The sequence below is a fragment of the Haemorhous mexicanus genome, chromosome 4 (assembly GCF_027477595.1).
Source record: "Haemorhous mexicanus isolate bHaeMex1 chromosome 4, bHaeMex1.pri, whole genome shotgun sequence".
In the NCBI taxonomy this organism is placed as follows: domain Eukaryota; kingdom Metazoa; phylum Chordata; class Aves; order Passeriformes; family Fringillidae; genus Haemorhous; species Haemorhous mexicanus.
The window spans coordinates 70,066,018-70,181,879 of NC_082344.1; the positions used below are offsets into that span (position 1 = coordinate 70,066,018).

A 115,862-nucleotide genomic window follows, 5' to 3' on the forward strand; every position below is an offset into this window, starting at 1 on the left:
ACTAAACCCTGTCCCCAAGTGCCACATCCACACACTTTTTGGACATTTCCAGGGATGACTCCAACACTTCCCTAGGCAGCCCATTTCAATGCTTGACCACCCTTCCCGTGAAGAATTTTTTCTTAATACCCAATCTAAACCTCCCCTAGCACAACTGGAGCCCATTTCAAACAACAACACACAAAAACATTGTCACGTAAGCCTTTGCTGCTGAAGCCTCATGACTGTTGGCATTTCTGCAAGAGAAAACACCAGTGTGCAAACCCAGGACACCAGGAATATTTCTCTGTCTGCTCTGGGGTGCCCTGGCCCCCAGGGGAGCACTGACTTTCACCCTCATTCATGGAGAAAGCTTCCTAGACTTCAAGATAGACCAGAATCCACAAAAGTGTGGAATAGATTCTAGAGAGTAGTGGAGGTGTAGCACTTGGGGAGAAAATTAGGTTTTGGGATTTTTACTGATAAGAAATAATAAACACCTGAGTCTGAACATGAACTACCATCTCAAGTGCCTTCAATCCAGACCCAGAGAATCCAGCAACTGGTACTGCCACACACCAGGAATACAAACAGGCTCCCTTGTATTTTATTGCAAAAGCAGACCTTTTAACCAATGGTACTGTGCAGCATACAAAAAAACTCAATGGAGCTAAAAAAATTTAGCCAGGCCTGAGCCTACACAGCAAGGCACCACGGGATTTTAATTCCATATAAACCTTTACCAAAGGGGCAGAGAAGCAAGTGCCTAAATTATAGCACAGGCCAAGAGAAATATGACCAAAATATGTGAAAGTCAATGGACACACACTGAGGATTGGAGGGCTCATTGGCTGCTCCCTCAGAAATTGTTTCTTGTGTTTTCAAATGTGCTAAAAAGGAGCCAAAGAAAACCTGTGGCTTTTCCTAAAGAAAGCCAATGAGAGTAAACGTCTCTTCTGGTGCTCTCACACAAGAAGAATTTTGCATTCAATGCCCAGGGATAAATTTTTCACATCAGGTGTGTCCTTCACCCTTGGGCTGGAAGATGTCCAGCCAGGCTGCCACAGGAACCAGCCAGACTCTCCTGCCAGGTCATGTCTAAACAATTCCTAGGTGAAGATTTTAAAGAACCTGCTGCTGGGCACAGGAGCAATGGGTCTCTACTGGGCCACAGACTCAGCCCAGCTCCTCTGCTCTCCTGGCCAGGCTCAGTGGAGGCACCAGGGGCTATCCTGGAGCTGTGCATCCACTGATGGCCTTGCTGGCAGCTCTCACTGCTCTCGTGTGGACACTGGGCATTCCCTGACTTCTCCCAGGTGCATCAGCCTAGGTGTCTGTGAGATAATGATGTGGATCAGACCAGAGGTGCTCTGGGGCAGTGTGTTGGCAACAAAGCAATCCAGTGCCAGAGCTCCTGGGAGTGATTTCTGGAGAAAAAAACCCAAACCAAACAACTTTCAGACCAATGTGGAAGCCAGCACGGTGTATGTAATGGGCTGCTGATGGCATAAAGGGGAGCAAACAAAAATGCAATGAATTTTACTGCCTCACTGTGATAAAAAGCATGTGAATTGAGGCATTGGAGGATGATGTCCCCAGGAATGCAAAAGCTGAAGAGTCATTTGATGAACACTGAAACTCCATCAATGGGAAGAACGAAAAAAGAATACAATGCCTTGAAGTTGGGTTTTTGTTCCTGGGGCTTGGATTTTTGTGTTGGTTTTTTTTCACTTGAAACCAAGAAGTGGAGGACAGAATAGAGATTTCTGCTCCACAGCTGAGAACTTTGGCATCTGCATACAAACCAGGAAACACAAATGCTTCCTGACTCGAGAGAGAACTCTCTGTGGGACCCAAGATTTTCAGGAGGAATTACTGCAGGCAAAAAGCTAGACCTGCAAACAGGAAGGCCATTAAAAATGTCCAGGGAGAGGATGTGATCAACAAACACTGGAGCTGAGCAAGGACACAGCTTCAAGAGAAGGGAGGCTGGGAATGGGGAAATCATCTGTTGCAGGGCAGTGCAGGGATGGAGAAAAGTGAAAATGTACTTACATTTTGGACACCAAAGCAGGGGGAAAGAGTTGTACTTTGTGTTCACAGCTAGTCCTACTTGCCAGAAGTCAGGCAAGGAAAAAGCAGGTTTTGTGAGTCCTTGGAACCCTCCAGTATGATGGCAGCTGTTCAAGCAGGGCTCGAGGCTGGGTGGAATTAGACAGGACCAGAGGATTTTCCCCTCCACGTAAAGATGCTTTTACTCCAGGACAGGATAAGTCAGGGGAGAGGCTGTCCTGAACTGTGGCTCTGAAGATGTGCTGCCTCCCCCATGGAGCAGGGCAGGGCAGAGCAGGACAGGCTGAGCTGATGTCCCTGGCATCCCAGGAGAAGAGCCTGTACCCTAAAGAAAAAGTAAATGTGGAGCACCTGAAGGCTGACAGCTCCTTGAACATATCCTCAGAGGTAAATCTCAAAGACGTGGCACAGAGACAGTCTGGACCCAGCTGAGGATGTGCTAAGCAGGAGGCCACTCCAAACTTCTGAAACAGCAACCAAGGACCAGAGCAGGGGAAAGGCACAAGAATAAAACTGCCAGCAGCTCCCATGGACTCAGGTGAGGGAAGAGCCCCTGAATGGATCCATCCTTTGGCTTCGTGAGTAACTCATAACTCCTCACCGTTCCAAACTCCAGTCATGAGCCTGTCCAACACCAGGAGCCCAATGTCCCAGGAGCTGCTCCCCAGCTCCCCTCCTCCCCTTCCCAGAGGTGTCTTCTCCAGACCCCAGATTTCACAGCACACTAGCCCAAACCAGCAGGTGCCAGTCTCCCAGGGGCCCCAGCTGAGCAGCAGCACTGCTGTGCTCACCCTGCAGCAGGCTGCCCTCACCCTGTGCCCCTGGTGGCACACGCCAGCCCCAGCCCCTGGCCCTGGCACACCTCAGGCAGCCCCTTGCTGGATGGCTCAGAGTGTTTCAAAGCATATTCAGCTTTTATATTTGACAGTGGCTTGCTATGCACATTACAGTATAAAGGATTTTATTTGTTCCCATTGTTGCAATGTTTATTCCCCAAACTCTTTTAATAGTGGGCTTTTGACAAAGTGTTTCCCCAGCAGTGGGAACTACATACACAGCCCAAAGCAAACACTTGCAAGATAAACATCCTTCACATCCCAGGCTGGTCCTAGCCCCTTGGAGCTTGCCATTACCTCCCTTGGAGCAATTCAGCACAACTTAATCAAAGTTAAAAATTATATTGTGTGATTTTATTTTTTGTACTTGCTCAGCGAGCTTTTATTGGCAGCTGCTGCCAGGATCTGGGACTCTGCCAAATTCCCTGGTTATACTATTCCAGTGTGGACAAACAAAGAAGGCCTTTTTAAAAGTTTCTTGGACACAAATAAGGTAAAACCAACAAAATAAAAAACAATGTGTAATTATTTGTTTCCTTTATGAAGGGCCTCCTTCAGAGTCCTTTAAAATCGGTTCTGGTTTCCACCTACTAAAGTCACCCAAGTGAATAATTTAATATTAATAGACATTCCTGAACCAGAATGTTACAACCAGAGGCACAAAATCCAGGGGGAAAAGGCCATCTACCTTTCCCTTTCACATGACATTTCCTGAGCCAAAATACCAACTTTAGCTCCTTCCCTTTCCAGTAACATTTGCCACTTCTAAACACAACCCAATAAACTTTGTATAAACTTTGTAACTTTGTATTTAAATTATTTAAGCATAATTGCACTAATTCAAAATTTTATAGTAATTAAATATTAAGGCCCCTGTCAACAACACATGCCTTTAGAAGCCTGGGTTGATGTCCCCAGGCCCCTTTGGCATTTCTGCAGGAGTGCTGCCACATTCCCATGTCCTTTAGCAGGTAATGATCACTCCTGTGTGAGTGACACCGTGGGCTCTGTCACCTTGCTAAGGTCACTGCCATGGCACTGGCTCCTTCAGCAGTTAAAATGTCAGAAACACAAAGGCACTGCTGAATCCACAGCCTGAAATTCATCCCTTTGCACAGCCCCTCACCCCATACCCTCTACAAGAGGAAGAGGTGCAGAGAGGACAGGAGAGAGGGAAAAAGAGGGAGAGGGACAGAGAGAAAGAGGAGAGAAGGAGAAAAGAGAGAAAAAATATCTCCATTTGACAAGGCTATTTGGCAGTATTTTGGAGCCAGAGTGCCTCCTGTCAACCACACACACAATGTGCTTTTGAAAAACCAGAAATGTACATGTAGTTCCTTGGCAATTGGAAATAATAGTCAATATTCAGACAAACAGATTTTGGAGCATATGTTTTTGAACTCCCTAGAGACTGCAGCTTTTCCTTTTTTTTTTTTTTCCAGGTCACCAATTTATTATGCAGAGGCAATCACTTGCTAGTGTGCACAGTCCTGAGTCACAATAAAGAATAAGGGAAAAAAAACACCCCTCTCTCTCAGCAGAAAAGTCTGACAGCAATAAAGGGCTTAAAAAACAAGCTTCTTGTTTCCTTACCAGTGGCTTCAAAAAGGAGATTAGGGAGTACATAAAATCCCTGTTTTGCTTCTCCCTCTCACTCAGCAAGTTTGCCTCTGAGAGCCTCTTAAAACCCATTTAAGAAGTTCCAAGTTTGAAAATTCCAAGTCTAAGTAAAATTCAGGTCATTTGCAAGAATTCCTTGGTCTCTGGAAACATCTGAATTCTCACCTGTAATAGAAAAAAAAGGAGCTGAGGTGTCTGCCTTCTGTGCTAGACCATCTTCCCCACCTTGACTCCACCCTGGCTCAGCAGGTCCTTGTGCTACCTGTGGACATCAGCAATGTCACCCTGCTCCCAGCTGGAAGCTGCCAGAAGCTGCCTTTGCCCACGGGCACTCTGCACTTTGGGCAGCCTGAGGGACATGGGCACAAGGGCTGGAAACCCTTCCTGCTGCAGTTTGGCTTCCTCCACCCCTGGAGACAGAGACAGCCCAGCACCTGCAGTGTCTGTGCCAAGGACATGCACCAGAACACACAGGGACTTGTTCTGTGCCTCATAAAGGTGCTGCTGTCTTATTCTAGCAAGGTGGGTTTGATTCCCCTTATTCTGTGCAAGGAGATGTTGGCTCTTCCTTGCTTTTGTCAGGATGTGACTTGGATTAGGGTGGAGGGGAAGAACTGGGACCTCACCTCCCTGAGCTCATTATTATTGAGATGATGATGGTTTCTATTGGTGCTAACCCAGTCCCCCAGGTTTTGCAGTGGGAATAAAGCAAGTTGGCAGGGCACAGTTTGCCAGTCAAGGCAAAACCCCTGACTCCTTCACACAGCCAGCTGCAGATGTGGAGATGCTGCCTTGTACTTTGCTCTGTCTCGTCTTGATCGTCGTAAATTCCCAGTTCAGATCACTCTCAACACTCTTGTGTGGACCTGGAGACACACTCTCTGCTAATCCAGGGACACACAGCCCTGCCTGGGCCACATCAGAGGCCTGGAACCCAAATTGGCCCATCCAGGTAATTTCTCCTGCTATCTTCATAGTCTTTAAAGCCCTTGCCTTTATATTCTACTGATCGTTAATCAAACCAAAACAAGCTGCAGTTGGTTTCACTTGCAAGACTGCAGCTGTAAATCCCTTTTATCCATTTCTTTAACATCTTCTGGATTTCACAGCCACAAATCACAGCAAAATCCAATTGAAGATGCAGTCTGAAGTAATTACTTTGTTGGTTGCCAGGAGGATAAAGTTCCTATAAATAATATTCGTTACAATGCTGAGAAACTGAACATTACTGTGAGCACAGCAAGTAATTAAGCACACAGTAATGTCACACTTGGACAGGCAGTACAGCCAGCCTTGTCTAGAGCAATCAACCTGCTTTGCTTCCTGTCCATCCATGCAAATCAGCTGAAAAACACCTGGCACACATGCAAAATGCTTTCCTGTCAGTGGATCAGGAGTTCTGGTCAGCTGTGTGCTGGGTTTGGCTGGGATAGAGTCAAGTTTCTTCACAGAATCTGCAATGGGGCCGTGTTTGGTGCTGGAAGCAGTGCTGTTAACCCAGGGGTGTTTTTGCTATTCCTGCCCAGCACTCACACACAGCCAAGGCCTTTCCCGCTCCTCACCCCATCCCAGCAGCGAGGAGGCTGGGGGTGCACAAGGAGCTGGGAGGGGACACAGCTGGGGCAGCTGACCCCAGATGACCCAGGGATATTCCAGACCATATAGATGGCATCAGGCTCAGCACATAAAGCTGGGGGAAGGAGGAGGAAGGGGGGTTGTTTGGAGTGGTGGCATTTGTCTGCCCAAGTCACTGTTACGTGTGATGGAGCCTGGCTGCCCTGGGGAAGGGGTGAATTTATTCCTTGTTCTGCTTTGTTGCATGCACAGCTTTTGCTTCACCCATTACACTGGCAGTAGCCCAGCCCATGAATTGTCTCACTTTCACTCTTCTGACTCTGCCCCCAAACCCACTGGAGGGGTGAGGGAACAGCTGCATAGGGCTGAGTAGCCAGCTGAGGTTAAACACCACAGCAGGATTTCTGGGAGCTGGTGAGCCCCAGTGGGGCTGTGAGGGGCACTTCACATCCCTGGCAGTGCAGGGCATGGGGGGCCGAGACCAGGCTGCCTGACAAGACCACTGCTGTTTTGTAGTGGGACTTCTGAGATAATCTTATCATCACCCGTGCCCGTGAACCTTTCTCCTCCACAGCACACAAAGACTTTGGGATATCACTTGCAGGGTCAAGAGCCTTGGCTACTTGTACTCAGGAGACAGTTGGACCCTGACTAAAAGCTGCACACCTGTTTTTCACAGAGGGCTTTGAAACTCTCTTCTTCTGCAAAGGGGAGTAGTTAATTCTCTGCAGCCAGGCTCATGCTCAGAGATCCCCCAAAAATGACACCAGAGAGCAGCAGCTCCAGCTCTGATTGCACTTGCCACCAGTGGCATCTTGCCCAGCCAGTGCTGGGATAAAAATTAATAAATGGATTTTAAAAACATGCTTAACTTCCTATCAGATGCACATGTCATCTGCTTCTGATGTCCTAGGAAGCTTTGGTTAAGCAGCAAGGAGTGAAACCTACAGATATGTGCATATACATATGGACATCTATATGTACACATAGATGAACAGAGAAAAGGCAAATATGCTGCCAATATTTCCAGCTGCAGCTCTTTTCCTGACTAAGGAATATCATAGATATTCAGACTAGATCTAATCCTGGAAGTTAGGGTTAGGTACTTCTAACCCCAAAGGTCTCTGGGAGACTCATTTCTTTCCAGATGGGACTCTTCCTCTCTCAGGAGCCAGCCAAAAAAAAAAAAAAAAAAATCAATGTTTACTCTTAAGTGTACACAGATACTTCCTAATTTATTTTTTTTTTGTGTGTGTGGTCTGAATGGACACAATCTTCTCAGTCCAGCCCAAGGACAGCTCATGGTACGTTCGCACCTGGTACAGATATTTATCACACACACATTTCTCTGTCACCTCATTTCACATCACCAGCTGGTGTCACCACCAGCATCTTCCTCCTGCCTCTGAGCTCTGTCATTATCTGAGTGCTTTCCCAGGGCTCTTCAAATGGGTTTTATGGTACAACAGGACAACAGCACTTGGAAGAATGAATTACACATCCCTGCCAGACAAACAGACTCCAGGCTGCACTTTGCATAATTGCCACTGCAGGGACCTCAGGCTCCAGAAGGAGGTTAACAACTCTCACTGCTTGTGAAGAGTCATTCCAAGCACTGGAATATCCTGAGCTGGAGTAATGGATTTGTCAGTACCAGCTGCTCTGGGCTCTGCAAAGGGATGCACTTTGCTACACCTTAGAAACTCCTTAAATGCACTCATTTTACAGAAAGCATGAAGCTGTTTCCACTGTAATTTTGAAACATCACATTTTGCTCATTATAAGTATGTGATGTGTTACCACATGCTCTAAGAACAAACAGAGCTCCTCCATGGCTTGTCACAGATAATGCAAAAAGCACCCAAAAACTTAGATCAGGTTTCTCTTTGGAAGGGGGAGTTCTGGGCATCACCTACATTAAAGAGTTAAATCCACAGCAAATCTACCAGCCCTGCTGTCTCACATTCCAGTCATACTAGATCTGGTCTGGAGACTTCAGATTTGGGACCCAGATATGAGATCTATTGTTTGGAAACCAACTGCTGGTCAAAACACTCTTTTGGAAAGGATTTTATTTATTTACAGAAATCTCCATAGAAACTACAGCAGAGATTTTTCAACCAGATGTGATGCTTCATTGTTAATTAGTTCATCTATTGGAACAACAGCTTTCCTATCATGAGATCTGGGCAGCTAAAATTCGAAGTGATAGCTCCAGGCTGCCCCTCAGATGGAAAATATTAGCAACACACTCATCTTTTGGAACTGAAAACCTCAAGTGTGTGGTGTACAAGCAGCAGACACTGTTAATCTCCAGACACCTCCACGGAAAAGAGAGGTGCAGAGCACCAAAGTGATTTCTCTCAGAGCATATTACTACATGGCCCTCAGATCCCTGTGCTCAAATTCACCTCCTATCACTTAGGTCATTACACCCTAAAATGAACTAAACCCCATCTTCACTGCAACATCCAGTAAATAACATCATTTATTGATATTATGGATTATATCTGGTGAATTTCTGCATCTAAACTCTGGGGGCCAGGGTGAATACCATGAAAAAAGATAAGAGTAGGAGCAGGTGATGCTGTGATTGGGAAAAAAAGCAGCCATTGCATCTGAGTCTCCTCAGTTTAGGAGCCAGGCTGGATGTATTTTTAGACCAACATTTACCTCTCTTCCAACCCAAACATAGTTCTGTGTAACACCAACAATGCCTTCAAACAGAACAGTGAAGCATGGTGCCATGATCATAAATAAAATTATCAGCTGTCAGGCACAGGCTCTCACAAAACTCTGTAAGCCAGGGGAGCTCTTGTCACTTGCCTCCCAAGCACAGGCCAGTTGGCTTTGCCAATGGAAAGAAAGGCAGGGAATGGTGTTTAAAATGCCAAGAGACAGACAACCAATGGAACTTCCAGCATATTGAAATGTTGCATAACTAACTCTCCCAAAAATGTTCAGTTCCTGGACCTACCATCAAGTGCTGTTTTTTTCACTGTTTTTGTTTCTTTAATGCTATCTGTCCATTAAATTGGAGACAAATCCCAGACATGAGATCCATGGGAAACATTTGGATTTCCTCTCCACCTTGACTGGCACCTTCCTGAGCTCCAGGAGGCACAGCCTGCTCATACTGACTACTATGGACTGCTTGATCCCCAAGGCTGTCAGTTTTAGCCAATGCATTCCCCAGAGGAAATCATGGATAACTGGCTTAAAGAACTTATTCTGAAGGAAATGGGTTCATTGAATTTGACACACATATTTACTTGTGTTGGGAGGGGGTGATATGGCTCTTGATTTAGAGAAAAAAATTATATGGCACTGGAGAGAAGGTATGAGAAGGAATGAAAAAGTAAAAAATAGAGTAGCCAACTGGGTTCCAGGATGCAATGTTGCTTAGCAAGCTTGGAAAACAGAGATAAAAGAAAAAATTAAATTACTCATAAACTAATTCAGTGTCATCCTGCACCATTTCCTCCAGAAGAATCTGAAGTCAACCCTGGCACTGTACAAAAGTCATAAAGTTTGGGGCTGAGGTGATACAGAAGTTAGTATGGAAGGGTTTGATCTCCCCACATAGGCTTGTGCTGCAAGTCCAAGTGGATTTAAAGAGAAGGAGGGAGGAAGATTCACCATATTTGTGTCCCCAGTGGCTCTTTCCTCAAGCCAAACAAGCCATAAAACACCGCTGAGCACCCCTGGTGCCACAACCTGTGTCACCCCACTGAAGAGCCCCAGCTGCTCCTGGGCCACTGAGACCCATCACACACACAGCCAGGCTGCTCCCCAGCTCCAGCAGCTCCTGCAGTGGTCTGACAGGGAGCACTACCCGAGGGACTGTCCCCTTACACACCCAGAGCCAGGAGAGGCTCCACGGAGATGAATAAAGTTACACCACAAACCTCTTGAGGACAGCAGAACTTCACTGTGAAACCTGCTCACAACAAGGAGAAAAAAAATCGGGGTTTGACACAGGTTTTGTTTGCAAACTACAAGAGAGACTTTCAAACAGCAAAGACATCACCAGCAAAAATCTGGTAGCAGGAACTGAAAAGCAAATAGTTGGTGTAAATTGCTGTTAATTTTACATGCACTATCATCAAAAATAGAACAAAATTCACAAGGAATTTCCTTCCCTGTGACCAATACAGAGGATTTAGTTTGTCTGTATTAGATGTGCTGGAGAGGAAAAGAAATCTGTAAGAAAGTAGATGCTGTGACTAATCCATTTGTCAAAGTCAAACCACACAGATCTTTCAAAACCATAAAAGCATTATTCATGTCATGATCTAATGACTTTTAAAGAGATGGAGAGCTCCTCATACATCCAAAGATAGCATACTGAAACTAAATGCATCTACCATTTGTTTTCTAATGGAAAACTAGCACTAATTCCCCTTTTCTGCTTTAAGATATTCTGTTGGTTTTTGTTCAGGTAATAAATTCATCCTCCAACCTGAGTAAAAAAAAAGGAGACAGTTCATTATTTCTCTGATTTTCTTCTGTATTTTAATTTTTACAACAGGGAGGAGAAAAATATTTGATTTGGAGGTGTAACTTGCAACCTAAGAAGCAGAACTGTATGTTTAGAAGTCCAGCTAGAGTTTGATTCAGCCCTTGCCTGGTTTCAATTTCACACCAGGATGACTCCTGAAACTCCCTCATGTCAAACTGTGACATTTCTTTACATACTCTGTTCTGTCAAAGCTGAACAGGACTGGAAAATTGGTCACCACATAACCCATTGACTCCAGAATCAATCTGGAGAGATTCCCTGACTCCAAAGAGGTTTAAGCCACAATTTCTGAACAGAAGTCTTTAATTGTGCAAGGCACTAATGGCTGTGCTTGGACCTTGATGAATGTTCTGCTGAAAATTGCTTTTGGTGGAACAGCAGTGGAAATGGCTGGGAAGAAGGTCCAGTACCTTTGCTCCACCTTAATCAGCTCTGAGATAAAATACATCCTCCCAAGTACTTCAGCTGGAAACAGGCTGCCTGGAGCAAGAACTGTCATCCTCTGTTTGTACAGCACCTGACAGGTTTTCATATAAGTAATAAATAAAACTAAGTGGGCAGAGGCACTAAGTAGTATCACTTTTCTGTCCTACAACCTTCTTGCAGAGCAGGCAGTTCGTCAGTAAGTAAATGGCAATAATGCAAAAAACATGACAGCTTAATTCTTATCTTAGTAAGAAAACACTAATCCTACTGAAAGCCATGAGTATCTTCCACACAACAGTTCACACAAATTGACTAATATGTATTAGGCACCTCCACTGTACACCATAAAGGTGAGCTCTGAGGGGGCTGTTCAGCATTAGGATAGTAACAAGAATAATTCTTTAAATAAGGAAGGCAACACTTAAATGATGCTTTTAGGTAGGAATTACAAAATACTAAATTCTAACAGATGGTGGGAGTGTTAAACTGGAGGTACACATTGCACCTGCAGAGAAAAATTAACCATCCTTTCTGAGCAGTTTAAAATGCAGAGGCCTTCCCTGCCCCACAGCCTTTGTCAAGGAAAATAATTATGCAAGGCAATGCATTGAAGTCAAGCCTCAGGGGCTCATACGTTCAAAAGTTGCTCACTCATCCTGCTCAGTGCCCTGGCATTTTACAGCCATCTCCATTCAAGATTGTTTTCCATGTACTGTCAGTTTTCTTGTAGGTACTGACACAAGCAGCAAACAAGAGAGCCCCAGGTGGGGGTCACAGATTACAGCAGGAATGTGGCAATTTCCAGTATTTAATATCAACAAGCAGTAACTGGACACACAAGGTGTAATTTTTAATAAAACTTTTGAGATCAGACAAGAATTTTCAGGCACCAAAACAACACTTGCACCTGTATCTGGCATCCTGGTCTCTACTGGTCTTCTGTATTCACCTCCATCAATATACTGGGGTTGGTGGTGTCTGTACAGCTGCTATATTCAAGAAACAACAAAATAAATTTTAATATATACATCTTTGGGCTAGAGATATGCTGCATAAATAACAGAAAGCCAGGAGTAGAAAGTCATTTTACCCTGAAAGAATACAGGAGGGTAAGGAGAAGCCCAGTGCTCCCTGATGCAGCAGTTTCCTAAAGGTGCACACAAGTGGTATAATGCTGTGTCACCTGGAGCACAAAAACTTCAGAGAGCATTGTCACTATTTACAGTTTACTATTTATCATACATCCCTGTGCAGCTCTTTATCCATTCCAACAGAAATCCACAAAAACAATTGTCTTACTAGCACTAAGCACAACTCCAGAAGAGGAACATCTTCCAGCTCTGGAAGTGCTGAAGCACTACCCCATAAAGCCTCCATTTCACAGAGCAGTAGCTACATCTTGTGGAAATATTAAGGATTGCAGGCTTGTCCCTAATAAATATCCACGAATATCCAGAAATGCTCTGCCCTTTGCTGCCCTCTTTTTATGCACAATGTACAAAGTGAACCTGCACCACACATTGATCTATTGTAAAATAGCAGCTTCAGCCAATCAGTCCATCCCCCAGAGCAGTCTGGCTCATGATCCACAGCCATGATCCAGCACCAGGGAGCAAAGCTCAGGCCTGGCCTCTGGGTTGAATGCTGAGCCCTTGCTAATTGAGGCCTAATAGCTGCAGCTCTAGTGCCAGCCTCATGTGTTGCCCAGAGAATCTGTGGATAATTCACCTCTGAAAGTGTTCAAGGCCAGGTTGGATCGGGCTCCAAGCAACCCAGTCTCATGGAAGGTGTCCCTGCCCATGACTGAGGCTTGGAATTAGAGGATCTTTGATGTCCCTTTCAAACCATTTTAGTGCAAATCTAGTGAAAATCTGTTTCTATAACTAAGACATTTCCCAAATTAGACCAAGTACAATATTTCTCATCAAGTATGATTATTTACAAAGGAACATCCCACAGGCATCCTACAGTCTGAAGTTGAGGGAGGGGATAGTGAACTTTGGTTTTTTGTGCTCTCCTATGGCTATTTCTTCCTCTTCCATCTGCCACTTTCCTAAGCTGCAAGTTAAAAAGTACAGCACAACTTCTACCAGAGCCAGGCATTTAATATCATTGCCACTGCTGCCACCCTCTCACATTAGTGCAGGACTCACAAAGAACACCCCACAAATCACAAACCTCAAGTGTGTTGATTAACTAGCTTTGATCTGTAGGTGTTCCTGCACCTACACTGAGCAGTAGCTGCCACACAGAGGAGTTGACTCTGGCCTTGAAGGCACTGCTGCTCATTTTTCCACCTGCCCAGGCAGACCACCCTGATTTAAGGGAAGGGCTCTAAGTGCAGCTCAGCACACCCAGCAGCAACAGCCCTTCACGGGAAGATGCACCTACAAGTCAGGGAAGTGAGGGAATAACTTCAAGTAATTTTAGAAATCAGAAGCTGTAGCTTGCACTGAGACAATCCTGCTGCTGTCTGCCAGGTAATAACAGCTTGCCCAAGAGCTCTGCTATTGCCTCGGGCTGACTTCATTATGGCCTGTGACCTGCAGCCCACAGCTCTCAAGGCTCTCCACTATGGGCAGGGCCAGGGAGATTGAACATTTTATAGCCAATAGGGTCAGACAGACTAATGACATGGAAAATCCCAGAGAAGGAGAGCAGCAATCAGTCCTGCCATCAAACCCTCTGCAAAAACAAAATCACTCCAGCTCCCCTTAATAATAATAAAAACCCAAACCCACAAACAAAAGCCAAAGCTCCAAATCTTTTTACATTAGTAAATACTTGATAGCATTTGTGAAGGTTCAGTTTTACTTCAGTCCTGTAACACTGGAATGCCTTGATTTAAGTGAAAGAGAAGCAAGAGCAAAATAGACCATGCCCATGGCAACCCTCCCCAGCAAAGCCAGGTCAAGAGTATAGAACTCTGAAGTTCTTACACAGGGAACAGACTGAGGATACACTGATTAGAAGTTTTTCCTTTGAGCAATGTGTGAAAAAGCTATGAAAGACATTGTTACTTACTGGAAGCAGCATTTAAACATAAGTTAACAGATGTTTCCTACAAAAGACATGGCCAACAATATGGAAGTGTGAATCAAGAATTTTATTTTTTCCCCACATACATTAAAAAAGTGAATGAACACACAAGACAGCAAGTCAGAGAACATAAACATATTTACAAGACAGTTAATATATCAATTTTTTTCCATCTTCAAGATCAAGTCATCACAGATTTTCGTTAATTCATCATTTTCTTTCGTCTGTGGAAGAAAGAGAAGAGTGAGTTTCAGGTATGTCCAAACTATGTTAGAACCTTGTAATGAGCTGATTGCAGCAAGCCCTGTTTGCCAGTATATGCAATAGAAAGTCCATTTACATGATGGTGGCTCATGCAAATTCAATGTAAAGGAGATTCTACTATGCCAAAGGTCACATGGCATCCTTAGGAGCCTCAGGAAATGAGCCAGGATCCACTATACTGTTTCTGCTTCTTCCACAGACATTCCCATAATACATGGAGACCAACTGATCCAGGGAAACAAGACTTGGGGCTCAGCCTTTGTTAGGATTCAGGACATGGACAATTTAGATTTTAATCATCACAAGAAAGACGATTCTGTAAAATGATGCCTTGATATTTTTACTGACATGTGACAATTCCCAGCTTGTAGAATTCCTTATGGAACAGTTAAACTATTTCAATAAGAACTCTCATAGTGTTACTGTATTTATGACAAGACCAAACCTAGTTCTGTCTTAAATGGCTTGTCTCATCTCTCCAGTTACAGGCCTACTGTTTCCTCTGCTATGCAAACTTCAGCCATAAACCTGAAGACTCAAAACATGGGTGTTTTCCATAATAGGAACCTGTCAGCATTTTTGAGTCTTTTTTTTTGAGTCAATTTTTGAGTCTTCAATACTGGCAGCAACAACAATGATGCAATAAAACTAACAGCATGCACTTCCAGCAGTGACTTTTAATCTTCATAAAGCTTACTCCTTTGAAGGATTACAACAAAGGATATGCCTTTACAAAACATTCTAAGACTTTACCTATGCAATTTGAAACAGTATAAAGTACAAGGACTAATGGCCTGAACAGTATTGAAAACTTGAATCACATACAGTTAAATATGTGCTAACAGCTTACAACTAAGTCATGCTCATAAACAAGCTGAGCCAGACAGTTTTGCAAATTTAGTCTCAGATTCTGCTCTGCACCATGGGTAACTGTTAATCACCACCTCCTTCAGTAACCTCCTGACACAGGAGCCCAGACTGGTTTGGAAATGAACCTTGTGCTCCAAAAAAATCCAAACATACAGATGTCCTGACATGACACTTGTGTCTTAAGTCTCAATGCTAATTTCCCAAAGCCTGCCAGCACAGCAGCCGTCAAAACCAGCACAGTTAGCAAGGCTCCTCCTGGCCCTGGTACAAGGGAGTTCTTAACTTAGTCTAAGGCAATAGCTTGAGTAGACTCACCCATGGCATTAACGTGACTGACCTTTTGTTCAAGGCTCCTCTCTAAAGACTGGATCCTCATCTGCTCTTTGCGCAGAGTGGCTTGAAGTGCTGCAGTCTCTGACTTGGCTTTGCTGCGGACCTGAGCAATTTCCTCATTGGCTCTGAAACAGGCACAAGATGGTGTTTACATCCCCTTCAGACAGCACTGAAGAACTCTCAGAATCACACTAGATGCTTGTACTTGAGATTAATTACTAAATGAAATATGTTTAAGCCAGGTTTTGGTACTATTGAACCACATTGTGCAGCTACAGTGGAAACTGTGTGTGCCATTCCTGGTACCTGGCTTCTTGACATGGTACTTACTGCTGCAGTTTTTCTTCAGCATGTGCTTTCAGTGCCTGGTATCTCTGCTCCTCTTTTTTAATTCTAGCCAAGTAGTCTTCTGCACATTTCTTCAGAACTTCTTCATTCTGTTCCAAAACCCAAAAAAGTTCAGTTAGCTGTTTAAGCTAGTAGATGGAGGAGTCTCCCCACTTGACAAATGGGTTATTTGACTACACCTGAGGGACAGTATTTGCTCACTGGAGTAACAGGAACTATGAAATCCCACAGGCCTATATGGACTAAACTGTTTCCTTTCAACTATCCTAACTTTGAAAACATTTATTCACCATATTTGCCCCCAATACATTATTTAGTAGCAAACTCTAGTAAGGAAGGTCACTAAAACAATAGTCACTAATTGGTTTTGTTTGTTTTGCTCCAATTTTTTTTAAATCAGCTTTGTATTAAGTTGCAATTGGCACAAGAATAGCTAGAAATCCAACTTCTCCAAAGAACCTACCAAAAGATTCAGGCTTTGGACCCTGATGTAAACAAATCCAATACTAACAGCAAGAAAGTTACCCCAGTAGTCACACCATGAACATACTTGATTAGTATTGTGGGAAGTTGGAACTGTTTGAAACAATTGCTAAGACTCTACTAATTGTAGGTCTTGAATTCAGTAATTGTGTTTCCAAGCAATGTTTATCTCTGTGCTAAGGAAAAGACTTCTGAATTTAGGGTGGAGATGGAAGGGACAGAAGATAAAGGAAGCCTGACATGTTAGCAAAGAAGAAACTGAAGTTTTAACAGACACCACGCCTGTTTCTAAAACCTAGACTAGCATGAAACTAAAGGGCTAGTTTCAGAGTTTTCGTAAACAGGGACATTAAAGGTAATTGAATGAAAAAAATCTGAAGGCACTTTTTAAAGCACCAACTAAATCAATTTTCATGCATGTCATGGAGTAAGAAATCATAGCTTATACTCCTCATTAGCTTCTTCTGTCCAGCCTCTGAAGAAGCTGCAGAATGAAGGCTTGACTTTAGCTTTAGAAAAACCCCACAAACATCTCAGTAGGGAGCACCTAATAACCTATTATTCTGACTTGTAACTGCACATCCTCTTCAGCATTTATTCAATATGATGTAGGGGAAACAAGCTACTCTTATGCAGCAATTGCCACATAAGAGTATCCCTATGATTAGCAAAAAAGAAGTGCTGCAGCAAGAAACAGCTCACTTCTGTTTGAAGAAACTTCGCCTTCTAAGATATTATCTTACTTTAAGTCAGTCACTAACTACAACAAATTATTAGTTTTTTAATTATCTTGAAATAAACAACTTTGCACCTGGTTTTACAGGTAGTCCTTATACTACCTAATTAATGGCTGCTCTAGAAATTTCACATTTCCTCTCCCAAAATAAAAGATTTAGTGAACGGTATTATTTGCATTAAATCATCTTACTTTGTGGTAACCCTCTAACACCTCTTTCTGTTTCTCAAGTCGTTTGAAGATTTCAGAGAAGGACTTCTCCATAGAGTTCAGATCTGAAATAGCCTGCTGCTTCTCTTCCATCAGCTTCTGTATTTCTTTCCTTGAGGCTTCGTTTTGCTTCTGAGAATCCTCTAGAGAAAGTGGAGTTAACCCATGATAGTTATTGCTTTAGCATAAAACCAGTGCCATACTACAGACAGACAGATAACCCCCACACCTTCAATTCTTCCCTTTACAAAGGTTTCCTAACATGGCCTCTCACCTGTAAGGACACCATGTCTGTGCTTTTAAGAAGTCTCTCTTACATATTACCTCACACCAAACTTAAAGTCATTAAGCACCACGACAATGTGCTTGCCAAGAGCATTTTTTCCTCCTGCACTTTAGTCAAAATACTCCACTAGAGTTTACTGTTACAGGAGTCTCGAATGTTGTGATAGAAGCAAGGAATCCAAAAATATTTTTCATTAAACATACACAACAGCTGGAAGATCTGGAGGAGACTGGGTAACAAGTCAGACTAGCACAGCAGACTTTCAGAAGAGGTTTGGGTTAATACACCCAAGCTATGTTTCCCACGGCCTTAGAGGAGCACAGAAGAACTGCCACAGATGTACCTTATTCAGCTTTGAGCTAAGAACTTGTAACAATACAACAGTTTCACTGGATGTCTTTCCTAGTTTTGAAGCACAAACTTGACTAAAGCAAAAGGTCAAATCCATGCAGCAAGAACTTCTAGTGATACCTTGCCACTTAAATGATGTCAGAGAGTACACAATTAAACACAGAGTACTGACAACTGGATCTGCCAGCTTTAAAAAACCCACAGCTCCAGTGAAGAATAAGGAAAGGTTGTGTTCATGCCTGATTCAAAAAGTCATCGTTACCTACCAAGTGATATCATGTCTGTATGGATATGCATAAAATTGTTAGTCTGTCTTGTCTTAAACCTTACACTTATCCTGGAAGCACTTGAAATACTAATGTCAGAGGTGAAGGAGTACTAACCTCATTTAGTAACTCTGGGCTAAGCATGTCCCAGCCCCTCAAGGCACTCAAAGTGTAAACAGGGAACTTACCCATAATTTGTGTTATTGTCTGTTCAAATTCAGCAACTATTTTTCTAAAAACCATGAAAGAGAAAAGTTGAACATAAGTTAGAAAAAGCATCTGGAATAACTAAGTAGATATAAAAGTCAGGACAGATTCATACCCCATTTCTTTGTATTCCATATGAAGCTTATTATACTTCTGATTCCACTTCTTAATCTCCAGTTCTTTCTCTTGAACCTTTGAGGGTGAAAAGGTAAGCCTTTACTTTTTGCACAAAAAGAGACAAAAGATTTGATACTAAAAACAGTCTGAAGGGCAACTTGGGTATACTTTTAATATAGAGAGAAATAAGTTCTAATTGCTTAACAGAAGCAAAATTGTTTAATTACAAACTTGATTCAAATAAAATTTAGATTAATACATAGATTTTGTATATATGATTCCCAGCACATCGCCAGTATCTTTTCAAGTGGCAAGATCAGAGTCAACTCAGCCAACCAACCTCTTGGCTACCTCTTCCTCAGTGTCTGTGTAGACTGTAACTTCTGAGAGAACACAATGGGCCACGGAACATTCTCTCAAGTGACACACATTTCCCTCTTATTTACAGGGCAGATAAAAAAAGCACTTCACAAACCTACTAATATTAATGCACAAGGCAACAAATACCAGAAGCCTGTTCAATATCAAATTGCTGTTTGCAGTAACTTACACTCAACACTAAATTAGGGAATGTGGAAGGGGGAGGATTAAAAGATGCCTCAATTAATTTGAGAATAATGATACCTATTTCACATCAGCTAAACTAAAGCAGGGCTCACAGTAACAGAATTAAGCAGCACAAATACTCTTTGCTAAACACTTTGTGCAAGCTCCATAACAACTTAAGAGCTGTAACCACAGAGCTGACTGTACTGTGGAAGGCCTTCAAAGACAAGGCTCAAAATACATAAAATAACCTGGAATTTAAAAAAGAGAAAGGGAAAGCACATGATTACTAATAGTTTTGTCACAAAACTACATAGTAAAGTGTAGTACATTGATTTTTCAGTATTTGTTTTAGAGCAATTTAATTTTAAATATAGTGCAATATTTCAGGTGACAGGAAGCAGGACACAAGCAAAAATAGAATGCACTATTAAGAGAAGTAGTGATAGCTAAGCTAGGAAAAAAATATTACAAAAGCAAAAGTATGTGAAGATGGAAACTAATTAAAAACTTGCACTTGCAAGCTCAAAAAGGGTTCAGTAGACCTCAAAAAAGCAAGCTTTCCTAAGTGCTGTATTTGCTCAGAAGGAAAACAGGTTTTCACTTTCCTCCTATTCCTGAGTTGTTTCACAGATGCAAAAAAAAATTTAGCCTGTTTTCCTTTCAGGATGATATTGTAATTCCAGGCATTTTTATTTAAGTGACACAGCTGGAGTCATCCAGTCACACCTACAGTGTTTGCAGGTTTAAAGTAGTTCTTTCCAACATGAAACTGCAGCACTTTAAAGATATTACAAGCTTAACCCCCTGCTATTATACAGGTTCTTAGTTTTAGATCAATGCACTAAAAGCTGTCCCCTGTCAAAGCCACATTTATTTTCCTGTACTAGACAATATGCTGAGTGAAAATCACCTCCTAAATGACAGAACACAAAAGTTATTCCTACAAAAGCCACTGTCTCTGTACTCTAAAGCAAAAGAAGAACTTAAGCAGCAAATAATCACAGGTCATCTTTGCTTGGTGCTCCTTATGCCACTGCCTGAAGTACAGCAGTCAGGAATTTTGGAAGCTCCATTTTTTGCTGAAGTGATACAATTAGCTTTAAGGACATTTATGCTTAAATTCTCCTCTTACATTATTTAGTGTTTGTAAGGTAACATAACTCAGAAGTCATAATGAATCAAGTACTCCAATTGCTGAAGTAAGTGGATATATAAGTCCTCTTGCATCAGTCAGAAGATGGGCTTTTAAAGGCAATTTCTGCAATGACAAACCTTACCAACTACTTCTTCCCTCCTTCACTAATGTCTTTATCCTCTGGAGTGAGCTCCAGACCTCACCTTCACTTTTATCAGCTGGATGTGCTCTTGTGCATTCAGGTCCCACAAGAAAAGAACTGATCATAGCACTGAACTGGCACTACAGTTTTATCTTGTCTTAGGGGAGTTACATAAGTCACTCTCCTCCACTGGCATGAAAATGTGCTCCTGCTTGTCAAATAAGAAGGATCCAGATTACTGATATTAAGCCTAACTATTCCATCTGATAACATGTGCCTTTTAATAGTGACCAGATATGAGGCAGAACTTAACTAATAATGAAGTTTGTCCTAGTCTCTTAAGTGTTAGCTCTAAAAAGTTCTATACCTACAACACCCATCAAGTCCACAGCAAGCTTTTCAATGACATACTTATGTCAAGAATGATGAGAAACTGCAAAGTAGAGATTTATCCCAGATAATCCAAAGAAAAGGACCTTCCAAGGCTATGCGAAATTCTGCTTTGGAATGACCACCATACCTCTCTCTTCACCAGTTCAACAGCTGCATCCATGTCTTTTTGGCTATATTTTAGCACATCTATAATAGCATCCACTGCAGTGTTTGTAGAAGTAGCAAAAGGCACTGGAGGAACATCACTGCTGAGGGAGTCTGGAATTAGGGGACCAGCATCCTGTAAAGAAAAGAAAAACACAAAGTTTCAACAGATTCCATTGTCATACAACTGACTAGGTGCATGCATGTTATTTGGAGTCAATGTATCTTACTTAAACACACCAGATACCTCCACAACTTTGTTAGCATGAAACTTCCTTACCTTGAAGCTGACCACATAGCTCTAAGAAATAACTACAAGGTAGAACCAAAACTGCTATCCACCAATTACAGCTATCAGAAACAAAGAAGATGACACCATGCTGTTTCTCACAAACAAAAGTGATCATTTCAGGATGAGCTACTGCAGGCAGATCTGTTCAAACTATAAACCATAGATGCAAGAGCATCCAGTTTAACCTACGTGCTTTTCATCCCACCAATGCAATTACAAAACACAGCTTGCCTTTTGTAGTTTGACTTGCATAAAAAAAGATTGCTTGACTAGAGCATTCTTAAAAACAGCTCAAATTCCCTTAGACTGTGTGCAATGGCATCAGCTTCCACAAAAAATACTTTTAATACTTAAGAAAATGTTCATCACAAAGTTCAACTTTGATATAAATGAGTATCCAACCTGGTTTAAAACAACCATTTAAGTAAAGATTTATCAGATTCTGCAATCCCTAATATACCTGCCTAAGTCTTAAATCCAGAACCTAGTCTATCCCCTCCCTAAACTACCAACATGAAACCCGATAGCATTCCAGACACCCTTACAGAAGTTGTAAATGTCCCCAGAAGATCTAGTCCTTTTGGTTTTTCTTCATTCTGAAGACTCACTAGAGGCTTTCCAGTTTCCTGAGGCTGAAGACTCACTAGAGGCTTTCCAGCTTCCTCAGGCACATTACTTAAATCAGCAACAGGCCTAAAAATGAACAAACATAACACCATTAAATTCAAGTATTGTATTTCTTTGCAAAGCTCTTGTACCAGCAACAGTCTGTCCAGAGGGCCAGGGCAGTGATTGTCCCCCTGTACCCAGCACTGGTGAAGCCATACCTTGAATCCTGTGTTCAGTTTCAGGCCTCTCAGTGTAAGGACACTGAGGTGCTGAAGCATGTCCAGAGAAGGGCACAGAGCTGGGGAAGGGTCTGGAGCACAAATCTGATGAGGGGCAACTGAGGGGGAGGAGGCTCAGGGGACCTTCTCACTCTCTACAAGCACCTGAGGGGAGTTTGTAGTGACATGGCGGTGGTTGGTCTCCCAAGGAACAAGGCTGGATGAAATGGCCTCAAATTGCACCAGGGGAGGTTTAGATTGGATATTAGCAGAAATGTCTTCACTGAAAGGGTGGTCAAGCATTGGAACAGGCAAGTCACCAAACCTGCAGTTATTTAAGAGATGTGTGGATGTTGCACTTGGGGACATGGTTTAGTGGTGGACTCCCCAGTGCTGGGTTAACTGTTGGACATGACAATCTGAAAGTCTTTTCCAAGCTAAACAACTCTGATTTTAGGTACTAAGTCAATACCTACCCAGGCTGAGATGGAGCTGTCATGATACTCTCACTTGATTCAATAGTACCATAAATTGGTTTTCTTGGACTGTCTCTCAACAGAGGGTCAAACTTCAAATACAGTGACTGTTTTCTCAAAGCTGATTCTTTGAACTGAAGGGGGGAAAGAGACAAACTGACAGATCTGCTTCAGAGCTCAACACACACATCCCACCCACACACAAATAATCCTCTGAAGAGTGGGTGAGCCTATTCTTCAGTGGCCAGAGCACTGTTCTCAGAGGAAAATTACATAAGAGAACTCTGTGCCCACATACTTAAGTCCTTATGTAATATCAGAAGAGCTCAATCTGCTCACAGACTGAATCAGAAGGGCAAACATTAATGAAATATTCCAAACCAGAAGACACAGGGAAAGAGTATTATAAGCTGAAAAACCAGTGTATGCCATTTTCTCTTCACTTATAAACTCATAAGGACAAACACAGCATGACTAAAACAATTTCAATTCAGTGCATTCACTGTTCAGAAATTTTCCTGCTTGGGTTCAGAATAACAGTAAGAATAACTAAGCTGCACTGATTAAAACATGACAAGCCCCACTTATAGACAGATTTTCTGAAACAGGCCATAAAGCAAAAGAGCTTAGAAAAACTGTCTTTGAAACAATGAACCTGCACTTTTAAAGCATCATCTTCTAGCAGTTATGGCCAGAAAGTGAAATATCATTCACCTCAGTTTCAGGGCTATTAAAAAAAATAGCCCTCTGCACACTGACAGCCAGAGACCTTTGATTTTTAGTTAAATTGCTTATAACTACATTTCCTTGCACCATCACCCCCTACCCAGCCTTGTCACCACATTCCTTTGGAATAGATGACAATTGCTGTGGACAATTCAAAGTGAAGTTAATTCATGAAAACATCTAAGGCTTGACACTTTCATCTTTGCTTTCCTCTCCACATTGCCAGGAAGGCAAACAAAATATTTAACATCATACTTACTGATGACGACCCAAACTGTTCCAGATAGTCTATGCCCATTCCAAAAACTGGAAAATGAGGAAACAATACAATGAAGATGCAATACTGCCAAATTGTCCTACCACAGACAGAAACAAACACATATGTGCATAAAGCAAATAAATCCCTGCTCTCAGTCTCATGACTTCTAGCTCTTCATTGGTTAAAATGTCTTTCTATCCAGACCTGAAAAAAAGCAAAGATTTCTAAGCTACACAAACTTACACCTTCCATTTGTTCCCAAGTACTTGTAAGAATGTGTAGGATTTAACACACAGTTGAAGAACTTCTTTGTTCCATGGCTGAAGTGACAAGCACACTCAGATATTCTGTTGGACACAATGCCCCATGAAAGAGCAAGATTGACACAATCTCACCGTTAAAATTAGCACACAGCTCAGATTTGAAGGATGAAGTTATAACCATTTCCCAAATCAGTGATTCCACTCCAGTGTGAAGGTTAAATGACAGACTGCACTGCAGTCAAGCCATTTGCTCATCTTTCCACACAATGCTCCTACCAGGAATAACCCTTCCTAGTGGTGAAGTCACAGCCGTGTAGGAAGTTCTCAAGACAAGCATCCTTGTCAGGAAGATCACTCACACTGCAATATGAAACCAGTAGTGCTAAGGCCTGCAGTAACCTACAAGACTCTCAAACACACAGCTGTACAGCTCTCAAGCTCTCAATTTACAAAGCTTTTAACACCAGAAATTATTTTAAGGGAGCAATTTTTCAGCCCAGAAACTGCCACTGAAAGTATAAAAAGATAGTTTCTGTACCAGCCTAAATTCCATCCTCACAGACCACTGAATTCTAAAAGCCAGCTTTTTGAACTTAGCTTAAACCAGAGGAAGTTAGAAATAGGCTTGGATACATTTCCCAGCAGTGCTAGTCTTTGGGAGTTCTGGAGTCCTTTCAGAAGGGCAGAATGAGAGAAAAAGCTATCCATAATAGAACTTAAGTAGAAAAATATCTGTACACATTGAAAATGTATTGTTTCAGTAGTCTGTTTAAAAGAAATGCCCTTACCTTCTGATGATGGTCTGAAGACCTCATCAGGTTCAGCATTAGCTGTCTCATCCGCTCTTACATCAGTTCTAGGGGAACTAGGTTTAATTTCTTCTGCAGGCATTGACTCTTTTCCACTGCCAGTGGAAACCAAATTATCTTGAGAGGGGGCAACATTAGCTGAAGACATTTTAGATGGGCTCATTTGCTTCTCCTGATGAGAAAAACAAAATCCTTTTAACTGTTAAAATAATTACTTTAAAATGCAGCGAGAATCATTTTAATGATCAAATTGGTTTGTCATAAACTAACTGGGCAGCCCATATAATAAAACAAGAATTCACAGGCATAAAATTAAACTACTAACACTGAGCACAGCTCAGGAACCACTTTTCTAGAGGCCACACCCTTATGTTTGTCCTTATATGCAATTGCTGATCAAAAAAGATACTAAAATACCAAGGCACCAATTTGGCTGTCTCTGATGTCACCTTCAAAACACAGGTCTGCACAGCTGACATTCTTTCTAGAGCTGCTGAAGATGCCTAAACCCACTAATTCATAGACAAAATATCAGAAATAGCTTTCACAAGATTAAGTCATTAAGCTAGAGAACTCTGTTTCATGGAACAACTTGGTAAGAACTGGTTGTCTTTCCTATACCTTACCACTTCTCTTTTTCCTGGAAGTTCAGCTTCTGCTTGAACTCCTGGCTTCTCTTCTTGAGCTTTTGGCATGTCCTCTACCACACTCTGCTGAACAATTTCCCTAAAGAAAACAAACAATTTAAAAAAATCTGTATTTAAAACACAGTTCAAATTCTGTATTATCAGATGAACTGAATAAAGGTAGTGTCCTTGAGAGATTCCACTGCCACAGCACAGGAAACTTACAGGGTGGGGGTGTAAATTTACTGTCTTGCCTGGTGACAACTTAGGTGACAGAAAGCTCTCCCACCATGAGAAGTAGTGCTTCCTGGGAAGCAGAAAGTCACAGCAGCATCATTTATTTCTATTCACTTAACACTGCTCTCATTTTCATTTGTGAAGCTCATTGCTTTTTTAAGTTAAAGATAGGCTCTTTGTTTAATTAAGAACAGAATTACAAGCAGCCTGCTCCTCTTTCCAAGGCAATGTTGTGATTATTGGTGTGAACTTCATTAGAGAAGTCCAATACTCCACTTCTGCTGTCAGCAGTAAGCAAACTTTTCACCTTGGTAAACAGTAACTGGTCATGTTACACAGGGAGCTAGAGTGCAAACATTTCTGTCAAATGAACAATTTGTGCCAGTCTAGTTCTGGCAAGCACCTGACTGTCTATAGTAACATTAATAACTAGACTTTCTAGGAAAGGTAACAACATATTCCATCACCAAGTAAAAAGTCTGTGTGCTGCCAAGAAAAATGCAGCTCCAGAGCCAGGTCTTTTTACTAGAGATAGCATTTAGATACAAAGAACATGCAGGGAAGAAACAGCACCTCAGAGTTCAGCAAAGAACAAAACTGCCTGATCCCTTCCCATGCTGTACCATGCACAACACTGCTGCCTACTTCCCTGTTTTATTTAAAGACAGTAGCAGTCACCTGATCCTCCACACTTTAATCTTGGAGAAGTGAGGAAAGCACCACTTGAACAATGCTCTTTCCACCTAAGCCTGTTCCCTCCCATTCTCCCAGACTTTAAAACACCTTTTGCCTAAAGCTAGTCATCTCAGGAGCTTCCCCAGTTATGATCTTTCCTGTTGCAACATTAATTGTATTAGAGATTACAACAGACTCTGCCAACTTGGGAGGGATGCTGTCTAAGAAGTAGGAATGGACTAGTTTGAGATACTATCTACCTTTCCTCACATGAATTCAAGGTGCTCCTACATTCAGCTACAGATTCACTTACAGATTTTTGTGTTCTTTCTCAAGAGTTTCACAGGTACTTGGCCTGTTATCCTGCTCCACTGGAAGAGGTTCCCTTCTTGGTGAAGCACTCTCCTGTTCCTCTGGCAGGTGAACTTTCTGCAGGCTGGGTTTAGAACGCTTGGGTGAGGTGGAAATTTTAGAGCCTCCTCCAAATGGATTAAAGTTTGGATCATCAAGTTTGTCCCAATCAAACTGATAAGATGCTTTAGGAATAGGGATTTCATCCTCCACATTACTTTTATTTTGCACTTCAGTATTCTCTGGTTTTGTTTTGGTAATAGGAATTTTTTTGGAAGGTGGCTTAATTCCAGGTCTTTTACCTAGTTTCTTAGGAGGTGGTTTTCTAGCAGTGGTATTATCAAAATCAAATTCCAGTTTTACTGGTCCAGCCTTGGCAACATCAGGCTTTTCTGCAGGTTTCTCTTTGGAGACACTCAGCTCTTCATCAGGCTTTGACTCTTGTGCAGAGGTTTGTTCTGCTACTGAAGCATTCTGAAGCTTTGATTCCCCAGTTTTAAAAGAGTTACTCACATCAGAACTACTGGGACCTAAGCTGCCAGGTGACTGTACAGGAGGTGTAGGTGCCTCTGCTAATACTACTGAATTATCAGTTTGGCTTGCATCTGTGGAAGCAGACTTCACGCCCCGCTCAGAGTCACCAATTGCTTGCTTAGGGGACAGATTGGATTTGTTAGACTCCAGCTCACTCAGTGCAGATTCTTTTCCAGAGATGAGAGCTTTGTCTTCACTTAAACACTCTGTACTTGCTGTGGTTGAAGCAAAAGGAGCTGCATCGTCCTGCAGAAGAGAATCACTACTTTTTTCAATAGTTTTCTCGGGGCTGCTGGATACTTTTACGGGAGACTTTTGCAGAGTTCCAGGAGAATGAGGCAACTGTACTGAACTTTGAAAAGGATTGATGTCATTTAAGTTATCAAAATCAAGATTGTAGGAACCTCGACTCTTCACTGGCATCTCATCATCTGGATAAGGAGCCACGCTGACCTTCTCTGGCATTTGTGTATTGTTTGTTTCAGCTTCAGTCTTTTGTTGACATGTGCTGCATCAAAAAGAAAAAAGATGACAGTTACATTGCAGGCATAGTTTGAAATTATCTTTAGAAAGATTTGCACAAGTAATTTTGCATGGTCAGAGTAATTAGATTTTTTTTTTTTTTTGCAGTAAGGCAGCTGACAGCAAAATATAACAGACAGAATTCAGTTGTCACCTAAATAGCCAAGGCTTATGAGCTCTGGCACACATGAAACACAGGGAGATCAACCCTTGAAGTTCACCAGTGTTCTTAAGCTACCTGTTCTATACAGCCTTCATACCTTATGCAGTCATCCCTGGAGACTGCTATACTCACCACAGCACTTGGACATTGCCACTTGGACACTGCCCTTTCACTAGGCAGTGAAACACACACTGCTTAGGAGGAGTCAGCAGCTCAAACACAAACACAACTTGTGGTACCATCTTCATGCAGATTCATCTGAGTCATGACACACTCAAGTCTGGGACCAAACCAAGTCATGATTCAGGCTCTCCCACACAAGTACTTACTTTGTCTGGACATTCTGGCAACTATCTTCTCCCCTGAAAGTATGCACCACCATTTGATTTTTGAGGGCCTACATACAAAACCAGACCCTGAACTTCAGGCACTCTAAATTCTGTACAACAACAGATGTTAAGACCAGAGCCATATACAAGAAAACACTTCTCCAGTAAGAGAATGGTTAACATTTTCTAATGAAAGACATAGGTTAAAGAGTTTGTGTACTCACTACTGCTGAATATTCTACAAGTTATTGCTGTCCACTTTATTTCCCCAAACTCCACACAACTTCTGAAAGCTTAGCCTCAGACTACAGAGAGTTAAGCCATTACTTCCTGAAAGAGGATTTCCTCCCATTGTTTTGTCCTTCCATAAAGTTATTATTTCTATGTGCCATCCTTATCTGCTGTAGAACAGAACATGATTAAAAGCCACTCACTAAAAACTCCACTTTGATAAACTCGAAAGCAGAGGCAGGAGATAAGAGCTGAAGAAGTTGTTCTCACCCGGTTTGAGCACCTCTTCCCGGCAATAGCTCAGCCCCAGGCTGCGACTACTCGGGTCCCTCCCACTCTCCTTCAGCGTTTAACCTAATAAATGCCAGTCAGGAGCGAGACACATGCTTGGAACGTCAATCGCTTATGACCAGTCAAAAGTGACCCTATTCAGCAACACGGAGCCTTTTCCCTTATTTGCTACAAACAAATCCTCACATTTTAAAACTAGAGGACGCGTTCAGCACAAGTAGTGCATTGAAACAATCATGCCCTAACTAAAACAATTTGGTGCTGATCCTTTAAACTCACTTGAACTTCATAAGTACTAAATCTTTGTTTATTTGAGCAAGCAATGAATTTGGGGCATAAATACCATAACATTATTTAGTTGTGGTGGTTAGTTCAGAAATATCTTTCTGAACTAGACTGTACATGGAAATAAACAGTTGAAGCAAATATATACACTTAAAGAACATTTAAGTGCCACCTTTTTCCCTTTTCCCTATATACACTTAAAGAACATTTAAGTTGCCACCTTTTTCCCTTTCTCCCCCTCCCAACAACAAAACCAGGGATCAAATGAAAGTACTGGGTAGTTAAAAACATAAAAGGGTGTATTTGCTTGCAGAAGGCAAAACTAACACCTGAAACTTCTTGCTGATGGGAATTACAGGTGTCTATAGTAGTTTAAAGGGGGGCTAAAAGGCAGTACAAAATGTGCATTTAATATTGCCACGACACCCCCAATGGAAACACTGCAGATTTTATGCTCTTCTACAAACAGCTACTATGAGCCACTTTGAGATGCAGGCTGCTGGACTATAAAGGCACATAAACATGTTTACAATTGTGACTGATGGTATATTCACTTTGTGCTGACAGATAAAGGAAATCTTAATACTCCCTGAATCAAGGTGTTAGCTCAAGCTAACCCTTCAGAAGATTTGTCTCTTTAGATTTTACTCCTCAAGATACAACAGAACATACAATAGAAGATATTTTACGGCTTTGCAACTATTCTGAAGCTTTCCCACACAGAAACCTTTCATCAAGGAGAGAATACAAAACTGTTTCCTATAGTATCTCTTCTCAAGCTATTTATCCATACCCTAAATTATCTTAATGAAATCAGTTACAGAGGAGTTAGAAATAAAGTCCAATAATTAATATTACAATCATGATAAAATTTTCTTAAAAGTAATGACAGTTATCTTTGGAAAAGCTCATGCATTGGTCAATACTAATTTTGTTCCTCTTGCATAGTTTACATCTTGTAATAGAATATTATACTTTAACTATACAGGATTAAATTAGGGAAAGTTAACTTGAGCATGTGCCACACGGGTAACACACTACTCACTCAGCATCAGAGGGTGCAAATAAAACATCATCTGCCACATCTTCACGGCAATCGTCAAGTGCAAAAGCAGTCTGAAGTTTGTCTGTCATAGCAGGACTCAGGATTTTTCTAGTGTGAGGATCTCTTTGAGGAGTTTGAAAGGTTACCTTTAAGAAAGGGGTGGGGGGGAAAGAAAAAGTTAAAACATGAGCACAGTACTTCTCAAGCACCAAATAGCACATGCATTCAGTGGCAGATATCATAGAAGGAAAAAGAATAAAAATAATACAAAACCAGAAGTTTACCTTCATCGCTTTTCCCCCACTTTTTGGTGGCAAGTTTTCTTTCTGGGACAGGCGAAGAATAGAAGGTCTCCCTGTGGGTTCCGGCGGCGCAAAGAAAAAGTCACAGCCTTCCGCTGTTAAATCATCCTTAAGGCTTCCTCCATTTTCTCCATTTTCTGCATTTAAAATCTGCAGACTCATTCTAGAACATCAACACACACAGCACCGCAGCATGAATGAGAGGGTGTGGTCAGCCAGATGCACTTTGAGATAATGGAATAAGTTGGCAGCCTGGCACTGACTAGCCAAGACTAACAGCTTCAAAGGGAAAGTTGGAAGCATGGAAAGGCTTCACAGGGAAAGGTCTATCTCAGGAGACTCTGAAGTATCTAAAAGCAGCAGTGCACAGCCCCACTGCTTATGGTAAGGGCTTGAAAAGCTAATTGTTGATATTATGCCTTTCACAGCTCACATTCTAGCCTTACTAATTAAGCTGCCAGTCTTTTAAAGGGAGCTCTATCACCTGCAATGTTGCCTCATTCCCAGCCCCTTCAGGCAGTGACTTACAGCCGTGTCTCCTGTAACAGGGCATCCAGCTAAGCAACACAACTGCTCCAGCGAGGGCCACATGAGACAGATGACAATCATCTGTTTACTCACATGGTCTCATTACTACATTGCACACCAGCAAACAGCGAAACAAATTTGGTTAGGGTGTGTTTGGGATCAGAGTCCTGGATCAAATTAGCCTTTTCCTGCACTGTCTGAGCTTATGCTGCTCTTGTAAAGCACAGTACTTAGGAATCCTTTGCAGCATAGACATTATAGGTATGCAAATGAGAAAAGTCACCATTAGAAAGGTGTTTCTGAAGTATTGCTCTCACCCTGGACACACACAAGCTTTAGCAGATTGTTAAATACTGATCTACTTGTACTACTGTGAAAGACTTGAAACTAAAGCCTGGGCTGCTACTAAAAGTAAGGATGAAAACAAATTAGAAATAGAGAAAAAGCACACTTAAAATACACTAGGCAAGCCACCACGTACTTGAACTCTGCCTGCTTTTTATTCCCATTGGAGCCACTGCTGTTCTTAAAGGTTTAACACTAGCACTCAGTGATGCACAGCTGCTTTTGAAAAAAAGAGATAGAAGGCAAGGAAGATCTAAGCATAACCACTGTCCATGAAGGATGACACCTGAGAAGGGCAGTTATTTACCTGGAAAACTGCTATCAAAGCAACTTCTTTCATATGAGCTGATGTATTATCTTTTGTCACCTGTGCAAGATAACCAGTATCAAGTGGATGAAACTTTGGCTTTCTGCAATGTGTAACCTTCTAAGTGATCTCAAATGCTTGATTTGGCCAAACATGTCATCCTTAGCCTATTTTTCCATCATATATTCAGGATTAATCTATACATACAATTGTTTTCAGTGTCATAAAGAGGTAACAAGAACACATGGACTGAAAATTTTGAGTCATGTTTTCAATCTCCTTGCCCCTCTGTATTTAAATTTCTGTACAATAAGCCTCCAAACATTTCTCCACAATAATGTGGGCAATAATCCTTATGGGAGAATTTGCTTCCTACTCTCCACAGAACTCAGCTGCTTTGTATGCAAGCCTGACAGCAGCACTTTCAATCAGCAAAGGAATGCAAACAATAGCTGCAGAAGCAATGGCATGCAAAGCATGCCAGTATTAGCTATTTCTTCATTCCTTCTTTATTCAACATATTAATGCTTCACTTCAGGTTATTTTTTGTATTAAGTATTTTTACATTAACCACTTGTAGAACTTGAAGCGAACTTCATTGCTTTCCTTTATTCCAAACTAAAATTGACAACAGATGAAGCAAATCTTTACCAATTGCATTTTTTACTGTAATTACTTTAGAAGCAAGCCTAGGACATGGTAAAGTTGTCAACACCTTCTAAAACAAGCTCCATAAGCAGGGGAGGTTTGTTTAGAGACTTTCAGCTTTGTCATTGAACTACTTGTGCACCATTGCTAAACCAAATAAATTGACACCATATACATATATCACTTTAGATATTAAATCTAAAAATGAAATTTCTAAGACTGAAATACTAAAAGTAATCATTAATTTTATTTTAAAAATTTACAGTCAAATTTTGATCTAAATAATATTCCACAAGTTCATTAGCTGGTAGCTGTGATAAAGTGAAAGGGTGGCCTTATTCATATCTTTGTTTAAAGTGGTCAGCATCCAAGGCACATAAGTATTATGAAAGGCAGAAGGTTTTCCCACTATTGCAAAACAAAGCTCAAGGCCAGCCTGGATGGGGCTGGGAGCATCCTGGTCTATTGGAAGGTGTCCATGTCCCTGTGAGGGAGGTTGGACCTAGATGATATTCAAGGTCCCTTTCAACCCAAACTTTTTCATGGATCTATGAAAGTTGACAAAAATGGAAATGCTCCTTATTTTAGAAGCATATTTATGTGGGCACATGCAGGAACTTGCCATTCTACAGTTAAGAATTGACATAAATTCAGTGACATAACACCAGGTAATTAATCCTCAGTTAACCATCATGTGTAAAGTGCTTCAACCTAACCTGTTGTTTAACAAATACCAGGACACAATATCCAAAACACCAGCGTGGTCTCAAATGCCTGAAAAGCCACTGAACATGAAGGGCAGAGATGGAATTTTTCTACTTCATTATCCTTCTGGACTCCTCCAGCAGCAGATATGCAGAACACTCACTGATGGCAAAGCAAATTGGTACGTGCTGTGAATATTTCCACACAAACTGACACATAGCTGAGATAGATAGATATATATATATATTTTTTTAGTGCAAATTTCTCACTTCAGAACAAATAAACACTCTCCTGGGAGGAACTCTCTCATAATCACCTTCTCCTGACTGCAGGGGAGGAGCAGCAAGGCCGGGGAAGGCTTTTCAGGAGGTCCATCCCTGCCCATCATGGCACCGAGACGTTTAAAGTTAAAAAAAAAACAAAAACAAAAAACCCAACCCTGCCTCAGTCCCTCTTTATTCCTGACTCACCCCGGGCTCCCCATCAACCCCATATCATCCTGAAAACATACAGAGATGCTCCCAAGAGCCTCGCCTCACTCACCAATTCAGTGAGGCGGAGCACCTGAGCTCCACCCATTACCCCCAAGTTCCTGCCTTCTCTTCATCCTTAAATTGACAGAAATAACTCCCAAATGTCTTAATCTGAAGCTCACAAAAGTTCCCCTGACACCCCTAGAAAAGGAGGTACCCCCGATCCCACAACACCCCAAGCGTGAATTTCCCAAAGGGTCACTAAACCCCCCAAACACCACAGCGCCTCAAGCTTACTGAGGGGCCCTCAGCCAGCCCTCCATCAAATTCAAACCATCCCAAGACCAGAGGGGTCACCAAGTCTCCCCGCAACCTCACAGAGCAACACCCCTGCACTCCAGGGCCACAGAAAGGCCCCTAAACCCTCCCCCAACCCCAAGCTCCCAAAGGGCCCCACAGCACCCCAAGCTCCCAGAGCGGTCCTCGAGCCCTCCAATCTCACAAAAAGGTCCCGACAAAGCCCCTCCCAGCCCCACACTGCCTCAAGCGCCAACGGAGCCCGAACTTCCCCGAGCCTGTTCCGTCCCCCTCCCTCACAGAGAGCTCACCGAGATTGCAGCACCCAATCTCACAAAGGAAAACCTAAACACTTCGCCCCAGCCTCACACCACCTTACAGCAGGGTCCCCAAGCCCCCCGTACCTGCCGGCAGTTCCCGGGACGAGCCCTGAGGACGCCCAGCTGAGACAGCACGCAGCGCCAACCGCAACCCCTCCGCCGCCGCCTCACGATTTCAAACCCAACGGAAGCCCCGTCCCGCCAATGAGGGAGCGGCGTTCGGGGCGCGCCCGCCAATCAGAAGAACGGCCTGCGGGAGGGGGCGGGGACAGCGCCACGAGTGACCGTTGCGTCCCCCCGAGTCCGCCCCCGCGCGGGGCAGAGCGGGCGGTGCGGGCGCGGCTCCGCCCGGCACAAAGTGCGCTGGCTGCACCGTGTCCCCGGGTCCCTACAGACAGACCCCGCAGCGGAGGCTGCCCTATCCCCGGCAGCGTTCAGGGCCAGGCTGGATGGGGCTCTGAGCAACCATGGCTAGTGAAAAGTATCCCTGCCTGTGGTATTCACGTGCCCTCTGAACAGAGAGAAGCTGTGAGACAAGCAGAGAAGAAGGAAAACACAGTTCTTATCTCGCTTGCTGTGCCTGTGTTGTGCTAAAGTAGAATGCAATATGGAGATTGTTTACCCAAAGCGAGGATGGTTTGTTCCCTTGGCCTATCAGGGCCAAGAAGTGTGTGTGTGTGTGTGTGTGTGTGTGTCAGACTGTCACAGGACAGTCAAGAGAAAGATGAGTGCAGTTCTGAGCAAGAGTGAGTGCATGGCAGATTCAGTTTAGATGAAATGTATATAGTATAGTATAGTATAATAAAGTAGTTCATTAGCTTTCTGATGATGGGCTCAGATTCATCATTCTCTCTCCCCTTCAATGGAGTCACCTTTGATACACCTGCTCATGACGGGAGGTTGGAATGAGATGGGTTTTAAGGCTCCTTCTAACACAAACGTTTTTATGATTCTACAGTCTCAGCTGTTCTGCTTCATTCCTTTGCATGAAATCACAGAAAGAAAACTTGCTGCTTCAACAACCCCTTTTTTATTACTGGACTTCACAGTCTCTTCAGCACATTACACCAGTCCTTACTGTTGAGTCACCAGACAGCAAGAACGAAATGATTGTTAAAACAATAAAGCTGTTAACAAGGATGTCTTTTAAAATGAAGTAAGATGCACAGAATCCAAGCATGATTTTACTGATGTAACCATCCTTAAGAGTCACTAAACCACCATGAATTCCCGATCTCCATCACAGCAGTAACACATCAGCCATCTGCCAGCGTTAGAATGTCACACTCCATGGGTGGCATTTACTATTGACTTGGTTTCCCATCATTAGTAGCATATAACATCACATGCTGTTTTCTGTGCTATGCTTTTCCAGTTGGACAATCTCCCCTTTCTCTAAAAGAGATAAATATGGAAGTTTGTGGTTATAACAAGGTGCGTGCAGGGGGTTTCCTACATTCTGTAGGAAACAGCAAATCTTGTGGCTATTAGCTATTATTTGTAGTTCAATAGTAACAAGATATTCCTGTCAGGCCTCTCCCTTTACTGCGTTTGGGGGTGTAGGAAGATATCTTTAAACATACCTCCCTTTAAGGCATTTTAAGATGCTACATCCGTGTCTTATTAGAAAATATTAGAAAACATTACATAAAAGTCCCAAGGAAAAGCAAAAAGAAGCTTTTCCCTACGCTTAAATAAAACAGGAAGACGCTTCAGAAAGACGCAGCCCTCATCCAACAGAGCCTTTTACGTTCATAAAGAACTGGAATCGGTTCCTCCTGCCAGGCCTGTGGAGCATGACCTCGAGCGCGGACAATGCCTGGGGCCACGGGCAGGGGCTGTGTGTCCCGGCTGGGCTGGGCGAGCGCGGGGCGCGGGCTGAGTCCAGCTCCGGCTGGAACGGGGACGTGGCTCGGGGCGGGCGGCCGGGCAGGCGCGGAGAGGCGGGAGGAGATGGATGGAGAGGCGGGGACCATCCGTGCGAGGGGAGGCGGGTCCCGCCCCGGCGGCCCCGCCAGCCCGGCAGCGCCCGCGCCGCGCATCCGGGGGTGCGGCGGGAACTACCGCTGGAGCGGCGGGGACTGCCGCTGGAGCATCCGGGGCTGCCGGGGAACTACCGCTGGAGCATCCGAGGCTCCGGGGGGAGCTACCGCTGGAGCGGCGGGAAGCACCGCTCCCCGCTGGAGCATCCGGGGCTGCGGCGGGAACTACCGCTCCCAGGGACCCCGGCGCCCCACGGGGCGCAGCATGGAGAGCCCCGCGGTGACCTTCACGCTGGCCTACCTGGTGTTCGCCGTGTGCTTCGTGTTCCCGCCCGACGAGGTGCGTTCGGCGGGGCTGACGGTGCAGAGCCTGCTGTCCGCCTGGCTGGGCAGCGAGGACGCGGCCTTCGTGCAGTACCACCTGCGGCGCAGCACCGGCACGCTGCTGGCGCACTCCCTGCTGCCCCTCGGTGAGTAGCGCTCCGGCTTCCCTGGAATGAGCACCCCGAGCTTTGTAACCAGCGGGCTGCACCGCTGCACTCACAAAGGAATTGCAGTTTGAGTACAAACTGGGGAGTGAGGGGCTGGAGAGCCGTGCCAGGGAAAGGGACCTGGGGCTCCTGGGCAGGGAAAGCTGAACGTGAGGCAGCAGTGCCCTGGCAGCCAGGAGGGACATCCCTGTCCTGGGGACATCAGGCCCAGCATGGCCAGCCGGGCAAGGGAGGGATTGTCCCGCTCTGCTCGGGGCTGGGGCGGCCTCACCTCGAGTGCTGGGGGCAGCTTTGGGTGCACAAGGTAACAAAAACATTAAACTATCAGAGAGTGGCCAAAGGAGGGCACGAGGATGGTGAAGGGCCTGGAGGGGAAGCCGTGTGAGGAGAGGCTGAGGGCGCTGGGTCTGTTCAGCCTGGAGGGGACAGAGGGGAGACTTCAGTGCAGTTACAAATTCCTCGAGAGGGGAAGACAAGGGACAGACACTGATCTCTGCTCTGTGGTGACAGTGACAGCACTGAGGGAATGGACTGAAGTTGTGTCAGGGGAGGTTTGTGTTGGGTATCAGGAAAAGGTTCTTCCCCCAGAGGTTGGCTGGGCACTGACCAGGCTCCCCAGGGTAGTGGTCACAGCACCAGCCTGGCAGAGGTCAAGGAGTGTTCGGACAATGCTCTCATGCATATGGTGTGACTCCTGGGGTGTCCTGTGCAGGGCTCAGTGTTGGATTTGACGATCCTTGTGAGTCCTTTCCAGTGCATCATCCTCTGTGATTCTGTGATTTAACCAAGGAATGCAAATTGTCTTTCTTTAGCCATATAATTCTCTAAAACTAAGTGGCATCTCACAGGTAATTTTATTCAACAGCCAAATTCAGATTGCTTTCCTTTAGGTATATAATTCTGGTAAAAATCATTGATGCCTAAGAATTTACCTCAGCTTGCTTGAGACAAGAGGCTTGAATTTGAAGTCATCCAGAAATACAATACCTCTCTTGGAGGTGAGCTCACTGGTTAGATAACCGTATGATTCAGGGGTATCTGCTTTTGCAGATACTTAATTGTTTTCTGAAATTAAGGTTTTTTTCCTTTACAGGTTATTACCTTGGTATGTGCTTTGCTGCACCTGAAAAACATCTCTGTTTTTTCTACCTGGCTTCAAAAGAGTGGAAAACTTTCTTCTTCTTCGCCATTCTCCTCCCAGCAATCACCAGTGCCCTGGCATATTACTGGTCACGGAAAGGTTGGAATAATCATCCACTAGCCCGGACACTCGCTGTTCACGCCCTCCCACAGTCAGGCTGGAGGGCAGTAGCTTCTTCCATCAACACAGAATTCAGGAGAATCGACAAATTCGCTACCGGAGCGCCAGGAGCGAGGGTGATCGTTACGGACACGTGGGTGATTAAAGTGACCACCTACTGTTTACATGTTGCCCAGCAGCAGGACATTCACTTGACGGTGACGGACTCCAGACAACACGAACTCACCCCAGACTCCAACGTGCCCGTGCAGTTCCTCACCATCCGCGTTGCCAGCGTTAATCCCTACGTCAAGGCATTCGATATCCGGTAAAACAACTGCTAAACCTGTTATGTTACGTGTGTGCTGTTTGATGGTGCTGAGGGAGCACTTTTGTGACCAATCTGGAGACTCATCCCTTCCTTTCTGGTCCCTGCTTGGTGTTCAGGGCTGCTGTATGTGCAGTTCTGCCATGCTGTGCAGGGAAGGTTGTTTAGAAAGCTTCGTACACGTGCAACACTGAATACACAACGGATAAACAAAGGGATTGGCCTCTTTGATCCATTCTTAGGGAGAGGATTGTGCTGGATGCAGAAAGAAGTAACTGGATAAAATTAGGTGAGAGATGGAGAACACAAATGAAAGGTAGAATTTTTAGTCTTTTAAATTTTGGATGAGGAGAAATAGCTATTTGTCTAAAACTGTCTATTGCTCATCCACGACTTTGGATTTTTCCTTGTGCTTAAGGCTCACAATTTCATCACTGCTTACAAGAGCTCTCACTGAGCTACTGGATGCCAACTGCCCCTAAAACAAGGAAGAAGTTTTGGTCCCTTTCTGACTTATGTGTTCTCATAACAGTAAATCATAACAATTGTGAACTGTTAGGGCTTGTTTTGCAAGGGCCCATGCTGTTTATCTCATTGGTCTCTGTGTAACCAGGCTAAAGTACAAGTTCAGCAGAAACCTCTGAGTGCTAAAGTCTTTGTTGTCGTGTTATTAAAAGCCATCTTAGTGCTCCTAAAATTATATTTGAAAAGGTGTCTTTTTGCTGTGAATTTGTATGTCAGGAGCATTTATTAGGTAATTAAAAGCATGCAGATCACCAGACTTGTAGGTGTGCAAGTGGGGCAAGCACGAGAAAGGCAAAGAGGTGATTATGGTAGAGATGCAGGTGAACAGAACTCAGAACAAGAGGATGGTTAAGGTAAGCATGACAATGCTAAGAAAAGAGACTTTTATAGACCTCTGATGGTGATGACCAAATTAGTATTGACCAGCTAATGATTTTCTTCTGCAAGCACTTCAGTGCCAGAGTACACCACAGCTGAGAAAATCATGACTTGTTTGACAATTCCTTTTATGGAAAAAAAGTCCTAAGCCCAAATTGTATTTTGTGACTAAACAGAATAGCATCAAGAACAGTGTTTAAAAGCTGTTCTAGTAAGATGTCAGTGATAGTAAATCTCTGCTAGAATCATCCAGGGTCATTGTATATATCCAGAATCAGAATCAAATACAGTGAGGTGTTTCTGGAAGAAAAATGCTTTTGTGCAGGTGGGCCATATTTCTCTGCATGTTCAGTATGAATTGTTCCTCTGGTTGTAAATGTCTCTGATTTGTATAGACAGCATCTGTTAAATGACATTATCCTGTAGCAGTAAAAACAATGGAGACCACCGAGAGCTAGAGTTAAGCCAGCCTTGCACTGGGCTGGGCTCTGGGAATTCAGAGAGTGGTAGGAAAATGAGGGCAGTCTTCCAGGGACTTCTCCATGAAAGCTGTTTAATGAGTAGAAGCATTGAGCTGAAGAGTTTTGACACTACAGTTCAGAACTCTTAAAAAGGGATGACAACAGGAATATATCACTGTAGGATCTGTGTGAGGTCTCAGGTGCCACTTAAGTGCTGTGGACATCACTTTAATTTAATTTACAGAAGCAGCTGGTGTGAAACACAGCTTGCTGCAACCTTAAATCCAGCAGTGGTTTGTGACCTTTGTGAAATTTCTGTGATTTAGATTGTACATAAAACCACAGAACCTGATAGATTGACATTCCTCTGCTACTTGTGTAGTACTATATCACCTTGTGATGCCTGCTGCATGATATAACTAATTTATCCTAACTAAATTCCCCAGGAGTTTATAATTGAGAATTTAGATATTGTCTAAGTAAATAGGCATTAAAAAAGTGACAGAAATGGTGCAAACAGCACTTTGCATTTAATGTATGATTTATATGCCTATATTGCTTATGTTCATGCTGATTACTTCAAAAGCCTTTATTTTTGTATGATGTTTTAGCTGACCTCTGACATACCCTATTGGCAATCTTACACAGTTATTAATGAGGACAGAATGTTCTGTTGACCAAGTTGTGCCAAAACCAATAACTAAACAACAAAAGAAACCAAGAAAACACAATTCTGTGTATTTATTCTGACTAATCAGTACCAGCTTTTCTGTGGATTCAGATGTTAACCTTTGCAAGGTACTATCAAGGTATTTGGGTGGATAATCATGGTGTAACATTTTGCTCCATCTTCTCTTCTTCAGGTTGAACTCCACAGAGTATGGGGAGCTCAGGGAGAAGCTCCGTGCTCCTATCAGCAATGCAGCTAATGTTGTGATCCATCAAAGCCTTAGTGATTTATTTTTAGAAACATTTACATCTCTGGTGGAAATAAACCAGACATACCACGTTCCAAGCACTCAGGTGAAACTTTCTATCCATGTGAGACTGTAATTATACTTTCAATATAGATGAGCCTGTGATTACTGTGTAACTGATAAATCTTTACCTAGGGCTATCTCAGGTGAATTATTAAGAGATTTCATGGTTGTGAGGTTAACAAAAAGGTTTTATTAAAAATATTGATTAAATGACAAATTATTATTAAATTATAATTATCGTGTGATTACTGCTTAATAATCCTCATTTAATAATTAAGCAGTATTCAGTCAGTAATTAAATGGTAATTAAACAGCAGTTAAACACCCTGCTACTCTCTACACTTCTAATAATTCAGCTAATTTGCATACAATATGTTTTAGATCTAATATAAACTGTTACTTACCTTTCTGTAGATAGCAGATACCAAGTAAGGGATCTCTTGATCCCTTGAGAGGTCTCCTACCTACCTGAGGCTCCCTACAGGAGAGCTCCATGGGCTTGGGGGCTGCAGTCACTTACTTAGAGTGTAACTGATGGTTAAAGTGCCCCTTGGTGTGGGTATACAGCTGAAGGACTTACAGTTTCATCTCATGGTACTGATAAGCCCCTGATAAGACATGGTCTAGATTCCTTAACTTCCTGAGAAGATACAGCCAAGCACAATTTCTTAGGATCTGAACAGCCAAGGCTGACTCCAGTCAGGCCTCCTGGTCAGTGATGCCAGGAACCCAAGTGCTCTTTGTTTAGTCAGGGTGATGCTTCCTTCACAAATGCTCACCTGCTGTGTCTGTAAACTCATCATAAACCTTAACTCTTTCTGTTGCTTCTGTTCCTGCTACAGGGAGCAAACTGTATTGTGAGCATTTCAGTTTTGAGACACAAGAAATGACATCATGAAATAAAGTCCCCTATAATAATTGCTACTAAAATGTTACATGAACACATTTGGAAATGATGACCTTGCACTTGCAGAAGTGCAGGGTCATCATTTATGGGGAGCCAGAGCCACAGCTGCTGTTGCTGTTCTTTAGGCAGTTTGCTCCAATACAGCTTGCTTTTCTAGACAGCCAGGTTCTGCTGGAACTTCTTCTGAAATAAACTAATGATTTTTAATTGAGGTTTGCTTTAGTTATAATTATTATGTCTATTATTATATGGTGTTAATAATAACAACACAGAGTCCTACTTCCAGTAATAGTCACAGAGACCTGGTCATTATTATACTTGTGCAGCAGTTGGAAGTGTGACTGCAGCACTGTCCAGTGTACCAGAGGGAACCAATTAAACCAGTACTGGTGACCCTGCAGGGAGTCTGTGTCCACTGGTTCAGCTAATGGAGTGAGGGGTTGGTATCTATGTGCAGCTTATATGGTTTGTGAATTAGCTAAAATAAAACTGGATCAGGTGTGTCTGCACATTGTGTTGTGTGATTGCACTGCCAGCAAAAAGAGATGGTCACAGTAAAGAGAAGATACTAAAGCCGCTTTCTTGCAGAGCATTTAATTTGTAACACATTTAAGTGTCAGCTGAGCTGAACTTGGGTTTGACATTGGGTGATAAATTACATCATAGATGATGATAAGGATGTTAAAAATACACCATTGAATTTTTCCCTATTCTGAAGCTCCATTAATATGTTGAAAAAGTTAGTTAATCTTTCTATGCTAGAATTTTTCCTGCTTTAAAGCTAAGACCTAATTTCACAAGTTAAAGCTGAGTAGCTTGTGTTCATGTGGCTCTGCTCCGCAGCCCAGCTGACAGTGCAGCTGAGCAGACACCTGAGTTGACAAGGGAAGAACCGCTGGAGATGGGAACTAGAGACCACGTAGAGAGCTGGCTTTTGTTCCACCAAGAGCACTTTGAACAGATTCAGGTCTCTGTGCCTATTCAGTGTGCTGTCTTTTGAGCTTTGTCAAGTTCTTGGACAGCTGGAAGACATGGGAAATGCTAATTATTGTTTATTAATTGTAAAACACTTCATAGCAAGATGTTGTCCCCATGTGCAACTGTAAGTTCATAAGTTCATGTGGCATAATTAACTGTGGGCAAAATTGGTTGTTCCAATTTTATCCAAAAAACTTAAGTAAATTTCTGGACCTTCAGGTTGAGCATCCTTGTGTTCAGTACAGCCCTGGTTTCCTCATTTATGTCTCTTACTTAGAAAGATGGAAGATAGGAACAGCCATTTGCTGTTTAAGTGTTTGCTTGGTTTGTTTTCCTTACTTTACACTGGTCCGTTTTTGAAAAACAGCTTGAATGACAAAGCTGGCTGCATACTTACCTTGCTGTGGCTGCTGGAAGCTCTTCAGAGAGTTAAAGAACATTTATTTTTCAGTCATTTTTGTTTAATCATTAGTCTCATGCAGCAGTTCTGGGTTTTCTGTTCCAAGAAAAGCTTTGCTATCATTTGTTAGAGAGTGTTCTAATAAAACCATTTGATACCCTCTGGTGGGGCAGTTCTGCCACAGATGATTTTCTAAGAGCCTTTGAAAAAGCAGTAACAGGAACCATTTTCTGTGCAGTTCACAACTTTGATGGTTTTTCTCCTCCCTCAGGAGCTGGAGCCATGCATAGGCTGTATGCAGACTATTGCCAACATCAAGCTCATCAAGAACTGCCAGGAGCCCAACGAGGGGGAATGCCAGCAGTGCTACTGCCGGCCCATGTGGTGCCTCACCTGCATGGGCAAGTGGTTTGCCAGCAGACAGGACCAGCAGCACCCAGAGACCTGGCTGTCGAGCCAAGTGCCTTGCCCGACTTGCCGAGCCAAATTTTGCATTCTCGATGTTTGCCTAATACGATGAGTAGTAACTTGGGTATGTTTTAACTTTTTTTATTTGACTGTGTTTCATAGTGGGTTTGGTTTAAGGCCTGCTAGATTTGTTTCTGAGACTTCATGTTCAACCAGGGTACAAACTCTAAAGGTTTCTTTTACAGTGTTGAAAACAGATGTAAACCTTTTAGTTCTTTTCCACTTTTACCTTATCTGTGGATTTTACTCACCTGATGTCAGCTTCTGGATTTTAATTTTGTTTAAACCCCTGTTTTCCTTTCTTACATTTTGGATGGAATAAGGTTATCCTTCTATATTTGCAGTACTGTTGTTTTTTTCAGATTTTAACGTAGGTTAAATTCTTTATATTTTTAAATTTAACTTGGGTTTTGATTATTTAATAAAGGGCTAACTGAGAAAATTGCTTTGGTTAGACTTCATTGATACTTTTGTTATTCTTTAATCCAGTTGTAAAGTTATTAATAATCTTTGCAGTTGTTTTTCAAACAAGTGCACCAGTTGTGTTCCTTCAGCTGGAAGGACCTACTTCCACTACATCTACCACAAAGGGTTGTAGTAGGCTGAGAAATGTAATCCCTGAAGATTTACAAGTCCTGTATGAACATTTTATTCCATTAATTTGCCTCTAGCATATTTTTGGATGGATGTCTTTATTTCAAACAACAGAAGGATTTGTCAATCCATTTACCTACACTGCTAATACATGGTTAAAATCTGTTGGTTTCCAGGAGCTACATTGCTTAGGGTTTCAATGTTCTTTAGGTGATGGAACTTTTTTTTCATACATTTGAAGGGAGTGCAGCAAACATCCGAGCTTTAAATTGTAAATTAATATCACTGTTGGGTCACATAGAGAAAGGCATACTTTAAAGCTTTGGTCTACAAGAATAAAACCTCTTAATACCTCCCACCTGAATCCCACAAGGATTCAGGATCCTCCCACAAGGATCTTACCAGTAAATCATGGGCAGAGGTGGCATGCCAGTGATTACATGACAACCTCTTGATTACCATGACACACAACTGGTTTGAGCAGGAACAGGTGGCAGGATGTAAAAATGGTACAAGTATTGGAAGTACAACTGTGAAACATTTCATGAGTCTCAGCTGAGCTACAGGTGGTGAATGCACCTACCTTGCACTTGCAACCAGCCAGGAAATGGTTACAAATGTGGCTGCAAGCAAGAATCCATAGAGGGGTAAAGAATTGAAGACAGATCCGACAGCATTGCTTGAAAACTAAGATTTAATTGCTGGTGTTGGATTTTAACTTTGGAATTTTTAAATAATATTCATTTGTAAAAATCCAAACTGGTTGAATTTAAGAACATTTATTGCTTCAGCATATCTCATTTGCTTTATATACAACATCTACTATGCAATTAAGTAAACTACCTGTTAAAACAGTGGCTTCTCTGTTTTCCATTACCTCCTGTTTTGGATTGTATGGATGTACAGAGTGAAAATTTGACACTGAGACAGGTTGTGTGGATTTATCTCTCTTTCCCAAAGAGATCTTCAGTGGCATGTCACTCTTCATCTGAATAGAATTAAATGGAGTTCTGGAGTTTCAGACAGATTTGTTGGTAAGTCTGAAAACTAATAAAAAAATCTAGGAGTCAATCAGCAATTGAATTTAAAATATTTCCTTAGTACTTCTGTGGGAAAGTTATTTCAAGGTTTAAAATGGTCTCTGCAGGATTTTTTAACCTTTGGAAGGGTCTTGCACGGTAGGATGGTGTTGTCTGACATGCACCTATCACTACACAGCAGCCTTCACAAATAAGCATTTTGTAACATTTGTTTCTGAAAAGTTTACATAATGTGGCACTGATACAAGGGATTGGCCCTTGAAATAGTTGCAGAAGAGAGGGTAGGATTTTGGAGCTGTTGTTTTCCCATCACCAGTCATTCAGTTCCTACCGCACTTAGCCTGTTCAGAATAAAAATATTCATTGTAAAGAATGTGAGGCTAAAATCATAAAGGCCTTGAGAATCTTAGATGCATATAGTTGCAGATGGTTTTATAGACTAAAGCCAGGTCAGTTGCCAATAGTATCTCATGTAATAAAAGCTTTAAATTCCTCATTGCCACTGCAGTGGAATCTACTCTGAGTTGACTGAAAGTTTTCACTTCAGTGGAATTTTGCTTTTGCTCATCCTACCTCTTTTGTCAATATAAAAGTACAACAGAGTAACAGTCATAAATGTTTTATACCCTTGCATCTTTTAATACACAGAAGTGCCTCTTAGAAAACTTAGTAATAATTACCAAAACAAAATTATGGTTTATGTTAGTGATAATACCTGACTTATATTCCTTAAAACAAGTCATTTTCCCCAAGTTTAAATTCTCAAAGTAATCTGACATGCCTCCAACATTTGTGAGCTTCTGAAAAACTGTATGAGAGAAACAACTTGTTAAAAATCTGTATGAACGTGAAAATAATAGAGTACAAAAATATGCATTTGTCAGTGTGATAGCCTCAGGTTATCATCCAAAGAGCCACAGGGCCATTTCTTTAATGTCCCTTCCAACTCAAACTTTTCTCTGATAATGTTAAACTTGCTAGACTGCAGCTAAACACCATTCCATTCAGGACAAACCTCAGTAAGACTGAGGCTCTCAGTGCCATTTTAAAAGAAATGTTTGTGGACTTTGAGCTGTTTAAGGAGTTGAGATATAAATCCTCAAGCTCTTATATGGATTACGAGACATTTTCTTCCAAAAACATACTGCAGGATTTCTCAGTTGTGGTTTTTGGGGTTGGTGGGTTTTTTCTGCTAGATAGCTTGCCTGTTTAAAATGAGCAGTGTTATTTGGATAGCCCTTAGGGAAAAGGCTTCATGAATACATGCAGTTAATCTTAAAACCCTCTGAAGAGCTCAATAAAAATACAGTCAACTCTTTGTAAGACTTCTGAGTTTAATTTTAAAGTTATGTTTACCAAAGAAAACTTTATATGAGTGGAAATCAGCCTGGCTTATCTGTATGCAGTGTCTTACCTGAGAACATGGGAATAAATACAAATGGGGCTTAAATTCTCCTCAAGGTGCACATGGTAAGTGCTCCTTGGATGGATTTTCCTAGTACAGCCTGAATGCAGAGGGGTGCATAAAAGGAAGAAGGTGTGTATGAAGTCTCTATAAGAACCTCAGGAGGGACAAAAAAGCCTCCAAATACTTTTCACAGCTACCAGATGGGAAGGAGTGACACTGGATGTCATGAAATCAGCAGGGGCAGTGACTAAAAATTTGTTTTTCCAAGGAAGCGCTGGCATTGTAGCAATGGTGTGTCCTATATGAAACACTTATTTTGTTGTGACCTTGCTCAGATTTATTACTGTGCACCAGCAATAAAGAATTTATCACATTCCTATATCACATTCCTGTAGTAGAGGACCTATTGGAGTGTGTCCAGAGGAAAACCATGAAGATGTTCAGAGGGTTGGAGCACCTCTGCTATGCACACAGGCTGAGAGAGGAGGAAGTGTTCAGCCTGCAGAAGAGAAAGCTCCAGGGAGACCTTAAAACACCTTCCACTACATAAAGGGTCTCAAAGAGGGCTGGAGTGGGACTTTTTACAAGGGCATGGCATGACAGGACAAGGGGGAATGGCTTTAAACTGAAAGGAAGTAGTTTCAGATTATATAGAGGGGAAGAAATCCTCTACTGTGAGGGTGGTGAGGCACTGGCAGAGGTGACCAGAGAAGCTGTGGATGCCCCATCCCTAGAAGGGAACCTGTTCATGGCCGGGCTGGATGGGGCTCTGAGCATCCTGCTCTAGGGGAAGGTGTCCCTGCCCATCACAGGGGAGTTGTAAGGAGATGGTCTTCAGTGTCCCTTCCAACCCAAATCATTCTGTGATTTTGTTAAACTAGCTAGCCTGCAGCTAAGTACCATTCCAGTCAGGATAACCTCAGTAAGACCAAAGTTCAGAGTGCCTTTCTTAAGAAATGTTTGTTGACTTTGAGCTATTTAAGGAACTGAGATATAAATATTCGAGAAAGTTATCTTTAGGGTCCTTTTCAAGCCAAACTGTTCTATGATTCCATTAATGGTATGAAATGTGGGACACATTCCTGTGGCGTGTACACTGTAGTGGCCACCAACCCCTCACGAGATCTAGGATAAAAATTACTTGTCCCAAAACAAACCCTTGGCTATTGCGTGAGGTGACGCCGTGATGTGGGAGCTGGGTTTTCCCTACGTTTGCAAGCGGAGTGGGCCGGGGATGCAGCCGGAGGGAGAGAGTGTGAGAGCAATGGTGTCCCTGGTGCGAGGGAAGCTGCGCTCGGGCCTTCACAGGGGCGCAGGACGCTTTTCTCTCCTCCGGACCGAGCAGCGCTCCCTCAGCATCATCGCCGGCCCGGGCTCTCCCGGCCGCGCCTGCGCTCCCCGCCGGAGGACGGGCCGCGCCTGCGCTGCTGCCGCAGCCGGGCTGGGCCGGGCCGGACCGGGCCGTGTCGGGTTGGGCTGGGCCGGGCCGGGCCGGGGCCGTGTCGGGCCGGGCCGCCGCCCGCCTCGGCCATGTCCGGCGGGCCGTGCCGCCCGGGTGCAGCGGAGCCGGGCGGGCTGCGCAGGTGGGGGCGGCCGCGGGGGCACGGGGAGCGGGGCGGGCGGGGGTGCGGCGCTGCCTCTCCCGGGGCGGCTCCGGAGGCAGGTGCCGGCTGTGTAGCCCGTGCTCTCCCGGCAAACTGTCCCTTCTGCTGCGGTCTCGCCCGCCGTGCGGGAGCTCCTTCGGTCTTCTGTCGGTGGCGAGTGAGGGGTCAGCAGCCCCGGGCACGGCGTGTGGGGTCGGCGAGACGCCCCAGCCCGGCTGGGAGCACTGGGGATTGGTGTCAGGCTAGAGTGGGCGGGCAGTGCAAAGCAAATGATGGAATGTTTGTAAAAGGCTTAATTTTCGGTCATCATTTCCCCTTACAAACAGTGTCGTACTTACGGCGTGTGTTGTAGTGTACCTAAGCTGGTTTGAAAAATGTTTTATTTCAAGTCGTTAAACTGAGTAATTGTTTAAGGTGGTTAGGGAAGGGATGTAATCGTTTATTGCCTTGGTGAAAACTGAGCGGGTTTGGAAGGGGGCCATTTGCCTGGGTCTGTGATTCTGAGGAAGCTGTTTGTGCTGTTTCTGCCGTGTGGTATCTTCTAGCCCTCTGGGAGCAGGAAGCTCCCAAAGCCAGGCTGGGTGGAGGAGCAAGGGAAAGAAATCATTGGCGGTTAACAAAGGAGTAAAACATCAAAAATTTTTTCCCTCCCTTGTTGAGCTAAGAGCAGAGACCTGGCCGGTACATAGCAGTGTGTTTACTGTTCGTCACACGTACAGAAACATGTACCAGAGGCTGCAGTGCCAGGGCGTTCTCTCGGGCAGGTGTGGCGGTGGATCTGCAGCTGCCGTCCTTAGCCCAGAAGCCAGCTCTGGTGTTGGGAGATGCTACGGTTGTGTTTTGTTTAGTCAGCTGCCGTTTAAGATGTCAAAGCTGCCAGAACCAAGGAGGAGAATGTAGAGAACTCAACCCTTAACCAATCCCTGGCTGACCAGCAGTGTGCTGTGAGCACTACAGGCAGCTCCCTGTCCCAGGCTGCCTCGTGAGGGCTCCAGAATTTCCTATATAAAAGTGTTTCCACATCGACATTTGATCTACTTCTCCCTAGCCATTGTATTGAAGTGTAGTTTCTGGACTTGCCTTTCCTGTGAGTTTACTACTGAATGTGGCAGTAAATAAATGTCAAGTAATGCACTGCTGACAGAGGATGGACATGTCCACAAGTCCATAAACACTGGTGGCAGTCCTCAATTAGGTTTTCCTTCCCCACCAATTTGTTTGCAAGAAGAGTCTATTTTTTGTTGTCAAAATATTGTTTGTTTGAAAATTGTGATGTCTTAATTGCATTAGTCAAAGTTATTTTCTCAGCAGTTGCACCAACACCTTGTTAAGAAGGTGTTGCCTGAGTAAGGTGATATGAATCACACATGTGTATGCCAAATCAAATTGTCCATCTTTGATTTTTATAGGCCACATTCAGTGGCTACCAGTGACTTGATTTCAGATGAAAATTCTTCTTTTCTAGTTCTGTGCAACATCCACACTGCTGGCATCAAGAGCAGGAACATAGAAGCTGCAATGATTCCGATTCTCTGGTGTTGGAGGAATATCAATGTTGCCATTCAGACCAGTGGCTGGAGAGGTAAGGACCAAGTATAAATGTTTTTTAAATCTCCCCTTTGCTGCACTCTTCTTTAGGACTCCAAGAAAAGCTTGGACATGTTTAGGTTGAGTGTTCTCTTCTAGTAGAGTAGCACAGAGTTAGGAGATGATACCTGCATCATGCCTAAAGAACACCAGTGTGTCTCATGGAAATACTTGCCACAGTATTAGCAAGTTTCAAAATGAAAGGGAGAAGGGCTATGTACTGGAGCAGTAATTTAAGCCCTTAATTACTGAAGCCTTCAATATTAGTATAAAACTCCCAGTGAAGCCATTTGCTGTTACTTTCATACTTTCCTTTGCATCCTGATGTGTAAATGTGAGCAGACCATCTTTGTCTCTTCACAGTCCGCTTGGTATATTCAGCTGTACTGCAGATTTTAGTGAGCACCTTTTTTTTCCTGTAGTCCATTCCTGAGGACAATTTGAGACGAGATAGAACTCTATGCTTGGGTAATTCTATGAATATTTTGCTTGGCTGTTGGATATTCTAGACTAAAAACCCAAGGTGGAGGAAATGGTTAAGACTGGTATCTTACAGTCTGATAGCAAGGGTGCAAAGTGGTGAGTGCTGAGATACATTCTGTTCAGTTTTCTGCAGGTAAGAGGAAAAGTTTAAATAAGGGTACATGAGAATGTTTTTTATGTAATTCATACATTTCTGAGTATTCCACTGTGTGAAGGTGACTTTAATTTTTGATGGCATGTTTAATCTTGATTTGTTAAGGGAAGAATATTTTGAAGAGCTTAGGAAGGGCCTTGTATTCAGGAAAATACTGAGAGTACTGCATGAGTGTGAGCCTGAAGGGTTGTTGCAGCAGTGTGTTGTGTTTCTCTTTTCCTCAGTGGATCTGTTCCTTTTCAGTGTGGAGTCTTTGTCTTGTATTAAAATGACAATGTCACCTTGCATGGTAATGTCATCTGCTGCTGTGAAACCATTTAGGCAAAGTAAAAGTATCAGCTACATCTGCTTCTGTATCACTTACATGACTTGTTAAATGTTGAGGCCTTAAAATTGACAGAAGAGGGCAGGCTGAAGGTGACTAAGAACTGAAATAGAGAAGGAACATGCAGATGGTTTTACAGTTGTGGAGCTGGTTTTGTCCATTATTGATGTTTCTGTTGATTAAATGTGTTAATAGCAGCAAACATTCATGTTGAACTCCCCTTATTTTCTAGCTCTACAACATCAGAGCATTCTAGGCTGCTTTCCAGTTGCCCCAGCTGGGAAGGTGGAACTGAAGAAGGCAAAACAATGAGAACATCAAATAAAAAAATTACAAAGTAGGTATTGAGCTATTACTGCTTATTGTTGTATCTGGTTTTAGCAACAGTCGTCTGATGATCCCTGACTCGTTCACATGCAATAAAAAAGATTTGAAACCACAGACAGGCTGTTTCATATCAAGCCCAGAGGATGCCTTAGGGAGGGAGTAGCACTGAGAGGTTTTAGCTGAAAAGCTGCTTGTGTGATTATTAGAGATTCAGATTTGATTAGCACAGCTTTTACCTCTGAGAACTAGTGAGGTAAGGTATGCTCACTGTGTGTCATTAAGAATACAGGGCAGTTCTCGAATATGCGTTTATGTAAATTCCTAAAATGCTAATAAGTTTCTTTTCAAATGCAATAAGTTTCTTTTCTTTTTCTTTTCTTAATTTTAATGTTTATTTTCAAATTCTGTATCAAGCAACTCTGCCAATCCAGCTGAAAGGGAAACTGATGAGGTGGTCCTGAGGAGAAGACAAAAGCAGATCAATTTTGGCAAGAATACCCTGGCATATGACAGATACATTAAAGAAGTTCCAAAGTAAGTTGCCCTGTGTTGCAGATTTCCAGATGAGCTCTTAGTTGTTCCTGGAGGGTGTTTGTGTTTTTAGAATAGCACACACCCTTATTTCTCTTGAGATTCTTCCTGTGGTTTGCCTGCTGAGTGTGACATTATGTGATGTGTGATATCTCTGGGTGATTTGAGTCGGCTGTCCCAGCACTTTTCCCTCTCACCTTAGTGTTCAGTCTCACCTTAGTGTCTCTGGGGAAAGGAGAAGGTCTTGAAGCTGTGTGAGCACTGTTCAGTCATGCCCAAAATCAGTGTGTTTATCAGCACTATTTTAGCAATTAATGCAAAACACAGCACTACAGGGACTGCTGGGGAGGAAGGTAACTCCATCCTTGACAGGCCGAGTACAATACTAAATAAAAGAAGGTGCACTTGACTCAGGAAGAGTAAAGCAGAAGGAGCTGGAGGGCAGGGTAATATTGAAGCAGTATGAGTTATGCTTCTGTTTCATCTTTGTTCTTGGGCAGCAGGGCTTTTCTTTTGGCAGCTGTCAGAGCGCTGGACTGGATGAGCCTCCAGTCTGAATCAGCGCATTATGGTTTGTTGTTGCTTTTGTGATTCATTTTTGGTGACATCTTCTACACCTTTCAGTGAAGTGTTTAAACGTAGGAACATTTCTTTATTAGACCACTGATGCTTGTGTGACCTGATGGAGTAAGGATTCTTTTTAAGGAAAAAACAAACTCTTTGTGCTCTGAAATAACGAGTGTTGCTGTGTGTTTCCAGGAACCAGCGACTTCCAGGGGTTCACCCCACAACTCCCAACAAGTTCAAGAAGTACAGCCGCAGGTCCTGGGACCAGCAGATCAAGCTGTGGAAGATAGCACTGCATGCCTGGGATCCTCCTGCTGAAGAAACCTGGGATCTGCAGCCTGTGTATGTTCTATGGGTGAATCAAGTCAGGGCTTAAGGAATTTAAGGTGGGCTCTGTGGTTCATTAGAGCATTCCAGACTGGGAGTAAAAAGATCAGACTCAACAGTGGGAGTCTTCTTGACTGCTTTGTTTTCCATTAGAATTCTGTTAGTCTTCAAGATATTGCAGTTACTTAGTCTAAGTTAATCTGCAGTCAGGAGTTACAGGGAGAAAGGCATTTGGTCTGCCTGCAGTAGCACATTCCCTTCCCCTTTGTATTTCCACTGGTGGGCACAAGGTGATGTTACTTTTCTGGAAAGCAAGAGGCAGGACCAGAAGTTTGGCAATTACTGTTCCTTTTCTTTTATAAGTTTCCATCTTTACTTTTCCTGAAGTCATTGGAACCACATGTCTCCTTTACTGTCAATATGTGAGAGGATTTGAGTTAAGTAGTTGATAGAGAGATTTCTGTGCTCTCTGCAGAATGGTGGCGACTGTGTTCAAGAAGGAATTAGTTTTATCTTTTCTCCAGTTTGAACTTCTGTAACAAGGCTGGTTCTGCTACTTAATGCCACCTCATTCTTTACAAGATTTGCACTCGTAAATTGGGAGGAGAAGAGTGAATGGAATTCTCTTGGCCGTGTTACTGTACTGTGTAAATAGTTTTACCTGTGTTGTATTTGACCTGTGGTAGAAGTTGCAGTTTTTATACCATTTGGGTGTCAGATAGCATTAACTGTTACTTCTTACTGTAGCTGAACTGTTTTTTCTTTAGAGCCGTATGCCAGATGGTTTTTTAAAGTTTTATTTTCTTTTTCCTGCTGTGTTTAGCAGTACAGAACCTTCAGGTAGTTCCCAGGAATGGTGCTGCAAAGATGAGGATGTTCCTGGCACCTTTGTGTTTGAGGAAGAGCGGACAAGAAATGAGTGTGAAGATGAATGCAGACAGACTGCCTACACACCAGAGAGGTATGAGAGCAAACTTCTGTGCTTAACTTAGGGAAATAACTCAGTACAGGTCAGTGCCGTCAGGTTTTTGTAGGAAATATTTAGTGTGGAAGGGCAGCTTTGCGGTTTGACACTTTTGCTGTTGAATGTAATCCATCAGAGGTACAGAGCACTAAATATGGAAAAAATTGCCAGCATTGCTGAATTACATGATTTAACAGAAGGAAATGCAGTTTTTTTTCATCTTCTCAGGTTATACAGCAGAGTACTGAGGTTTCTTTAACCATTGCTGCAATGTGCTGAAAGTAGGGGAGCTTTTTCAGGAGCAGGAGTCCCCATCCTTCACAGAGTTGTGCCAGTCTGCAGCACAGCAGGGAGACTGTGACATGCACTTCCCTGTTTACTGAAATATCTTGTCCTGGGGGGATGTGTGTGATGCTCAAAATGGTTTTGATTCCAAACTGTGAGAGATTTGTTCAGTGTTCCTCTGTGTGACTGAAGAATCATACCCCAACAGGAAACTTCCTTTAGCAGCATATGCTGTTATTTAGCAGAGCAGTGATAAACATTTAAACATAGATAAGAAGTGTTACGTGTGTAAAATCTGTTTTTGTAGTTCCTGTTCTCCCAATTCTTCTCCAGTATGGAAACGCAGAAGAAGAAACAATTCTGACTCCTCTGCGGTTTCAGAGAGCAAAAACCATTATCTGCAGATGTGCCACACTCTGGAAAGGTATGAAATGATTCCCCTTGTGGCAATTCATTGATACTATGAACTGACTTTTGGAACATGACTGGTATTTTCCCCTCCCTTTGTTAATAGCTTTAATAGTATCTAAAGGTGTGCAATGTAATGAGGAAGGGAGATCATGTCAGAATTATTGTGCTCTATGACAGCAAATATTTACAGGGCTCCATTGCAAAGTGTCAGAAGACACAGCACAGGCTGTGTTTTGTGTGTAGATTTAGGCAACACTTAGGATTTTGGCTGTTTAGTAGACATTTCACACTGACCTTAGTAAAAATGTTCATGCAGGTATGGTTTCTTCTCTCTGCTTAGCCCCCTTCTGAAAAATTAGGAGGAGCTGTGTTACCACAGTGCAGGGATTCAGACAATTTCATTTTCTTTGCAGCCTTACTGACTCAGGACATCAGGACGCTTTTTCAAAGTGCTCAGAGTGGGAAGCCTTTGGTGGAAAAGATGAAGTAATGACAGTGCAACAAAGTCTAGAAATAGCCAGGTAAATAGCCCAGTGATGATGTTGTTATTTCTGTTTGTTGCTTAAGCTGTAAAGGTGTCCTTTCCTTTTCTTTTTCATCTTTTCCTTCACAGTTACTACTATTTTTTTTTTTTTTTTTTTTAAACCTTCTTACATTTCCTCCAGCACGTGGTATGTTTTGTTGCTATTTCTGTTCTTTGATTTTACTTGGCTTTTCCAGTCTGACTCTCCATCTGTTGCTTTCTTCTGCCTTTGCCATCCCAGGTAATGCTGGAAAATGATGAGTCCTTTTCACACAGTGTCTTTTGGAAAGAATTGGAACTTTGCCTCTCACTTCTCAGCCTAAGAGCTGGAAGCTTCCTCTATCTGTCTCCCTAGAGATTAGATGTTTTATAGTGATAAAAAAAACCAAAAAAAAACCCCAAAACACAACAAAACAAAGAACCCTAAGTAATGCAAGTGACTAAAATATTTACTTAAAGAATTTTCTTTTTTATTATTGTCTGTAAATCACTAGTAGTGTTTTAATTTTGCATTTCCAGCTCTGTGTATGCTTTTTCATGTCACTAAGTTGTGGGTGGGCAATGTTAGTAGTCTGAAGTATATAATATAAATGTGATGTCATGAAATTAAAGACAGTCTCTGGGTGGACTGTGTCAGTACAAATACCCCATATGAGTGTATCATGTATAGCCCAAATATCCCAGTGTGCTGCAGCTCAGCAGCTCTTTCTCAAAACATGGCTCAGGGCTCAGTTATTTACTTCCACATTATTTACTTTAGTTTGTAATGTTCCAGAGTATATTGGGAAAATATATTACCTGTTGTTTCTTTATTTTAATGTGATTTGTCAACCCAAAACAGACATTTTTTTTCCAAGCAGGAGATATTTTTAATCCATTTTATGAGTACACCTTTTCTACCATGAGGTTTGGCATAGCTTGAAACCAAGATACAAAGTTGTCGTGTGATCTCTACAGTACGAATATTTTTATTATATGTGTGTAAACTGGACTAAATTGCCCAGAGAAGTTGTGGCTGCCCCATTCTTGGAAGTGCAAAAGGGATTGAACAGAACTTTGAGCAACCTGGTGGAAGGTGTCCCATCCCATGGCAGAGAGTTGGAACTGGATGATGTTTAAGGTCACCTCCAACTCAAACTTTTCTCTGATAATGTTAAACTTGCTAGACTGCAGCTAAGCACCATTCCATTCAGGACTAACCTGAGTAAAACTGAGGCTCTCAGTGCCATTTTTAAAGAAATGTTTGTGGACTTTTGAGCTGTTTAAGGAGTTGAGATATAAATCTTCAAGCTCTTATATGGATTACAAGACATTTTCTTCCAAAGACATACTGCAGGATTTCTCAGTTGTGGTTTTTGGGGTTGGTGGGTTTTTTCTGCTAGATAGCTTGCCTGTTTAAAATGAGCAGTGTTATTTGGATAGCCCTTAGGGAAAAGGCTTCATGAATACATGCAGTTAATCTTAAAACCCTCTGAAGAGCTCAATAAAAATACAGTCAACTCTTTGTAAGACTTCTGAGTTTAATTTTAAAGTTATGTTTACCAAAGAAAACTTTATATGAGTGGAAATCAGCCTGGCTTATCTGTATGCAGTGTCTTACCTGAGAACATGGGAATAAATACAAATGGGGCTTAAATTCTCCTCAAGGTGCACATGGTAAGTCCTCCTTGGATGGATTTTCCTAGTACAGCCTGAATGCAGAGGGGTGCATAAAAGGAAGAAGGTGTGTATGAAGTCTCTGTAAGAACCTATTTACAAAAGTAAATACATAAATGAAAAAGCCAGTAACTGTATTTATGATTTATATCACAAATATCCAGAAACATGGTGTATTTACAGTGCAGAGGCTGCAGTGCCAGAGCGTTCTCTCGGGCAGGTGTGACGGTGGATCTGCAGCTGCCGTCCTTAGCCCAGAAGCCAGCTCTGGTGTTGGGAGATGCTACTGTTGTATTTTGTTTAGTCAGCTGCCGTTTAAGATGTCAAAGCTGCCAGAACCAAGGAGGAGAATGTAGAGAACTCAACCCTTAACCAATCCCTGGCTGACCAGCAGTGTGCTGTGAGCACTACAGGCAGCTCCCTGTCCCAGGCTGCCTCGTGAGGGCTCCAGAATTTCCTATATAAAAGTGTTTCCACATCGACATTTGATCTACTTCTCCCTAGCCATTGTATTGAAGTGTAGTTTCTGGACTTGCCTTTCCAGTGAGTTTACTACTGAATGTGGCAGTAAATAAATGTCAAGTAATGCACTGCTGACAGAGGAAGGACATGTCCACAAGTCCATAAACACTGGTGGCAGTCCTCAATTAGGTTTTCATTCCACACCAATTTGTTTGCAAGAAGAGTCTATTTTTTGTTGTCAAAATATTGTTTGTTTGAAAATTGTGATGTCTTAATTGCATTAGTCAAAGTTATTTTCTCAGCAGTTGCACCAACACCTTGTTAAGAAGGTGTTGCCTGAGTAAGGTGATATGAATCACACATGTGTATGCCAAATCAAATTGTCCATCTTTGATTTTTATAGGCCACATTCAGTGGCTTCCAGTGACTTGATTTCAGATGAAACTTCTTCTTTTCTAGTTCTGTGCAACATCCACACTGCTGGCATCAAGAGCAGGAACATAGAAGCTGCAATGATTCCGATTCTCTGGTGTTGGAGGAATATCGATGTTGCCATTCAGACCAGTGGCTGGAGAGGTAAGGACCAAGTATAAATGTTTTTTAAATCTCCCCTTTGCTGCACTCTTCTTTAGGACTCCAAGAAAAGCTTGTACATGTTTAGGTTGAGTGTTTTCTTCTTGTAGAGTAGCACAGAGTTAGGAGATGATACCTGCATCATGCCTAAAGAACTCCAGTGTGTCTCATGGAAATACATGCCACAGTATTAGCAAGTTTCAAAATGAAAGGGAGAAGGGCTATGTACTGGAGCAGTAATTTAAGCCCTTAATTACTGAAGCCTTCAATATTAGTATAAAACTCCCAGTGAAGCCATTTGCTGTTACTTTCATACTTTGGTTTTGCATCCTGATGTGTAAATGTGAGCAGACCATCTTTGTCTCTTCACAGTCCACTTGGTATATTCAGCTGTACTGCAGATTTTAGTGACCACCTTTTTTTTCCTGGAGTCCATTCCTGAGGACAATTTGAGACGAGATAGAACTCTATGCTTGGGTAATTCTATGAATATTTTGCTTGGCTTTTGGATATTCTAGACTAAAATCCCAAGGTGGAGGAAATGGTTAAGACTGGTATCTTACAGTCTGATGGCAAGGATGCCAAGTGGTGAGTGCTGAGATACGTGCAGAAAACTGAACAGAATGTAAGAGGAAAAGTTTTAATAAGGGTACATGAAAATGTTTTTTATGTAATTCATACATTTCTGAGTATTCCACTGTATGAAGGTGACTTTAATTTTTGATGGCATGTTTAATCTTGATTTGTTAAGGGAAGAATATTTTGAAGAGCTTAGGAAGGGCCTTCAAGGCCGTCAAGGAGGTATTCAGGAGTGTTTTCTGTGTCTGTGATGTGGTCATAAAAAATACTGAGAGAAGGGCATGAGTGTGAGCCTGAAGGGTTGTTGCAGCAGTGTGTTGTGTTTCTCTTTTCCTCAGTGGATCTGTTCCTTTTCAGTGTGGAGTCTTTGTCTTGTATTAAAATGACAATGTCAGCTTGCATGGTAATGTCATCTGCTGCTGTGAAACCATTTAGGCAAAGTAAGAGTATCAGCTACATCTGCTTCTGTATCACTTACATTACTTGTTAAATGTTGAGGCCTTAAAATTGACAGAAGAGGGCAGGCTGAAGGTGACTAAGAACTGATATAGAGAAGGAACTTGCAGATGGTTCTACAGTTGTGGAGCTGGTTTTGTCCATTATTGATGTTTCTGTTGATTAAATGTGTTAATAGCAGCAAACATTCATGTTGAACTCCCCTTATTTTCTAGCTCTACAACATCAGAGCATTCTAGGCTGCTTTCCAGTTGCCCCAGCTGGGAAGGTGGAACTGAAGAAGGCAAAACAATGAGAACATCAAATAAAAAAATTACAAAGTAGGTATTGAGCTATTACTGCTTATTGTTGTATCTGGTTTTAGCAACAGTCGTCTGATGATCCCTGACTCGTTCACATGCAATAACAAAGATTTGAAACCACAGACAGGCTGTTTCATATCAAGCCCAGAGGATGCCTTAGGGAGGGAGTAGCACTGAGAGGTTTTAGCTGAAAAGCTGCTTGTGTGATTATTAGAGATTCAGATTTGATTAGCACAGCTTTTACCTCTGAGAACTAGTGAGGTAAGGTATGCTCACTGTGTGTCATTAAGAATACAGGGCAGTTCTCAAATATGCGTTTATGTAAATTCCTAAAATGCTAATAAGATTCTTTTCTAATGCAATAAGTTTCTTTTCTTTTTCTTTTCTTAATTTTAATTTTTATTTTCAAATTCTGTATCAAGCAACTCTGCCAATCCAGCTGAAAGGGAAACTGATGAGGTGGTCCTGAGGAGAAGACAAAAGCAGATCAATTTTGGCAAGAATACCCTGGCATATGACAGATACATTAAAGAAGTTCCAAAGTAAGTTGCCCTGTGTTGCAGATTTCCAGATGAGCTCTTAGTTGTTCCTGGAGGGTGTTTGTGTTTTTAGAATAGCACACACCCTTATTTCTCTTGAGATTCTTCCTGTGGTTTGCCTGCTGAGTGTGACATTATATGATGTGTGATATCTCTGGGTTATTTGAGTCAGCTGTCCCAGCACTTTTCCCTCTCAACTTAGTGTTCACCCTCACCTTAGTGTCTCTGGGGAAAGGAGAAGGTCTTGAAGCTGTGTGAGCACTGTTCAGTCATGCCCAAAATCAGTGTGTTTATCAGCACTATTTTAGCAATTAATGCAAAACACAGCACTACAGGGACTGCTGGGGAGGAAGGTAACTCCATCCTTGACAGGCCGAGTACAATACTAAATAAAAGAAGGTGCACTTGACTCAGGAAGAGTAAAGCAGAAGGAGCTGGAGGGCAGGATAATATTGAAGCAGTATGAGTTATGCTTCTGTTTCATCTTTGTTCTTGGGCAGCAGGGCTTTTCTTTTGGCAGCTGTCAGAGTGCTGGACTGGATGAGCCTCCAGTCTGAATCAGCGCATTATGGTTTGTTGTTGCTTTTGTGATTCATTTTTGGTGACATCTTCTACACCTTTCAGTGAAGTGTTTAAACGTAGGAACATTTCTTTATTAGACCACTGATGCTTGTGTGACCTGATGGAGTAAGGATTCTTTTTAAGGAAAAAACAAACTCTTTGTGCTCTGAAATAACGAGTGTTGCTGTGTGTTTCCAGGAACCAGCGACTTCCAGGGGTTCACCCCACAACTCCCAACAAGTTCAAGAAGTACAGCCGCAGGTCCTGGGACCAGCAGATCAAGCTGTGGAAGATAGCACTGCATGCCTGGGATCCTCCTGCTGAAGAAACCTGGGATCTGCAGCCCGTGTATGTTCTATGGGTGAATCAAGTCAGGGCTTAAGGAATTTAAGGTGGGCTCTGTGGTTCATTAGAGCATTCCAGACTGGGAGTAAAAAGATCAGACTCAACAGTGGGAGTCTTCTTGAGTGCTTTGTTTTCCATTAGAATTCTGTTAGTCTTCAAGATATTGCAGTTACTTAGTCTAAGTTAATCTGCAGTCAGGAGTTACAGGGAGAAAGGCATTTGGTCTGCCTGCAGTAGCACATTCCCTTCCCCTTTGTATTTCCACTGGTGGGCACAAGGTGATGTTACTTTTCTGGAAAGCAAGAGGCAGGAGCAGAAGTTTGGCAATTACTGTTCCTTTTCTTTTATAAGTTTCCATCTTTACTTTTCCTGAAGTCATTGGAACCACATGTCTCCTTTACTGTCAATATGTGAGAGGATTTGAGTTAAGTAGTTGATAGAGAGATTTCTGTGCTCTCTGCAGAATGGTGGCGACTGTGTTCAAGAAGGAATTAGTTTTATCTTTTCTCCAGTTTGAACTTCTGTAACAAGGCTGGTTCTGCTACTTAATGCCACCTCATTCTTTACAAGATTTGCACTCGTAAACTGGGAGGAGAAGAGTGAATGGAATTCTCTTGGCCGTGTTACTGTACTGTGTAAATAGTTTTACCTGTGTTGTATTTGACCTGTGGTAGAAGTTGCTGTTTTTATACCATTTGGGTGTCAGATGGCATTAACTGTTACTTCTTACTGTAGCTGAACTGTTTTTTCTTTAGAGCCGTATGCCAGATGGTTTTTTAAAGTTTTATTTTCTTTTTCCTGCTGTGTTTAGCAGTACAGAACCTTCAGGTAGTTCCCAGGAATGGTGCTGCAAAGATGAGGATGTTCCTGGCACCTTTGTGTTTGAGGAAGAGCGGACAAGAAATGAGTGTGAAGATGAATGCAGACATAGTGGCCACACACCAGAGAGGTATGAGAGCAAACTTCTGTGCTTAACTTAGGGAAATAACTCAGTAGAGGTCAGTGCTGTCAGGTTTTTGTAGGAAATATTTAGTGTGGAAGGGCAGCTTTGCGGTTTGACACTTTTGCTGTTGAATGTAATCCATCAGAGGTACAGAGCACTAAATATGGAAAAAATTGCCAGCATTGCTGAATTACATGATTTAACAGAAGGAAATGCAGTTTTTTTTCATCTTCTCAGGTTATACAGCAGAGTACTGAGGTTTCTTTAACCATTGCTGCAATGTGCTGAAAGTAGGGGAGCTTTTTCAAGAGCAGGAGTCCCCATCCTTCACAGAGTTGTGCCAGTCTGCAGCACAGCAGGGAGACTGTGACATGCACTTCCCTGTTTACTGAAATATCTTGTCCTGGGGGGATGTGTGTGATGCTCAAAATGGTTTTGATTCCAAACTGTGAGAGATTTGCTCTGTGTTCCTCTGTGTGACTGAAGAATCATACCCCAACAGGAAACTTCCTTTAGCAGCATATGCTGTTATTTAGCAGAGCAGTGATAAACATTTAAACATAGATAAGAAGTGTTACGTGTGTAAAATCTGTTTTTGTAGTTCCTGTTCTCCCAATTCTTCTCCAGTATGGAAACGCAGAAGAAGAAACAATTCTGACTCCTCTGCGGTTTCAGAGGGCAAAAACCATTATCTGCAGATGTGCCACACTCTGGAAAGGTATGAAATGATTCCCCTTGTGGGAATTCATTGATACTATGAACTGACTTTTGGAACATGACTGGTATTTTCCCCTCCCTTTGTTAATAGCTTTAATAGTATCTAAAGGTGTGCAATGTAATGAGGAAGGGAGATCATGTCGGAATTATTGTGCTCTATGACAGCAAATATTTACAGGGCTCCATTGCAAAGTGTCAGAAGACACAGCACAGGCTGTGTTTTGTGTGTAGATTTAGGCAACACTTAGGATTTTGGCTGTTTAGTAGACATTTCACACTGACCTTAGTAAAAATGTTCATGCAGGTATGGTTTCTTCTCTCTGCTTAGCCCCCTTCTGAAAAATTAGGAGGAGCTGTGTTACCACAGTGCAGGGATTCAGACGTTTTCATTTTCTTTGCAGCCTTACTGACTCAGGACATCAGGACGCTTTTTCAAAGTGCTCAGAGTGGGAAGCCTTTGGTGGAAAAGATGAAGTAATGACAGTGCAACAAAGTCTAGAAATAGCCAGGTAAATAGCCCAGTGATGATGTTGTTCTTTCTGTTTGTTGCTTATGCTGTAAAGGTGTCCTTTCCTTTTCTTTTTCATCTTTTCCTTCACAGTTACTACTATCTTTTTTTTTTTTTTTTTTTTTTAAACCTTCTTACATTTCCTCTAGCACGTGGTATGTTTTGTTGCTATTTCTGTTCTTTGATTTTACTTGGCTTTTCCAGTCTGACTCTCCATCTGTTGCTTTCTTCTGCCTTTGCCATCCCAGGTAATGCTGGAAAATGATGAGTCCTTTTCACACAGTGTCTTTTGGAAAGAATTGGAACTTTGCCTCTCATTTCTCAGCCTAAGAGCTGGAAGCTTCCTCTATCTGTCTCCCTAGAGATTAGATGTTTTATAGTGATAAAAAAAACCAAAAAAAACCCCCAAAACACAACAAAACAAAGAACCCTAAGTAATGCAAGTGACTAAAATATTTACTTAAAGAATTTTCTTTTTTATTATTGTCTGTAAATCACTAGTAGTGTTTTAGTTTTGCATTTCCAGCTCTGTGTATGCTTTTTCATGTCACTAAGTTGTGGGTGGGCAATGTTAGTAGTCTGAAGTATATAATATAAATGTGATGTCATGAAATTAAAGACAGTCTCTGGGTGGACTCTGTCAGTACAAATACCCCATATAAGTGTATCATGTATAGCCCAAATATCCCAGTGTGCTGCAGCTCAGCAGCTCTTTCTCAAAACATGGCTCATGGCTCAATTATTTACTTCCACATTATTTACTTTAGTTTGTAATGTTCCAGAGTATATTGGGAAAATATATTACCTGTTGTTTCTTTATTTTAATGTGATTTGTCAACCCAAAAAAGACATTTTTTTTCAAAGCAGGAGATATTTTTAATCCATTTTATGAGTACACCTTTTCTACCATGAGGTTTGGCATAGCTTGAAACCAAGATACAAAGTTGTTGTGTGATCTCTACAGTAGGAATATTTTTATTATATGTGTGTAAACTGGATTAAATTGCCCAGAGAAGTTGTGGCTGCCCCATTCTTGGAAGTGCAAAAGGGATTGAACAGAACTTTGAGCAACCTGGTGGAAGGTGTCCCGTCCCATGGCAGAGAGTTGGAACTGGATGATGTTTAAGGTCACCTCCAACTCAAACTTTTCTCTGATAATGTTAAACTTGCTAGACTGCAGCTAAGCACCATTCCATTCAGGACTAACCTGAGTAAAACTGAGGCTCTCAGTGCCATTTTTAAAGAAATGTTTGTGGACTTTTGAGCTGTTTAAGGAGTTGAGATATAAATCCTCAAGCTTTTATATGGATTACAAGACATTTTCTTCCAAAGACATACTGCAGGATTTCTCAGTTGTGGTTTTTGGGGTTGGTGGGTTTTTTCTGCTAGATAGCTTGCCTGTTTAAAATGAGCAGTGTTATTTGGATAGCCCTTAGGGAAAAGGTTTCATGAATACATGCAGTTAATCTTAAAACCCTCTGAAGAGCTCAATAAAAATACAGTCAACTCTTTGTAACAGACTTCTGAGTTTAATTTTAAAGTTATGTTTACCAAAGAAAACTTTATATGAGTGGAAATCAGCCTGGCTTATCTGTATGCAGTGTCTTACCTGAGAACATGGGAATAAATACAAATGGGGCTTAAATTCTCCTCAGGGTGCACATGGTAAGTCCTCCTTGGATGGATTTTCCTAGTACAGCCTGAATGCAGAGGGGTGCATAAAAGGAAGAAGGTGTGTATGAAGTCTCTGTAAGAACCTATTTACAAAAGTAAATACATAAATGAAAAAGTCAGTAACTGTATTTATGATTTATAACACAAATATCCAGAAACATGGTGTATTTACAGTGCAGAGGCTGCAGTGCCAGAGCGTTCTCTCGGGCAGGTGTGGCGGTGGATCTGCAGCTGCCGTCCTTAGCCCAGAAGCCAGCTCTGGTGTTGGGAGATGCTACGGTTGTGTTTTGTTTAGTCAGCTGCCGTTTAAGATGTCAAAGCTGCCAGAACCAAGGAGGAGAATGTAGAGAACTCAACCCTTAACCACTCCCTGGCTGACCAGCAGTGTGCTGTGAGCACTACAGGCAGCTCCCTGTCCCAGGCTGCCTTGTGAGGGCTCCAGAATTTCCTGTATAAAAGTGTTTCCACATCGACATTTGATCTACTTCTCCCTAGCCATTGTATTGAAGTGTAGTTTCTGGACTTGCCTTTCCTGTGAGTTTACTACTGAATGTGGCAGTAAATAAATGTCAAGTAATGCACTGCTGACAGAGGATGGACATGTCCACAAGTCCATAAACACTGGTGGCAGTCCTCAATTAGGTTTTCCTTCCCCACCAATTTGTTTGCAAGAAGAGTCTATTTTTTGTTGTCAAAATATTGTTTGTTTGAAAATTGTGATGTCTTAATTGCATTAGTCAAAGTTATTTTCTCAGCAATTGCACCAACACCTTGTTAAGAAGGTGTTGCCTGAGTAAGTTGATATGAATCACACATGTGTATGCCAAATCAAATTGTCCATCTTTGATTTTTATAGGCCACATTCAGTGGCTACCAGTGACTTGATTTCAGATGAAAATTCTTCTTTTCTAGTTCTGTGCAACATCCACACTGCTGGCATCAAGAGCAGGAACATAGAAGCTGCAATGATTCCGATTCTCTGGTGTTGGAGGAATATCAATGTTGCCATTCAGACCAGTGGCTGGAGAGGTAAGGACCAAGTATAAATGTTTTTTAAATCTCCCCTTTGCTGTACTCTTCGTTAGGTCTCCAAGAAAAGCTTGGACATGTTTAGGTTGAGTGATCTCTTCTAGTAGAGTAGCACAGCGTTAGGAGATGATACCTGCATCATGCCTAAAGAACACCAGTGTGTCTCATGGAAATACTTGCCACAGTATTAGCAAGTTTCAAAATGAAAGGGAGAAGGGCTATGTACTGGAGCAGTAATTTAAGCCCTTAATTGCTGAAGCCTTCAATATTAGTATAAAACTCCCAATACTTTGGTTTTGCATCCTGATGTGTAAATGTGAGCAGACCATCTTTGTCTCTTCACAGTCCACTTGGTATATTCAGCTGTACTGCAGTTTTTAGTGAGCACCTTTTTTTTCCTGTAGTCCATTCCTGAGGACAATTTGAGACGAGATAGAACTCTATGCTTGGGTAATTCTATGAATATTTTGCTTGGCTTTTGGATATTCTAGACTAAAAACCCAAGGTGGAGGAAATGGTTAAGACTGGTATCTTACAGTCTGATAGCAAGGATGCAAAGTGGTGAGTGCTGAGATACATGCAGAAAACTGAACAGAATGTAAGAGGAAAAGTTTAAATAAGGGTACATGAAAATGTTTTTTATGTAATTCATACATTTCTGAGTATTCCACTGTATGAAGGTGACTTTAATTTTTGATGGCATGTTTAATCTTGCTTTGTTAAGGGAAGAATATTTTGAAGAGCTTAGGAAGGGCCTTCAAGGCCGTCAAGGAGGTATTCAGGAGTGTTTTCTGTGTCTGTGATGTGGTCATAAAAAATACTGAGAGAAGGGCATGAGTGTGAGCCTGAAGGGTTGTGCCAGCAGTGTGTTGTGTTTCTCTTTTCCTCGGTGGATCTGTTCCTTTTCAGTGTGGAGTCTTTGTCTTGTGTTAAAATGACAATGTCACCTTGCATGGTAATGTCATCTGCTGCTGTGAAACCATTTAGGCAAAGTAAGAGTATCAGCTACATCTGCTTCTGTATCACTTACATGACTTGTTAAATGTTGAGGCCTTAAAATTGACAGAAGAGGGCAGGCTGAAGGTGACTAAGAACTGAAAGAGAAAAGGAACATGCCCATGGTTCTACAGTTGTGGAGCTGGTTTTGTCCATTATTGATGTTTCTGTTGATTAAATGTGTTAATAGCAGCAAACATTCATGTTGAACTCCCCTTATTTTCTAGCTCTACAACATCAGAGCATTCTAGACTGCTTTCCAGTTGCCCCAGCTGGGAAGGTAGAACTGAAGAAGGCAAAACAATGAGAACATCAAATAAAAAAATAACAAAGTAGGTATTGAGCTATTACTGCTTATTGTTGTATTTGGTTTTAGCAACAGTCGTCTGATGATCCCTGACTCGTTCACATGCAATAACAAAGATTTGAAACCACAGACAGGCTGTTTCATATCAAGCCCAGAGGATGCCTTAGGGAGGGAGTAGCACAGAGAGGTTTTAGCTGAAAAGCTGCTTGTGTGATTATTAGAGATTCAGATTTGATTAGCACAGCTTTTACCTCTGCGAACTAGTGAGGTAAGAGTTATGCTCACTGTGTGTCATTAAGAATACAGGGCAGTTCTTAAATATGTGTTTATGTAAATTCCTAAAATGCTAATAAGTTTCTTTTCAACTTAATTTTAATTTTTATTTTCAAATTCTGTATCAAGCAACTCTGCCAATCCAGCTGAAAGGGAAACTGATGAGGTGGTCCTGAGGAGAAGACAAAAGCAGATCAATTTTGGCAAGAATACCCTGGCATATGACAGATACATTAAAGAAGTTCCAAAGTAAGTTGCCCTGTGTTGCAGATTTCCAGATGAGCTCTTAGTTGTTCCTGGAGGGTGTGTGTAGAATAGCACAAAGCCTTATTTCTCTTGATATTATTCTTCCTCCTGTGGTTTGCCTGCTGAGTGTGACGTTATATGATGTGTGATATCTCTGGGTTATTTGAGTCAGCTGTCCCAGCACTTGCCCCTCTCACCTTAGTGTTCAGTCTCACCTTAGTGTCTCTGGGGAAAGGTGAAGGTCTTGAAGCTGTGCGAGCACTGTTCAGTCATGCCCAAAATCAGTGTGTTTATCAGCACTATTTTAGCAATTAGTATAAAAAACACAGCACTACAGGGACTGCTGGGGAGGAAGGTAACTCCATCCTTGACAGGCCGAGTACAATACTAAATAAAAGAAGGTGCACTTGACTCAGGAAGAGTAAAGCAGAAGGAGCTGGAGGGCAGGATAATATTGAAGCAGTATGAGTTATGCTTCTGTTTCATCTTTGTTCTTGGGCAGCAGGGCTTTTGATTTGGCAGCTGTCAGAGTGCTGGACTGGATGAGCCTCCAGTCTGAATCAGCGCATTATGGTTTGTTGTTGCTTTTGTGATTCATTTTTGGTGACATCTTCTACACCTTTCAGTGAAGTGTTTAAACGTAGGAACATTTCTTTATTAGACCACTGATGCTTGTGTGACCTGATGGAGTAAAGATTCTTTTTAAGGAAAAAACAAAGTCTTTGTGCTCTGAAATAACGAGTGTTGCTGTGTGTTTCCAGGAACCAGCGACTCCCAGGGATTCACCCCACAACTCCCAACAAGTTCAAGAAGTACAGCCGCAGGTCCTGGGACCAGCAGATCAAGCTGTGGAAGATAGCACTGCATGCCTGGGATCCTCCTGCTGAAGAAACCTGGGATCTGCAGCCCGTGTATGTTCTGTGGGTGAATCAAGTCAGGGCTTAAGGAATTTAAGGTGGGCTCTGTGGTTCATTAGAGCATTCCAGACTGGGAGTAAAAAGACCAGACTCAACAGTGGGAGTCTTCTTGAGTGCTTTGTTTTCCATTAGAATTCTGTTAGTCTTCAAGATATTGCAGTTACTTAGTCTAAGTTAATCTGTCGTCAGGAGTTATGGGGAGAAAGGCATTTGGTCTGCCTGCAGTAGCACATTCCCTTCCCCTTTGTATTTCCACTGGTGGGCACAAGGTGATGTTGTTTTTCTGGAAAGCAGGAGGCAGGAGCAGAAGTTTGGCAATTACTGTTCCTTCACTTTTATAAGTTTCCGTCTCTCCTTTCCCTGATGTCATTGGAACCACATATCTCCTTCACTGTCAATATATGAGACGATTTGAGTTAAGTAGTTGATAGAGAGATTTCTGTGCTCTCTGCAGAATGGTGGCGACTGTGTTCAAGAAGGAATTAGTTTTATCTTTTCTCCAGTTTGAACTTCTGCAACAAGGCTGGTTCTGCTACTTAGTGCCACCTCATTCTTTACAAGATTTGCACTCGTAAATTGGGAGGAGAAGAGTGAATGGAATTCTCTTGGCTGTGTTACTGTACTGTGTAAATAGTTTTACCTGTGTTGTATTTGACCTGTGGTAGAAGTTGCTGTTTTTATACCATTTGGGTGTCAGATGGCATTAACTGTTACTTCTTACTGTAGCTGAACTGTTTTTTCTTTAGAGCCGTAAGCCAGATGGTTTTTTAAAGTTTTATTTTCTTTTTCCTGCTGTGTTTAGCAGTACAGAACCTTCAGGTAGTTCCCAGGAATGGTGCTGCAAAGATGAGGATGTTCCTGGCACCTTTGTGTTTGAGGAAGAGCGGACAAGAAATGAGTGTGAAGATGAATGCAGACAGACTGCCTACACAACAGAGAGGTATGAGAGCAAACTTCTGTGCTTAACTTAGGGAAATAACTCAGTAGAGGTCAGTGCTGTCAGGTTTTTGTAGGAAATATTTAGTGTGGAAGGGCAGCTTTACAGTTTGACACTTTTGCTTGAATGTAATCCATCAGAGGTACAGAGCACTAAATATGGAAAAAATTGCCAGCATTGCTGAATTACATGATTTAACAGAAGGAAATGCAGTTTTTTTTCATCTTCTCAGGTTATACAGCAGAGTACTGAGGTTTCTTTAAACATTGCTGCAATGTGCTGAAAGTAGGGGAGCTTTTTCAGGAGCAGGAGTCCCCATCCTTCACAGAGTTGTGCCAGTCTGCAGCACAGCAGGGAGACTGTGACATGCACTTCCCTGTTTACTGAAATATCTTGTCCTGGGGGGATGTGTGTGATGCTCAAAATGGTTTTGATTCCAAACTATGAGAGATTTGCTCTGTGTTCCTCTGTGTGACTGAAGAATCATACCCCAACAGAAAACTTCCTTTAGCAGCATATGCTGTTATTTAGCAGAGCAGTGATAAACATTTAAACATAGATAAGAAGTGTTACGTGTGTAAAATCTGTTTTTGTAGTTCCTGTTCTCCCAATTCTTCTCCAGTATGGAAACGCAGAAGAAGAAACAATTCTGACTCCTCTGTGGTTTCAGAGAGCAAAACCCATTATCTGCAGATGTGCCACACTCTGGAAAGGTATGAAATGATTCCCCTTGTGGGAATTCATTGATACTATGAACTGACTTTTGGAACATGAATTTTCCCCTCCCTTTGTTAATAGCTTTAATAGTATCTAAAGGTGTGCAATGTAATGAGGAAGGGAGATCGTGTCAGAATTATTGTGCTCTATGACAGCAGATATTTACAGGGCTCCATTGCAAAGTGTCAGAAGACACAGCACAGTCTGTGTTTTGTGTGTAGATTTAGGCAACACTAAGGATTTTGGCTGTTTAGTGTAGACATTTCACACTGACCTTAGTAAAAATGTTCATGCAGGTATGGTTTCTTCTCTCTGCTTAGCCCCCTTCTGAAAAATTAGGAGGAGCTGTGTTACCACAGTGCAGGGATTCAGACAATTCAGACAATTTCATTTGCTTTGCAGCCTTACTGACTCAGGACATCAGGACGCTTTTTCAAAGTGCTCAGAGTGGGAAGCCTTTGGTGGAAAAGATGAAGTAATGACAGTGCAACAAAGTCTAGAAATAGCCAGGTAAATAGCCCAGTGATAATGTTGTTATTTCTGTTTGTTGCTTAAGCTGTAAAGGTGTCCTTTCCTTTTCTTTTTCATCTTTTCCTTCACAGTTACTACTACCTTCTTTTTTTTTGTTTGTTTTTTTGGGGTTTTTTTTGTTTTGGTTTGGTTTTGTTTTTTGAACCTTCTTACATTTTCTCCAGCACGTGGTATGTTTGGTTGCTATTTCTGTTCTTTGAGTTTTCTTGGCTTTTCCAGTCTGACTCTCCATCTGTTGCTTTCTTCTGCCTTTGCCATCCCAGGTAATGCTGGAAAATGATGAGCCCCTTTCAAAGTCTGTCTTGTCATGAGAATTGGAACTTTGCCTCTCACTTCTCAGCCTAAGAGCTGGAAGGTTCTTTTGTCTATCTCCCTTGAGATTAAGTTGTTTTGTATTGACAACAATGATAGGGGTTTTTTTATGCAGTGACTCGATTCCAGCCAGTTGTTCTTCAGTATGGAACAATCCAAAACAGAAGAAATCCTGCTTCTTCCTGCCTGACAGCAAGACTTGCAGAGATGCAGACTTCAGGCTGGAGAGGTATCAAATGCAGCTCATCAGCTAGGGTTTGAGGGGTTTTTTTGCATATTATTTTAGTAGCTTAGTTGTTTTCTTGCTGTAATTCAATCCAACCATTTATTATAAACATTTGATTTTAATTTTTTTTTAGCTTTTTTTTACTATTTGTCTTAGGGATGTGTTGATCAATATTTTTATGTTGTGTGGTAAAATTCTGTCTTTATGTTTTCATATTATAGTCTGTGTTAATGTGAAAGGATTGTAGCTGTATTTAGTATTCGAAAGTTACCATAATAAAGCCACTTAGTCTTTGGTGCTTTGGTTTTTTTATTTGTAGGCTTAAACTTTGTAGCAGTTTATTGGATGGACATCAGTCAGAATACCCTGACAGAGGATGGGAAAGTGTAAATGCTGAAGATACAATACTGAGGAAAAAAATCTAAATACCAAGGTGAGTTTGTGCTGACTACTTACTTGATCTGTTCTGTTTCAGTCGCCCATCCACAGTATCATTCTACAGCATCCAACTGTTCAGTTCAGGCAGATCAGTTTCTCTTTTATTTTATTAGTGTTTTATCCCATCCTCTTGCCCTTAATACACTACCTTAATTAAAAGACCTAATGCTTCAGACTTGCTAAGTTGAAAGTGTTACCTGTCAGGCAGAAAATGTGTTTTTATCTCTCAAATGAAAAGTGTCAATTTTTTAATGTATTTCAATAGCACATTTTCTGTCTCTTGATATTTTTGTGATGAAACAACAACTTAGCATTTGCAGATTTTAGTGGAAATTTTCTCTTGGACTGTAGATTCCTGTGGTGCATTAATAGGATAGGTGATAATCTGGGTTAAACAGATTTTATTAGCAGTTAGTCTTGTGTAATTAGATTGTCTTTGATCTACATTTGATGCAGGCTCTGAAGCATGGACTAGGATATAAATGTCTTAGACAGTGATCTTTGAAAATTTTGCCTTATAAAACTCATTAAGAATATGGCCAAAATTAGTTTAACACTTAGATTTTGGATTATAGCAATGTGAGGAAAAGGCAGCTAGAGCGTTTTAAAAATTATGCTGATGGCATTTTTCTTTTGACTTTATTGATTTTTAATTTAAATTCTTTGAACATGAATAAGATTTAACATGCTTTCACTTTTTTAAAGTGCTAATTCAATATTTGGAAATATCTAGTCTCTCTTTGTATATAGAAGTATTGAAGAAAGAATTTCTCCTGTGACAGAAAAAGACTTGAAGAATAGGGATGTAGTCTGAGATCAGCCGATCAAGTCTTGGATAACTGGTGCTGTCATGTAGGATCTGCACTGAAAGAGGAAGAAATTTGCAGTCAGCATAAGTGCAATCAACATAAGGTGAAATTATTCAGGTAAAAGAAGCATCTCTGCATCACAGTTACGAACCTATCTGGTTTCCACATAGTTGGTATTTAGCATTTTTGCAGTAATCTTTGTTGTAAATTAGGCTGTATTAAGGAGTATATATATTCAATGGGTTTGTAATCACACTTGTTCTAATGAAAAAAGGCTCTGTTAGATGTAGAATGTATGAAGTGAATACCTTCTCTGTGAAGCAACACATTGGTTTTCTGGGATGGAGAGATCAGTATTTAGAGCAACATTGCCTTTAACCTTGGCTTTTAGGTGTGATGAGCTCTAACTCTCAAGTGTCAGGAACTTCATCTGTGGAAGTTTAATCTTGCTTGAAAACCAGATAGTGGTTTACATGGTAGAATTCCACACTATCTTCCCTTTTGTTTAAAGAAAATTTCAGTCTTAAACAGAAATATGTGAATATATCTGGTTGATTTCTAGGGAAGAAACTTTAGTCCATAGGACACTTAAGATACGTCAGAAATTTGTTAATTAGAATTGAGATAAAAGTCTGTTTTATGAATTAAGAATGACATTTAGATGAAAACGATGCAGAGGGTTGGGAAGAATAGGCTCAGCTGCTTCCTTTACTCTCTGTCAAATACTTCAGGAATGTAGAGAATCTAGTTCTGTATTTTTTCATTAATTTATGTTCTCAAAATGTCCATACCAGCTGTAACACTTGCTTTAGTATGGACAGTGTGGGTTTCTCCTTTATACTGAGCTATAAGCTCACCATATGGTCTCTTCCATGTACTGCTACTGTAACTCTACAGCTTAAAAGAGGAAAAGAGGAGAATATTTTGTTGTTAATGCCTGGATATAGCATGTTTATAAAATGCTGTTACCTGCTTTTTTGTTTAGGTTTCTCCAGATCTCTATAAGGATAGATTGTTTTCTGCAAGCTGTGCCTCTAGTGTAAAACTCCAGATTTTGTGAAGCCTGTGCTGCAATGACAATGGATGTTCCTTAAAGCTTTTGTGAGGACATTCCTGCTGTGCCTGCAATGGCAGGTGACATGTGCATTAGATTTCAAAGGCTGCTTCAGGTGATGGATCCTGCCATTCCTTCTGGAGGTCTTTTTCCTCAGGGTGTGCTGATGCTTTACCAGTGAATTGGTCCAGTGTCAAGTCAGACTGAAAAATGCAACCCCTCCAGCCAAGGAACCTCATCTGCTCCACTGGACCAGAACTGGACATCCTGCCTGAAGAACTGCTTCAAAAGAATGTAGATAATTTCAGCCTTCCTCCAGTCATTAAAGATGAGCTGTTCATAACTTTTGGATTGGGTGATCACCCATTTGGCATATTTATTGTTCTCTGAGATGTATTAAGGGGGCATTTGCCTAAGCCAGGTGAGAGAAGAGAAAGGAAAGGTAGATGGTTTATCAAAATCAGATCCTTTTCTTGAAGGGGTTGAGTGACTGTTAAAACAGCAGCACAGCTTAAATACCTGGGTTTTGCTTTTATGTGTGTTGCAGCCTGACCCAAAGAGCCAGTCTTCAGTTAAAGAGTAGGAGAGGATGCATTCAGTATCTGTTGTTCCTACAGCTATTGGGGATAAATAGCAGTATTTGCAGGTGTGGAGCTGCTCTTGTCCAGGCTAAGGGTTGTGATGGTGTTGGGATAGGCTCTCCTTTTTTTATTCTGCTAGCACTGTGTGCAGAAGTTTGAAGTGAGAGCTGTGGCTACAGTGGTTTGGACTAAATCCATGTACCTGTTACAAGAGTTTTACAGGTCCTTGTGTAGCATGTATTGGAATACCAATGGCTGCTAGAGCTGGGAGTTGTCTCTGCAGGAGTTTGGTTTTGCTTTCCCTTGCTGTGGGAGTGGCAGTACCCAGGGTCAAGAGCCCATTGTGCTGCTGATTTTGAAGTGAGCTGCTTCCTCAGAAACTACTCTCACTCCCAAAATGTAATTTCCAGGCATGCTCAGGCATTTTTCCCAACACAAGGGTGTATCAGTGACACACCACAGAGCATTTGTGTGTACAAGGGACACATCTGTACAGCACTTTTCTAAGAGGTAATATTTAGAACCTTGTTGTTCCAGTGTGCATATTTCCTTGTGATTTATGATGATTGTAAATAAAGGGAATGTGTTACATTTTTGGCAATTTGCCTTTATGCAGAAGAATTAAAGGCTTGAATTAAAATCCTTGTCAGTCTGCTTTTGCAGTTGTGTTGTCAGTTTGATTATGAAATGAATATGTGGGTTCAGTAGTCCTTTCTTGTTTGTTTTAGGGTGTTTGCTTGGTTTGGGTAGTGATTTTGGATTTTTAGTTCTTGCCAGAAGGGGAAAAGAGGAGTCTTCAGAGATTAAAATTAGACTCCTGAAGGCAGTTTACAATTCTGGTTTTGTCCAGCCCCTCAGTTTTAAGGAATTTTAACTGAGTGGGAAGGAGCCCATGAAGTCCCAGCACCCATTCTGCCATGGAAAGGGATCCTGCTGGAGAAGATGGAACTGCTTGGTAAGAGTAATAGGCTGTCAAGAAAAACTCATCTTAAGTATTTTATGAGTATTAAGTCCCTTTAAGCTTTTGCCTGTGATAGACATGGCCTGCAATGGATTTAGAGACACATCCCCATAGGATTTTGCAATTCAGCAGTCCTTAAAAGATCTTTGTATTTCTTGGTTGAAGATATTAGACTAGACATAGCATAACCAATCTGCCTGTGGAAGTTAAACTTTGGGCAGATTTATTCCCTAACCCAGATTCTGTGTGCTTGAACAAGCTATGGTAGCACAAGGGAAGGAATGAAACAGCAGATCAAGTTTGAGGTCTGCTAAAGTAATTTCATGCAGTGCTGCCAGTGGATGTAGAATCATCCTGTGTTCTAATTAGTAACCTCATTAGTCTAAATAGAGCACTCAAAACTGGAATGCAGCCTGTCCATGCACTTGTTTACCTACCCAAGGCTGTCTGACACAGAGCTTGCAACTGAGGTAAGTGAAGCAGAAGTCTGGCACTCCACCCCCAGTTTTTCCTTTAATTTTACCCAACTTAATTAAATCTCCTCTGCATAAATCTGTGCTCAGTTTATAATTAAACCAAAATATACCCTGAACTTCAGCAGACAGGTTTCAGTTTCTCCCTAGAAGTGACAAGTATCTTCTGTTGGCATGCTTCCACTGGGAGAATCTCCTTATAGATGATACATTATCTGTGTTTGTGGAAACCATCCTTCACCACCAGTTCTGAAATGCCACGGGTTGTGTGTACTTTGTTTTGTTTCTAAAACTCTTTTGAGGTCACAGCTGAGGATATCTCCTCCCCTTAAATTCCCACCGTGGTCTGAAACTGCTTTTCTGAAGGATATTTTTTGCTGACAAGGATAGAAAGATGCAGTGCAGCTGGAATCCCTGAGCTGTGTCCCAGCAGATAGTTCTGCTGGATAAACTAAATTTCATTTGTAGATGGTGTTGTGCTAAAAGTACAGTGTGGTTTCCAGGCTGTAGCTGTCCTCTGTCTGCCTTGCTTGGGTGTGTTCCGGTAAACATGCTGGTCTAGCTTTTGTCAGAGCCAGGCTGAAGGGAGGGGAGTTTGTTTGTGAATGTTTTGAACCTCTGCAAGGTCTTGCACCAAGCATGACCTTGGTACAAGAACACAGTTCTATTTTCCGTAGTACTGGGAAAGGAGGGGTGCCAGCAGAGCAGACTTTTCTGCAGGAATGTGGATATTCATGCAGATGCCACACAGAAGATGTGAGTTTGTACAAAATTTAACACAGTAAGGCCAGGCAATAGGAATGGAATTTTCAAAGTAAATCCCTTCATGCATAGCAAGGCTGAAGTGTATCTTTATTAAAAAAAAAAAAAAGCAAAACTAAGCACCACATGTTATTGTGTGCTCAGAAAGTTTCTCCAAACCCATTGCTGCACTTGGATAGTTGCTTTAGTGTTTTAGGCTGATTAGAAAAACCCACCAAACAAATTTTTGTTTGCTACTTCTGCCATCTGTTTTGGTACTTCTGATGTGGTACTTGGGGACGTGGTTTAGCAATGGACTTAGCAATGCCTCGTTAATAATGGTTGTACTTGATGATCTTTGAGGGCTCTTCCATCCTTAATGAACCTGTTATTGTAAGGCTTTTTCAACCTTAGTAATCCTGCCACTGTAAGGCCAGAAGAAAACCATCTCTTTGAAGTGTTCCACCAGTCTTCAGGCTGCAAATGTATTATTGTTAAAAGCTGTTTGTGTTCTGCTGGAGCTCTTCAGGTTGTTTCTAAATTACTGTTCTAAAATGTGAGTGTATGGCCAATAGCAGGACCAACAGGATCTCACTGTGCAAGTAAAAACCCCAGAAAGATCCATGAACCAAGGCATAATCACCTGTCATTACCCAACAAGCCATGTCACTGTGAAATTGCTGTGGTAGTTCTCTGGAGTGGGTTTTGAACTGCCCCTTGAACTACCCTGTGAGCTTCATCAACTCGTAAAGCTTTGCCAGGTGTGAAAAACGCCAATCACTTGTTTTTAAAATTTTAAAAGTTTAATAGTAATAAAATTGTTATAAAAATAGTTATAGAATTAGAGTAATGAAAATTTGGACAATTAGGATTTAGGACAATACGAGACAATAAGAACAAAGAGCTACGGACAGTCGGGGTACCTCTTTCTGGGCAAAATAAGCCCGAAAAAGGACCCACGTTAACAGAGGATTAACCCTTAAAAGCAATAGCCTGGTGCCTATTCATACACCTCATACATGATGCATAAATTCCATTCAAACAAAGGATTCTGTCTGGTTAGTGTCGGCTTCTTCCTCTTAATCCTGAATGCGTCTTCAGCTGAGCGAGGCAGGAAGAAGTTAGTTTCTTCTGATAAGAGAGCAGTAAATTATTTTCCTCTGAAAGATTTAGGCTGCTATCTCGGTGCAAGTCCTCTCTCTAAAAAAAGTATCTTACGTAGCATAGTTTCTATTTTAACATTATGTTATAACCTAAGACTATATTTAACGCATTACTTAAGAAAATTAATACAGCATAACTTTCTAACATAACACATATAATATTCATTTTAATATTTGCGAAAAGCCAATCATAAAATACGCATTTTTCACACTGGGGACCGTCATCCTTAATATTTAACTCGCGGGAATTTGTATTTTCCTTTTTGTTTGGGCTGAATTTTTCCCTGTTGTTTCACGTGAGTCCCGCCGCCACAGCGCGCCAAAACCGCGCGCCGCCGCGCTCGATTCTCCCGCCAACACGCCCCGGGGGCGGGGCCGGGAGAAGCGGGCTAAGCCATTACCCTGGCGGGGGGGTGGGGGATGAGTGTGAGCGTCTAAGGGCGCGGGGCTGCCGCTGCGCCTTCCCGCTCGCCCCCCCTCCGCACCTGTCTTCGTAGAGGCGCCCCGCGGGGAGGCGGAGCGGGCGTGTCGCTCAGCGCCGGCGGGAGATGCGAAGGGGCTGAGCGGGAAGGCGGCAGCGCTCCCTCGGTTCTGCCTCAGCCTCACCGCCTGCCTCAGCCGCCCTCACCTCCCAGTCCCTCACCTCCCAGCTCCCCTTCACCGGCCTCCTCAGCTCCCCGCGCCCGGCTCTGCCTCCAGGCCTCCCTGCCGAGTATACCCCGCGCCATGTCCTTCCGCCAGAGGAGCCCGCACGGCAGCACCAAGAGCAGGTAAGGCCGCCGGGCTGAGGCGGGGGTGGCGGCGCCGGTCCTCGCTCCCCCTGTGCTTCCTGTGCCTCGCTCCCTCCGTGCTCCTCGGCCCTTGCTCCCCGCCGTCCCGCGGCGGAGCTCTCTGAGGGCGTGGGGGGGGTGGGGGGGGTCGGCGCTGAGCTCCCTCAGGGGGCCCGCAGCGAGTGGCTTCGCCTCCCTGCGTTTGGTGGGAGTGAAACGGGTAAATAAGCGCGGTCTCTGAAGGAGGTTAAAGCCCTGAAGCCCAGCCGGGTGCCCGTGTGTCGCTGTGTTTGTCCCCAGCTCGCAGCACCCCCCGCGCTGGGCCCAGGCGCGGAAGCGCGGCGCCGATGGGAAGCGGCGGAGGCAGAACGAGTCCGAATCCTCCGAGTTTGAGGAAAACAAGCCCAGGCCTGAGGACAGCCGGCTGGACAGGTGAGCATGGTGACAATGGCAGCGATTTCCTGCTCTTTTGTTCCCCGGGATCTGTTGTACTGACCCTTCTGCTCAGTTTTCCTAGCCCTGCCTGTTTATCAATCGCTTATCAGCCACAAATAGCTGGTCCTAAAGGAGGGAAAATGATCGAGGGCAGTCCTCTTATCTTGGAGTCAGTTCTTAAGAGTCAGCATTTTTCATTCTTACCTCTTGAAATATGTCCTTGATAATTTATATCCTATTTCGTGTTGGTTTACTGCTGTTTATCGAGGATTAATACTGTACAGGCCCATTATGTAAATACAAGCTGTACAAAGAGTTGTTGTAAAATTGAAGTAAATGACAAAAATTCAATTTTTAGAAATCATCTATTTTCTGTTTCTGAAGGGAGTACAGAGAAGCTGTGTTATATTTCAGCACATTTGTGGGGGAATCCACTTTTGAGGTCACCCCATAACGCTGCCTTCTGTGTTTGCCAGCGCAGCTAGACTTAAATATCTTATTTTATATCACATTTTTAGTCTGAGCTATTCATGCCACGGTCTCTTTAATCACTTTGATCTGTGGATGGAACTTGTCCCCTCAGCCCAGTTGATTGAATCAAGGTTTCTTGAACAGGGGTAGGTTGTGCCCATCCATTTTCCTTTGCTGACAATAAGCAGGGAACACGTTGGTCAGTGGCTCAAGTTACATTATCCAGAGTAGCTTAAACTAATTCCAGGAAGCATAGTTGAACAGCAGTACAAGGATAAAACTTTACAGATAGTTTCAATGTAAATAAGCAACACTTCTGTCTGTCTCCCAGTATTGAATTGTGCAGAAATGCTTCCTGGTTTCACTTTGGATTGAGCTCTGAAGTTGTTCTCTTCCTCTGCCAAAACTACTTTTTGTTTATGCCAATCTGACCATGTCAAATTAAAATTCCCAAAAGTAAAGAGGATCGGGATGGAGGCTGGGTCATCTTGATAATCACAGCACAGGTACAGAATCAAATAAATATAAAAAGGTATCACATCACAGTGTTGAGGGAAAAACTCAGGAGCTGGGACCAACTGGGATTCTGCTGTTTGTTCTCTACCACGGGAGAGCAATAACAGAATGTGGCCTGTATTCTCTACAAATCTAGAAATTGGTATAAGCAAAAATTAAAAATCCTTGGAGCTTGAACAGATCTTTGCAGAGGGACCTGTACTGTATGCTATGGATTTTTAATTTTGCCGAGTTGGTAACTGGGTTTCATCTAAAAATAACTTTTCATTTGAATTTAACAAATTGCTTAAAGTTGTGCAAACCATTTTAGGAGCAGGGAGGGAGTTGGAGCTGGTTTTAGTGCAGATGGATCTAATTCCCTGACTCCAGGGGACATGTTTGCACAGAATCCTGGAAAGTCTCCAGAGCATTTCCAGATCTGCTGAAAAAGCTCTGCAGGATAGTTTTGAGTTTTACTTAGGGAAGATTGGTCATCAGGAAGACAGACAGGGGAAACACTGAATAATCTGACTGCAGGCAGCAGTAGAGGGTTGGGAGGGGATATGGGCTTAATCCCCTGCAAGAGTCTGAACCTGGGCTGCAGCAAAGTTTGCAAAGTCAGAGCAAATCTCTGTTTCCTAGCTAAAATAGGATGGTTTTGTGCCTTCACCTTCTCTACTAGGCATATATTTACATGGAACAACTCCTGGTGGTATCATGTAATTTTAATAATTAGCTTTACAACTTAATTCTGTGCTTCAGCTTTTATCTCTTATATAGCTAATGAGTCTGCAGTCATCAAAGTATAAATAATTGCTAAGTCATTTAGTGGAGTGAAAACAAGTGAGTAAAGGAATAAAGTTGGTATTTCATGTACCATTTTCTGAAGAACACGAGCTGGGTTATCAAGCTACAGTGGTATGTTTCTATAGATACCTACATCAATTTTAAGAAAACCCAACACAAACCACACAACCTCAAGGTGGAAGTCACAACTGATGTTTAATTTTACAGTGATAAAATTTTAATAGAACACAAGGTTTTCACAGCCATTTTGAGTATTGTAAATAATCATGTGTAAGGGATCAAGCTGTTAGTGGGAGAGGTAAATATAATAACCCAAACTTTTAACACAGAGCCTTGATTTTTTTTTTTTTTTCTTTCTAGTTTTACAACACCAGAAGGTCCTGGACCCCTTCCCAGGTGTTTAGACTGGGGAACTGCAGTGGAAGAAGATGAAATGAGGACCAATGTTCACAAAGAAATTGCAAGGTACCCCTGGGTGTTTAAGATGAAGTGGTAAAAGGAAGAGAAATGGAAGTTATCTTGTAGAATCTGTTTCAACTTGTATTTTTAACTTCACCATTGTAGTAAAATCAGGCCAACCTTAGCCTCTTGTCTGCTCCTTTTAGATCAGCTTTGGGTTCAGTCCTGCAGGAATGTCATGGGATACTCTCTGGAGATTGGATGTGTATCCCTAAATATCTCCCTTTTGGAAGAAGCTTTTCCTGAATTTCTTAGATTAAAATACTTCAAACACCCTCTCAATAAGGACTGGTTTTTATTCTATCATTGCTATAAGATTTTGCTTTAGAGAAATATAGTCAGGAAAAGAAAGTCCTTGTGTTTTTATTGTTTTTTAAGGGAAAACTGAAACATCCATTTCATAGCAAAAAGGTCTTTGCAGTGTGGGGTGCTGCTGCTTTTCTGAAAAGTTAATTCAGCTCTGAGCTGTGACAGTGCAGCCTTCATGTTCCTCTTGGTGTATATATTTTCTTAAAACTGATTTGAATTCTTACAGACACAGAAGAAAGCTCCTGATAAATGAATTTTCAAGAGAAAGGAAGTCCTCCTCAGGAAGGTAGGTTAAATTTCTAACTTCACTGAGGAAAATCTTGAAAGTAGAATTTTCATTGAACAATGTTGTTTCTTAAAATATGCAGTTTAAAATAGTTCATATCAAGTCTGTTCCAACACCATGGTTTAGTAACACCCCAAGCATTTGTTTGAAAAGTTTTAACATGTTTATTTATAGGCTTTTAGAAGTGGGTTTGTTTGAGTGTCACTGGTGTTTTAATAGTCTCAAACCTATAATGGTTTTTTTTCTTCAGTTCTGATTCAAAGGAGTCCACGGTGGCAGTAGAACTTGAGACAGATGAGGTGGTTTTGATGAGAAGACAAAAACAGATAAACTATGGAAAAAACACGATTGCATATGATAGATACATTAAAGAAGTTCCTAGGTAAGCTGCTTGACTTTCTGGAAAACTAAATGTCCACCTGCAAGTCATACCTGTTCTTTATAAGCACATTAATGTACTAAACTTGGTATCCAATACACATTTAAATAGAAGGCATCTACAAATTAAACTTTTAAGACATTTTTGAACTGTTAGATCACACTAACAGTCAACTGAGGTGTGGCTTAAGGGTTTATTTTAATGAGTCAGTATATAAGAAATACCTCATGCTGCTGAAATGGAAATGAAAGTTCTTTTGGATGTGCTTGTCAATGAGAGGAAATGAAACTGCTTTTATGCAGTCAGTTTTCTCATTAGTTAACTACAAGACAAAATGGGCTACAGTTGCTGTTGAGTTTGGAATTAAGTTTTCAGACCTATGAATGATAATTCTTTATAACTATTATTATTTCACTTGACTTGGAGTCAGAAAAATGAAGAACTTTGTATGGAGCTGGCAAACTTTTGCTTGAATGCTGGAATTGCACATTGGTCTTTTCTCATAAATAATACAGTCAGTTAACATTTAAAGGTATGTTATGTATGTGTGAATAAAGCACTGATAATTTTTCATGTCTGATATCTGAATAGATGCCATCGTATACCAGGAGTTCATCCCAGAACTCCAAACAAATTTAAGAAGTACAGCCGTAGGTCATGGGACCAGCAGATCAAACTGTGGAAGGTTGCACTGCATTCCTGGGATCCTCCAACTGAAGGGGGATGTGATCTGCAGGAAATGTATGTACACAGAGTATTCAAAGTGCTGTTTAAGAAATTATGATGTGAAGTCTCACGTTTAAGAAATAAACACCACCCCCAGCATAGCTCTTTTTGAGACAAGTCAGTGAGTGCTGAATGTTTTTCCTAATTATTTATCCACACTTAGTGGTGTTCAATTCCTTCTGAGTCAAAATATCCAGCAGCTTCCTGGTCCTTGCCCAGTGTCCTTGGAAGTGCATACATCCATATCCCTCACTTTTTTAATGGTGAAAGCAGAGCCAGTTCTGTCTGCTTTGTAAAATAATCACCACTCCATCAGCAGGAGCCAATTCTTTCAGAGCAGTCTTCACATTAGCTGGTAGGAGCAGTGCTGGAGAGTTCTCACTAATGGCAGGTCTGAATATTGAGCTTGGACCAATCCAGTGTACAGGAACCTGCCTCGCTCTTCTCACTTGCTAGTTCAAGAACAGTGGTATAAAATGCTTCTTATCCAGAGAGGGAGAATTGTGAACTCATCCCAAGCTCAAAGCATGGCCACAAGTGTTCACAGCCCAAGCTCTAGAAGATGTAGACAGATGCCTTTGTTGAAAGCAATACAGCTAATCAGCAACATGACATAGAACTTGCAGTAGAGAATGAGGGGGACAAAGATGAAACTTAACTCCTCAGCAGGCAGTTTTGTGTTAATAGTGTTTTTCCTCAATGGAATGCTGATTTTAAAACTACTGCAGGGCAATAGGATTTAAAAGAAAAGCTTCCTTTTAGCTTCCCTTTACTTGCTGTCAGTGTGAGGGGAGTTGGTCCTTCAGCCAGAACCCTGCTGTGTGCATTGGTGTTGAAATGCTACCTTCAGATGCTCTGTATAATGGATACTAAATCTTTGCAAAGCAAAAAAAAAAATGTCATTCCTCTTCTGTAACATTTGCATTGAGGCATTGCTTGAACACTGGGTTTGTCTTTGACAAGTTGCAGTATTCAGTCTCAAGACTTTTAATTCAGTCCTTGGCCATTTTGGCACTACTGAACTGTCCTGCATTTCTGTTTGTCTCCCCAGTTTGCCATCACTGTCCCTGTGATCTCTGTAGGTCTCTTTGCTCTCTTCTGGCCATTTTTTTCAGAACTGCACAACAAAGTGCATCTTAACACTAAAAAATCGATTTGTTTTATGCTATATTCTTCTAAATGATTTTACAGTTGTCCTGTTGACCTTGGTGAGATGGAGACAGAATCTGTTGGAAGCAATTCTACTGAATCTCAAACGAGCTGTCAAGATAATGATGTAAGCATATCTGTCATATGCATAACTATTTGTTGATAATTGGTTCATTGTTTAGAATTATATCCAGAGCAGCCTGAATACCTCACAGATCCCATAACCTACTTTGTTTAGGGACTGTTCATGAAGCTGAGCAATCTTGAAATTCAGGTATTTTCCAGCTATAGCCATTATCTTGTTTGTAGTCTTAGAGAATTAGAACTTAATAATCTCAAATTAAAAATATCCCATTTTTTCATAGCCTACAAATTTATTTGTTGAAAGCAAATCAGTTATGAACTGTAATGTAGTTGAAATACTACTTTAGATTGCAATATCTAATATTAAAATAGGGTGGAATTTCCTTGTCACACAGAAGTAGGCTCCTTTATGTCCAGAAAGCACTTGGTACAGCTGAGCACTAAAGATCTAGGAATGCTTGTCTTACTGGATTTATTTTTTTAATATTAAATCTGTGTAATGTTTTAATGTTTGCACGTATAGGTCCTTGGAGCATTTGCAAGGTATCTTCAAATGTGGTTGGATGGGCAGAAGCCAACATCTCTTTAAAATTAAGACTAGCATTGAGTTTTTATGGCTTTTAAAGCATTTGTAAGCCTTTGTTATATGGTGGTCTAAATGAATTACAGAAGTTAATTGAATTACCTGTACTAATAACCTCTACTTAACTAGTAATCATTAATTGCCTTTCCCTTCCAGGATACCTGTTCTGGCACTCCCACCAAAGTTAGACATGTTGACTATCAAGCAGAAGGAGAATTTGACTTGGAAGTGTGTTTGAGTGAGCCACTGAAAGAATTTGATACTGTGAGTTAAATAGTCTTGTGCAAACTGTTTTAGAGAAAGTTTCTTTTAAATTTGTGAGTTTAGCTTGATCCATAACCTGTTAATAGTAAGAAAGCATAAGCAAAGCTGAAGACTGTTCTCAAAGCTGTGATTGGTCTGGGTATTCTCCAGACAAAACTTATGTAAAATTGCAATTAAGTTTTGTGACTTCTTGTTAATTTTTAATTTATGTATATCAGATTTTTTTATAAAACTTGTCAGTAGTAAAACTAGCCAATGGCAGTGCTATCCTCTAGTAATTATAAATAGCACAGCAAGATCTTACCAATTTCCCCCACTCCCTCCCCCACTGTGAACATGATTTCAGTTGTCCACCTGCAGATCAAGAGCCAAGTAGGGGGATTTTTTTAATGTTTCCTTGGTTTTACATATGGCTCTTGTAACACACCTGACATGAAGTAATGCCCATCTACTGCAGTTACTGTAAGTTTAACTACCTGACCTTAAAAAAACACTTTTTTTGCAAAAAATTTTCAGAAACAATTGGAAGTTTAATACCCTCAAGAAACTGGAGGTCAACATGGTAAAGACTATGCAATAATGTTGGGGTTTTTTTTAGAAGTAGTAGCCTTAACTTGAAATTTGTAAATAGTCATCAGTCATTTATTAATGCAGTCAAGAAAACAATGTTTAGGGAAAGTGTTTGATTCTTTCAGTTTTCTGGTTTTAAATGTAAAACTGTTGTAAATGTTACCAGCTGTACAGATTTTCTGCTGAGAGCAGTTCGTGTTTCTATTGCTTTTGTGTGGGATGTTGCTGGAAAATAAACAGAACTGCGTTTACTTTTACATATGACTCTTCATTTCCTGCTAGCAGTGCTCTGTGCATAATGAAATGTAGGGAAATGCTGAAAACCAAGTGCCTGATGTTGGTACTAAGCCAGGATATGTCTCTGTTAGCACCATCCTCTGACTTTGAGGAGACCTTAAAATCTATTTACATGGCCACCAGAGTGAATTTGAGACAATTTTGTTTAGTAGATATTCATTAGCTGGTTGCCAAGTTCTCTTCTCTAGGAAAAGCTGCTAGAAGAGCTGGGTGAACAATTCTTCACTTACATGACATCTTTTACAGTCACCTCACCTGGTTTTATCTCTTAAAATTGAATTCCTGGCTGTTGATGTTACACCCCTTAAACTTGTCAACTCAAGTAACTAGTAATATTGCTTACAGCTGTCTGATTTGTTAGGCACTTCTGAAATCAGGAAAACCTCCAAGAGGAAGCAGTGGCATTGGGATATGGTTGGTGCTCAGCTCTGAGGTTAAGGAGACAGCCTTCCTAACATGTATTTTTCCAGAGAAGGCAACAAAATGGTAGCTGCCTTCTACCTGCACTCTGCACCCTCTGTCCTTCCCAGATTGCTTTTCTCATGTCACATTTTCTGGCCACACTGTTCCTGGTTGTTCTTAGGTATTTTTGGTGTGTCAGTCTGTAGCTGAGTATCAGAACTGCCAGTAGAATTGGTTTCTTTAAAAGAAGTTTTTCTATCCTACTGTAGCTACCCAAACAGGTTGGATCAGTGGGATATTCAAGAGATTGTTTAGAGGCTTCTGAGGGGTAAGGTTACTTACACCTGGTTTTGAAATAAGGAAGCACATGGGTTGGGACAATCTCTCAAGCAAAGATGCAGGCTGGGGGAGGAGCAGATGGAGAGCAGCCCTGAGGGGAAGGACTTGGGGATGTTGATGGGTGGATGAGAAACTTGAAGTGACTCAACCATGTGCACTCACAGCTCAGAAAAGCAGCTGTGTCCTGGGCTGCACCAAGAGCAGCATGACCCCCAGGGCAAGGATGGGGACTCTGCCCCTCTGAGAGACCCCACCTTGAGTGCTGCATCCAGCTCTGGGGTGGAATGTGGGGAAAATATTGTGAAGAACACTAATCCCTGGGCAGGGTTCAGGCAAACAACTGGGATGCACTTCTCTGTTATAATGGAGCACACAACAAATAATTCTCCTTTAGCAAATGGCTTGAGGTGCTTTTAAATTTCTGCACAGTGGTTAGTCCATAATGTGGTATATAATTTGAAATTAGTCCAACTAACCTGCTACAACTCAGACAAGGTTCTCAGCACAGGCCTTGGGATATGACCCTCCTGCATTGACTGTGCCCTGCCCTCTGAACTGTGCCCTCCTGTACATGACCCTGCCCTGCTGAGATGGGTATTGCTTCTCTCTGTTCCATTTCTGCTCTATTCTGTAACCTTTCAGTGTGCTCTGTCACTTCTGCTTCAGACTGTAACATTCTATGTCACTGTTTTTTGGGGTTTTTTTGGCTAGTCTATCCCTTGTTTTCCTGTGGTGTGCTCCAGCTTGCTTACAGGTATCTTAATTCTGTTGATGTCATGAAAAGCAATCTGAGGTGCTGTTCAGCTTTCAGCTCTGTGCAGCACACTGACCCAGGAACCAGGTGGGTATGATCCAGACTAGAAAAGTAGCTGATCTGTGTTCAGTAGGTGTTTGTGAATCAGGCTCAGATTTGTTACTTTTTCCTGAAGGAGCTGGCCACCCACAGCAATGTCTTCACTACAACAAATCCTCTTTGTCTCAGTTACTTAGATCACTTAGTTTTATGGTTGGTATTTAAACAGAGCACTCAGTTTGGATGTTTTTCCAAAGGTCCTGAACACCAAATTGGAAAAAAAACCAAGAGATTTTTGCGATAGAATTAAGCCCTCTAGTGGTTAAATGTGGGCTAACCCCATCCATTTAGGGCAGTATCTGATAAAAGAGGAATCTAATGGAAAAACAATGTCCATATGTTCAGTTGTGCATAGTTGCATGCAGTGGAGTTTGCTTCAGATGGAGAACAAGCAAGTACTGCTGTCAAATTTTAGCCTTATTAGGTCAAATTCCTCTAAAAATAAAACTGAGCAGGTTGTTCTGTAGGCAGCAGAACCTGTCAACCCTGCTTTTTATAGACCTGTGCCTTCTGGTTTGTGTTTCTCTTACTCCCTTCACACCAAGCCCTGTCCCCTTGCAGCATCCTCATGCCATGCTGGCTGACAGCAGTCGTGGCTGTGGCTAATTTAAAGCTCCATCTGTTTTGGCTGGGCCATTGGTACACGTGTGTGGGTAGGGTGGCAAGCAGAACATTAAAGAGCTGAGCTGCCCCTGCTTGTCCTTCCCTTGGGCATTAAGTGGGTCTTTCTTCATCACTCAGCTGTTGTCACATAAACCATAAGGGAACATATTTACCTTTCTGTTCAGTACCTGGACAGCCAGTTCAAAAATTAGAACTGACAGGACAGAGATTTTGGAAAAGACTTGCCAGTACAACAATTTTATGCTCTAAGGAAGCCAAGCTAAAACCAGCTTTCTTCCATGAATCCATTTTTAAGTCCAAAATACCATTCAAACAACTTTCTGTTCATGCAAGTATTTACTGGAGATACTTTCAGGATTATCTGTTTTATTGTGTTCCTAGTGTAAATAAGAGCAACTACATGTACCTGAGGATGGATCTGTGTGGAAACCTGGGGGATCAGGCACTTTATCAAAACTGGGCTAGACCCTTTTTTAAAGACTTTTGGACCTTACTAGAAGTTCTTGCTCTTCTGTGTTTTCTTCTGTATGGTTTCTCATAATGTGAGATTGGTTGCTAGCTGTTGAATTACTAAGTTTGAGTGCTTCCTGACAACTAGGAATAAATTTGCCAAAATATTATATAAATAGTTAAGAGATTGAAGTTACTTTGTGAAGTGTCAAAAATCCATTTTACTTTCAAGGAAAACAGTGTAGTTAGAATGTAATAATATACCCTTTAGTTAGAGAAAGTGGTAATGCTGAGCAGAATTTACTCCAGTTGTGCACTGTTTAGTTTTGTGGCACTGGGGTAATACCTAAATGCAAAACATGCAAGGAACCAAGATTTAGCAACTGCCACTGCTGGCCCCCACTGTATTTTTTGATAATCAGTCCTGTTCACTCTGAGCTTGTCACTCACCTCTTGGATTGTGTTCAAACACGAGAGAAAAGTAATTTATCCAAAAAATGCCGATTCATACACTTAAAAAATAACTTCACTTTGAGTGGAAATTTGGAACTTGTTTTGTGGGTTAGAGTGGGGCCCAGCTGTCTGTGTTGGGACCTTTCTATCTGTCCAAGTGTATTGAGAAAGTTTCTGGGAGGTACAGGAGTGGCTCTAATTATTAGCAAAAACAACGTTCCCTTTTGTGTGTCTTTAGAAAGGGGCTGTTCCATTTCTTCTGAGAAATACTTTGTTTTCAGAAATATGAGTGCTATATAGAGATGAAGATTTGGGCCTGCTCTTTCACTCCACTTTCATGTGCTGGAATCAAAGATACTTTGGAGCACTGCAGAGGGCAGTAAAAGTGCATGTTTAATTACAGGCACACAAAAGGGAGCTCTGAGTTGCTTTACATTTGTTGTAAATGCCAGGAATCTAATTATACTTACTGATTCTGACCTCAGGAGCAACCCATAGTCCCAATAAAGCCCCTTCAAGTCTGTCATCTTTCACTGTTCTTTCCATTTCCAGTTTCACTTGATCTTAAGCCCATTATTACAAAGAATGGAAGATAATAGTAACTTAACAGCAGACAGAGGAAAAATGGACTTTGGGGGGGAGAAAAGTCCTCCTGACAGACAGTACAAGCCTGCTTGCATTTAAAATCCTCAGTGATCTACACTGGAACTATCTGAAAATGCTTATTCAAGTTGTTTGAGCTTCACTTTTGTGAAGAAGAGAAAACTATTTTTTCCTGAGGAGTTAAGATTTCCCAGGGAAAATTAATTTCAGGATTTTATCCACAGCTGACTAGTTTTAGAATATTCCTGGACATTGAATCCATATTCCTTGACATGTTTTGGGAAGTGGTCGTCTCATACACCTACCAAGCCCTCACTGCTCTGAAACTATTGCTGTCTGAGCTAAAATTACACCTGGTAGCTGAGTGTTGGATGTGAAATCGTAGCAGGGAATTAGCAGCAACAGAAAGGAGCCTCTTGGTGAGGTTACCACGTGTGTGCACAGGAAAGAACGTCGGAAAAAGGAGCAGAGAGAGTCAGTCCCTCCTAGAGACTGCTCTTAGCCTGAGTAGCTGAATGAATTGCAAGGATATGGCAAAGCTAGAATTGATAGGTATATCAGGAATAAAATGTCATTTTGGTGGGCCCCTGCACTAGAGCACTTATCTTGAAATGAAAAAGACAAAAAATTAACCCAGCCAGGCTTATCTGGAAGCAGACTCATGCCTCAGTATGCTGCTGGTATTTCTGGAACAATGTACTCCAATGATAAGACTAGTAAGACATGTGCAATATTGATTACCAAAGAATGGCCTGGTAGTGCTTAGAAGAATTTGATACTAAGTCTAGTGACCTGTCAATTTACCAAAATAATAAATTACTATTTTTCTGACATCTAAGAATAAAACTCCTTCCTCTCATTCTTACTGGAGAAACTAAACTGGCAGCAACAATCTTGATGTTAAACCATGTGTAAGGCACAGGGGTGAGGCTTAACCCTAATCTATTTTTAATGGATTCTGACCATTCCTCAGAAAACTTGTAAAGAAACATTCTGATTTGGTCATGATGTCCTCCCAACAGTAAATTTAGATACATCAATTATTGGAATTTAAATATATATATAATATCTAGATATAGATATATGTAATATTTTAAAAATCTTCTGAATTTCTGGCAGAAGTGCTTCCATTATGAGTGGATCCCATTATTTCTCTGACTTATAGCCTAAGTGAGACCTAGTGCAGTTTTACTGTTGGGAACTGAAGGGCTGGGTGGATGGAATTGCAAGTTTTGCAAATCATAATCCAGTCTGGTTGAAGTAGTTATGGTCAAGCAGATGGTGAGCTCCTCAGAAAGGGTCTACAGCTGGGCAGGGACAATCTTCTCGTGGTGTAAAAAATATCTATGGACAAAACTTCCAATTTTAACAAAAAAAGCAAAACTATCACTAGGGAAATTTGATTCAGATCCTTGATGTGTCTGTTGTGGGAAATCAGCTAACCCAGGTTCTCACTTCCCTGCAGGTCCTTAGCTGGGGACCAGGGTCTCCTCATGGTCAGAAAATACTCCCAAAGAACCTGCCTGTATGTTTTTACATCAGTTAATAAATTACTTCTGCTAAGATATTCCCTCAGAAAAACTCCACAGAAAATCTGCGATGAATTTTCAAGCTCTAAGTCGAAGAGGTGAAGTAGATTTGGGTAACATGGAAGAAGATACACTTTGTCTGCCAGCACAAATCTGTTTCACTGGATCCACAGTTAGAATTTAGGCTGTTTGCTGGAATTCAGCATAAAGTTGTTTGTTTTATATTAATGCAGTATTTTTAAAAGTTATGAAAACTCATGTCTCTAAGAACACCAAGAAAATGGGACTTCTTTAATTGAAGAATGTGTTTTTTCTTGCTTTCATAGCCTCTCTTGGTTTGGCTGTGATGCATTCATAAGGGAACTACACCAGCAGCTTTGGAAAAATGTGTTTTACAAATTAAATTTGGTATTGATGAGGGGGAAAATCCACATTCTTGCTGGTCAAATAAGTATGTCTGACTATCAACAACAAAGTAGAGCCCCAATAGAGCCCCTGTGTGAACTTTGTTGTAAACCAACTAATAATATATTAAAGCTGAGAACAGTATTTTGCTTTCAGGGTCTTGCTGCTGTGAGTTCTGCTTTTCATGAGGACACAGATGAAAAAGGGATGATCCCTTTAAGAGTTTGATAGGTTAAGTCACAAAATTCATATCTCACACACCAGGCAAAAAAATATGCCAGCAACTGCTGGGAAAATGACAACTGCAGTGTCTGATCGCTTGTCAAATCAATGAGGCTTTTCTCTCCTTTTGGTGAGAATTTATTTGCAGGGGTTGGTGAGCTGAGAAAATAAGATTCCTGACCTAATGGTCACCCCCATTGGTATCTCATTGTGGAAAATACTCTCTGCTGCAGTCCATTCAAGTGATTGGCAATGACAGCTTGGATGGATATTGTCAGTTGACAGGGCTTTGCACTCTCTCTGTTTTAAAAATGATGCGAAAGATCCTTTCCCCAGCATGCTGTGCCACAAGTTGGGTTTATGAATGAATAGATGAATGCATGCTTCTCTCCTGTCATCTGCAACAAAAAAAAAAAAAGAAAAAAAAATTCCAATCCCATCCCTGAAATGATATGCTAAGTAAATTCACACACATGCATTTAACACGCAAATGGTGCCCGAAGGCAAGCTGAGCAAGCCCTTCCAAACACTGGGGCTGTATTTTTTTTGTAGTCATTAGGAATTTCATGGAAAATGTGAAACTGCCCATTTGATATGGAAAATCTCCATGAAAAATGTGAAATTCCAGTGTTTCCAGCGAGGTTTTGCTGACAGCTCATGCATGGAGAATAGCCTGAAAGACATGCATGCAATTAAGGGATCCATATAGGCAAGCTGGAGAGAACAACACAGGCAGTGGGGGATGTGGCCTTTGCTAAGGCCAGCTGGTGTCTGCTCCTGGACTCTCCGAGGGCACCAGACCATTGAGAGAAGTGGGGTGAAAGGGGAAAAAAGAGAACACAGCAGCTTCAGAGAAAATGAACCAAGTCTCTCGGAGAAAATCCCGGAGCTCCTAGGTAACACTGTCCCTCCCTGCCCCCCCCCGCCTCGGGATGCTCTGAGATGCAGCTCAGAGTGTGGCACAAGTTTCTTGTTTCCACAGACATGAGAGTAACCATGCAAATAGCAGAGGTGGTGGGGAGCTCAGCCAAGGAGCCAGGTGCTGGGCAGGGAAGATGAGGATGAATGATTTGGGAGGGAGGGCATCCAGCTTGTGCTCCGTAATCATGTCAGGCCTGTCAGGCCACTGCTTGTCTGCAGTTGAGGAGATGTGTCTGCATCCTCTCCTTTCTCTGCTCTTTCTGAGTGGTTTAGGCCTTCTGATGCCTTTTCCTGGTCTTAAAATTTGAGAGTTAATAGATAAGGGGTTTTTACCTCGGTATTTTAATAAGGATCCTTATTGGTGCACCATTTTGCCAAGGTGGGATGCACCCCAATACACACACATGATAGATCCCATATACAATTTATAGACCTTACAAACTAGCTTATCTAACAAGGATGCCCCAATGGGAGGAGGATGAATGGCATATTCTCCCATTCAAGGAATTCCCCCCCTGGATGGGCCAAATCTCTAGTTTACAGGATGTGTTCTAGAGAGGACCTTGGTTTCCCAAGATAGTGTGGGGTTTTCCAGCCTCCTACTATGAGGCCCTTAGGATGTTTGGTCTCCTGGTGTAACAAAATACTATGTTACCAGACTTAAGGAATTAAAAGTATGCATGCCAAGAATACTGAGGATACATAAAAGTTATATAAAAGGTATATAAAAGAAAAGGGAAAAAAAATCTTGGCATCACTTCCAGGAAGGGCTCAGCGGCACTATTTATTCTGGAAGAGGGATTGAAAAACCTTCATGGATGTTGTTGAATGTGGAGGGTAAAACAGAATTCCAACCTTCCCCTGTCTCCCCCCCTGCTGCTGCAGTAAAACCACAGAACGCTGCAGGTGCTGACTCTTTGCCTTGTCTCTGGTCGTTTATCTGCTGCCCAGTGACACCAGCCCAGTGCTGCAGCACTGTGTCACCTTAGCTCCTGATTTAACCAAGGTTAGAGGGAAATGGTTGGATGGTTTGTGAGCTGGGGGCTGCAGGGTCAAGGAAGGCAAGGCTGGAGCGCAGGAACTGCCTTGCAGTGTGTTCTGTTCTGAAAATATCCCCTGTGGAGTCACCTAGTGCCATTGCTCCTGTCTGACAGGGACAGTGTTTGACAGAGCAGGTGGGGAGGTCCCTGCTCCCTGCAAAAGCCTGGGGTGGAGGTGCTGAAGTCATCAGGGATCTGCACTCCTGGAGGAGCCGCATGGATCGGGAGCAGGGCTGCATTACCCACCTGCACTGCCACGGCTCCTGCTGCTGCTGCATCACCCTGAGCTGGCTCTGCTCTGTGCTCCTCGTGCCCTGGAGACCAGGATTCGTGGCACCATGTAAAGGAATGTACAAGCACCTCAAGGAATTGGGAATGAATCAGGAAGCCTCTTGGGATCCCAATGCCCCAACTCATTGTTCCCATCTGGGTCCTATTCCGCTGTGTTCTCACAAAGCAAATTGGGTTCATTTGTGCTCTTCTGTTTGCACTGGTTAGGAAATGTTCCTGGTATGCCACGTTTGGGAGAGAAGGTGGGAGATGGGGTCATAAGAAGGGGGAAAACGAAGCATCAGTTGTTGTTGTGTGGGAATTTAGAACCGAGGTCTGCTGTGCAGGCAGGAGAGATTGACTTGAGAAGAGCCTGACCAGGGAAACTTGATTTCTCATTAATAAAGGACAGGAAAACTATGCAGCTTCTGAAATATAGAAAAATCATCTCAGTTACCCTCTCACAGCTGCACTATCAAAGGAATTACATGTAAATGTTCTGTTTGGACTCTTCCCCCTTTCTCCCTCCCCTCCCAAATCCCTGAGCTCTCACTCCCACACACACAGAATATATAAACCATGCAGCAAGGGTATGAGGGTCCTGGTGCATGAGCTTTGCAATTGCAGAGAGGAAGGTAAGAAGCTTTTGCTCTACTCTAGGTCACTGTTCTTGTAATTGGAACAAATTGTTAACTCATTGACTTAGCCAACTTTTTCCAGAGAAACTTGGGCACCCTGTTCAGCAGCAGTGCTTTGTTTGTAGAGGTCTGTCTGCTTTACCAGCAGCCTGCAGTCCAGGGAAAATGGAAACAAAGGGGGACTCCTTGTAAGGAGTTGGCTGAGGCTGCAGGACAGCTTATATAGCCTTGCTCTGGATTTTGGGGAGTCATCTGCTTCCACCTCTTCTGGTTCTTTCTGTCTTCTTTTAAAGGGGGTGTCTTGTGTGGCCTGAGGACAGTGAGGTGAGAGGGGAGAGCACGCTGCAACATGAGGACAGGAATTACGAGACCTACCTGGTGTTTCTAGTAAAAGAGAATTATGTGCAGTGGAGAAGATGCTGGCTGCTGGAAAGGTCCTTGGGGAAGAAAATAAATCCAGACATCCCCTTCTCACAGCAGTATCCCAGTTAACACTCCTGCCCTGTGATGCTGCCAGTTTGCAAGTGATATAATATGGCAAGTCTGGAGGATCATGCATTGCCTAGCAGGGAGCAACATGCCTTTATTGAGGTCAGGTTCCTCCTCATTTTGGAAGGTGAGCATTTGTTTGATCACCATGGATATGTAGGGCTGTGGTTAACTGTGGAATTGGCTCAAATTGTAGGTACTGTCAGGGCTTTGACATATAAAAGCTGTGGAGTAAGGTGGTGGCTTAAATAGGAGTCAGCTGGGCCTCTGTCCAGGTTTTGGCTGTGGATTAGTGCATCTCATCAGCTGAGTGTTTTATACTGATAAACAACTCAGTGCTATTTTGTACTTTTTTCTCATTTTGCTTGCAGAAGACAAACTATCTTTAAAAGGCAAAAAAACCCAGCTCCATGGCTCTGTAATATTAATATTACTTAAATACCTGGTTTCTCCTCTTCCATGCAGAAAAGGCAGACTTGTACTAAGCAGGGCCAAACAATGAAAAGAAGTGTATTTCCCTTCATCACTTACATGTGCACAACTGGAATAGCCCCACACAACACCAGCCTGAGGTAAAGGTTCTTTCACTCTGTAGATAAAAATAATTGTTCACAGAATAAGTCACTTATGCTCTGTGACAGAGCCTAGATTCTTCTATAAAAAACACATTGATCTATTGTTGCAATAGCAACAGCCACAAATAGATCTATCCAGAACCAGTTGCACCAGCCAAGCCTCTTCCCCTTGATTAGTGGGCAGAATGTGGGTGAAACGATAAGGAGTGCATGGCAAATTGAAATAAAAATGATGCATTGTTCTGTATTTCTGAGGATTCACTTTCTGCATATGTGCTCTTTATGCCATCATCTTTTTGGGGGAAAAATATTCTCATTCCCTCAAAATGCTGGTGGTCACTCAACCATGGTGAATGTACTTGAATCTTAAGATATATGATCACAATCCTGTTATCTGCAGTGTCAGGATGATTATCCCAGCACTCCTGCAGGATCAACTTAAAAACTGTTGGACAAGAAAATTATTTGTCAGAAATTACACCAAGAAGATGATTGGTTCTGAATTTGAAACAGACATAGTTATTTGCAGCTGCTCTGGCTGCCCCCTCTCATCTTTCCCCTGCTGTCAAACAAGATGAGATACAGGTTCTTGTTTTGTCAGCACGTGACTGGAAAAAACTTTTTATATTCTCACTTATTTTCTTTATTTTACAGCTGTGAGTATGCAATAGCTTCACCGTATATTAGATACAAATTAAATATATTTTATCTTCTGTGCCCAAGAATTTAATCAATTGTACTAGGATGGGCATATTTAATACATGAATGAAATACAGAGGGGTCTCTTGTGACTAGAAATCTGAAGCGTCTCTTTGCCATGCAAAGCTTACCACTGCCTGAGTTCTGATCTTTAACCAAACAAAAGACAAGCCCAGTGACAACTACACTACCAGTTTCAGTATAATTTCTTAAAGCCTCTGTCAACTTTCTGCAGCACTTTCTCAGAAAATAAAAACTGCTCTTCAGACCAATGGAGTATGAAAAACTATGATTTTCCTGGCTATAGCAGAAACACTTTTATACTTTGAAAAGTAATTTTATTAAGACTCCTTCTCTAAGCACTCTCTCCCTTCAACTATGCCTAGACATCAAACTAGAAATCAGCTTAACATCTGTACAAATTTGACCAAGGCAGCAAGTTCTACAGACTTCAAGAACTGAAAGACAGTTGTATCCCAAAGCTTTTTAGATAACTGGTCTGGTATAAGATCTGCAGTAAATGGAAACCCCCCACAGACTTCAGGTGGCTCCCAGATTAGGTGTTTGGGAAGGCCACAAGCACCACCTGTGACACAGAAGTAATTCAAGTGATGTTATGCCAGGTTCCCTGCCTCTGTCTTCTCACTCTAGGCTATAGCAGTGTGTTAACTGTGCTGGGCTGCTTTTCTGGTGGACTTACTGAGTATGGTTTCTGAACACAGGGCTTCACCAGGCACCCACCTGGCCCATCTGGGGGCTGAGATTTGAATTCTTGCATCTATGGTTGTGATCTGATTGGCTTTAGCATCTCCCATGAACATCCAGGGGCGAGGTGGGGATGGCTGTGATGCATTCACAGCAATTGTCAGCAGACTTGTGGGAAGCTTTGTGAGATCTATGGGCACTTGCTCCTTCATCCTTCACCTTGGATTGTCAAAGAAGTGCAGCAGAGCAGATTCCTCCTCTGTCCATGTTGCACACACACTCAGGACTGTGCTGTGCTGAAGGTCAGAGCCACTTGAAAACTGTTGACATAAGTCACAACCCAACAGAATTTACAACCTGTTATTTGCTCTGGCATTCTTATGGTCCTCACTGATCCATATACTCTGGCTATGATTTACAACCACATCTGTTCTGGGGAGTGGGGGGGAAGCTGCAACAAGGTCTAAGTAATGTCCAACATCATTTAGGGCTGGAGGAGACCTCAAGACAACCACAGGGCCCTGCTGTTTTTGTAGTTGTCAGATCAGTGAGGATCAGGCTGAGAACATGAAGGCAGCACACAGCCAGTGTCCCTTCTGTGCTGGGTGCTGGAACAGAAGCACTACATGCTGGGATTCCTCTGGTACTCTCTCCCACTTTCCCAGCTATCCATGGCTTAAAGGCCTCCTGAGTTAGACATCATGCTTTTGTGTTTCATGGCCCTTGGCATGCCTTCCTCCTGGAAATTTATTTTTCATGTTTTTAAACCCATGAAAGCTTCAGCATGATAATTGATAAAAGATCCTTGGATGAAAAGAACCACAGTGATATAAAAACAGATCTTGCAGGATTTCTCCAGTATGATGAAAACTTCATGTAAACAACACAAATGTTTTTCCTAGAATATGTCTATATATATAGAAATCAAAATAAATCCAAAGATATTCAAGTATTGGTAAAATTTATACACCTCTTGCAAAATCATTCCTCTGCTTTTTTTTTCACTGAGATAATGAGGATTTTCTTCTATTTATGCTGCCCCTACATGGCCTAAGGGGTTTTGCCCATATTAACAGTGACTCTGTCTCTCTTCCTGCTGTGAGCACTCACATTGATGGAAATTCAGGAGCTGTGGCTGCTGCTAGAGGTGCAGGTACCTTGGTGTGGAGCTGCAGGTGTGCCTTTGAAGTGCCAGAACCAGCCAGCAGCCCCCTATACCCCGACTCCCAGTGCTCACCAAGGCAGGGGAAAGCCAAATTGTATCATCACCACCAGCAAAACTTCCAGTGACTTCCCAAGCCTCGGACCCACTCAGCAAGCAGGTGGATGCTAAGAATTTCTGTAGGCTTCCAGTGTCCCACTTGCACTTTCCTGATGGAAAATCTTCTGTGTTGCCCCATGGAATTGTACTGCACCAACTGGCACCATTTTGCAGACACACAGGTCTCTTAATATTTTCTTTCTGCCTTCTCTCTTCAGGAAGAGTGAACAGCTGGGTAATAGCCAGGTGAATTTACCAGCTGTGTGACTTTGGAACATCAGAAAGCTGGCTTCAGAAAAGAAATTTCTGCTGTATTTTACTTGAATAAATCAGAATAAATTGACAGGGACTTAAAGCCACCAGATCAAACCTTCACCCTACTGAGAAGACAGATAGCTTCTACATTAGATCAGGCTGTTTGGTGTCTTGGATGGTTTAGTCTTGATTACCTCCATGGCTAGAGATACCAACATCTCTCTGGCCTCCTCTGGTTTAACTGCCCTCATCATTAAGTAACTTCTTAATATTGTCTGCAATTTTGCTGATGGAGATTGGATCTGCTGCCTCTCATCTTCCCCCGGGCACACATGAGAGGAATCTGTTCCATGCTCTTTGTAGTCCTCATCAAGACTGACAACAGGTGATTTAGTCCTTTCCGCTCACTGAAAAGATGAAAAGAGGGCAGAACCATGAAACAAAAATGTTCCAGTCCCATCCCTCCCCTCTTTTCTTTTTGGGCTTGTTTTCATTGAATAGTGATTTTCTGTGTGACTTTGGGGTGGTGCTCCTTGCAATTCTTTCATTTTTTGGTTCCTGCTGACATTGCAGTTTTTTCAGGTGACCTACACTTTACCTGGCTCCTTACATAGCCCCTGTTAACCATGGTATGAAAGCACTAGTGTGACTTTATTACCACCTGCAGGGACACCGGCCAAGAAGTGCAGACCTGCAGCAGAGCCCGAGGGTTGGGTGAGAGGTGTGGCACCCCCAGAGCACAGCCCAGCTCAAGGCTCATGGCCCTGGCTGCATGTTGGAGGCTCATGACAGTAGTTTTTGGGTGGTTCCAATCTCTGCTGAATGTCTGAGCTTGTCCCTGCAGGGAGTGAGCAGCAGAGCTCTGCCAGTGAGAACTGCCTGGCATGATTTGCATTGCTCTGTTCCATGTGCTCTGTGAAACCAGAGCAAACCTGTCCATGGGCGCTCCTTACTTTGGTTTAGTTTCTCACCAGATTAAAGCAAACCGATAGGAGCCCTGGGTTTAGCACAGGAGCATCCCTCCCTCTGCTCCGGGGTTTGTATTAGTTTAATGAATTGGTTTAAATTAACATCTACTTGAATGGGTGCAACTCTTTCATGTAGATGAGGCCTGAGGCTACGAGATAAACAAGAGATGAGGTGAGAAGACCTTTAAGTTATTCACAGCCCAGCAGAAACCCGTATGAATGGACTGAGAGCTATTTTGTCTTTATTCTCCTACCTTTTGAAAGACATCATAAAATGGCTGGAACAACTCTTAGCAGAAAGCCAGGGCCAGGGAGGGGGTGGAGAATGCTAGAAGGTTATGGGTGCAACTTATGGAGCTGGTACCTGTGAGTGCCTCATCCCAAACAAAGCCAGAGGAGCTGCCAGAGAGCTACACATGTGCAGCACATGAATGGGGAAAAAGAGGAAATGCAGGGAAAGGCTGCAGGGCTGAATCCCAATCCCATTTAAAGTCAGTGGCAGAGCTCCACTGACTAAGATTGGCCCTCAGCCCTGATTTCATTTGTTCTGAGGGTTTGCTTGTGCAATTGTTGCTCTGTGCTGATGAGCAATAATTGCTACAGGAAGGGAAAAGTGAAGAGGAGGCAGCACAAAAGCCATGGAATCTGTCCTGACCCTGCCTGGACTCGGCATTTCACTGCAGGGTTTCACTCTGCTCATGGCTGGAGGGGAGCATCCTCCCTTTGCCAATGCCACATCAAAGTGCAGTGTGTGGTGCAGGATTTCAGCATCCCGGGGTTGCAGACAGAACAGCCTGAGCTGCCTGTGAAATGAGCTGGGATATGGGACTGCAGCAGGACAAAGGCCCATGTTCCTTCTGGAGATGTCTGGGGAAGTGTAAAACCTGATCAGTCATACAGGGGGATTCAGGAAACTCTTGCTGTAAGGAATGTGACAGTGTGACAGCCACACCACACGTGGGTTTTACATATCAGTGCTTCCCCAAGAAGGTGGTTGACATCACCCCAGTGGTGTAACAGGAGCCCAGCTGTCATTGGCAGGGGTCAGATGTAGTCTGGTGGTCAGGGATGATTCTCCTGGATGAGATTGTCTTCTCTCTATTGTCCTTTAACTCCACCATCCAGCTGGGTTTCTGCACTGGGGTCTTTGTCCACCTCTGGCTGTGCTGGGCCACAAGCACAAATTCCATGGCCTGGGAGGCAGCACAGGACAAGAGCAGCTGTTTGCCCCTTTCCAATCTCCATCCCATATGTGGAGGAGCTGGCAGGCTCCCATCTTTTATGAATGCCTGAGACTGCATAACTTCTAATCTTGGATATCTGGTGCATTTTCTTCTCCATGTCTTCCCTTCCTCCCTCCAGCCAGCCAGCCAGCCTTAACATCTGGAGTGGAGTTGGGAAGATTACCAGCGTGCAAAGGCTTGAGATGGCTCTAAACCAGACCAGGCTGTCCTGTACTGCTGCTTCCCCTTTTCTCAGAAAAACATCCCATCTAGTGTTTGCTGAAAACAGTAGGTAGCTATTTTTGGTCTCTAATGGGACTCCTCATCCAGCCTTCATTTTCAAACTGGAATGAAAATATCAGTATGGCTTTAATTTGCATGAATAATCTTAGTAGCTGAAAGATTAGGCAGAACTTCTGCAAATGTTGGTTCAAAGTGTGTTTTCATAATTTTGGTTCTTCAGATAAACACCCAAACCAGGTTTTTCTCATGTTCTCTCTCACTCTCATTCCAAGCATTGAAAACATAATAAATATATAACAAAGAAAATAGAAAATATAATTTAAAACTGACTTTTTATTAAACCTACAACCTTCTGATTTACTCAGAAGAGATCTGCCCATTAAAGCAAATTAATCTTTGCATTTTGTATCACACAGTTTAACAGCTAATAATAAACAGCTGTACAGAAGTGTGCCAGAGTTTAAAAATTTTCGGTTTTACATTGGAATTACTTAAAATCTTTACAGTCTGGTATTTATTTTCTTTGTTTCTGTGGTATAACTGTCCTATAACACTTCAGACTCCCAGGCCTGGTGTTTCAGAGCTTCTGGCAGTGAGGATGCTGCTCTTGGTTTATGTGGTTTACTTAGCAGTATTAAGGATGTAGAGAGGAGTCAAGAAAAGACCTGTTGATGATATTTCTGGGTAAATGAGAGGCAAAAGGGCCATTTAAGGGGGTAGAAAAATGAGACAGAATGGGCTTCCAACAGCCATGGAGGGCAGAGCAAGGAGGAAGATGACAGTCTTTTGGAAAACTGCAAGCTGGAGAAACAGTGAGGAACTGGATTCAGCTCCTGGGCATCCTTGCAGAGGCTGGCAGCTTTTCAAAAAATGGGAAACATGCTTTCCTCATTGACTTTTTCACTTCCACCTCCTCCTCCTCTTGTGCAATAGGAATTGTTTTTCACTGAATGCACTGACCAAAAGTAAGGACTTTTCTTAGATGGATTGTTTTAAATCTTGTGATTTGGGCCTTTCTTACTGTTCATACTCTTAAGGTGTATAACCTAGTAATGCTGGCCCATTCAGTTAGTGAAATTGTCCTTTTATTATCTATAACACAGCATTTTCAGAGAAACTTCAATAATTCCTAGTTTTAAGAAAAACCCCCTAGAGCTCAGTTTGCCAAGCTTCCATTTGTTCTCCAATGTGTTGTGTCCCTCTTTGTGCAAGTCTTCCAAACCTGAGCTAATCCATCAAAGGCTCATCTGTGTCTCTGTGCAGTGGCCAGTGTTGGTCAGATGAGATCTCATTTTCCTCTGCAGTAATTGGAAAATGCAAACCAAAACGGGAGGACCAGAGCTCCTGTGATCTCCTGCTTTGATTGAAGTCTGAGTGGTTTTGCAGCTTCTCCTCCTTTACACACTTTCTTTTTTCTTGCCTGGTTACAGCTGAGGGGCAAAGACAATGCAATGCCCAAGTGTATGCAAAGGAAATGGTGTGACAGAGATAAAGGTTACAATCCATCTCCAGACCAATCCATCTCTGGATGGATGAGGAACATCCCTCACCCAGTAATCACACAAGACATTGGTAGGCTAATGGCTCTCTGTCATTTAGTAGCAGTGTTATAATATTTTTTTTTTTTTTTTTTTTTTTTTTTTTTTTTTTACTTTTTGATACTTTTGTGCCATCAGCCATTCCCATCCATCTTAAACCTCCCTGTTCTCTCTGCCTCAACCAACAGAAGAGACCAAGTCTTACACTGTGTTTTTTAGTGTTTTAGATTCAGATTTTGCCCTCTGGTAAGTCCTAGGAGGTGAAAATGTTCCTTTCCATGGTGACAGCTATGCTCAGCCCCAAAGAAAAATGGCACAGACAGACATGTACAGAAGGTCTGTGGTGCTGTGGTTTCCTCTGGCCCATGTGTGGCCTTTAGGCCTAAGACATAAAGTGTCCAAAAATCCCTGCCTGTGCTGTGCATCCCATCCAGATGGCTTTTCACAGTGTGGAACTGCAGGTGTGTGTTTGGTGAGCCCTGGTGTGCAGCATGAAGGGGGCCAGACATCCCTGAGGATGCAAAGCCTGCTCAGCCAGTGCTGGAGGAGTATGGAGGGAGCCAGAGCTGGCTCTGTTCTATCCATGCTGCCTTTTAGGAATGCCTGCTATTCCCCAAGCCATGGCAGGCATTATCTGGGAAGGGCACAGGGCACAGCTTTATGATGAAAGGCACTGCCAGTTTAGCAGGGTGCACAGTTAATAGTCCAGAGCTTAATTTTGATTTCTTTCTGGAATTAAACACACCTGATCTATCTTCAGTAGAGATGATAGTTATTTTCTGTGATGTGATTTTGGGTTGAATTCACCATGTATAATGTTTTGTTAGTGGTACAGACTGACCCAGAGCACACTGCTCATCACAGGTATTGTGACATTTCTGTGGTCAGCCTGTGATGAAAGAGAGGTTTGATGGAGGGATTTTTTCAGGCTTGCTAAACATCTCCAGCTGCTCCAAAAAACTGATGAAGTTGTAGGAAATGGCAATTCTGAGGACTGGGCCTGAAGAAATTATTGTTAAGCATTTTGCTGTGCAAGGGAAGAAAAAGGGAGGGGATGGGAAAAGTGAGATAAGGTTTGTCATTCAAACGAAACACAGAATAGCCTCACCTTAAATCTTTAAATCTGCATCAATTATAATGCCTTGTTCACTTGCAAATTTCGCTTTAAGATAAAGAATCACTTCTGGTTTGTTTGCCATTCCTATAGCCAGAGACAAGCTTCACTTACTCCCCTTTTATTTTCAATGACTAAGACTGAAAGAGCTAAATTACATTTCCTCCCCCCTATGGAAACCTGATGAACCAGTGTGAACCTGCACCTGAGAAGCCCCGGGAACACCGAGGGTTTGGCCACACAGATCGGACAGTTGGATGCTTAATTGCGTTCCGGGCACAAAGCCTGCCTGAATGTGCGTCTTTTATGAAGTGTGTGGGAGGCCAGCACAAAAAATTAGACCCCAAAAAGGTGCCAGAAGGAGGGGAGTGGTGCAAAAGCCTTGCAGTGCCTGTCTCTGCTGTGCTGGAGAGCAGCACAAAGCTGGCCGTGTCAGAAGCCCTCTGAAAATTGTGCCCTGACTGTTAGCTGGGAGCTCATGAGAAACACACAAGGATTTGCTGCAGGTGCTGGTAGAGACCTGGATGAACAGTTATTTATGGAGCTGCTAAATAAGGGTGGTGCCAGGAGCAAAAGGAGAGCCCGACCTTAGGGAAAGAGAGCCAGAATGGATGTGAGGGGTCAAGCAGAGCACAGGAGTAGCTGAAGTGTGCTGGGAGCACATACACCCTACAAGGGAGGTGATCCTTCAGTAAAAGGATTCACCCAGAGATGGAGGTGAAAACTGAATCTTGATTCTAGACAGGGAAGTGAAGAACAAGGACTTTCTGGCATAATCAGATGAGTTCAGGAAGTGCAAATTTTGTCAGATAAAAGAGCCATGATTTTTCAAGTTGCTAAAGGATTAAATTAGCAGTGTATCATCCACTCCACGTCTGTGTTTGCACTTTCCCAGGCTTTGCAAAAGTACATGGTACAGAGCCCTTTTCTGGATGGGAGCCTCCTTAATCTGTGTATCCTTTCACGGACTGCTGTGGATTCCTGCAGCTGGAGCAAGATCTGTGCCTCCCAGACAAAACAGCCCCTCGTGTCTGCCCCCTCCTACCACCTTGGTGAAGACACGTTACAGTGCTGGCACACAGATGCTTGTTCTTGCTTCAGTCACGAACAAGCATAGTGTGGTATAAACAGGCATGTTAATATTTTGAGTTTCAGGACCTTTTCAATCACATCCTCATTACATTTCGTAGTCGCAGCCCAGCTGAAGCACAAAAAGCCAGTATAGTTCGTGTCCAATATATCTTACGGTGCTCACTCAGGATTTGTAACTCGGGGCTGTCCTTGGACTCTAAATCAGGACATGAGTGAAGCGCATTGAATGATCCCATTAATATAAATAGCACTAAAGTTAAAAGCAGGGCTCCGTGAAAGGACTTTTGATACACTGGCTGCCGCCGCCCTCGAGTCAGCAGGTGGCATTATAGAACAATCAGGAATGCCCGAACCTCGGCCGCTCCCCGCCCGCAGCCGCAGACCTGGGCGCACGGGGGAATGAGCATGAAACGCGCCCGTTCAGCGCAGCTGAGGCCGCACAATGAGCCCTCGCCAATTAGGGCCGGGGCTATTGTCTGCGAAAGGTCAAGTGCTGGCCTCGCTGAAATCTTTCAACACCGGCTCCAGCGCCATCGGGACTTCATATATTTTATACGGCTGAAAACTTGCTCGGCCCTAGGCAGGGCAGAGCCAGCCTTTCCTCTGCCCTTCCCCCGTATTCCCCAGGCCGGACATACGTGCTGGGAAACCTCAGCGAGGGAGGAACCTGGCTTTTTAATCTGCTACCACCTCCCTCCCTGTAGGTATTGTGGAAGAATTGAGTTGTTGGCAGGGCGGTAGAAAAGGAGGTGGTTTGGCAACGTGGGCCAGGGGAGGGTGTTTGGGACTGGGTTTGTTTTACCATCTCCCAAGAGATTTTCTTTATGGCTCTGGTGGTACATGTTTTTACAGCTTACTACTTTTAGTATCTGTCACTTGAAAAGAATAGATGGTCTAGATACATGGGGAAAAAAAAAAAACATGTGCAAGCAGCAACACGTAACCAGCAAAAAGAAAACTTTCCCATGAAATACCCAAGCAATACAGATGTTGCAGGGTGCTTAAGGAACAGCGGGTTAGGGAAAGACTCAGCGCTTCTGGCGTGCTTCTGCATCCAGAGGCTGCAGATGAGAACCTTCCAGCTCCTTCGGATCGGATGCCTGATGATCCATCAGCCCAATGGCCATGCCAAGACATGGCACCTTCCAGCAGCTGTAGCTGGCAAGGATCTCTTCCCAGACTCCAAAGCAGACACTGGAACTCCCCGTGTGCCTTTAGCCCCAGCGCTGCAATTAACAGCTGCATGGACGAGCATTGCCGGGGGGTTCCTGGTGACACAGGGGTTTGGGTGGGCACAGAGGCAGAGCTGAATCCCCTCCCTCAATTCCCAGTGGAGATGAACTCCTGTTGTCACCCCTTTTGCCCCTTCATTTGGGGACAGCCCTTATTAAAGCAGATGGTGGCTTTGATTCCCAGGCCACAGTGATTAGTGACTGCGGGGTCCCCGCGGGCTCTGGGCTACAGTGTCCCCTTGGGGGTGCAAGTTCAGCCTTTAAACCCCTGCACAGGAGCTGGCCTTTGTTTCCACCAGTGGCACAATTAGGGTGGGCTCAGGGTGGTCCTGGGGAGGACCTCAGCCTCCCTGTAATTGCTGGTGACAACAACCACAGGCCAGCCTGTACGTGGCCCACATTCTTGTGTTGTCACCACTGTGCTGTGTGACTTTGTGAGGACGTTTTCCAGTGGGCATTGGCCGGGAGCCAGACCACAGCCCAAGTTACTGGTTAAACCCATGGTTTTAATGTGCTAATCCCCGAGTTTGAGCTACACGTACTGTGTGTCTGTGTGTGTGGTCTCGAAAACTCACCAGTCTACTTGCAAATTAAAAAAAACACTATAATATTTGCCCATTTGTTGCCATGGTGATGAAGGAGTGTGGGACAAAAGAAAGATATTCCGGTTGCCCCCGGGCCTGTGAACAAGCAGAATCAGAGAGAGTGGGTGAGAATGTGCTGTTAATTGTAACCAGAAATGCAGTAGGTCAGCCGCCATCACTGCAAAGTGTTCTTCAAACCTCCTTTCATGTCCCAAAATGACATCCTGTAAAAGCTGGTGAAAGCACTGACAGCGGGACTCCCATTGTACCAGGCGAGACTTGGCCCATAAATTAAGCAAACTGAAACCCTCGCCTCGCTCCCTCCAGGTATTCGTTTTCCTCCCTCTATCGATAACCTGGCAGGAGCAGATCTTGAACCAAATGTTATCTGGGCGCTGCCAGGGCTTGCCGGCAGCTGGAGGGGGAAGGCAGCGCTGCTGCCTCCCGGAGATAACAGGTGGAATGCAGCAGGCGCTGCCTTTGTCTGCCGTAACTTGCACTTCGAGCTCTCGGATGCTGCCGGGCCCTTTGCTGTCCCAGCCTGCAGACTTTGCTGCCAGCCTGGACAAACGCATGTGAAAGAAATCCGAGGCATTTCACAACTTCCAGGTTCTGACACCATTGAAAAAAATGCACAACCCCCTATAAAACCCTTCCCCCATGCATTTGTTGTGCTAAGGAGGCGCATTGCTGCTTCTTGAGTACAGAACATGGGCTCAGAAACTAACTGTAATGGTTGGTTCTCGTTCTGTCCCTGCACAACATTTGGCATGAAAAGCATCTGCATCTTCTGAAAATCCCTCTTCAATTATGTGGAAGTGTTGGGTTTAATTTAAAACATGTCTGCTCCCACCAAGCTTAAAAATAAAATAACATAAAAACAGAACCGCCCAAATCAGTCATAGTATCTTGGTCATGTTTTGTTATATATACATTGTTAAATTTGCTCCTGTATAAATGGAAACATGAAGCCCACTCTCGGAGCTACCTAGTTTGTAAAGTTTCAAGCGGCTATTGGATCCATGAGTAGTTGGTTCTTCCGAGAAATTATTTTCCCATCTCAACCTACATTCTGCTATTTGCAAGAACCCAAAAGATAATGCAACCTTCAGAGCAATTCCACAACCACAAAAAAAAAAAAACAGTACCCTTGGTTCATGGCCATAAGGATGCCCAGGCACAGTATTTTTAGAGGCAGTATTACATGGCTCTTGCTAGGTAAAATGGATTTTTCAGAAGTGAAAGTGTGTTAAAAATGTGCCCAAATTAAATGCAGTCTTATTGATGTCGTTTTAAACACAAAGCTGGTCAATATAAAGATCACAGGATCTGGCTTACAGTCATCAGAGATGGAAAAATACCTGTCAGACAAAGCTCTACAAGGGCAGAATCTGGTCCCTCCTAAAAGAGCACTAGCTCTCATCTTTCACTGTTCTTTCTTCCATTAACTTGATCTTTGATCTCAGTTCCTGTTGGAAATATCTGTTAACAGTGATGAAGTCCTAGGCCATTAACCAGATGTTTAATATAATGAGAAGATCCCTGCTTCTAACAGACCATCTCATAAAGAAGACAGATACAAAACTATAGTTATTGTTCTTGGGTTTGTTATTGTTATTGATATTAATATTAATACAAATATTAATATTAATATTCAGGAAAGAAGACACAGCATTTTCATTTCCGAAAGGATTTATCTGTCACCTTTGAAGCAAATCAGGCTGCTGGAAATGTGGTTCACTTTGCAGAATCATCCCTTTCAGAATGATCAGGCTCAAGCATCCAAAGCCAAGCTAATATTTTAGTTTAACAAATATGAGAGTTCAGTTCAACTCCATTAATTTGGTACTCAATCCACCACCAAGTTCTTGACCTGAAAGATACTTGAAGAACAGATATTGCAGAATCTGACCTTGTAATTGAGTGTTGCAATTATTTTAGTTTAGCCTCGATAAAGGGTTGAAATCCCTGAAGCTTCCAGCCCCACACAGGTGACAAGCTGGGAGCTCCTGGACCATGGCTAGTGCTGTGGAAAGACTGTGTTCCCAGGGAGAGCTGCCTGGAAAGCCTTCCCAGAAACCATCCACCTTAGCCCAGGCTGATGGTGTTCAGGGAAAGCTGCAAAGTGTTTTTTGAAATTCATAAAGTCTTCCCCTGATATAACTGATACATAAACCCACACTGGCAGTGCTCTTCACTGAGGAAGGAAGCAAGGAAAAAAAGCCAACAGTTTTGCTTTATGTTTTTATAGCCCAGTAATTTTGTACAGCATGTAGGAAATACATAAAGGAAAGGTGTGTGGAACCATCAGGTTAGAGAATTAAATTCTATGTATTATATAGCCATGATTTATAAGCTATGGCCAAAACATTATTTAGTCCCATTCACAGTCCTGAGCATTTAAAAATTAAAGCCGATTGCTGCAAAAGTGAGGCAGAGAAGGAGATCTGCTTTAAATGTACTCCTAATTACTGCTAGAGAGCTTTTATGAAGAACAGACCACAGCACTTCCTATTGTTTTACATTTTGTCCTGTTTTAGAGCCTCAAGAGTGATGTCATAACAGGGGGAAACTTGTCATGGACACACATTAAACCCTGGACACAAGGAGAAGACCTTTGATAACAGATATTCAGATACATAAATGGGTAATTCAATAAGGGGAGAAAATGCTGAATTAAAGACATTTTTAAAGTTACTTATATGCATGTCTCAGAAATTCTACCTTTGTTCAGAGGCACATGCTGAACTGCAATCAAATTACTATGTCCAGCTCTGCAATTTCAATCATTTATCCCATTTATAGGGGTCTTTTTGTCTTGAATTAGGCAAAATGTGAGCCCAACAGGAAATTAAGCAACTAAGCAAAATCAGGAAATTCACTCAAGTGGCTTAGTCAGTGGAATGTCACTGCTATCTTCAAACTGAAACTCCAAAGAGGTTGAACTGCAGTTGGATTTATTTTCAAAGTGGCTAATGTGCTTTTAATTTGTACAAGGTTGGTAACCAGGAAAAAAATACATTGCTCTCATGAAGCTTGCCTTTAATTTTTTTCACAGAAGGCCTCAGCATACAGACATACATAATGAGTTTAAAAATGTAAAAAAATCAGAACAGCTATTTTAATGACAAAGTTTGAGATGCTTATTTTAAATAAGTACCCTCTGTCTTTAGAACATTAAAAAAGAACTGAAACAGAAAAAATACACTCAAAGATTATTCCTCTTCCTCAAAATACATATTTGATTATAGTTCTTGGGGTGGGGAGAGAGGAATTCTTTTAGCTGTTTAAAGTGCCTCCCTGCATTTGGGATCTACAGATCTGTATGCAGAGTATTTTAAGTGACTTTTCTGAGGACAAATCCCTATTTTTGCTTCACAGAAGACACTCCACTGCCCCGAACCCTCAAAACAATTTCTTGTTTGCAGATTGCCATTATTATTTATCTACCCAAAGTACCTAGGAACTCCTGTGATGGTGCAGGTCCCTGCTGTGCTGGGCAGTGCACCAACACAGAATAAGTGCATAATCCTTGCCAAGAGGCACACAGAAGCCAAGAGATGCCTTTTTGTAGTTTAAAAAGAAGACAGAGGTACCATGGCTGATCTTTATTATAATTCTAGTGGTCCTCATTGTGTTCATCTATTGCAGATTGAAATCAGACATTTTCTTGTGATTTTAAATAATTATTGCTGCTTACACAGCAATGCACTGCACTTGCCTTTGATTTAAACTAAGCCATGAGATGCTTCATGAGCTTCAAGAGGAAACCATGGAGCCTCGCCCTGTGGGTAACAGGTTTGGAGCTGGAGGGTTTCACTGCTGCTTTCTGAGCCCAGTACCTGGGTCACACTCCCCCTGCTCAGTTTCCTCCCTCTGGGAGTAAGCCTTTGGGGGCAGCCTTTGCTGGACTTGTAACAACTCCTGTTCAGTATTCAAATAACAACTATAATTAAATCTTCTACCTTTAACCAACAGTATTAGAGATGAGGGAGGAAAAAAGAGTAGATGTGGGGGTACCATTTGTGGGTTTCTCTGGGTCTGGATTGAAGGCACTTGAGACAGTTGTTCATGTTCAGACTCAGGTGTTTATTATTTCTTATCAGTAAAACAGTCTCACAACCATGAGTTCAGCAGCTTTTCATTAGAAGGGACAAAATGGCCAACAATCTCTGGTTACAAAGTCTTTTAAGACTAAACTGTCCAATAAGAACTGACACCTAGATTATTTTCCCTTTTAACCCAATAACTGATCCCACAGAGCCCACAATGGGGACTGTTCTGCCCAATTACAAAATGCCACCCAAACCCAAGAAGAAGAAGGAAGAAGAAGCATGAAGAAGAAACCCAGGATGACAACCTGTGCCCTCCATCTTGCTGCCATCCACAACATACTAAAAATCCCAAAACCTAAATTTCTCCCCAAGTGATACACCTACACTACTCTCTAGAATCTATTTCACAATTTTGTGGATTCTAGTCCATCTTGAAGTCTGGGAAACTTTCTCCATGAATGAGGGTCAAAGTCATTGCTCCCCTGGGAGTCAGGACACCCCAGAGCAGACAGAGAAATATTCCTGGTGCCCTGGATTTCCACAAGTAGAATTATACTAGATATAAGGAAGAAATTTTTTATGATGAGGCTGATGGAGCACTGGCACAGGTTACCCAGAGGGTGATGCCCCATCCCAGGACACATTCAAGGCCAGGTGGGCTGGAGCTCTGAACAATCTAAGCAAGTTGAAGATGTCTCCCTGATCATTGCAGGGGGGTTGAACTAGATGGCCTTTAGGGGTCCCTTCCAAGCCAAGCCATTCTGTGATTCTGTGATAACACACAGCCACTGTTGCGTGTCATCTGTGCCTGTCTGTGCATATCTGCACACGATGTAACAGATTTAAAACCAGTTGGGCAACTTCAACTGAATTTGGTAGAGGTTTAGAGACCTTCTGGAGATTGCACAAAATTCATGGAAATACTCAACTGAATAGAAAACACCCCACAAGTATTTCTGCTGAAGACAAGTCCTCTTAATCAGCTCCTGTGATCTCAGACAACAGAGAACACAGAAAAGAAAACCAAATTTGTGAGGCTTTCTCCTACCCCAAGTGCAGAAAAAGTTTCAGCCAGGACTTACATTGTAGTCAGTCAGCCTTGAAACACATTCAAAAGACACCAAGTTTCATTAAAACAGATTTTAAAATGTACTGGTTCCAGTATTATCTCCTCCCTTCTTCAGGAACCTCCTAGATGTCCCATAGTTCAAAACACAGAACAGTTTATGTGGGTGCTTGGAGGTGATGAGGAAACCCCTCTTGCTACAGGACTGATGGATGTCTCTTGCTCTCTTGCACACAGCTGACTGGGGGTCAGGAAGACATTTCCCTCCCAGTCAGGGAAGGAGGGACATGAAAATTCATGTCTTTTTTTATCCCTTTCCTCTACAGCCAGCTGACTGGCTGACCTCCTGAATCAGTCAGGTCATCATAAAAAAGCCTCAGGTCATGGTGATCACTCTTGTTTTCTGCTTGTGAAACACAGGTTACTCTCCTGAGAATGAAAGTGCTTTAGTTTAATTGAAACCTTTGGGCTTAATATATGAGTACCTTTGTTAAATGGAAAGGCCTGAGGAAAGCAGAGGTCACACTGGTGCAGTTCAGCATCTGGGGGCTTGAGAGGCAGATCAGCCTTTGCTTTAGTGAAACATAGAGGCACAACAGGCTGTGAAGGGCTTTGAATGAAAAGATGGGGAGTTTGTGGTTGATACAACCAAAACAGAGCACAAAAACAGAGCCACCAGAGTGAGGAGGAGGAGGAGGCTCGTGTGGCTAAAGGACATGGCCAGACAGCCAGTGCAGCAGCAGGGAGCAGGTCTGGATGGGATGAGATTGTGATGGTTGAGGGGAAAACTGAGAGAAAATGAAAAGTTCTGTTTGAGTCATAGTGGGCTTGATATCTCGCATATCAGGGACAGGATTTCTCATAGGCTGGGATTTTGGCTGGAGCAAGCAGGCAGGTCTGGGAGCATGAGTAGAAACATGGTGTTTGAACTGCTTTCTGCATGGAAAATTATCCAGAAATATAAGATGTAAGAGAAAACCCTTCAATACTTGAATATCCCCCATGATTAGTATGCACAAATCTATGTGAAGAATTCATGGTTAAAATCTTGGGTACATATCTGCTTGGCTGAAACACAAGGAAAATTCATCCCTATACTCCTGTCTTGATTTGAGGATTAAAATAGTCCCTGCTTTATCTAACTGTAGTCAATTTAGGAATGAGATGAAGTGACATACAGATATTATTGGCTTGCAATCACTTTGTTCTCCAGTAAAGTTTCACATTTGAAAGATCTTTGTTTCCTGAGAAATGGTAAAAGATATTAAGGCCTGACACTGTGACACTGCCCACTGCACATCTCCTACCACTTGACAGCCAAGCTTGAGGCAGAATAAAAGAAAGTAATACCCATGCAGGTATAAACAATTCTAACACTAACAAAATATTTATCCAGTGTGTTTCCACAGGAAAATTAATTTGCTAATTGCTCTCTCAGGTTCCTGGGTAAGTAAAAGCAGAAAAGTACCAGAACAGTGCTAACTACCATCTCCTTGAAACAAAAACCAAAATGAAACAAAACAAACAAAAAACTGCCCAACAACAACAAAACAGAAAAAAACCCACAAGAAAACCCCAGAACAACAACAACAACAAAAAAAAGCCCAAAATTAAGCAAGACCAACCAAAACCAGCCCAAACCAAACAAAAAAACCCCAACCTCAACTCATAAAAAATGAGAAGCAGATGAAATGGCTTATACAGAAATTCTATATTAAGGATGGTGAACCATAACAAGTGTGATATCTTGTGCAGAGTGGGCTTTATGTAACAGGGCTGATTAACCAAATTTCTTTGTTAGTTATATGCCTCCCCTATGCCTTGTATTGGAAATCACTAGAGGAGTTTGCAGGAGCTCTGCAAGCCCTGTCCTGGAGGAAAAACTGCAAACCTGAGAACTCCAGCAGCAGGGTGCAGGTAGGTACCTGATGCACCTGTGCTGCCCCTGGCTTTTGCAAGGAGACACAAACTGGGGAAAAGTTCTGGGCTCAGAAAAAGCTCAGTCAAGAGATGAATGAGCCATTTGGAAAAGCAGACAAGTGTTGGAAAGTGCTGTACACAGCAAAAAGAACAAGGCCTTGGAAATTCTGTAGGAAGGACTAGAAACTTGAGGAGGCAGAAGATGCTTTGGCTGAACTCGTAGTGGTTCAGAGTTCTCAGGAGTGGGGCTGTTCCTCAGATACTGCAGTGAAAAGCTGAACAATGCTGTATTAGCTCAGTACATGGAGCTTGCTTGGCCCTTTTTGAAAGCTGGTGGCTAACTCATACCCTGAAAAAGGAAGTATATCCTGGCCAGTTGGCTCAATTTAAGAAACAGGCAAGTGTGTAGCTGGAATAACAGGTAATGGAGGTGAAAGACTGGGTGTAGGAAAAGTATTCAGGGGCATGGGGTGGAGTCACCCATCCATGAAATTTAATAAAAACTGATCTGGCCATGATTAACTCAACATTTTCAAAATCCTTCTAAGAGTTCACAAGGAACATAATATCTAGCCAGCTCGTGGTGGTATGTGAGAGACCCCTAACTCTAATATCCCTGGATGTCAGCTCTCTGCTTGTTTTAGATTTTGATGCTGAACACTGCTCTACTTCTCAGTTCCAGTTTATTTATTTAGCATTCTTTTTGCCTTATCTAATTTATAGCAAGTTTGTGAACGTAATTAAGGAAGAGTACCTTATACAATAACTTCATCTGTTTGAGCAGTTTGAGCAAGGTCTGCATTAAACCCACAAACAGATACATATAAGTAGTGGCAGAACTTCCTCTAGTGCCCAGAATCTGTGAAACCACTCAACAGAGAGAATGGAGAAGTGTGAAAAGCAGCTTTGATGGGGCTCAGCCATGCTCAAACATCCCCTCAAAACAGGAAGAACATCACAGTGAACTCAATGGCCAGGCAGTGTCTCCTGTACCTGCTCTGTGTCAGACTCCAGAGTCATCCAGTGCCTTCCTTCACCCCCTGGGTTGGGACTCCCTGGGCTGAGAGATGGAATCCACATTGCCCTCTTGCTCCTCAGGGGGAGTGCAAAGTGACCCTGAGAGAAACAAGATCAGTGAAGGATTTTATTGGATCTGGCCTCTTTCTGACAAGCCTTCATAAATGTGTCTTTTAAAACAGAGGCCCCTTTGCCACTATATATATTTTATGGGGAAGCAGATGAATGGCCAACAGTGATTGCTGCAAGAAGAGAAACAGCATGATTTGGGGGAAATTTACCTGAGACTTGCTATCCCAACCTGCTCATCTTGCTTCTGTAATTCACTGTTAAAAGAACACTGTATGCAGTAAATACACTAAGTTTTGGCATACTAATGTTGACCTAATCAGTGTCCACAGCAAAACCCTTTGCAATCAGTTTGAAACAGTGTTGGAAATGCTCATCTGACCTTTACAAGCAGTTGTGCACGTTACAGAGTGTCTTAACTATTTTTGCACTTCATGACCTTACATCAAATAGCTGCTGGGCTCCTTGTCTACAAACAGTATGAAAATAATAACAAAAAAAGAACTGAGTTGCACAATCTCCTCTGCTTCCCTTCCTGATTTTAGGTGGTAATTTGCCTAGATAGGCAGCAGCTTCCTTGTGACACACACCCGGAGCATTAAGGTCTGTCTGTTGTTTTTGCCAAAGTGTCACTCATGTCTATCTGCCATGCTCTAAGGAGGGGAACACATTCCCTTTCTTGAATACCTGGATCCATGACCAGGATGTGGAGACAGGAGGTTAGAGGAGCTGCTATTTCTTTATAGAACATGGGGGTCAAGATGGGCCAAACTCATCCTGGAGTGAAGACTTCCATACTCTTAATGCAGCATCTTGGGTGCATAAAATAATGCTCAGAAGGACATCCTGGAGAAGCCATGCCATTCATTGGTTCTCTAGGTGAAAAGTGCCTCCTGAGGTTCACTCTGATTGCACCTATTTCAGCTTGTGCTTTATTGCAGAGACAGCTTTGTGTCTCTCTTTAGTTTGTTTTCTTCCCCCTCTCTATTTTTTTTAATTTTTAATTTAGAAACCTGCCTACATTCGTGTCTCACTGTTTTGCTGGAAACAGATGGCCCTTCCTGAAGACACACAGTTGAGTGAACAGACACAGACCACTTTACCATGTGGTAGCATGTTTGTAATTAGATATTTAAAGTGCTAGACAATTACTATCAAACCTTGTCATGAGGGAAATTTAGGTCTGTGTTTACCAAGATCTGAATTATAAACTGGATCCCTGCCAGGGCTTTACTCTTGGGTATAAAATGAAAGAAGGCTCTGGTGGAATACTGAGTGACATTGATTAGAGCTACCACCTGCCCTGTCTCAGACATGATCACTCACTCCTCTCTCCCACCCCATCCTGTAGTTTTTGTTGACCATTGTACCTGGTTTCCCCATCTGATAAGTTTTGAGATCATAGGAGGTACCACTTCTGTAACAGCTCTAGTTAAAGACTCATCTTCCCATGTGGTTTTGGACTACAGAGAGGTAAAAGCAGTTCCATCCCAAAAGAAGCCAGTATAGAGCCATTGTCACATTGGGAAAAAAGCAGATAAAGTTGGAGAGGAGAATGGAAAGTGATAAATCAGAGGAGAAATTACAGGGCAGCACTACAGAAGAAGATAAAATTCAGGGATTGATCTCACGCATAAGACAGTTTAATTCCTGCAAAGTTTTGCCCCAGATGGGAATAGCCAGCCTGAGGAAGCTGAGAGCAGCATCCCTGGCTGCTGGGGAAGTGCAGCTGTGCCCCTTTTACCTGCCTCCCCCATGCTGCAGCTGCAGCCACGGCTGTGACTGAACAGTTGCAATCAAGAAACTTCAATTTCAGATACACAGTTCACTCTGGTTTTACCCTGCTTGAAACAGAAGTAGAATAGGAGTCTGGAGGAAACTATCATGGAAACACAAATGTTTGCAAACTATGGAAATAGTTAAAGTCATAGGTAAAGGAAATCCAGATTTACCTCAAAATCTCACACCTGAGCTGCTCTGTTCCTGTGGAACTGTTAAAATGGCTGTGAAAGACAAATTATATCATTACTTCATTTTAAAACAAACAAAAAAAATTGTTAATTCTAGATTTGGATAAGGATTTAGCAACTAAATGCTTCAGGGATAACTTGTTTTCAATGGGGAATTCTGTGAACAAAAACTGATTACAGAATGGAGCCAAATCCCTGCCAGGATCATGGAAGCAGATGAGCTACAATTTCCCATGCACCAGAATCCACAACTGGGCCAGGAGCAAAATGAGCACAATCACAAAGCATTTCAAGAGCCAGGACTGAGCAATGGGAGAAAGCTGTGTACTTTCTTCTGTGTACCTGTAATCGCTTGCAAGATCTTTCTGAAGAGAGGTATGTGTTGATCTTACAGAGAACTAGAACACTGATTTAAATATTCATTGTATAATCAGGGGAAGGAATCTTGGAAAATTATGTGAAAAAAGTACTGTGGAGTTGTAAAGAGTGCAAAAGATGGGAGGAGAGTGATGAAGACCAGCAGTAAAACCTGGTAATGTTGTTTAAAATAAAATTTGTTTTAATTTATTGGTTTCTTAAAGTTCAAACTTGAAAGTAAGCTAGCCAAAGTAAGCATTTCCCAGAAAGACAATTTTGGTTTGCACCCTTCATTGCGACATTAACTTGGATATCTCTCGCACCATTGTCCTGTAATTCAGCAAAATCTCCCAGGGAAATAAGGTAAATTCAGCTGAAAAACTCGTGGGTCGAAGGAAAGGTGAATGAAACACAACTCCATGTGCAAGCACAGGAGAACAGGTTGCAGAAGGCTGAAACAACAGATGGTTGTCACAGGCACAAGAAGAGCTAGATAACAGTTACCGTGAATAAGAAATACCTGCACCGCGGTA

At 42.4% G+C, this 115,862-nt stretch overlaps 4 protein-coding genes across 12 annotated transcripts; 3 read left to right on the top strand and 1 right to left on the bottom strand.

Annotated features, from left to right (window-relative positions):
* Window positions 1-14,116: 14,116 nt before the first annotated feature.
* Window positions 14,117-33,989, bottom strand: TACC3 (transforming acidic coiled-coil containing protein 3). 2 transcript variants are annotated; one of them, XM_059845342.1, is made up of 16 exons: window positions 33,855-33,989; window positions 30,130-30,310; window positions 29,846-29,991; window positions 26,408-27,487; window positions 25,183-25,282; window positions 24,536-24,728; window positions 23,485-23,531; window positions 22,500-22,633; window positions 21,742-21,889; window positions 20,888-21,040; window positions 18,540-18,616; window positions 18,406-18,449; window positions 17,297-17,457; window positions 15,868-15,974; window positions 15,542-15,662; window positions 14,117-14,294 (listed from the first exon to the last, which is right to left on the bottom strand). In XM_059845342.1, exons 2-16 carry the CDS (start codon window positions 30,307-30,309, stop codon window positions 14,229-14,231), a joined length of 2,757 nt encoding a protein of 918 aa, XP_059701325.1. In that variant the 5' UTR covers window position 30,310; window positions 33,855-33,989; the 3' UTR covers window positions 14,117-14,228. The 2 variants fall into 2 exon arrangements, with proteins under 2 accessions (XP_059701325.1, XP_059701326.1); XM_059845343.1 differs by lacking the exons at window positions 29,846-29,991; window positions 30,130-30,310; window positions 33,855-33,989 and adding an exon at window positions 28,495-28,581.
* A 1,782-nt stretch (window positions 33,990-35,771) lies between these two features.
* TMEM129 (transmembrane protein 129, E3 ubiquitin ligase) lies at window positions 35,772-45,860 on the top strand. Its single transcript, XM_059845344.1, has 4 exons — window positions 35,772-36,222; window positions 37,337-37,811; window positions 40,039-40,198; window positions 42,712-45,860. Exons 1-4 carry the CDS (start codon window positions 36,018-36,020, stop codon window positions 42,958-42,960), a joined length of 1,089 nt encoding a protein of 362 aa, XP_059701327.1. The 5' UTR covers window positions 35,772-36,017; the 3' UTR covers window positions 42,961-45,860.
* A 1,537-nt stretch (window positions 45,861-47,397) lies between these two features.
* On the top strand, window positions 47,398-73,366 carry LOC132326734 (uncharacterized). 7 transcript variants are annotated; one of them, XM_059845345.1, is made up of 26 exons: window positions 47,398-47,533; window positions 49,020-49,136; window positions 50,336-50,440; window positions 50,845-50,964; window positions 51,721-51,870; window positions 52,679-52,816; window positions 53,412-53,528; window positions 53,929-54,036; window positions 56,616-56,732; window positions 57,980-58,084; window positions 58,489-58,608; window positions 59,365-59,514; window positions 60,323-60,460; window positions 61,056-61,172; window positions 61,573-61,680; window positions 64,266-64,382; window positions 65,606-65,710; window positions 66,088-66,207; window positions 66,966-67,115; window positions 67,924-68,061; window positions 68,655-68,771; window positions 69,178-69,285; window positions 69,734-69,847; window positions 70,164-70,277; window positions 71,016-71,208; window positions 72,077-73,366. In XM_059845345.1, exons 1-24 carry the CDS (start codon window positions 47,481-47,483, stop codon window positions 70,267-70,269), a joined length of 2,838 nt encoding a protein of 945 aa, XP_059701328.1. In that variant the 5' UTR covers window positions 47,398-47,480; the 3' UTR covers window positions 70,270-70,277; window positions 71,016-71,208; window positions 72,077-73,366. The 7 variants fall into 7 exon arrangements, with proteins under 7 accessions (XP_059701328.1, XP_059701329.1, XP_059701330.1 ...); XM_059845346.1 differs by having other exon boundaries at window positions 71,033-71,208; XM_059845347.1 differs by having other exon boundaries at window positions 71,065-71,208.
* Window positions 73,367-76,474: 3,108 nt separating this feature from the next.
* Window positions 76,475-84,108, top strand: SLBP (stem-loop histone mRNA binding protein). Of its 2 annotated transcripts, XM_059845353.1 has the most exons (8): window positions 76,478-76,834; window positions 77,135-77,266; window positions 79,403-79,507; window positions 80,037-80,096; window positions 80,347-80,478; window positions 81,067-81,216; window positions 82,393-82,477; window positions 83,174-84,108. In XM_059845353.1, the coding sequence occupies exons 1-8, from the start codon at window positions 76,791-76,793 to the stop codon at window positions 83,288-83,290; spliced, it is 825 nt and encodes a 274-aa protein (XP_059701336.1). In that variant the 5' UTR covers window positions 76,478-76,790; the 3' UTR covers window positions 83,291-84,108. The 2 variants fall into 2 exon arrangements, with proteins under 2 accessions (XP_059701337.1, XP_059701336.1); XM_059845354.1 differs by lacking the exon at window positions 81,067-81,216 and having other exon boundaries at window positions 76,475-76,834.
* Window positions 84,109-115,862: the final 31,754 nt, after the last annotated feature.

Bases quoted from the DNA above. Each gene is read 5' to 3' on its own strand.
- TACC3 (XM_059845342.1), bottom strand. From the start codon at position 30,309: ATGAGTCTGCAGATTTTAAATGCAGAAAATGGAGAAAATGGAGGAAGC. The intron at 18,617-20,887 runs GTATGGTGGTCA...TCACCCTCAAAG, and splicing joins TTGAACTGGTGAAGAGAGAG to GTTCAAGAGAAAGAACTGGA. The intron at 15,663-15,867 runs GTAAGTACCATG...TGCCTGTTTCAG, and splicing joins GCTGAAGAAAAACTGCAGCA to AGCCAATGAGGAAATTGCTC.
- TMEM129 (XM_059845344.1), top strand. From the start codon at position 36,018: ATGGAGAGCCCCGCGGTGACCTTCACGCTGGCCTACCTGGTGTTCGCC. The intron at 37,812-40,038 runs GTAAAACAACTG...TCTCTTCTTCAG, and splicing joins GTCAAGGCATTCGATATCCG to GTTGAACTCCACAGAGTATG. The intron at 40,199-42,711 runs GTGAAACTTTCT...CTCCTCCCTCAG, and splicing joins ACCACGTTCCAAGCACTCAG to GAGCTGGAGCCATGCATAGG.
- SLBP (XM_059845353.1), top strand. From the start codon at position 76,791: ATGTCCTTCCGCCAGAGGAGCCCGCACGGCAGCACCAAGAGCAG. The intron at 79,508-80,036 runs GTACCCCTGGGT...GAATTCTTACAG, and splicing joins GTTCACAAAGAAATTGCAAG to ACACAGAAGAAAGCTCCTGA. The intron at 80,097-80,346 runs GTAGGTTAAATT...TTTTTTCTTCAG, and splicing joins AGGAAGTCCTCCTCAGGAAG to TTCTGATTCAAAGGAGTCCA.
- LOC132326734 (XM_059845345.1), top strand. From the start codon at position 47,481: ATGTCCGGCGGGCCGTGCCGCCCGGGTGCAGCGGAGCCGGGCGGGCTG. The intron at 54,037-56,615 runs GTAAATAGCCCA...CTTCTTTTCTAG, and splicing joins CAAAGTCTAGAAATAGCCAG to TTCTGTGCAACATCCACACT. The intron at 61,681-64,265 runs GTAAATAGCCCA...CTTCTTTTCTAG, and splicing joins CAAAGTCTAGAAATAGCCAG to TTCTGTGCAACATCCACACT.